Source organism: Momordica charantia, assembly GCF_013281855.1.
Source record: "Momordica charantia cultivar OHB3-1 chromosome 4 unlocalized genomic scaffold, Mcharantia_2.0 BLBB01000004.1, whole genome shotgun sequence".
Taxonomy (NCBI): Eukaryota; Viridiplantae; Streptophyta; class Magnoliopsida; order Cucurbitales; family Cucurbitaceae; genus Momordica; species Momordica charantia.
Window position 1 is genome coordinate 6509548 of NW_028275162.1, and position 144179 is coordinate 6653726.

General features: G+C 34.6%; 6 protein-coding genes, 1 long non-coding RNA gene and 2 pseudogenes across 15 annotated transcripts; 6 read left to right on the top strand and 3 right to left on the bottom strand.

Moving 5' to 3' along the window:
* Nucleotides 1-1480: 1480 nt before the first annotated feature.
* Nucleotides 1481-30848, bottom strand: LOC148211695 (uncharacterized). Its single transcript, XR_015790357.1, has 3 exons — nucleotides 30641-30848; nucleotides 1938-2022; nucleotides 1481-1848 (listed from the first exon to the last, which is right to left on the bottom strand). It is a non-coding gene; the product is annotated as an uncharacterized LOC148211695 (long non-coding RNA).
* LOC111012209 (MADS-box protein AGL24) lies at nucleotides 2289-62652 on the top strand. 9 transcript variants are annotated; one of them, XR_015790356.1, is made up of 10 exons: nucleotides 2289-2506; nucleotides 2915-3111; nucleotides 43988-44069; nucleotides 45092-45153; nucleotides 45260-45359; nucleotides 45447-45488; nucleotides 59039-59080; nucleotides 59306-59436; nucleotides 61568-61815; nucleotides 62491-62652. XR_015790356.1 is itself a non-coding variant. In XM_088123167.1 (9 exons), the coding sequence occupies exons 2-9, from the start codon at nucleotides 2930-2932 to the stop codon at nucleotides 61665-61667; spliced, it is 741 nt and encodes a 246-aa protein (XP_087979293.1). In that variant the 5' UTR covers nucleotides 2289-2506; nucleotides 2915-2929; the 3' UTR covers nucleotides 61668-62228. The 9 variants fall into 9 exon arrangements, 7 of the variants coding, with proteins under 7 accessions (XP_087979293.1, XP_087979294.1, XP_087979296.1 ...); XR_015790355.1 differs by having other exon boundaries at nucleotides 61568-61797; XM_088123167.1 differs by lacking the exon at nucleotides 62491-62652 and having other exon boundaries at nucleotides 61568-62228.
* Nucleotides 35202-38120, bottom strand: LOC148211696 (uncharacterized; annotated as a pseudogene).
* Nucleotides 62653-67408: 4756 nt separating the features above from the next.
* LOC111012169 (uncharacterized) lies at nucleotides 67409-68337 on the top strand. Its single transcript, XM_022286222.2, has one exon. It carries the CDS (start codon nucleotides 67499-67501, stop codon nucleotides 68129-68131), a length of 633 nt encoding a protein of 210 aa, XP_022141914.1. The 5' UTR covers nucleotides 67409-67498; the 3' UTR covers nucleotides 68132-68337.
* A 2851-nt stretch (nucleotides 68338-71188) lies between these two features.
* LOC148211697 (uncharacterized) lies at nucleotides 71189-72149 on the top strand (annotated as a pseudogene).
* Nucleotides 72150-75938: 3789 nt separating this feature from the next.
* Nucleotides 75939-76884, top strand: LOC111012168 (uncharacterized). Its single transcript, XM_022286221.2, has one exon. It carries the CDS (start codon nucleotides 76021-76023, stop codon nucleotides 76654-76656), a length of 636 nt encoding a protein of 211 aa, XP_022141913.2. The 5' UTR covers nucleotides 75939-76020; the 3' UTR covers nucleotides 76657-76884.
* A 12921-nt stretch (nucleotides 76885-89805) lies between these two features.
* On the bottom strand, nucleotides 89806-91657 carry LOC111012177 (uncharacterized). Its single transcript, XM_022286232.2, has one exon. The coding sequence runs from the start codon at nucleotides 91200-91202 to the stop codon at nucleotides 90183-90185; it is 1020 nt and encodes a 339-aa protein (XP_022141924.1). The 5' UTR covers nucleotides 91203-91657; the 3' UTR covers nucleotides 89806-90182.
* Nucleotides 91658-114441: 22784 nt separating this feature from the next.
* Nucleotides 114442-117910, top strand: FKBP12 (FK506-binding protein 12). Its single transcript, XM_022286214.2, has 5 exons — nucleotides 114442-114616; nucleotides 115289-115322; nucleotides 115412-115473; nucleotides 116506-116558; nucleotides 117553-117910. Exons 1-5 carry the CDS (start codon nucleotides 114529-114531, stop codon nucleotides 117652-117654), a joined length of 339 nt encoding a protein of 112 aa, XP_022141906.1. The 5' UTR covers nucleotides 114442-114528; the 3' UTR covers nucleotides 117655-117910.
* Nucleotides 117911-137690: 19780 nt separating this feature from the next.
* On the top strand, nucleotides 137691-139535 carry LOC148211698 (uncharacterized). The gene is made up of 2 exons (XM_088122549.1): nucleotides 137691-138801; nucleotides 138904-139535. Exons 1-2 carry the CDS (start codon nucleotides 137691-137693, stop codon nucleotides 139533-139535), a joined length of 1743 nt encoding a protein of 580 aa, XP_087978675.1.
* The last annotated feature ends 4644 nt before the right edge of the window (nucleotides 139536-144179 follow it).

Sequence of the window (144179 nt, forward strand, 5' to 3'; positions counted from 1 at the left end):
ATATTAAGTTGTGACCGATATAAATAACAGTAAAATTTCTTCGGAATAAGTTGTGACCTCATCTTTACCATGTCAATTTCTTACTATTGGATCATCATCGCAATAAGTTGTGACATCATCTTTATTATGTCAGAGGACCAACAAAAAAAAAACTACAAGAATTAAATGTTTGCTTTTTCTTTGAAGCTTTAAATACATGGCTGGATTAGGTCAAGTTGTTGGCATTTTTTAAAATAACGATTTTTAAATTATACTGATCATGCACGGTATAATTAACCAATGCAAGTAATCTTTTATGAGACCCCATTATTTATGACCTTACAATACAAGAGTTTATAATTTACTTACGATAAAAAATGAGAGTTATATATTATGTGGATCTTCATGTGATAAAATTATGTGAAGTAATCTCTTTTTTTTTTTTTTTTTTTTGCCAAATAATGGAAATTTAAATAAAATATTGCATTAGAGAAAGAAATATTTTTTTATATATCCATTGAAATATTGTTCATAAATGCATTAACCTATCTAGGTATAGTTAACTGTTTGTGTCATTAACTTCCAATTTAGGGAGAGATATATTGAGATCATCACGTGCAAAATTCTACTAATTGAGTATTGAAAAACTGACCAACCATATCGTGACACGTCAAAATATTATCAAGAGTATTAATTATAAGTTAGGTTAAAATACTATTTTAGTCCCTGCCTTGGTTCATTTTAGTTCCCGTACTTTGAAAATGTTCGTTTTAGTCCCTATACTTTAAACTTTGTTTCATTTTAGTCCATGTATTTTGATATTGTTAATTTTGATCCCTGTACTTTAAAAAAGTGATCATTTTAAAGGGACCAAAATAGTCACTTTTTAAAAGGACATGGATCAAAATGAACCTTTTGAAAGTATAGAGACTAAAATGAACCAACATTGAAAGCACAAGGACCAAGACGAACATTTCGAAAGTATAGGGACCAAAATGAACAAAAACTGAAGGTACATGAATCAAACTAGTATTTTAACTTATAAGTTATGATTCATTTCTCTAATTAAATGTACAAGATGATCTCTCTAATATTTTAGTGTAATTTAGGTCATTCATCTTTTGAAATTTACAATATTACCTTTAATGTATTAAAAGATTTTCAATAACATTCCTGGGTTAAAAAATATAATTATTGTTTATAACATATTTGAGTAACATGAGCAATATGTAATGTAACTTCAATAGCCTTTATGTTAAATCTTTTTAAATTACCGTGGGATGATTTTATTAACTCTACGGTGAAATCCTATTTTGTACTGCCTTATGATCGAGTTTTGTAACTAGGCGGTGTAATAGGATTAGTTCTTAAAACTAACATTCCAACTAATTTTTTAACCGTTTACGACAAGCTGTAAAGCTACCTTTAAAAGATGCTCCTCGCATATTTTCTAGGGTCTAGTAGCATGTTACTTGGAAGAAGTGAATTTGTTAATGGGCAGTAAAATTTTGATGATGGGTGAATTGAGTTTCGCAGGTCTAGTAGCATCATAATTAACAACCCATCAACATTTTTACAACAAAATAAGATGGATTATATAATCGATAACTTTTAAAACATTAGAGGCAAAATCTAAAGTCCAGGAGGAAAACAAGCCTGCCACGTCTTGGATAACTAAGAATGAGTAGAGCTGACATCACCAGGTATGCAAAAGAAGAGCAAATAGGCCCGCCCTCGCTAGGTTGTTTCCTCCATCAGCGTGCAAAAACGATGGGATTGACCGAGTGCTCACCACCATTGCCAGGGCAACTCATTCCTTGATCGGAGACTAGGATCTCTTTCTCCATTACCAAATTGATTCATCTACAACTGTTTATAGAAAAACAAAGTGTCTCTCCCTTGTAGTTACATTATTTACCTTCGAACTCTATTATTAACTTAAGTATCGAAATGCTCACCTCTATTTTGTTGGACACACTCGCCAACCAAAAGGATAAGCCGGTTTGCTCCTACATGCCAAATCTCTCAAAAACATGAGAGACTCTTTGAATTTTCAAAACAAAAGTTTGAAAAAAAAACAAAGAAAAAGGGACACAAATTAAGCATGCTTTAAATAAAACAGTTGACTATTCAAATAAGAAAGGAGAAACAAAAATGGCAAAAAGCACAGAAAACGAAACCTAAAACGAGTGAAAGGAAGAGTTTTTGGAGGGAATTCATTAGCCACAAAAAGAAAGAAAAGAAAAAAAAAAGAACATTAAATATCTTTAACTCACAGCCACCTTTCTTTCTTTCTCTCTTCCTTTTTCTTTTTCTTTTTTTTTTCTCTCTCTCTCTTTCTCTCTCTTCAAGCCATTGGAGGGTTTCCAAATAATGGTATCTTGTCTGCAAGCTTTGAAGCCGTGTCAGTAATAACCCCAAAAGCTACCCATTTCCATTTCCTGAGTTAAAAAAGAAAAAAAAAAGGAAGAACAGAAGAACAAAGAGATCAATCCAGCTGAGGAAACAGCTCCTTCTTCTCTCCAAGGTAGTAATGTTCTAAGCTTTGTTTTTTTTTTTAATGTTTCTTGTCTTGTTTTTTGTTTTTTTTTTCTCTCAATCTCTGCAAGAACCAATTTTGGCATCAAATCTGAGGTGGGTTGTGGCTGGATTTCTCTCTCATCATCATAATCATCATCATCTCTCTCTAAAAAGGAAAAATCTGAAAAACCCCACTTTTTTTTTCTTCCTTTGAAGTTGCTATTAGTGGATGGTTTTTGTTTTTCGAGGAACTGATATTGCCTTCCTTTAATGTATGTGTTTGATTTGCTTTTGTGGGTTTTTGCTCCTCTTTCGATCTGTATGAACTCTGAGAATTGGGTTTGATTCCTCTCCAAAAAGATCAAATTTTCCTTTGCTCCCAAATGGTAAATTTTTGATTTTTTTTTTCTCTCAGCTGAAGAAGAAGAAAATGACGAGGAAGAAAATTCAGATCAAGAAGATAGACAACATAGCTGCAAGGCAAGTGGCATTTTCCAAGAGGAGAAAGGGGCTCTTCAAGAAGGCCAAAGAACTTGCAATTCTCTGTGATGCTGAGATTGGCCTTTTTGTTTTCTCTGCTTCAGGAAAGCTCTTTGATTATGCAAGCTCAAGGTTTTTTCTCTCTCTAAACTCTAAAATTTCCATAGCAAAAATAGAAAGCTAATTAGTTCTCTACTTGTTTCTGCATCAAATCAACCATTTTTTTTCTAGAGGAGAGAGAAACTTAGGATGAGGAAAAAATGCATTTTCAAAGCTAAGGAAGAAGGCCAAGTACAAAAATCCTAGTCAAAAGTTAATCATAAACATCATAGGGGGGTGTGACTTATGGAGATGAGGGCCAAATCTAAAATTGTAGGACATTGTTGGGATTTTAAGGACATGTTTTGGGATTTTTTTTCTTTCTTTTGGATGAAATCTCCAAAAGCAAAAACATTAGTTTTTCTTCACCAAAATGCTTTATCTTCTGATGCTTCATAAAATATAGAGTATGTTTATATTGTTGGTAGACTTGGAGATGGGAAAATTTGAGGTGCAATTCATGAAAGTTTTGGATAAGACTTGGGGAGTTTTCAAGTTTGGGGAGATGGGTTTTGTGCTAAATTTGGATTAACATTTGGGTTCTCTTGGAATTTGCTTGTTAGTGTACTTTTCTTTATGTATATGTATGTTTATATCATATTATATATGCAAAATTTGCATTCATTTTCATTTGCATTTTTTCATTTTCATGGATTCCTTTAAGGTTTAGGTATGAAAGTACAGTAAATGAACAGGAAAAAAAAAAGGGTCTAGTCCAGTCAAGTTACAAAGGAGTCTATCAAAAGGAGCTTTTTATTTTGATTATTTAAAGATTTTTTTTTTGTTGAAATAAAGGCTTTAATAAAATATAGGTTTTAATGTTGATTGCCCAATGAAGATTTTCAAGTAGAAGCCTTAATTAGAACATTATTGATAAACTTTAGTTAAATTTTGCTTTGATTTTTAGGCCTCATTAAGTGGCATTTTGCAAGATGGGTTTTTTTAATAGCTCTTAAATATTAATGAAGTAGAAGGGTAAAGTTCAAATCCTCACTATACTTACCAAATGAAACATGAAATATATAGGGTAAAGTTCCCTTTCAAAGATCGCGCTAGAATTCTTTGGTTCGACGCTATCATAGTCACATTTTTTAGAATTAGGTTCAAGGGAAATCAGAGGGTCCTCGTAGAGAACTACCCTAGTTTCGAGGAAGCTTGGATTCGGTTCAACTATTTTCATCCATCTGGTGTTCTTCTTGCTAGTTCCTATTGTAATTAGGATCCTATTCATATTATGACTAATTGGGAGTGTTTTTCGTAACCCTTCGACCTTGTAGGGTACCCCATCTCCTAGTTTTTCACCATTAATATATCAAATACTAAAAAAAAACTTCAACAAATAGGTAGAATGAGATTAAAGATTGAAACTGTGCCAACAAATAAGAACAAATTACATTATTAGAATTAGTTTTTGAAGTAGTTTACTAGAATTAAGCATATTTGATATTGAATCATTGGAATCATTTCCATGCCTCTTAGTTGTCTTTCCTTCTTGGACTATGTACATAACAAACAACCACTATAGACTCTCATTATTATCTTTTTTTTTTTTTTTTAACTTAGATAAAGGCTAAAACAAAATTATAAATAGATTAAAAAATTAACTTAATTATTGTTACTGCCATAATACAATAGGGTTTTTATTTTCTAAAATGAAATGGGTTTAACAACTCATTATCGTTCATGTCAGTTATCATCTCTTGATCTCTTTATTGTACGAAAAATATCGTCTCGTTTTGTATATGCTTACTTCTAAGTTTATTATACACGAAGATAATCTTCATTTTCGATATATTTATTTAAATACTTCGTAGGTACACACTTTAGTTTATTTTATTATATGTGATTTATTTTATGATCACTATGCTCTCTATTTTCTTTATTTTAAAATATTGGTACAAATTCTCTCATTTTATGTGCTTTGTTTCTATTACTTATTATTTTGTTATTGCTTCTTCTTTTTCTTAAAAGAAACCTTTGTACAGAACAAAAACTACCATTAGAATTAGGAAGTAGCACTAAGAAGTAAGAACAAAATATTATAAGATTTTTTTTTTTTTTTTGAGAAAATAAACTTCTAAAAGAAACAAAATAGAATTAAAAGGAAACACTGAAGGTCAAGAGGATTACTAAAACAAACTCCAAACAAAGAGAATTATTACAATTTCTTTTTAAAGATAAACTAGTTATTAGAGTTTTGTTGGTTTGGTAGCATTTTTATTCTTCATTTACTATCTGTGAGAGATTTAAGCTATTTAAAAACAATTTCTTTGTTGAATAATTTACTATATTATAGAATATTTTAAAACGTTGATCAAGAAAAAGGAAAACTGATTTTTTAATACCCCATTTCTTTAAAAAATTTACTTGGATTTTAAAAACTAGCATTAATGTTTTTTTTTTAAAACCTTGTTAATTAGTTTCATTTTTATATAAAATCGAACTTTAGATATATTGGAGAGCTATTAAATAGTTGTATACGAAACTCTTTTATTCGACATAGTTTTAAAAACTCTATTCGTATGCATCTCTAGATTTTAAAAGTTTTAAATACAGCAAATTTACTTAGGAATCACTAAATAAGGGTGTTTGGGATGACTAAATTTACTTTTATTTTAATAAATAAAACCACTTTTTAAGATGAGAATATTACTAATTTAGAGTGTATTTAGTATAGTTTCCTAAGTGTTTTTTAAATAAATAAAAGTGTTAAAAAAACATTTTGAAAATTTTGGATTACTTTAAAATTCTTTTTTCCAAGAAATATTTGAGAGAGGGTCGTCGTTGCCATGTATTGAATACACGATGGTAAGGAACGACTCACTTACGACACCTACCTCGTTCATGCATTATTGAAAAGGAGTTGAAACTCATCACGGAGAGACGCATGAACTCGTGGAAACAACGCCCTACTCTTATAGATCATATCCTATATGTCTTTATACCCTAATCTATCGATCGGATAAATACTTACCTCTAGAACCCTAATAGCAACCCTAGGAACAATCGTTTTTTCCAAGAGCATGTTGGGCTAAACACTTTATTCTAAAGATCAGTTATCCTCTCTTTGTCAATCTAATAGGAAATAAGTAGAAATAATTGAAATAAGATGCAAACAATTTTAACATGTAAAACCTTCCTGAGGCGAGGAGTAAGAAAACATGGAATGAAATCAAAATTTCAACTATAATTAATAATGAACTACAAGTTCTTTCTAGTCACAATCAGAGGCATACCATAATAGAATCTCGAGATAATAAATCTTGGTAAATATGACAAAGAAAGATTAGAAAGATCTCACTAACAACTAGAACCTAGCTAACCACTCTAATATGACTATAGGCCGCTCCCAAAAGAATCTCTACTATCCAGATTGAAGACCCTTCAAAAAACGCTTTTGTCCAAATTCCCTTTCTTTGATCTTTTCCTTCCTATTTCTCTCTCTCTTTCATCTTTCTCATGCGAGTGCATATTGATCGGCTACTGCACAATTTTAATTAAACAAAACCCGAAGACCCTTCAAACATAGGCTTCACATAAGTAAAAAACCCGACAAAGCTCTATCTTTTCATTGTGTGAAGGAACTTATCTTTCCAACTAGGAAGGCACAACCAAACCGAAAAAACCAAAACATCGAATCGAAAAACCAATTTTATCGATTTTGTGGTTCAATTCAGTCCATTATAAGTAGCAATTTGAATAATGCAGTTCAATTTTGGTTTGGACTAAAAAATCGAACCCCAAACCGAACCGAACGGTATATATATTAAGTCTTCCCCTCCCTCAAGTTTGTTCCCTCTGGAGTGTTATCCTCTCGTCTTGGCCCCTTCCCTATCAACCTTTTGCTTTTCATTTTTTTTTCTTTTATTTTTTATTTATTTTTCCGTGAACTGCAAATGGAACTAATTAATCTGTCAGTTTGAAGTTTGGTTCGGTGTGGTTTGTGCACGAACTTCGATTCGATGATTTTTTTAATTATTTTTTCTTTTTGAAATTCGATTTCGAATTGCCTTTTGAACGAAACTTTAAACCCCTCTCGTTTTAGTAACGAAACGACAAAACTCAAGCTTTCATCTTGGTAGATTCTTTTCAGCATATCCGATGCATTACGATTCGTATGTATCTTCTAAAGTTCAAATACTCCATTATTGAGAACATTTTTTATCTAGGGATACTTCACATCTATATGTTTAGTTCTAGAATGAAATATTTCATTCTTATCTGTATAAACTGTTGACGTCTCTGTGTTGCAATATACTCTTTTCCAACACAAAAAGATTAGAAGATACTAAAAAGTGGCATCCAACTACCTACTATAATTTGACTATAGGCAGCTCCAAAAGATATCTCTATGGTCTAAATTAAATACCCTCATGTCCTGAACATGCTATCAAAATTTCAACTCCATCAAACCACATGTCAACCTCCAAAAGTGCTGAAAGCTTATGTATTAATTCCCTTTCTTTTCTCTTTTTCTTTTTATTTCTCTCTTTCGTCTTTGTCGTGCATGTATATTGACCAACGAATGCACAATTTTAATTAAATAAAACCTGAAGGCCCACATGGGCCTTCCAAACATAGTCTTCAGTGGAGTGAAAAACTCAAACAAATCTCAAGTTCTTCGCTGTGTCAAGGAAATTGTCATTTCAGTTAAGGGTGCACCACCAAACCCACAAAACTAAAACATTAAATCGAAAAATCGATTTTATTGGTTTTGTAGTTCGGTTCGGTCGATAATGCATTTTTATTTCAGTTTGCATTAAAAATATCAAACCTCAAATTGAATCGGACCATATATATATTAAGTCTTCCCCTTCTTGAAGTCTTTCTCCTCCCCTGGTGTGTAACCCTCCTGTCTTGGCCCTCCCCTCCCCTTCCTATCAGCCTTTTGCTTTTCTTTTTTTGCTTTATGATTTATTATTTTTCTGTGAAACCGTAAACGGAACCGATTAATCCATTAGTTTGTGATTTGGTTTGGTATGATTTGTGCACGAACTTTGATTCAGCGATTTTTTATTATTAATTTTCTTTTTAAATTTCAGTTTTAGTTTCGGATGGGCTTCGAATAGAACCATGAACACCTCTAGTTTCAACAATAGAATGACAAAACTCAATTTTTTTTTTCTTGGTAGATTCTTTTTCAAGCATATAAGATGTATTATAATTAGTATACATCTTCTCAAGTTTAAACACTCTGTAATTGAGAGTATTTTTCATCAAGTGATACCTTTCATGTATATGTTTGGTTATGGAATGAAATATTGAATTCTTACCTATATAAACCTCCTCATCCGTAACATCTCTTTACACACCTTGTTGCTACAATATACTCTGTTTCAACCGTAGAAAATGCAAAACACTTCTGTAATTTTAACTGTCAAGACATTGTACCACTTGTGAATGTCATCAAATAGTCAGAAGTAGACTTTTTATTATCTAGATATCCTGCTACATCTAAATCAATGTAATCCACAAGCATTGATTTTCAACTTCCAAACATTAGTTTCAAACTGGAAGTACCTAGCAAATATCTCATGATCCACTCGATTGCCTCCTAATGCTGTTTTCATGGATTGGACATAAAACGACTAGCAACACCAACAACATGAGCAAATGCTGAAGCATATGTGTCTCTGCTCATGCCTTCTCTTTATATGTAGAAGGACTTTGCTTGCTTCTCAGTTTGATAAAGGAGAATTGACTGCTTCAGTTTTGCTCATGTTAAATCTTTCAAGCACATTCTCTATGTCATGCTCCTGTGACATATACAATTTATTGGATGTTGTGTCTCATACTATAAACATTCCAAAAATCTTCTTCGCTGACCCCAAATACTTCATAGCAAAGGATTTGCTAAGCTGTTTCTTCAACGTGTGAATTCTTGCATTGTTGCTGTCAACAATCAAAATGTCCTTAACATGAAACAAAAGAGTGATTGAAAGTCCGACTCAACGATTATTCCTTAGCGGAGAAAACCATTTCCCTAAGAAAAATCTCAACTTTTTTCAAAAATCAACGATCAGAAATAGTCTTTTTCAGCCTTGCTCATCCATAACTGACTCAAACTACCTTGTATCACTACCTCTCTGGCTGTTTCAACACATAAAGACTTTTCTTTAACTTGCAGATAAGACCTCGCCTTTCTCCTTTAAGACCTATGGTTGTTCAGTATAAATTTCTTTATCTAAGCCACCATGCAAAATTGCAGTCTTCACATTCATCTACTCAACCTCCAAGTCAAGACTTGGAGCAAAACCCATAACTATATAGAAGACATCTTGATAATAAGAGCAAATATTTCATCAAAGTCAGCACCTTTCTTCTGACTGAATTCTTTGACTACTAGTCTTGCTTTGTAATGCAGTCATGAGGTATAAGGGTGAGCAAAAACTTTCGAAAAATCGATCCGACTGACGAAAACCCACCGAATCAAAGTCGGTCAATGGTTTACTAAGTAATTTGGTTAGAAATCAGTTTTCCAAAATAAAAATCGATTGGTTGCCGGTCGATTTGGTCGAAAGTAATATTTCCGACCGAAACTGACCGACCTTATTAGATATATCATGCAGTTAAAAAAAAAAGAATGAACATTAAATGCTGCTATTTGCAGGCTACAGCTGTGCACGATGTGATGTTTTTAATTTAAAATTATATATTTTCTCTCTTTTTTTACACTCTCTCACATAGTTTCGTGTCGTTCTACTCTTAATCTCATCTCTCATTTTCTCTCTTCTCTCTCTGTCTCGTCCCCTTCATCTTCTCTGATTTCTTGTTCTCCTTCTTTTTCTTTTCTTTTATTTATTAATATAGGTACACCTTTCTCTTCTTCTCCCTTTGTTCTTTTTTCTTCCTCCATTTCTATTATCATTTTGCTTCTCTTTCTTCTTCTTCTCTACTTCCTTTTTCCTTTCTCTTTTTCTTTTTAGTTCTTCGGTTTCTATTATTTTTTTTCTCTTTTTTCTTATTCTCCCTTTCCTCTTCATCAAACCGACAAAAACTGACTGACCGTCGGTGTAGTTGGTCGGTCAGAATCGTAGAACCTCCTAAAATCGACAGGCTTCGACCGATAGAAACCTAACTTGTCGGTGGTAGGCATCGGTTTGACTCCAAAATCGACTTCGACCGACCGATTATCACCCCTAATGAGGTATGTTCTTCTTGTTTCACTTTATAAACTTACTTATTTTTAAGTGCAGTTCTCCCTTTAGACAACTCGACAAGCTTAAAAGTATGTTTTTCATACAATGACTTCATTTCATCTTTCATTGCATCAATTCATTCTCTTTTGTGCTCATATCCGATGGTCTCCTCGTAACTCTCAGGTTTTCCCCTATTAGTCAGTAACATATACTCAATAATAGGATATCGTGTGGAAGAACGCCAATCTTTGACTGACCTCCTAAGTGAAACATCTGTTGGAACTTATGTTTTAGACGACCGTTCATGAACATCATCATCTATCTCAACCTGTTTTGGACCCTCTACCTCATCTGCATCATCAAGTCGATGATTCTAAACCTTATTCTTAGTTTGTGTAGAATGTTGTGCCAAAGGAGCTGAATCAAAATCAATCAAATAATCACTGTGTTGAAACTCTATTTAAAACTATCTTTTGAATGTATTGAATGGTTTGGTCTTATAAAAATACAACATCTCGACTTCTTATGAACTTTTGTATTGGATCTTATAGTTTGTATGGTCGTTGCCAAGGAACATACATGATCTCATCTTTGCATCACACTTTGATCTCTTATATTTAGGAATATGTACGAAAACTTCACACCAAAAGTCACATAGGTGATTGTAGGATATTTCCTTTGTTTGATGAAATTCTGTTCGAGACTTCAAAACTTAAAGAAGCACATCGCGTGAGATCCAAATATGCACAACTGTGCTTAATGCTTCAGCTCAGAATGATCTCAGTAACTATTACTGTGAAAGCAAGCATCTCACCCTTTCAACGATTGTTTTATCCATTCTCTCAGTTAGTGCATTTAACCGAGGAGTCTTAGAATGTGTCTTTTGATGCCGAATACCATTGCTTATACGATATTCATGAAAAAGTCCATAATACTCACCTCCGTTATTGGTTCTTATGTACTTCAACTTCTCACTAGTTTCTCTTTCAACAAAGGCATGAAATTTCTTAAAACACTTACAACACCTAGTGTATAGTCTTCAGGGTATAACCCCATATTTTCATTGAATGATCATCTATAAAGGTCACAGTATATGAGGTGCCTCAAAGTGTGTTCGTCTTTATAGTACTTCATAGATTAGAATATACTAAGTCAAGTATATTTGACTTCCTTGAGTGTTGAGACGCCTCAAAAGATATTCTTGTTTGCTTCCCCACTAAGCAATTAACACATTTTTTGAGGTGCATTCTTTATACGTCCTGAAGCTCAACAATTTTTTTGCAATGCACCAACTGCGCTTCTCCTTCCTGCTGCATCTCTCTTAGAACATAATATTTAATCTTAAAATGCTTGGTCCTTCCATGGAAAATCGATTCAATGAAATAGCTAAAGCGTCTTGATTATCCACAAACATGTTCACACTGTCTTCTTGCTTCAGATACAAGTAATGCATCAACTTCTTCAACAAAACAACCTGGTTCACTGCTGCAGCTGCTACAATGAACTCAGCTTCTGCAGTTTACTGAGCCATTATATCTTGCTTTTTTGAACATCGCAATAAACACCCTGGGCCAAAAGTGAAACAATAGCCAGAGGTGACCTAGTTGAATCACGATCTGAGTAATCCTACAACTCAAAATTTTCAACTTCTCCATCTGAATCATTAGAATGCTCATACTCTTACTCTCCTCCATATTAAACCCATGCAATATCTCTCTGATGTACTTCTTCTAACACAAAACACTTCATTATGCTCTTGCTGAACCTCCATACCCAGGAAGTAATGCATAAAACCTAGATCAGCCATCTCAAACACCTTCATTATTTCTTGATTGAACACCTTTATCTAAACATCATCATTTCTTGTCACGAGCAAGTCATCTACATAGAGAGATACAATCACAACATCAACACTTGATTTCTTCACATAGAGTGTGGATTTGCTCAGACTCTTCACAAAATCCATGTTCTGAAGTCTTCATTTATCTTGCTATACCATTCAACTCATAGTGAGCCTTCTTTAACAAATAAACCTCCTGCTCCCGTCTTGGTGTGATGACTCGTCTAGGTGTGGGTGTTCAACATAGATTGCTTCTTCAAACACTCCATTTATAACTTCACATCCAGTTGATACTCCTTCCATCCATGCAGAGCTGACACGCAACTGGTGAAAAAGTTTACAAGAAATTCACTCCCCAGACTTGTGCATACTCTTTTCACCACTAACCTAGCCTTGTTCTTGTTCATAAAGCCATATAGATTCAATTTGGTCTTGAAAATCCATTTAACTCCAATCACCTTTCTATCTGCAGGCTTCTCCACTAACTTCCATGTCTTATTCTTCTCTATCATACTCAACTCCTCTTTCATTGCCTTCATCCACTTCTGATCTTTTTTAGCTTCTTCATACCTTACGGACTTCAGTGTAACTACATTGCTTATTTCATACACCTCATTCAGTAGTCTTAATCCCTCTAATTGGTGCATTATCAGCCAGTTCATCAAGATCCAGAGAGACATCTTGTTGCTCCACCTCTGCTTCTTCTATCTAGTTCAACTACTCATCCTCTAAAAATGAAACATCTCTACTAGTAACCATCTTCTCTGTGTGAGATTGATTGATCTTGTAGGCTTTGGACACCATGCTATAGCCTATAAAGATTATTAGTTCCGCTTTCTCACTCAATTTGTCTCTCTTAGCCTATGGAACATGGAAAAGAGCACAAATCCATACACCTTTAAATTTGTCAGTTTTGGTTTAGTGTCAAACCAAGTTTCTTAAGATGTCTTCTTCTATAAGACCCTTGTATGTAGTCTATTTAGTGGAAAGATTGTTGCATTTGCTGCTTTGACCCAAGACCCCTTTGGCAAGTTCTTCTCATGCAACAATAATCTTATCATCTCCAAAATGCTCTTGTTCTTCCTCTCACTAACTCCATTTTGTTGTAGAGAATATGAAGTAGTGAGCTGATGTTAAGGATCCCACACTAATAAGATAAGAGATCTAACAAGGGTTTATTATATAAGTGGGCTACTCATCTCATTGCCAATTGGTTTTGAGATGGAACCCCAATAAATATTGACATGATATTAGAGTCCAACAAGCTCGAACAAGCATTCAGTCCAAAAATGGGATTCGGTCAAGATTGATGAGCCAAAAGAGCTACGATCTTGAGGGGCATGTTAAGGATCCCACATTTATAAGAAAACAGACCTAATAACGGTTTGCAATATAAGTGGGCTACTCTTCTCATCGCCAATTGATTTTAAGATGGAACCCCATAAATATTGATATGATATTAGAGCCCAACAAGCTCAAACGAGCATCCAGTCCAAAAATAGGATTCGGCCAAGATCGATGAACCAAAGAAGCCACGATCTTGAGGCGTCATGTTAACGATCTCACATTGATTAGATAAGGGACCTAATAAAGATTTATAAATATAAGTGAGCTACTCCTGGTATTCCGATAATGAAGAAAATAGTCCTGAGGCGATTACAAGCTACCTCACTAATTCGAGCGGGTGAGTGATACGCGACAACCCAAGCGTATTGAGATACTCGGGCCACAAGCCACTTGAATCCAATCGTATAGTTGGTTCAACCCGAAAGGTCAATGTTAGAGGGATTACCTTTGCAGTCGTTACCTTAAGCAGACAGATGACTCACTATGCTTGAGGTCGGAAACACGCCACGAGTTTGTTGACCACTCAAACAAGCATGTTCTGAAGGGTTCAAACACGAAGTCCTAAGTTCAACCGCACAAACGGATTCGAGATTTGAAGGGGGGTTTGCACACGGCAATGAGAGAAACTCAATTCTATTCAAAAGACAATTCCAAGATGTCATACAATGGATGGGTACAAGCCTATTTATAGGCCAAAACCCTTAGCCTTTTAAGGAAAATAACAAAATTAAAAAGAAATTGAAATTGATAAATTCCTAAAAGTCTAAAACTTGCCAAAGTGAATTTTAAAAAATGATAAATATATCAAAGAAATCAAAGATAAAATCCAAAACAAATCTACCAAAATAATCCGAAATAAAAAGACATCTACTCCTTAAATGGGTGGAGTGGGTGGCAAGGCAAGTAGGGGGCACTTATGGGAGTGGCAAAAGCAAATGGTGGAGGTGCCCATGGGGGCTGTCGTGGTTGGTTGACGCGCACGGAGACAGGGATGGCACGATTGGCGCGCGCATGGTGGCGGACAGGGGGCGCTGGGAGTTGGCGGGCGCACTGGGGCGTGCGGACATGGGCGTTGGGCGCTGGGGTGTGATAGGCGTGCAGACACTGGGTGTATTACGGCCTCAGGAGGTAGTGTCAGCTTGTATGCGACCTTCCCAAACTTTTTCTCCACTATACAAGTACTGAAATATTTAGGATGAAGTTTCTTGTTTCTCTTTTTCGCCAACGATTTCTATCTATAGGCTCTGATCTTCAAAAAAACCAGATCTCCCACTTCAAACAGTGCAGTGTAAGTCTGCATATTTTTTCATTCTATTATGCAGTTGGTTCAAGTGATGCGTGATGGTTTCTTGGGTTGCTGATGTAGCCATAGATGACTGTTGGGGTAGTTTTACAGCTGAGTCTTTAGTTGTAATTCTTTTAAAACATTCTTTTACCGTATAGTAACTTCAAGTTACTAATAGTTCGTTAAACTACTAATAGTTTGTTAGTTTGTTAGCTTGGATCTCCTTACAAATAGAGATACCCCTTCATTTAATAAAGCATTATGAAATTCTTACTTTTGTTTGAGATTACTCTCTACCAAAATTGGTATCAGAGCACCCAAGAAAATTCTGGACGTTCAAATGGCGGGAAAGAAACTTACTTTAAGAGACGTTTCTTCCGTGACAAACAAAGAAGCAGAGCAATCAATCGCTCTCCCACCACGAGCATTGACCACACGCTTGCAGTTGGTCGAAGGAGATATCAAGGGTTTACATAATGACGTGGGTGAGATCAAACAGATCCTAGGCGTAATACATCAGCAACTGGAAAATCTGAGTATAAGTCACAGTCCAACAAGAGCTCCTCAAAATACTTCAAGATTCGATCAAGAAGTTAAAGGGGAAGATCAGCAAGGCGTTCATATCCAAGAAAGACAGGCCACTCCTCCAAGATTTCATCAAGAAAGAAGGCAAGAATTCAATATGGGACCAAGATTTCATCAAGACCGTCGCCAGCATCTTCAAGATGTTACTAACAATCCACTGTTTCAAAGGCAACAAGATCCGTCCATTGATTATTCCAGTGATGAGGAGGAAGACCTTGTTGAGATAGAAAATAACCGACGCGGGTATCAAGATCGTCCACATAGACAGCAAGATACAAGTGAGTATAAACTAAAAATTGATATCCCTACCTTCAGAGGGAAAATGGAAATCGAAGGATTCTTGGATTGGGTGCGGAATGTAGAAAACTTTTTTGCATATATGAATACACCAGAACATAAAAAAGTTCAATTAGTAGCATTCAAACTCAAGGGTGGTGTTTCGGTGTGGTGGGACAAACTAGAACTCAATCGTCAGAGGTATGGAAAGCAACCAATACGTCGTTGGGAATGTATGAAGAAACTCATGCATGAGCGATTCCTACCCATAAATTTTGAACAGATTTTGTATAATTAGTATCAAAATTGTCGACAAGGAACGCGCACGATTGCTGATTACATAGAAGAATTCCATAGATTGGGGGCTCGGACGAATCTTGGGGAACATCAGCAATATTTGGTGGCACGATATATTGGTGGGCTGCGTTCGGATATCAAAGAAGAGATTGCATTACAACCTATTGGGTACCTCAATGAGGCCATATCCACTGCTACAACAATTGAAGAACAAGTTAACAACCGCTACAAGAAGACGTATGCTCGAAGAACCACTTGGGATCAAGGGGGTCCTTCCAAACGGAATGCTGTACAATTAGAAAAACCTTCTTTACCATCAGCTGGTGGCTCGGCCAAAGGCAAACAAGTCGCCAAAGACACTTCTTTAGAAGATACATTAGAGCTCCCATTGGGAAAAAAGGTAACTAATGCTTATAACTGCCCAACTTTGGGCAAGTGCTTTCGTTGTGGGCAGGTCGGACATCTTTCCAACGAATGTCTTCAAAGAAAGACAGTTACCTTTGTGGAAGAGGATGAGCAACAAGAATGCAGTGAGGAAGAGCTCCAAGAAGATGACATCGAATATCTAGGTCCTAATGAGGGTGATCCCATCACTTGTGTCATTCAACGCCTTCTCATCACCCCAAATATTGAGCCCACATACCAACGACATGCCTTGTTCAAATCTCGCTGCACTGTTGAAGGTAAGGTTTGTAACATTATAATTGATAGTGGCAGTACAGAAAATATTGTAGCCAGTAAGCTTGTGACACCCCTCCGTTTGAAATTAAATCCACACCCACACCCTTGTAAAGTTTCTTGGATTAAGAAGGGTGGGGAAGCTTAAGTCACACACATGTACAATACCTTTGTCCATTAGGGCTAGTTACAAGGACCAAATCGTGTGTGATGTGTTGGATATGGATGTTTGCCATATTCTCCTAGGGAGGCCATGACAATATGATACACAAGTCGTCCACAAGGGACGTGAGAATACATATGAATTCAGTTGGATGGGGAAAACGGTTGTGTTACTTCCTCTTTCACCACAAAAACTTGTCTTTCCAAAGGATAGTGCTCCAAAAATAGGGACCTTGTTCACACTGTCTTCGGCAAAAAAGCTCATTGTACACAAGGATCTACCTATTCTTGGGCTAGTAATTAAAAATTTTGGGACTATGGAACAAGAACATGGTATTCCACCTGAAGTGGATCAATTATTACTTGACTATAAGACTATTGTGGATACTCCTACCGGATTGCCCCCTTTATGTGATATTCAACATAATATCAAATTTTTTCCGGGAGCCACCTTACCTAATCTTGCTCATTATCGAATGAACCCATCCGAATACAAAATTCTCCATGATCAAGTCTAAGAATTGCTTGATAAAGGACATATACAACCTAGTTTAAGCCCGTGTGTTGTTCCCGCTTTATTAACACCTAAGAAGGATGGAACATGGAGTATGTGTGTGGATAGTCGAGCAATAAACAAGATTACTATAAAATACCGGTTTCCCATTCCCCGTATCGATGATTTAATCGACCAACTGGGTGGGGCCACAATATTTTCTAAAATTGACATTAGGAATGGCTACCATCAAATCCGAATACGGCCGGGAGACGAATGGAAGACAGATTTCAAGACAAATGATGGCTTATTTGAGTGGCTAGTCATGCCATTTGGGCTGTCCAACGCCCCAAGCACATTCATGAGGTTGATGAACCAGGTATTACTCTCTTTTATTAATAAATTTGTAGTGGTTTACTTTGATGATATCCTTATCTATAGCCAATGTATGACTGACCATATGAACCATTTCCAGAAGGTCTTTTCGGTATTAGCTGATAATCAATTAATAATTAACCTTAAGAAATGTATTTTTATAGCTACTGAGATTTCCTTCCTAGGATTCATAATTGGGCATAATAAAATCCATATGGATCCTAAAAAAATACAAGCTATAGTTCAATGGCCACAACCCAAAACAATAAAGGATATTCAAAGCTTCCTCGGCTAGCCTCTTTTTATAGAAAATTCATTCGAAATTTTAGTTCTCTAGTTGCACCTTTAACAAACTGCTTAAAAAAGGGACCTTTTTTTTGGGGACACAGCCAACATGAGAGCTTTAACAACCTTAAAACCAAATTAAGTACCAGTCCTGTCCTAACATTACCAAATTTCGAGCAACCTTTTGAAGTTTCGGTCGATGCTTCGGGCATTCGAATAGGAGCTGTCCTTTCACAAAACAACCATCCCATAGAATATTTTAGTGAAAAGCTAAGTCCCTCGAGACAAAAGTGGAGTACCTATGAGCAAGAGCTCTATGCTTTAGTTAGAGCATTAAAACAGTGAGAACATTATCTTTTAGGAAAAGAATTTATCCTTTTAGCTGACCACTTCTCTCTAAAATTTCTACACACTAAAAAAACTATAAGTCGGATGCATGCTCGTTGGTTATCTTTTTTACAAAGATTTGATTTTATCATCAAGCATACCTCCGGAATTAGTAACAAAGCAACTGATGCCTTAAGCAGGAAACATAACCTTCTTACACTTCTCAAGGGTGAAATAATAGAATTTGATCACCTCCCCGATACCTATGCTACGGATTTTGACTTTCGGGATATTTGGGAAAAGTGCATAAATCATATAGCTACAAATGAATATCATATTGTTAATGGTTACTTATTTAAAGGACATGCCCTGTGCATTCCTCACACATCCCTTCGAGAAGCCATTATCAAAGATGTTTATGCTGGCGGTTTAGCCGACCATTTAGGCCGTGACAAGACCATTACAATTGTCACCATGCGTTTCTTTTGGCCCCAACTTAGAAAGGATGTTACCAATTTTTTCCATAAATGTTACATTTGCCAATCATACAAGGGAACATCTCAAAACACAGGGTTGTATACCCCGTTACCTATCCCTCAGAATATTTGGGAAGACCTTGGACTTCATACTCGGTCTTCCCAAAACTCAAAGAGGCTTTGACTCTGTTATGGTTGTAGTCGATAGATTCAGTAAAATGGCTCATTTGTGGCCTGTAGAAAAACTTCGGATGCCGTTTCTATTGCTACTTTGTTCTTTCGAGAAATAGTTCGCCTCCTTGGTATCCCAAAGTCTATTGTGTCTGATCGAGATGTAAAGTTCCTTAGCCACTTTTGGCGAACTTTGTGGAAGAAATTTGACACTACACTAAAGTTCAGCACCACCAGCCACCCACAAACGGATGGTCAAACAGAAGTAACAAATCGTTCTTTGGGAAAGCTACTCCGCTGCATTAGTGGAGACTGACCAAAGCAATGGGATATGGCACTTGCCCAACCCGAGTTTGCTTTCAACCACATGAGGAACAGAACAACAGGGAAGTCTCCCTTTGAGGTTCTATATACCAAACTCCCTCGGTTAACAATAGATCTCACTAACTTTCCTATTTCTGTTGATCTTAATGTGGAAGCGGAAGAAATGGCTGCTAGGATTACTTAATTACATGAAGAAATTCGCCAACATCTAGAAGATTCAAATGCAAAGTATAAGGCAATAGCAGACAAGAAGCGAAGATTCAAGGAATTCCAAGTTGGGGACCTTGTTATGATTCATCTACGGAAGAGCCATTTCCCGGCTGGAACTTATAATAAGCTGAAAAAGAGAAAACTTGGCCCTTTTGCTATACTAGATCGATTTGGAGAAAATGCCTACAAGATTGACCTCCCATCCGAATATAACATCATTCCGATTTTCAATATTACAGACATTTATCAGTTTCATCCACCTAACCAGTTTTCTTTGACTGATTAACTCGAGGACGAGTTATTTTTTTTGGGTAGGGGAAATTGATGTAGCCGTAGATGATTGTTCGGGTAGTTTTACAGCTGAGTGTTTAGTTGTAATTCTTTTAAAACATTCTTTTACTGTATAGTAACTTCAAGTTACTAATAGTTTGTTAAACTATTAATAGTTTGTTAGCTTGGATCTCCTTATAAATAGATATCCCCTTCATTTAATAAAGCATTATGAAATTCTTACTTTTGTTTGAGATTACTGTCCACCAGTTGCATTTCATTCAGCCAGCTGCTGATCCAACGTCGCATTAGAGGTCTTTTGGCTACCATAGAACAACAGAGGTGGAGGGTTTCCACTATAAACAATTCAAAAAGGAGTGGTTCTAGTAGACCCATGGAACGTGGTGTTATACAAGTACTCCGCCCAAGCTAGCCAATTTCCCTAAGACTTTGGAGAGTCATTGCAAAAACAATGCAATTGAGTTTCCAAGCTTCAGTTGACCCTCTCAGTTTGCTCATTCATTTGAGGATAGTAGGCAGTACTCCACTTCAACTTAGTACCATGGAGATGAAATAATTCAATCCAAAAATGGCTCAAGAAAATCCTATCCTGATAAAAAATAATCGATCGTGAAACCTCATGTAGTCTAACTATTCTTGATGAATGATGCTGCCACTGTCTTAGTTGTAAATGGGTGGCTTAGAGGTATGAAATGGGCATACTTACTGAGTCGATCAACGATCACCAAGATCGTGTCCTGCCTTAGGGACCTAGGTAAGCCTTCCACGAAATCCATGGTAATATCTTCCTATATCTTGTCAGGCATTGGAAGTGGTTGTAACAACCCTGAGGGTGAGGTCGACAAAGTTTTGTTACATTAGCAAACACAGCACTCTCCCACATACTTCTTAGTTGCCGCCTTCATCCCTGGCCAATATAATTCTCCTGTCATCCGCTTATAGGTGCGTAAGAACCCCGAATGGCCTCCCATTATTGTGTTGTGGTGCAGGTGCAGAATGACTGGAATAAGGGAAGGATGCTTGGACAACACCATCCTATTTTTGTACTTGAGGACTCCCTACGGCACGTTATACTTAGGGACACTTTCCCCATCTTTTGCAAGATTCTCCAAGATGGTTGAATAGTGTGGGTCCTACTGCACCTTTTTTTTTTATCAAATCCACATCAAGGATAGCTGGAACTATCAATGTGGCCAAATGAGGAATCGGTGGCATGCAAGACAAGGCATTCGCGACCTTATTCTCCAATCTAGGGCGGTATTGGATCTCGAAGTCATACCCCCAACAACTTAGAAATCCACTTTTGGTACCCCGGCTGCACTATTCGTTGCTTTAATAGGTATTTAAGCACTTGTTGATCTGTTCTCACAATAAACTTTTGGCCTAACAAGTAAGGACGCCATCGTTGGATCGCCAGCACCACAACCATCAACTTTCTTTTGTACACAGACTTCGCTTGCCCTTGTGTCGACAATGCATGGTTGAAAGGCAATGGGGCATTGTTCCTGCATCAGTATTGCCCTCAATCCTGTCCCTGAAGCATCAGTGTCAATTCTGAACGGTAGGCTAAAATTGCGCAACGCCAGTACAGGTAAGGTCAGTGTCAATTGTGGCCATTGTATCATCGCCCTGATTTTCTCCTGGTCTGCCTTAACCCGTTCAGCAGAAATCCAATGTCCTAGGTACTCAATCTGTTCTCGAGTGAAATGATATTTCTTCAGGTTAGCACAAAGTGAGTTATCTCTCAACAAATTAAACACCACAGATAAGTGTTGTTAGAGCATGTAAACTAGGGCTATAGATGGGTATATCATAAAAAAAGACTAGAATGAACTTACGGAGGAATGGTCGGAAGATTTGATTCATAAATACTTAAAGGTCGACGAAACTTTTGTCAGCCCAAAGGGCATTACAAGGAATATGTAGTGGCCTTCGTGAGTCCTGAAAGTAGTCTTATGAACATCTTCTGGTGCCATTCAAATTTGATAGTACCCTGCTTTAAAATCTATCTTCGAAAAAGCCCGTGAGCCATGTAACTCATCTAGCAGCTCTTCGATCACCAGAATAGGAAATTTATCTGGCACAGTGGCATTATTTAGGGTTCAGTAGTCAACACAAAATCTCCAGCTCCCATCTTTTTTCTTCACCAAGGTCACAGGCCTCGAATAGGGACTCACACTTGGCCTAATGATACCACCCTCAATCACTTCAGTAACTAACCTTTCAATTTCTTCCTTCTGAGCATGTGCATACCGGTAGGGCCACACGTTTACTGGTGGTTCTCCCTCTTTGATCTGTATTTTGTGATCCATACTTTGACTGGGAGGTAACTACCCCGTGCTTTGGAAGATGTTCGCATATTCTTCAAGTAGCTCCTGAATGTATTGCGGTAAAAGACTCACCTCCTCTACCAACAATCGAGGTGTCATTGCTCTTAACTCAACCAAATATCCTTGGTCAATGTCTTGCCACCTTTTCAATAACTTTTTGAGTGAAACCTCCTGGCGTGTCAATTTGGGGTCCCCTCTTAATCGTGATCTCCTTTTCTCCCTTGATAAATGTCATGGATAGGTCTGGCTAGTCAACCTCCATTTTCCCCATCGTTTTTAGCTACTGCATTCCTAATATGACATCAAGATCCCCTAGTTCGATTGGCAAAAAGTCCTCCACCATAGTGATTCCAGTTAGCTCTTGCACAACTCCACAACGAATTCCCTTACCTTTCACTACATGATGACTCCATAGTTATACGTCTCAAACTGCTTGATCTGTAGGTCCTACACTAGTTCCTGGGAAATGAAGTTGTGGACTCCACAATCTAGCATGACCACCACCTCACGACCTTGGACAACACCCTTAACCTTTATGGTTCCAGGTGTAGTTAGTCCCACTATCTTATTCATGCAAAATTCTACGACCTTTCCCACCTCCTCTTCGATTTCAGTAGTTTCAGCCTCCGGAGTCTCTTCCTCCATAGAATTCAACTCTTCATCATGTACCACAAAAACACGCAACTCTTGATTCCGACACTTATTCCCCACCATATACTTTTCCTCACACTTGAAGTATAATCCTCGCTCTTTTCTTTTAGGATATTTGGCTTCTGTAAGCCTCTGGTACGACGTTTCTCTCTTTGTCGTTGATGGAGTTCCTACCGCCGCAGGGGTGACTGAAGTCTTACTTGCCAGCATCACCGTGCGTGTAGGTACTTTCTCAGTCGTCTTCATCATAGTCTTGTTTCCCGAAGGACTGGTCTGGCTGCCTAAGCCATCGTCCTCCTCTTCAGTTGTTATCGAATCCTCGATAAGCTGTGCTTTACGCATAATTTGTTATAAACTAGCCAACTCCAACACAAGGACGTTTGCTCGAAGCACTAAGTTCAATCCAATGAGGAAAGCACTCTCGAGAACTTCATCCAATAATTGTGGAAGTGGTGCAGACAATGCCTCAAAGGTTTGGCGATATTCCACCACGATTCCTTCTTATTGAATCGACAGTAGCCTAGCACATTGTCTCTTCTCCTTTGAGATTCGTAACCTTTCGAGAAGTCGTGTCTTCAGATTCTCCCAACTCGTAGACGGATCATGATTTTTTGACCATCGATACCAGGCCAATGCGAATTCATCGAAGCTGATCACAGCTACGAGAATCTTCTCTGAGTCAGTAAGTTTTTGAATCTTAAAGTAACGCTCCGCACGGAACAACCTCGAATCCATATTAGTTCCTAAAAAAACAAGCATTTCAAGCTTTTTGAGCTTATTACGATCCTATCCTTGGTTTATTACGTTGATCACATCTGCCATTCCCTACACTTGCTTTCCTTTTAAACACGATGGCTCCCCAACTTGCATCAGCAACGGTGAATCCACCACCGACGTCTTATGGCCTACTATCTCTGCCATGAACGCCTCAAGAGTGCGGTGTGTGATCTCACTCATCGCTCGATGTTCCTCTGTTTTCTTACATAGAGTAGCAATGACATCCTTCAACTCCACGACGTCCTTCTCCATAGCGTCACACCTCTTCTCCAACTCCTTATGCGTCATTCTTGATCGCTTCCCCAGGTCGAACTTGCTCTGATACCAAGTTGTAAGGTATTGATCTCACTCCTTGTATTCCGATTAGAATGAAGAAAATAGCCAGAAGGCGATTACAAGCTACCCCACCAATTCGAGAGGGTGGGTATCTCTCTTATCTTCCTTACTGCTTAAGGTACAAGCAAAAACAGACTGTCCCCTATTCTTTAGAACGTTCCCTATATCTACCGTGTCCCCCTTCCCATAACATTGGTGGGGACATTCTCTCTCTTGGCTGTTAGGCCTTTCGCTAGGCATTTCCCATATTACCCCCAGGTTATTTCCTATCTTACCCTTCCTAGCATATATCTTTGTAATTGGGAGCCTAACACGATGCTCTATCCGAGTTTTTTCATAGAAGGATTTGAACCTTCGTGATGTATATTCAATCCCATTATCAGTCTTGACCCCCTGAATCTTACAGTCAATTTGATTCTCGACCCATCTTGTAAACTTCATAAACACTTTAGCTACTTTAGACTTTTTTTTTTGTTAGTACAACACTTAAGACTTCTACTTCATGAAATATATCCAACATATTTTGATATAGTCATCAAGAAAGATAATGAAATACCTGCTATCATTTAGTGAGAGAGTTAGTTGAGGTCCACATAAGTTAGTGTGGAAGAGCAACAACTTCTTAGTTGCTTTCTAGACGATTTCTTGAATGATAGTCTTGTTTGCTTCTTTGTTATTCCTACTGCCATCTCATTCTTGTACAGATACTATAACTTCTTCTAATGAAAAATGCCCCAACCTCTTGTGCCAGTGTCATTCACTTGACACTTGAAAGCTATTTTATCCTTCTCGAGTGGACCCAATGAGAAGCTCAAGTGCTGCATCTTTATTTTGAACAACTTATTCCCACTAGAATTAGAAACGAGGTACTTTTCTTCTCCAAACACCACTTTAAATCCATTCTCTACTAGTTGACCAACACTTGACCAGTTTTGATCAATTTTAGGAACAAACAACACTGTAGTAATCAAATTGGTTCCAACACAGCTCTCCATTGACATGTGCCCTTCTCCTTCACTTCTGGATACTCACCATTCCCTATCTTCACCCTTGACTTAAATGACTTATCAAGGTACTTAAACAACTCCTTGTCACTTGTCATGTGATTGGTACACCTACTATAAACCAACCAACTATCACATTGAGTGACAGATGAGAAATAGGTAGCCATAAATAGTTGCTCTTCTTCTTTCTCGTACTGCTAAGAAGCACAAACACGGAAACGTAACACGGATATGACACGACACAGACACGGTGACACGTCAATTTCCAAAAAAGCAGGACACGACACGTTGGGGGACACGTTAATTTTTTATTATATATATATATCAACATACTATGAATATTTAATACTTTTTAAATAGATTTTTACTTTTAAACATCAACATAAATGCTAAATAAATATTATCTATAATCATTGTGTTAAAAAAATTAAATACTTAATTTTTAAAACAGGAAGATAGTAACAAAATTATTTAATAAAAAAAAATAAACTTATTAAAAGTTTCAATAAAAATTTACTTGAAAAATATTTGATAAAAAAAGTACAAAGAAAATTTTTGGAAATCTTAACGGTCTGGGATTAAAGAACAACTTTAAATACAAAGGAGAATAGAGGCCATCTGTAGGTCATAGAGAGATAGTGCCAGCTTTGTTTATTGGAAGACAAAATTTGCATATGTCACTCATGGGAGACATAATCCATGTAGCCATTACTTAGTCTTTTTCGGGAACTTCTTTTCTTTTTCATCTTACTTTTTTTCAAGAACTCATCTTCATCTTCTTCATTTTCTTCCATATTTCATTTCTTCCTTTTCTGTCACTTGTTCTTTTTTTTTTTTGAAATCTCATTTTCTGTCACTTCTTCCTCTCATTCTCATTCTTTTTCATTTTCTTCTTCATTTTTCAAACTTAGAAGGCTTAAGGCATCTCATTCTTTTTCATTTTCTTCTTCATCTTTCAAACTTACAAGGCTTAAGGCATCTCTTTTTTGTTTGACTTTTCTGGTGTCCATCCGTGTCTCTGCCGTGTATGAATAAAAAAAATTAAGAAAAAAACAGGACACCCTAATTAAAAATACATGTCAGAGGATCGTTCGAACGTGTCGATGTCTGACACGTGTCTGACATGTACACTTGACCATTTTTCACGTGTCTGTGCTTCCTAGTTGTACTGCAACATGTGTTTTTCTTTGCTGTTGAGTTTTTGCTTCCTTACGGAATCGCTCAATGTGCCTCAATAAGTGACATATTCTACACTTCACATATAGCCTTCTCCAGCATATGAAGTGTGGATGATTTTGCTTCCCATGGTGCTTGCATGCACTACCAACTTCCTTTGTAGCGGATTCTGAGCTATTGTTGCCACTTCCCTTCCTTCCTTTTCCAATTCCTCTCTTCCACCTTGTACTTGTAGCATTATGGCTTTCAATGTCCCCTTAATGCTTCTTTCTTGCCTCATCAACCTCATCAACCTCCTCTACTTCTTGCCTCATATCTCTGAGGTACTGAAACCATAATCTTTTGAACTAATCTATTGTTAGATAAATCAGTTCCTAATGCTCTTGCCTTGTTTGTAATCCCCATCAACTTATCTGAGTACTCTTTAATGGACTCAGAATCTTTCACCTACATTCTCTCGAATTCCCTCGTCAAGTTCAACACCTTCATACCCTTAATCCTCTCATCACCTTTATACTCACTTTTGAGGAACCCACGTATCTCATTTGTTGACTTCAAGGCCAAAATTATGTTGAATATGACGCGAGAGATAGCTGCATATAGGCAAGCTTGAGTCATTGCCTTCCTAGTGACCCGTTCTTTGTAAGTCTTGATTCAATGTATTGTTGAGTTATCAGGAAGTGAAGCAATATCATAGTCTTGCTCAATTGCTTTCCAATAATCACAATCCTCATATGTAGGCTTGCATTCTAATAACCCATGCTTGGTAGTTTTTACCATCAAAACACAGGTGGAGCCAGTGATGAAATATTGTTCGATCCTAACTCCATCTAACAAAACTCTCATATTTGTATCACCCGATTTCTCTTGAGGATATTTCGCTGATTCTCACTGACAGATCTCTTTAGAATTAGTGCTAGTATTTAGGACTCTGATAGCACTTAGTTCTTATTGTTGAGAGATATAAGGGATGAGGAAGTGTTAGTTTCATTTTATAACTGCTCCGTATAAATACAAGTTATAATACTAAAAATAGGCTCAACTATCTCCACAAAATTAGCAACTTAGAAGACTTGACTACAACTACTAAACATAACATCAACAACCTCCTAGAAAGTAGGACATGGACTAGATAAATTCAAAACTAACATTTTCACCCTCAGTTAACTAACACAACTATTCAAGAGTTGTATCAACTCTATATGTGTCATTACCATTATCATCTCTCTTTTCCATACTTTTATCATTTTTATTCTCTTTTAAGATATAGTCAATTCTTCTTTATATGTCCTTTCATTTCTAATTTATAAGAAACATTTTCAAATTAGGTAAAAATTTTGGAATCAACAAAATCAAATTTCCTATTTCTTAGCTTCTATTTCTAGTTTTTTCCAAAAGATGAAATAATAGCATTATTTCATCATTCTTGACTTATCAAATGAATACTAAATATAACATAAAAATTTTAAATTTTTTTGTTTAAAATTTTAAAGTATAAAAAACAAGAAAGGGTAAACATGTTTCTATTTTTTTTAATTAAAAAAAACAAGAAAAAAGAAATAATTGTCAAACACAATTTTGATTTCATTTGTTAAAAAAAAAAAAAAACGAAATGCAATAAATATAAACATAACCAAACAGGTCTTCATGTTAGAGTCGAAAAATGATTGCACAAGATTTTGAACGTGGCATCTACTAGCTTTAGTTCCATTTTTCTCATCTCTAACAACCTACATGAAAAATCTAATACAAATCAAAATTTGAAACAAAAATTAATGTAAACCTCAATGGTAACAAGAGAGGAAAACTACAAGGTTCATAATACAAACACTTCAAGAGACTTAGTGTCATAGGGTTAAATTCAAAACCCTAACTTCTCAAGAGCTTGCCATCATCAAGGAGCATTATATTGTGGTCTAAGCTTATTGATCCACCTTGATCCTTGAATTGAACTTCTTAAGGACTCCCTTGTCAACATCCTCTATGTTATGAGGTTGGAGCTAAACTCTTGGTTCTCTTCTTCAAGCTTGCCAATGCAATCTTCCTTAACATCTCTTTGCTTTCAAAATGTAACCATACCACAACTTCACCTCTCCGGAAGATATATAATCACACGAGGACTTCAAGGGGCAGTCTCATTGACAAGGACATGAGGTCTTGTGTTATTACTACCATAAGGTCTTGTGCTTGAACCTTCGGATGTGTTTGATACTAAAAACTCTTGATGTCTCTCAGGTCTAGGCTTTGGAGTTGGCACGAGTGCCCTAGGATAAAAAGCTAAACAACTATCGATTTTAATTTATAAAGAAACCACACGATGCTCACACTTTCCTCCTCTAGACTTCACATAACTTCGAAGAATGTTTCCATTGTCCCATAACAAATCATTCCTCTCTAAAAAAATTTGTTCAAACCACTTGACATATTCCTTGGACCATTCTTGAGACCAAACAAACTTTTATATTCCTAACATTCAACTTAGTAGGTATAAAAAAATTAAATAAGAAATTAATAAATATTTCTACTATACAATTTACTATATGAAATTTGAGAAACTTGGACTCTACCCAAACTAATTTTCATGCTAAATTGAGTTTTCATGGACACCTTCAATCCACGGCATCTATAGCTACTTTTCCAAAAAACTCCTCAACAATTATATCTAATCTACCCTTAATCTTAATTATGTGTCTATCCTAACAATATTTCTAACATAATCATCCATTTAACTTTGACACTAACACTACATGAGAAAACTTCTTCAATATCTATTACTATTTTGCCCAACTGCTCCACTACCTGGCAACCAGAAATCTGTAAGAAACTCCTCCATTTTTGTCAATCTTCTTGTAGAATACATGATTTTAACTTGGAAGAACCTCCCATTTATATTATGAGAAGAGTTCACCACTGGTACAATTGTCTTTGAATCCACTAAAAGAGTAAATGACTAAATAGGCCAATTTCTAATCTAAATTTCCTCTTCTAGACGAAATGATCAAGACCCAATACGAAGAATTCTCTTCAATGATCACCCTCTTCAAAAGGCCATGAGTATTCATTTCCTAGTTCCTTGAAGAAATAGGCCATAAGAAAGTCAAAGCAACACTTTTTAGTTTTATATTTATCTATGGTCTAAAAAATATTATTAAATTAAATGGTGCTAATGTGTAGTAAGTACATTATCAAAGAAAATTTAAACAAGATGGTCAATTTAAGAATATTGACCAAGATCTACTTTTTTTTTTTTTTATCCAGGAGTCGGCAGTCCTTTGGTCTTTATGTCCTATATTTGGGGTATGTGCACTATCCCCACATCCATACATACGCAGAGTTGCGTTCCATGTGGCTTAAACCCAAGACCTCGAGGATATTCCTTGAGGCTCCAAGCCACCCAGATCTCAGATAATAGATTTGAGAAATCTACTTTGACTTTTTAAAAAAATTTGCCTACTTTTTACATATTCTATGTATACAATTGCAAGGCTTCATAAGACTAAATGACCAAGAAAAAAAAAACAAACATACAAACAATGTTAACTTCTTCTTGTAAAAGTAAAACCTATTCAAATCCATCTATTTTTCAATTTGTAAGGTATCCCAATCTATGATCACTAATTCCTTTGATCAAGTGGTAGACAATTAATATCTTTTTGGTCTCTTCAATCATGACTAAATTCATTTTTCAAAAACAAAAGAAAAATGAAATTTTTGACTTGGGATGTGTGTTTGGTAGAATGATTCGAGAAAACTTTTTAAAACAAAAGGTAATATAAAGTAAAAGTATTATTTTGTTGTCTTCATTTCCTTCGATTTCCTTTATTCTCTAAAGTCAATTATTAAGATACTATCAATAATCAAGTATGAAGTAAAAATTGATCTAAATGTATCATATTTTATAGCGAAAGAACAGAAAGAAGGCCATAAAACACAAAAGAAAACCCACAAAAAATGCTTAGGTTATATGGACACAAAGAGAGGCATTAAGACATTTCATCTTCTCAAGACCCCATTATTCCCAAAAAAAAAAAAAAAAAAAATCATAAAATCCTCCTATTTCTCTTTATCCACAGAATGGTGAAAAGACCACTTTGCCCTTACAATCTTCCTCTCTCATAGAATGATGACTCCCTCCGTCATGGCGTAACGACACTCGAAACCTAAGGCCATAGGGACCATGAAAATCTGCAAGAACCCTAGAAGTTTGGTGACTTTCAGCTAAACGATAAATTAATTACATTAAAATAGACAAAAAAAAAAAAATTACTACACAAAGTGCCAAAGGAATCTTAAGACTCGTTTGGTAATGTTCCGGTTGTATATAAATTTTGTAAACAACCAAAACAATTTCTTCTTTCTTATTCTCATTTTTAAATTTATTCCACAACATAAAAAAAAAAGATTATTTTATCATGAGTTCATGAATGTTGGAGCCATGCAATTTACTTTTCTTTAAGAACGATACCAAAGGAACCTTAAAAGACCACATTCGGCAATTCATCCATATTCATTAGTCAAGTTTGATGGAGTTTAATAGCCAATATCCTCAGAGATGATTCCTTAAACTACTCATTTCTCTAAATTAGATTACTTCCGATGCAAGCAAAGAATTTCAACTTTAGCATTAGGGTAACTTCCGAAATGGGTAAGCAAATGTTTTCACAGCGAGGTAACAAAATCCTAATCACCAAATTTCGATTCAAGAAAGCTGTAAACATAATTCTCACCTACAAATTCAACAATCGTGCCTCCGGAGCTATTCATGGCTTTCTCGTCTTCTAGGGTTTCTCCTCCATCGTGAATTTTGCCTGTGTTCTGTATTTTTAGAGGATCTGTTCCAAGAGTCTTTTGGTTTTTCACAACGTTTTATAATATATTTTAAATCATTTAGAAATTTATTGTGATTTAAAGTCCTATTTTTTTATTACTATAATTTGAATTTTGAATTTTGCATGATTCCAGGATTAGTTAGCTTTTTTTTTTTTTTTTTCCTGTGAGTTCGAATTCATTGGTTTAACTGTCCACTCACAAATTGTGATGAAAAGGTTGTATTAGCAAAATCATTATTTTCTTTTTATTTCTCATGGACATAAAATAATAATAATAAAATGGATCACATAAGTTTTAAATCTTTTTCATTCCAAATAAAAATAAATATTTAAAATAATTTATAGTTTTTCGTGAATTTAAAATAATTTCTAAGTATAATTTGGATAATGGATTACAATCTCAAGTGGTAAAAATTAATTGGTGTAAAAAACTATCCATAATATAATCTCCTCGCTTGAATTACATATTTCATAAATTAAAAAAAAAAAGCAAATAGATTCTAATTAAAGAAAATATATTGTTTATTTGGAGGAAACACAAGCGACTCCTTCATTATATAAGTAAAAGACTAATATCCCTCGTTGGAGAAACACTCCGCCTGGTACAATGCGCAAAACAAACCTAACGGTCTTAGTTTTCCCCTTCCATATTTATTTAGCGAAAAACTATATTCAACCACACAATATGAGAATATAAGAAAAAAAACATAGAAACGACATAAGAATTTATATTGGTTCACATTACCATGGGTTAAGTGTCTTCCACTACACGTTGGTTATAATGGGATTGGTACGATGGGCATACAAATCTCTCAACAATAATCACTCTCTAAGGCATCGACAAAAGTCACCTAACTTCTAGGTACTACACCAATAGGAACCTATGAATACAAGAATGAAAAACCTCATCAATACTTGAGAACTGGTTGTTGACGTCGCACTACAGTCTAGGATCTCGAACTCTGCACTGCTCTGCCAATACACTGCCTCACGGTCCTCTAAATCGTGCAGCAACACTTTAATTTTACAGCTACCCCTTTATTGATTTTGTGCCACTTAATTGAAACCTAAATGAAAGGAACAATTTATTACACCGCCGTACAGTTGAGACGTTGGTCGTAGCGTCTCAACGCTTAGAACATAATAGTGCCACCAAATTAATCTGCGTGCCTCATTTTCCTTGATTTGGAACAATGTTAACACACTCCTCACAACGTCTCAATGTTGTGCCCTCAGGCCCTCTTCCTTTGCAACAATTCTTCATTCCTTTTCACTTTTTTTCCCATGTTTTGGCTCCACCATTCCAAAAATCTCCCGCTTGGAGACAAAACACCTATTTCGCCTCCCACTGCAACATTAGTGTCTCTCATAACTTAGTTTTAATTGCACCAACCACTTCTAACCGATCAACATATTCTTGGCACCAACCAAGGTTTTCACTGCACCAATAGCTTCTCACATCATCTTGGCAACAACCAAGGTTCCATCTGCAATTGCCTCGAGACTAAGTAATCCTACGTGGTCTTATCTCCTAGACATAAGAGACACAACCACATGCTCCCATTCGAACTAAGCAGTCGGCGATGCTTCCTTCTTTGATCTCACCCAACAACTCCCGAAGGAAAGTTTCGTCACTAATGACTTGGCCAACCCACTCAAGTTTGTTGCCAAGCTAGAGACTTCACTTTTGACATCAGCACTAACTGTATTCATTTTCCTCAATGCACTCTTTCACTTATACAACTTCATCAACTCGCCAAACCGTAGACAATTGGGGCTTTAACCTGAAAGTCTACTGAACAAATCATCGCGTTATTTTTTTTCTTTTCTCAACCTCCCAGATGTTGAACTTAAACTGATGGCAGATTCTCCTCATTTGTCCTGATTGTCAATATTACTGAGTCTATCATGTCTCTCCCTAAACCATCTGCAGCTCCGTGCATAATCTATCTCTTTGATTCTTTGGCAACACCAAACCTCGACACATACATTGAAGCTTCTCTATAGCCCACAACCACTACCCGGATCCCCTCATGAGTTTCTACATGTTTTCTACAAACTCACTTTTGTAACTTTCGTCATCCAGCTTTCCTACAGATATCAAAAATTTCATTCGGAAACTGAGTTTGTACCTGACATCATGTAGAACTAGCTCAGCCACATTGTTGGTCCTCGGACGAACATCTATAATTCGTCTGATGTTGGAAAGTCTACAATTTCTCATCCTCATCGTGTCATGTTTGCCAGCAGTGAAAGACGTGAACCACCTTTTGTTTAAAGATACATGTATTGAGGCTGCACTGTCCACTACCCACTCTGATGACTAGTATACAGGTGTTGTGTTACTCTAAATGTAAGCTAACACTTTTGCTGACACGTAATTTAAAGTGTCTTCCTTTTCTTGATCCTCCTTCAGCTTCTTAAAGTGTCTCTTGAAGTGGCCCTTCTTATGGTAGTAAAAAAATTCAAAATCGATGCTCCCTTTCTTCCAACTACGCCTCTGCTGTTTACCATAATCCATCTTTCTTTTGCCTTTGATCTGAACTGCCAAGGCTGAATCCATAGAGTTCTCCATACAAGAAGTGGATGCGGAATTCTTTCAACTTCCTTTCTTGCGAATCTCCTCAGCATTGTAGCATCACATATTTTTTAGAACTTTAAACTTCCATGCTCCTACAAATTCAACACAGTCGTCTTCATTATTTTCCAGCTCTCTGGCAATGAAGACAACAACTTTATAGTATTCACTTCCTCTAAAAAGGTGACCATCGACTCCAACTGATTCATTAGTTTAGTGACTTTGTTTATATGAGAGTTCACCAACGTGTCTTCCCCCCAGTGTTTTCGAGGCGCAAGGCGCACTGCAAGGCGACGAGTCCTTTGATCGCCTTGAGACGAGAGGCGATACAAAGGCGACGCCCGATTGAAGTGAGGCGCACCTTGATAAATAAATAAAAATTATATATATAGTGCATAAATTACCTTAAAAAAATCAATACCAAAATAGAAATGTCAACAAGATGAATAAAACAACCAAATTCTATAAGTTTAGTTCCAAATAAAGACAAGCAACATTAAAAAATTGTAGAGTCTGAAATAGAACAAAAAGTAAAAATAAGTAATCAAAGCTCATCATCCTCATTAGCGTTAGATTCTTTTTTTTTACTTCTTTCAAAGAAAGAGGAATGAATCTAAATCTAAATTCTCTTCATCTTGGACGTCCTCACAATCTTCCTTTTCCAATGCTTCTTCTTCTTCTTCGGTGTCATCATCATCATCACTAACCACAACTTGCACTGATTTTCGAACTCTTGAAGTTGTAGGAGCGGGAGTAGCAGGTGACTTTCCTTTAGATCTTGCATATGTTCTAATTTGCCTTATGGGTTCTCTAACACCACTGGCCTCGGCTACATCTCCCCATGTGAGGTCGTCATCATCAAAGACCAACTCATTTTCTTCTTGACCATCTTCTTCTTTGAGTGTTCCGATCAACCATTCATTACTTTCATCAATATGATCCAAAGTAATTGGATCAAGTTGGTCTTGTAGAGTGTAGCGCTCTTTAAGTGCTTGGTTATATTTTATATAAACCAAGTCATTAAGACGCTTTTGCTCTAACCTATTCCTCTTCTTGGAATGAATGTACAAAATTATTAACAATGTAGAGTCAAAAGTGGATTTTCAATCTTCAACTAACAAGGGAAAAACCAAATTATTCTCACTTACGTGTTCAAAAACACTCCAATTGTGCTCACAGCCAAAAGCGCTGCACGTTAGACTAAGGACTCTCACGGCTAACTTTCGTAAAATCGGAGCATTAACACTATAAAGAGACCACCATGCAGCTGTGCACATATTAAACAAATGATTTAGAATTTTAGTAGTTCAAACTTAAATATGCCTATTCAAAATTTAAAACTAAAAGTAATAAATAATGTCATTACCTGGTGTTTTAACACCCCTCGTCCTTATTGCTACATTACTCGAAAACATGCCTTTTGCTTCATTGTACAATTCTAATTCGATTGAACATTGAACTTGATCATCGATAGATGGTATTAATCGTTCTATAACTTTGATCAGACCATCCATGACCTCAGGATCTTGCATTATTCTCTCTTTGTTGTCATAAAAAAGAGATGGATTCAAATAATATCCGGATGCATGTAAAGGCCGATGAAGTTGTCAATCCCACCTTTTATCAACAGTCTCCCAAATCGGTCTATACTTCGCCTCATTTCCATTAAAACCACTCTTAATAGCCTCCTTTGCCCTATCCCTAGCTTCGTAAATATAACCCATAGCCGGTTTATCACCATCTACTAGCCTCAACACACGAACTAAAGGGCCCGATTCTTTCAAAGTATACACAACTGAATTCCAAAAAGATGGCATCATAACGGTTTCAGTTGCTCTCTTCCCCTTTGGATCCTTCGCCCATATAGAGGTGGTCCATTTCTCAGAAATAAACATCTTCCTCAAATTGGCTTTATTTCTGTGAATACTGGCTAGGGTTAAAAATGAAGTTGCGAAGCGAGTCACTGCTGGTCTTACCAATTCATGTTGGTTAGTAAATTCTCTCATCATGTTTAGCACGTACAAGTGGTTGTAAATAAAACCACTAAGTGCCACAGCCTTCCGAAGACACCTTTTCACCTGCTCAATCTTTCCAATATCCTCCAAAATTAAATCTAGACAATGAGCAGCGCATGGTGTCCAATATAGATGAGGTCGCTTGACTTCTAAAAGTTTTCCAGTTAGGACATAGTTTGAGGCATTATCCGTCACAACTTGGACAACGTTTTCTTCTCCAATCTTCTCCACCATTCCATCTAAGAGTTGAACAATCTTTTCTCCAGTTTTGATGCATGAAGATGCATCGATGATTCCATAAACAACGTTCCAACAGATGAAGGAACTAAAAAGTTGATTAGTGTCCTATCCCTCCTATCAGTCCACCCATCTGACATCAACGAAGAACCATTTCTCTTCCATTCTACCTCATGATCGCCCATAAGATTTTTTGTGTACTGTACTTCTTTTTTCAAGTACGTTACTCAAGCTTCATGATAAGAAGGAGGTATCAAACCAGGGCCAAATTGCCCCACAGCTTCTAGCATCACTTCAAAACTTCTCAAGCGAATAGTATTTAGAGGAATACCTGTTTGATATATCCAACGCATGTGAATTGCACTGTAGCATCTCTCCCCTCTTTATCATATTTTTCAGTAATAGTTGAATGCTTCAACCTCTTCGATCGATTTCTATCATCAACAACTTTTCTAGGATGTTGATAAACAAATTTATCTATTGGCCCATTTTGTCGCGGTGGTTTTAACACTGATGGACTACAAGAGTTACTACTTCCACTTCCACTTCCTCTCCCTCTCCCACCCATACTACTCACATTATCACCTATGTTTATTCTTGTTCGCTTGTTCATTGGGGTTGATGTTGATCCAGATCCACTACCACTACAACCAACTACTTCCATTTCATCTTCATCATCTTCTTCAATCAAAGTTAAATCTTCATACGTCGGGAGGGCATTACTCTCTTCCCTTCTTGCTTTTGTTCTTGTTTGATACTCCTTCAATTCTTCTCACATTAGTTGGGCATTTCAAACATGCCTTTACATTTCTATTTCCCCCAACCAAATGGTTTGTTGCTGGGCAAACTCCACCTTTGGTAATTTTTCCACAAAACACGCATTTGCACGTGTTTGTATCTTTTGGATCATCCAATATGATGTATTGCCAACCGGGATGCTTGCTTTTGTTTCCATCTTCTTCCATCCTAATATAATTCAAATTTGGAAGATAAAAAAAAATGTAAAGGAAAGACTAAAGAGCCACTGTGAAGTGTGACGAAAGCCAAAGATTTAGAAAACTTTTGTGTGAAATAAAAGAGAGGAAACCAAAAGGAGTAAATGAGATATAAGAAATTAAAAAAAAAAAAAAACCTACGAAAGTCGGACTATCGCCTATCGGAGTGAGCGGCGATGGCGGCGGGGGCAGACGGCGACGGCGATGGTTGGAGACGGGGATGCGGGCGACGGCCGGCGAAGACGACTGTGGTGAAGGCTGAGCTGAAGATGAATGTCGAGCAGGAGGCCGAATGGGTTTTCGTTGTCGAGAGGAAGGGTTTTTAAAAATAAAAAGCTTTAAAAATTTAAAAAAAAGAAGAAGAAAAAGACGATCGCCTCCTTCAAGGAGGCGATCGCCTTGCCTCAGGCGACAAGCGCGCCAAGGCGCCCAAAGGCGAGCGCCCGATTGAAGGTGCTCGCCTGGGCACCTTGCGAGGCACACCTGGGTGAAAACGCCTCGCCTCTCGCCTGAGGCGAGCGCCTGGGTGCGCCTCGAAAACACTGCTTCCCCCATATGAATGTTGAAGTATCTTGTGATGAGATATACCTTACTGTTGGCAGAAAGTTTTTCATATCTGTCCGTCAGTGCCTTCATTAGTCCTATCGCCATCCTCATTTGCCATGAGACATTCCACGTTCAGCGACAAATACAACTTGATGATTGCTACAGCCCGTTCATCCATCTCCATCTCCAACCAACCCTTATCTGCTATACTGTCTGGTTGTTCTTTTAAAGTTTTGTGCATCTTCTTATATGTAAGAAGATCCTTCACCTGCATCTTCCAAAACCCAAAATTCTCTCCGTAAAATCTGAAAATCCCTTCAAAGTTGGACGTTCCACTAAATCTCATGATGCTAAACCTAACAACTCTAATATCACTTGTTGGGAAAAAGCACTTCGCCTGCTACTATACACAAAAAAAAGCTAACAATCCTCGTTTTGCCATTTCATAGTTATTCAACGAAAAACTATATCCAACCACACAATATGAAAATATAGGGAAAAAAAGGCACTACAACTCGGTAATCCTATTATACTAGTTCACCCAACGACGGGTTATGTCCAATCTTCCGCTACACATGGGTTTTACTATAATTGGGTTGGTACAATGGGCATACAAATCTCTCAACAATAATCACTCTCTAGGGCCTCAACAAAAGCATAGGAACTTAGGAATACAAAAATCAAAAACCTCACCAATACTTGAGAATTGGTTGCCATTATTGCACTACAACTCGGTATATCGAAATCTATACTACTCTACCAATACACAGTCTCACAGCCATCAACGCTTTAATTTTTTTGGCTACCCCTTTATTGATTTTGTGTCAATTAATTGAAACCTATTATGAAAGGAACAATTTATAACACTACCGTAGCGTTGAGACGCTAGCCTTAGGTCTCAATGTCACGAACATAACAGAGCGCCACCAAATTAATCCGCACGCCCCTCCTTTTCCTTGATTTGGGGCAATATTGAGACGTTGCGTCTCAATGTTGTACCCTCGGGTCCTCTAGCTCTGCAGCAATTCTTCATTCCTTTTTACTTCTCCTATATTTTGTCTTCACCAATCCCAACAATACCCTTTAAGATAAACCCAAATCATAATTCGAAATAAAAACTCATTCAAATATGAAATCGAACTAATTCAAATAACCTAATGTAAACTTAAGCTAAATTCAAATAAGGTAATATAATGATATAATATGTTGATGCATTAATTTGGATAACCCAAACTTGCACAAATCTAGAAAAGAGATGATCTGCAAAACAAGGTAAAATTACAAACTGGTGGTGCTAGCCACACACACTCCTAAGATTTTGTAGCTTACCTTGATGAAGAGTCTTTTCCCTTCTCTTTTGAATTGCTTAGATGAGAGGAATTCAAATTCTTAAGGGCAATTCGAATTCCTTAGATAAGGACAATTTGAATTCATTAGATAAAGGGAATTCAAATGGGAGAAACTAAAACTTTTTCCTACCAATATTTGTGGCCCCCACCCTCAAATAGGATTTCATGGGTTTGATTCAAACACAAGGCTTCTACTTTGGGAGTATAACTCATTAGCTTAATTAATAGACTGCAATTAAGTCTATTTGATTTTCTTAATCGATTGGGTTCTTTCTCCTGCTTCGATTAACCCATTTAGGTTCTTAACTGGCTTGAACCAATTAAGTCATTTTCAACTTTCTTAATTGATGTAAACTCGCTACAATTAAGTTCGTTGGGTCTTTTAATTGGCTCGACCCATTTGCCAGCTTCGATTAAACCCTTTAGGTCTTTTAATCAACTTGGACAAATTATTAAGTCATTTTGAGGATCCTTAACTTGTTTAAACTAGTTACAATTAAGTCCATTAGGTGTTTTTAACGAGCTCGGATCTTTCGCTTACTTTGGTTAAACCCATTAGGTTCATCAATCAGTTAGTAGGCTACAATTAAGTCTTTTATGATCTCGTTAATCAGCTTGACTTTTTTACCTACTACAATTATGATATCTTCCGATTATTTTAATAAGCTCAGTGGACTACAATTAAGTCTGTTGTGCTCATTAATCAGCTAGACTCTTTCACTTGTTACAATCGTGATACCTTTGGCATTCCTTAATCGACTTGGTGGGCTACAATTAAGTCTGATAGGCTCGTTAATCTTCTCGACTTTTCGGCCTACTACAATTATGATACCCTTAGAATTCCTTAATTGACTCGGCTGGCTACAAGTAAGTCTACTGGGTTCATTAACCTTCTTCGATTAAAACCCATTTAGGTTCCTTAATCGGATCAACTCATATACCTGCAACAGTTAAGTCCTTTCTTAGGTTCCTTGATATACTTGATCTTTATATATCAGTTCCACTTAATTACTTACCCCCAGTTTAGGATTGTTTTAAGGTATTAAAAAGTTAGTCAAGTATAAATAAACAAAAATATCTTTTATTAAAACTCAAAGAGAACAAATTACATCTACCTAACAAAAACAATAAATTTAAGGCTTGTATTAAAATTAATTCCTACTTAGATTATTTGAGGCCCTGTTCGACCTCTTTCTTTTGCAGGTTGTCGTGGTCTTGCCTTGAGTAGAGTAGTTTACATGCACTCGTATACTTTTGTGCTTGGCTTAATGCTTTCGCAAAGGTGGTCGGAGTATTTTTCCCTAACGACAACAAAAATCTTTCATCTCTTAAGCTAGACATGAATACGATAAGTGAAATCCCATCAGTAAGTCCGTCGACCTAAAGCTTTTAATTGTTGAATTTGGCGATGTAGTCTTTGAGGCTTTCAATACATATTTGTTTGATGGTGGAAAAATGTGTTGAAGGTTGTTGTCAGTCTCGCCCTCCAAAAAATTGAATTATGAAGGCTCGAGACAACTATTTTAAAATAAGAGATTGATTTTGTGCCGCCTTAGTAGTGCGTAAATAGAACATGTAGCCTAAGCAAAAGTCGATATTCAACCAACCTATGATCCACTTATTGTTTCAACTTACTATCAATCAACTGTATCTTAGGTTCTTATTTCCCTTTTCAGCTTTTGATACCACATCCGAGCTAGCCCTATCAAAGTAAAAGGAAATGAACCCTACCTTTGATGGCACCGCACGCTCTCTAGACGTCCATCCATTCCCGATATGCATCTAGATGGTCTGTCAGATCAGTCGAACTATTATATTATTTGATTATTGTCAGTAATTTGATATTTGGGGGTATTTCTAATCCTTAAATAACACATTATAAATCACTGGAAAGGTAAAATTATACATACTTAATATGCTCTAAGAAGGATAAATTGAAAAACGATGAAATTACATTTATCAAAGGTTGCAGTGGAGAATGTAGCATTAATAACTTCTTTCCACAAGGCTGGGACACACATCATAGTATCTCGAAATCGCGAGGAGGGTTCTACTTCTCACATTACTTCTTCCAATACTCAGCTTATGCTTGAAAAGAGTAATTATTTAGGTACGTGAACTTCTAATTTAGATGTATTAAAACCCTTACATCAATTCAACTTCAACCCTAAGGTCGAAAATGATTGCCTTAAGATCAAAGTTGTGGCAACAAAAAAAAAAAAAAACTTAACTCGAGAGTCGAATACTCGTTAAAATAAAATTATCAACGTTACATGAATTACAAAAGGGTTTATGAAACTCGCCATATCATCAAGTGTAACTAGGTTTCATATCCAAATAAAGCTACTAGTATAGATCACTACTAAAATGAAATAAGACAATGATAAGGCCCATGTTAAGGACAATGGTACCCCAATACCCCGATTATCTCCACAATGGTATGATATTGTCCGCTTTGGGCATAACACCTTACAGTTTTGTTTTTTATTCCACCTCAAATGCCTCGTACCAATGAAGATGTCCTCTTTTATATACCATGGATCACCTCTTCCCTTGCCAATGTGGGACTTTGTTTGCACTCCTTACAAACCCAACAATCCTCCCCTCGAACAAAGTACCACCGAGCCTCCCATCAAGTAATCACTCATCTGTCTAATCTCGGACAGGAACGAGAGCTTTGCTCTTATCGAAGGCTCTAGGGCACAACACAACTTGATAGAGCACAACTACAGATTACACCATGACTACATCTTCTGAGACTCACCACTTCTTTGTTCGACACTTGAGGATTCACCGACACAGCTAAATTTTAGACCATGGCTTTGATACCGCTTGTTAAGGAAAACGGTACTCCAAGTACTCAGAGTATCTCCACAATTATGATATTGTCCGCCTTGGACACAGCCTTCATGGTTTTGCTTTGGTTTCACCTAAAAGGTCTCGTACGAATGAAGATAATTGTCCTCTCTTATATACCATGGACCATACCCTTCTCTAACTAATGTGGAACTTTGTTTGCACTCTTTACAAACCCAACAGCCCAACAATGACCAAAACTATATAAGACATAAGGCCCTGATCGAATAATATAAGGACAAGACGTAAATGAGCCTACTAAATACATCAAACTAGGGGTAAAATATTAATTCAACGTTTCTATCAAGATCATGTCACTAAATGTCCTCCAAGATGTAATTGAAAAGCTAGGAGTGTTGCAAAACGGCTTGATCATATCTTGATTAGTTGTTAGGGGTTGGACACTTAGCTCGACCATAATGTTATATATCTTATAAATGATTAAATTATCCAATATGGTGTAAATTAAGTTTTTGGGTTCATTGGCGATTTAATTATGTCCAATTAAATCCCATTCGCCACATCATCAAGTCTATCCTATATCAGAGCCCAACAAGCTCAGGGGGCATATTAAAGATCCCATGTTGAAAAGATAATGAACCTAACAAAGGTTTATAATATACATTTTCTACTTTCATTGCCAATTAGTTTTGAGATGTAATCTCATGAATTTAAATATGGTATTACAACCCAACAAGCTCAAACGAACATCTAGTTAAAAAATGAGATCTAGGCCAAGATTAGTGAGCCCAACGAATTGGTTTTGAGATAGAATCTCATGAATCTTGATACATAATCATTTTTGTATGGAACACTTTTCATTATCAAGGAGAGAGTAAACACAAGCCTGTTTGGTAACGCTCCCGTTTCATATTTCTCGTTTTCAATTCTCTTAAGAAATCTAAACATTTTGCAACTACTATGTTTTTTGTCTCTCCCTTTTTTTGAACATTCTCAAAATTGTATACAAGTTTTCGAAACAACCAAAACAAGTTTATTCTTTCTTGTTATCATTTTCAATTTGTTATAAAACATAGATAAAAGATTGTTTTATCATACTTGAATTCATGAATGTTGAGACCATGTAATTCATTTTTCTTTATTAAAAATGAAGAAATAGAAACAAGAAACTGGAACGTTACCAAACAACCCATGATGTTCCATACTCAAAGAAATTTTTTTATTGAGTTTTGCTCATGTGTTCTCATCGGCCTCAAGTGTTCACAATCTTACTATGAAATTTAACACTTAGGTAAGCTTCATGGTGTAGGTCAACTTCAACATCTCAATTTACTTTTTTAGTAAAGTTTATTTCGGAACCATTTATCTATATTCGTTAACTTAAATTAAAAAGAAGTTATAAATAAGATTTCTTTGGTCAGCAACAACTTCAAATGGATAATTCACCATTCAGAATTAGAATTAATCCTAAATCCTTATGTTTGTACAAACTCTTAGATCACAAATATTAAAATCCTAAGTGATCAAATTTGATCTCGTTCCTTAATCCTTACGTTTATGCAAACCTTTTTAGATCATCAGAAATCTAGAAACTTTCAAGATTCCAAAGAAAAGGTAACACAAAGATTGTAAATATAAAAGAAGTTCTTTCGACCTTCGTAGCCTTCAATACGCAATTTTCATTGACATCGACATATTATCTTAGAAATGCTCCACGTGCTAGCCCTAGCCAACCAAAAAAACCCTAAAGTTAACCTTAAAATACAATTGAAAGGGATGTAAACTATACAAAATAATCAAAGACACTGATCTATAACCTATGAAGTAATTGAAAAAGTAAGGACAAAGCTTAAAACTGAAAATACATTAAAGTTCAAAAGTGCAACCATGGCCTATGTTTCACTTTTTTAAACTCAGTAATCGATCAAGTTTTAAAGACGTTGAGCTTGAAGTAGCTTCGAAAGCTTAGTTATACTAAATGAAGCTAACTTGTCTTCGATAAAGTTTGAGATGCACTTAAGTTCAACATGAGAGGCACTTGATATCAATTTGATTCTCTTTGATAAGCACAGTCTAAAGTTACTTATATAGTTTTAATTAAAATTAAAATCTTTAAAATTCTAAAATTAAATTGGACAAAAACATTCATATTCAAGCCCTTCAAAGTTATTTCATAGCATATATATAACTCTTTACCAGAATAGTTAAAAGACATTAGTAACTTTTTCTAGTAGAAGGTTGGAATCTCGACTCCCATGTTATTTCTCAAAATTGACTAAGATTATTCCAATTTAAAACAGTTCATTATTATGGTATATAATTCTTAATAGTTCACATATCATATGGATTTATTTTCTAGGGACAAATAATTAAATAAAGTGTTGGTTATAACTGAGGTGAACAATTGAATCCCAAAAGTCAATCAAATTGATCAAAATCGACCAAACCAATGTCGATCTGTTTTCCATCGTTGAATGCTCGATGCTGAAGACGATGCGGTTTGAGAGAGAGAGTGAATAGGGTCATCTTTTTACAAATGTTACCTTTCTCACATTGAAAACTTTTAATCGAGAACCCCAGCTTGAGAAAAAATGGAAGAACATGTTTTATTAAACATTTGTAATGTTGTGTATACCTTAAAAGTATATAATGTTATATATAAATATAATATAACCTTGCTTTTTTTTTTTTTTTTCCATCTTGTGAAGTATGCAGGGTCTACTTGAGAGGCATAATAGTGTGCATTCAGAAAATCTTCCCAATTTGAATGAACCATCAGTTGAGTTGCAGGTAATTTACACCGTTTTATGTTGGCTCCCTCCCAATTTTTTTGGTATGTTTTTCTTACTTCTTAAAACCCCATTTTGACTTCCATGGCCTAATTTAAAAAATAAAAACAAGCATTTAAAAATTTGGCTTAAATTTTGAAAATATTTTTAAAAAATAAATAACACACTCAAGAAATAGAATGATAAAAGTAGTGTTTATAAGCTTAATTTTTAAAAACAGGAAATTAAAAATGTAATAGTTATCCAACGGGTTTTGATCTGTGGTCAAAAGCAGCTTTGAAGTCAGACCAATTTGGGGAAAATTACAGTTCATAAATAAAAACCCTAATTTTGATTCTGGCAGTACTGGAACGTTGAAGAGATATATGGTAAGTGCAGTAACAAATCTTTCCCAAATTCTAAAATTAAGAAACACATAATTAATGAGAACTGAAGGCAACGTGTATTGATGGAAAATGAAAGGGAAAATTACCATTTTAGTCCTCAATTTTGAGTTTAACTTTCATTTCGTCCCTAGGTTTCAAAATGTTATACTTTTACCCTTGAGTTTTGAATTTAGTTTCTATTTGATCCCAAGTTTTGAATTTAGTTTCCATTTGGTCGTTAAGTTTCAAAATATGAACACCTTTACTCATGAATTTTCAGGAATGCTCACGGTTGATCTCTAACATAACAGAACCATTAGTAACCCTAATGAAAACTCAGACGGGTCCATTTAATATTAATTTATATGTTTTCATGGTAGAAATATTTATTGTTATAACATTTTAATCAGTGATATAACAATATATATAGCTGACGGTCCTCAGATTTTTGTAACATTTAAAATTTAGAGACCAAATAGAATCTAAACTCAAAAAGGTAACAACTTATTTTATCCAAAACATATAATTGTTTATAAGACTGCCTACTTTGAAACAAAGAGACTGAACTAAAAGAGAGAAAAATAAATTAAATAATGATTTTGAATGGCAATTTCTCTGAAGCCGTTTCTTTATCTTATTATATTTTTTGTTTTGGTAGCTCGAGAGTAATATGCGAGCCAAGTTGAACGAAGAAGTTGAGAAAAAGACCCATGAACTGAGGTGAGTAGTCAAAACCCATCAACAATGTGTTTTTTGTGCTCTGAAAACGGGGAAAGAAATACAAAATTCTTATTTATAGAAGCAATTTATTGTGTGAATGTAACAGGCAAATGAAGGGAGAGGAGCTTCAAGGATTGGGCATGGAGGAACTCAAGAAATTGGAGAAATCGCTTCAAGGAGGACTCAACCGCGTTTCAGAAATGATGGTTAATTATTCTATAACGCACTTTTGGCTGTAAAATGCGTATAAGTTGGTAAGTAAATTTGATTGGAACTCTTCATATATGTTTCAGGACGGAAGAAATATTGATTTGATCCATGATATTGAGAGGAAGGTAATCATTAAATTATACCCTGATTAGATTCTTGTGTAATTTGTGCGTCTTGAATGTGATTCCCTTTTGTTCATGACGTGTTTTTTGAGCTCAATGTTCTTTTAAGCTCTTCAAGTTTATTGAATTAAGCTATTTAGATTAATCTTATTAGTAATTAAAAGAATTGAGAGTCTTGGTCTAGTTTAATCAACAGCCTCTGATGACTTTAGGGCACACTAGGGTTTAAAATTTTATTACAAATTTGATATATTTTAGGTGATCACGAACCCACGACATTAAGGAATGCTAAAAAAGTGTCAATCTTGTAGGGTATTATAATACAGGTTGGATAGAAGATTAATTTCATCATTTCTTATTGTTTTTTGTATTTGTATTGAATTGCGTGATTCCTTAGATAATTTGTCATGGGATTATGATAATCATATGGTTTTCTTTTATGTTAATTGTCTGTGTAAAGAAGTAATGTTCACTCGTTAATGACATGGGAGATATGGAAAAGTAGATTTTCATTTTACTTCACGGCAACAAAGTTTCTTGATGAATCGTCCCACTTTAAACTTGAAAATTCTCTCTCAAGCTTTATCCATTACCTAAGCAAGAAACGTTAGATGCTACCTTAGAAACCATCAAAATCCCAACTTAAGACACTTCAACTGAGAATATAGACTACGAGAATCACTCATTACAAATTACTATGGGAATTAAATAAAACAAACTACCAAAAGGAAGATGAGTTTTGTTGATGAAACTAGAAAGGATCTAACAAGGGATACCCTAAAGTTTGAAAAATGGGACGTTGAAAATTTTCTCATAAACTCTATAGAATCCAGAAACTAGCTGAGGGTGCACCTTCTCCTTCTACCAACCCAAACTTTGTACTGAAGTCACTAAACTAGGATGACCGCGATAACTGCATTTGCTATTAAAAGTCAACCTTTGCTCTCCCGCTGTTAAAAGTCAACCATTGTTTTCCTTACGTAAGTAACACTGTACTCACATTATTTATTATGATCTTCTGAGTAGGATATGTAATACGTCCGACGTTACACCAAACGTACGGCTTGAACTTCCTCAGCTTTAGGGCACCTTCTCATCATTTCCTCACATCTTCAACATCTAGCTATAAGAAAATCCAATGCTGATGTTTTTATTGGTTTTGATTCGATAGAGCTCTTCTCGAATCTGAACTCCTTAAAAGCTTACCATAAGGAACCATGTAAAATATCTACAGAAGTTGCTGTAGGAGTTCAAGCAATCACGTAAGGAATGGTTTGGAAAATTAACAAACATTGTACCGAAGCTTGTTACAGACGAGTCAAGGAGGTCACACCATATTCCTCAACCATGAAAACCAAAAACTTTGAAGAAGAAGCTCACACATGAGTTTGAAATTATTAGGTAAACTTAAATATTTCCTAATTTCTAAAATCCTTTGAATTGGCCCCAAATATTCCATTATGGTGCATCAAACCATTCCCACATGAGGAACTTTTGGATTTTATTCCAAACATTTCATACAAGAATTTTCCAAACAATGGTTCATCATTAGTTTACCTTATATGAAATTATCAACCAGTTAGACTGCCTTAACGATAGTATCGCTGCTGACCAAAAATAGTTTGTCAAAGCTGGATAAAAATTACAATTTTTCTACGGTAATTCGTTGAACCTTGCTTGCTAGTCTAGTAGCACATCATGATATAAGGAGAGATTTTCAGGTCATGTAGCTTCAATACTTGTTCTTGTTGTATATAGTTAAATGGTAATTAACACCTAATTCTTCTCTTGAAGTCGAAGTTCAAACTCCCAGACCCGAATTTGTGGTAAAAAGAAAATATTTGCTGTTGTGGTAGCTATTTATGTGTTGGTTTATTTGTGAATATATGCTGTAAATATTAATGATTTGATTATTTTACTCTTATTTTCCTTTTATGAATTGAGCCTTTCTCCTATATAAGAAAGGCTTTGTATCTCTTATTTTTAGATATATTGGAATACAAATATTTTTATTCCATCAAAATCAAGTTGGTATCAAAGCCAAAATAAACCCTAATATCCCAAGGGCTTGTAGAAACCCTAGCCACCATCTTTATCCTTTAAACCCTAGCCGCTGCCATTACTGTTGCCGGAACCCTAGCCGCTGTTATTCTAGAACGGTGCATCCTACTTCCGGCACGGTAGGTTACTATTCCGACACTCTAGTTCGCCATCACCACCTTCACCATCGGAACCCTAGCCGTCATCTTCAAACGACGCATCCTACTTCCGGTCGGTCCCTTCGTGCGCGGTGTTTCTCATTTGTAGATAGACGGAGCCATAGTTTTTCAGCAATTGTAGTTGGTGCCGATGTCGGAGCTATCGATTCGGAGGTTGCTGCTCGGAGCCCATTCAGATCCGCTGTGGTACGAGCCTCAAGCCTCAGTTTTTTGCCGCCGTTTGCTGTTGCGCTCATCGCCGCTATCCTCTGTTTGTCGTGGATCTGCCGTGATAGAAACCCTCCGCCCCCCTTTCGCAGATCTGGTGGTAGCAGCAAATCGGCTTCTGTGTTCGTGGACCGTTCTTGTTCTACAAACCCTAGACCAGTTCAATTTAGGTGGTTTGTCCGGTTTGGTTTTGTTCGCAGATCCGGTTTGGTTTTCTACTGGTTCGATTTTTTTTCCCTGGTCCGGTTTTGTCCACCTGGTTTGGTTTGGGCTTTTTCTGGTTATCTGTCTATATCCTCTCTAATATCAGATTGTGGTTTGATTTGATTTAGTTAACCTTTATTTGCTATTATGGTTGAAGAAACGGTTGAAATGACTCAAAGTCTAGTGGAATATGAGAGAAACCAGGAGCAAGTTTGCACTAATAGTGTTGACTCAAATTCGTTTAGTAGAGAGCATCTATCACAACGGTCAGAGACCAATTTGTCATTTGGTAATCTTTGTATTTCCTTGGTGCAAACAGGTAATTACCCTAGAGCACTTTCCTGTTTTGGCTCATCTCCGTGGATTATTGATTCCGGAGCTTCTGACCATATGACTAGCTCTTCTAAAATATTTGAATCTTATTCTCCTACATATTGCAATGAAAAAATTTGGATTGCCGATGGTAGTTTCTCTTTCAATGCAGGCAAGGGAACCATCAAATTAACAGAAAATATTGCTCTTCAATCTGTCCTACATGTCCCTAAATTAGCTTGCAATCTTTTATCAGTTAGTAAACTCTCTAAAGATTCTAACTGTCTTGTTACCTTCTATGCATCGCACTGTGTTTTTCAGGACCAGACCTCGGGGAAGACGTTTGGATGTGCTAGAATGCTGGATGACCTCTTCTACTTTGATGAGCCTTCTGGTAGTACTAAAATAACTCAGTGCTTTAGTAGTAACAGTTCTATCTCTGTTAAAGAACAAATTATGCTATGGCATATTAGGCTAGGACATCCTAGTTTCTTCTATCTCAAATACCTATTTCCGAATTTGTTTAAAGGAGTTGATTGTTCTCAGTTTCATTGTGAAAATTGCATCTTTGCAAAACATCATCGATCCACATATTTGCCAAAACCCTATAAGTCCTCCAAACCATTCTATTTAATTCATAGTGATGTTTGAGGTCCTTCTAAAGTTGTAACTCATAGTGGTAGACGATGGTTTGTAACTTTTATTGATGATCATACTCGCTTGTCTTGGATTTATTTATTGACAAACAAATCTGATGTGAAGGATATTTTCAAATCGCTAGTATCCTGCATTCTGACAATGGAACTGAAATATTTCAATGAACATTTGAGTGAGTTTTTGAGAACTAAAGGCATTGTTCATCATTCTACTTGTCGAGATACTCCTCAACAAAATGGCATTGCTGAAAGAAAAAATAGGTATTTATTGGAGGTTGCTCGGGCAATAATGTTTTCTATGAATGTCCCTAAGTACTTATGGGGGGAAGCAGTCCTCACAGCTGCCTACCTAATAAATCGAATGCCTACTAAAGTTTTGAAGTTTAAAACTTCTCTTGATGTTTTGAAAGAAAATTTTCCAACAACTCGTTTGAACTCTGATTTACCTATCAAAGTTTTTGGGTGTACTGTTTATGTGCATATTCCTAGTCACTTTCTGTCAAAATTAGATCAGAGGGCAATTAAATGCATTTTTTTGGGCTATGATTTTAGAAAAAAAAGGGTATAAATGTTTTGATCCTCAAACCAAAAAACTTTATGTGAGTATGGATGTATCCTTGTTGGAAAGTCAACCTTTTTTTACCCAAAATTATCTTCAGGAGGAGAAACTAAATTTAGAGGATAAGGATGATAATTTTTGGGATATACCTGTTGATATACTTGTTCCCCTTCCTAATGTTATAAGTCCCAACTTTACTAGTCCTTCAATGCCAAGTGTAGAAAATTCTAACTCAGGGGGAGAATTACTACAAAATGATCAAATTGATCTAAATCCTGAGTTTAAGTTTTATACTAGAAGACGACTCAATCAAACAAATGGAGACCAGATAGCTGACTCATCACAAATCCAATCTGAAACTCCGAGGGATGATTCTGACACTCCAGGTAATCCATCTTCTATTCTTGTTACTCCAACTATTGAAAATATCTCATCTGTTATTTCTGATCTTGACGTCCCTATAGCCTTAAGAAAAGGAACTCGAACTTGCACAAAATATCCTCTAGCAAATTATATCTCTTATCAAAACCTGTCAAGTAGTCATAAAGTTTTTACGTCTAGGATAACTAACTTGTTCATTCCAAGGAACATACAAGAAGCTCTTAATGATCCAAATTGGAAACTAGCTGTTATGGATGAGATGAATGCTCTAAGACAGAATTGTACATGGGAGATAGTAGATTTGCCAAGAGATAAGAAAATTGTGGGGTGCAAATGGATTTTTACGATCAAGTGTAATGCTGATGGTAGTGTTGAAAGGTATAAAGCTAGATTAGTTGCAAAGGGATTTACTCAAACCTATGGGATTGATTATCAGGAAACTTTTGCTCCTGTTGCTAAAATCAACTCTATTAGAGTACTTTTATCTCTAGCTGCAAATTTAGACTGGCCCCTTCATCAACTCGATGTAAAAAATGCCTTTTTGAATGGAGATCTCGAAGAAGAAGTATTTATGAGTTTACCACCAGGTTTTGAAGCTAACCTTGGGAAGGACAAAGTATGCCGGTTAAAGAAATCTTTATATGGACTCAAGCAGTCTCCAAGAGCATGGTTTGAACGGTTTGGTAAAGTGGTCATGAGCTATGGATTTCTTCAGAGTCAAGCTGATCATACCATCTTTTATAAACGTTCTGAAAATAATAAAACTGCAATTTTGATTGTTTATGTAGATGACATCGTGCTCACAGGTGATGATGAGGTAGAATTGGCCACTTTAAAAAAAAGACTAGCATGTGAATTTCAAATCAAGGACCTAGGAACGTTGAAGTACTTCCTAGGAATGGAGTTTGCGAGATCTAAGAACGGTATCTTTGTTAATCAAAGAAAATATATTCTTGATTTACTTGGAAAAACAGGTTTACTCGGATGCAAAGTAGCTGAAACTCCTATTGAACCAAATTTAAAATTGGAAGCTGCAAAAGAAGAAGAGGTAAAGGATAAAGAACGATATCAAAGCCTTGTGGGAAAATTCATTTACTTATCTCACACACGTCCAGATATTACTTTTGCGGTGAGCATGGTAAGCCAATTTATGCACTCACCAGGATTAGTTCACTTTGAAGCTGCCTATAGAATCTTAAGATATTTGAAGGGAACTCCAGGAAAAGGTATATTGTTCAAAAAACACAACCATTTATAGGTTGAAGTTTATACCAATGCTAATTGGGCAAGAAGTATAGTAGATAGAAGATCTACTTCTGGTTATTGCTCGTTTGTTGGAGGTAACTTAGTTACTTGGCGAAGTAAGAAACAGAATGTAGTGGCCAGAAGCAGTGCTGAAGCAGAATTTAGGGCTCTAGCCCATGGTATTTGTGAAGGGATTTGGATAAAAAGGCTACTTGAAGAGCTGAGAATCTTTCAAAAGGCACCCGTTCGAGTTTATTGCGACAACAAGGCTGCTATCTCCATAGCCCACAATCCAGTTCAACATGATAGGACTAAGCACATTGAAATTGACAAACACTTTATAAAGGAAAAAATTGACACGGGCGAGATATGTATCCCTTATCTCCCAACAATAGAGCAGACTGCTGATATATTGACAAAAGGACTACCAAAAGTACAATTTGACAGGATGATTGACGAGCTGGCAATGGAAGATATCTTTAAACCAGCATGAGGGGAGTGTTGGGGAGTGTTGGTTTATTTGTGAATATTTGCTGTAAATATTAATGATTTGATTATTTTACTCTTATTTTCCTCTTATTTTCCTTTTATGAATTGAGCCTTTCTCCTATATAAGAAAGACTTTGTATCTCTTATTTTTAGATATATTGGAATACAAATATTTTTATTCCATCAAAATCAAGTTTATCAAATGAAGGTATTAAAACTTCAATACGTTGCCTAAGAAATGTGCCTTTTGCAATAAACAAACCTTATTCTTTTCATCCATAGAGTCAAGTCCCGTATGTTTTTCTCTTCCATGTCTCTACGTAGGAATACAATTTTGGTACGTCACATAGGTTAGTATACTTTGATCTGAGGTATCGATCCCTTCTCTTTGTGTACATCCCAGGCTATTAACAAAGGTTCGCCCCTTTCGAATTTTCCTTCTTTTGACTTTGAAGATCCATATAAAACTTAGTAATTTGTAGTTGAGAGGTTAAGATTTTTTATTTTTAAGTTGTGATGCTATCTCATTATCCATGACAGTCCATATAATCAACTTTATTCTTTAAATTCGTTGCTTTTTGATATACAAGACAAGCTCAAAATTAGTTTATTCTCTTGTAACAGAAAATGGTAGATAATGCTGGATTTATACATGTCCATATTTTATTCATGGTCTAATTATCCTCCATTCCCTATCTATTGAAAGTATAGAATCAGAATTTTCTTCCTAGTTGTTTTTTTATTTCTGTGTGAGTTTCCAATGGTTCAGTTCGTTTGAATTGAGACTCAGTTTGTTGCTTCGCATCGTCTCATAGCTTCACCTTACGGTTTACTGGCTTCTGGAGTCTAACTTGTTCTCTCACTTTTTTTCTTTTACCGCTTAGAGCACCCGAGCACGCCCCAAAGTCTGGATCAAGAAGACAACACGAATTTTTTTTTATTTTTTTTATGTTAAGTTCACTCGAAGGTTCAAATTGGAGACCTTTAAGGCAAAATGATCAAAAGATCTTAAGTCCTAGCCAACCGTTCACCTTTCTTGGATTTGTTAGATGCACTAAAACTTGTAGCCTATAACGCCTAAATTGCCCAAAAAAAAATCCAATTTTTAGCTATTGGTTTAAGTTTCCTTGTTCCACATGTATGTTAGCAATAGACGTAAAGGGCCATTTGTTTTAAGAGACCCTCGACGTCAAAGAATCAACGGTCTGAGGAAATCTAGGTGCATACAAATGTAAGATAAAATTGTTATTTTATAGAAACTTGTATAGGTTAAACTACTACTTTAGTTTGGATTCCGTTTGATTTCAATTTGGTTTCATCTCTTGGTTAAATCATACCGAAAAGTTCTTGCCGCTACTGCATATTAATATATTTTTTTATATGACAATGTTTTTTAGACCTGCTAAAAAGAAGAGGTGGATTCTAGGGATTAGGGTTTTTTAAGTTGTGCAAGTGCAACGATACACATTCCTTCTACAGACCTTGTTTTCTTCTTACATCTCTATCAAATTCAACGAAAATGTGTCACACAAGAAAACTGTTTCCTTCGTTTTTCTTTCTTTCTTGAATACAACAAATATGGGATCGAACCTCCAACGTCAAGGGAAGTATGGTTTTAACCACTAAGCTATGTTCAAATTGGCAAAATTGTTAATATATATAACAATGACATAAACATTTTGGAAGATTTAACTGATCTATAAGGACATAGGCCTAAACTCTTAAAACCATGTGACTCTTCGTCACATGTGACTTCACATCCAGATTTTGGGAAAGGATCCTAACGGCTTTGGGATCGCAAACCGCATTACACAACAGTCCAAAATTCTTCCTCAATATTCTCAGGGCTGGTCACCCTTTCAAAAAAGAGAGAGCAATCCTTTCGGTCCAATCATTAGTGCTTACTGTGTAGGTTGTGGATAGAAATGAACAATAGGATTTTTTAACGACTCCTCCCTCCCTTTTGAGATCTTTTTTTATAGAGTTAGTGTAATTACTCTTTAATGGTGCAAATGTTTCTACTAGTGTAATTACTCTTTAATGGTGCAAATGTTTCTACTCCCCCTCTAGTTACAATCTAAGCAATCTTATAACAAATTGGAAGGTCTTTTTGTAACTTTTTTTTTAGTACATGTTGGAGAGGGAATTCGAACTCACAATCTCTTGGTTTGAGGTATATGTCAATTACCGTTGAACTATGCTCACTTTGTAACTTGCCTACATGACTTTATGTGTATTTTACATCATCAATGAAATAGATGTTTATTACTCAAAAAGAAATATACATATTTTTTCTTTTTGAGAAAAACTGTACCTATTTTTTTTTTGTAGGATTTGTGAATGATAATATATAAAATAGAAAGGTGGCTTGCTTCAACAACAATATATTATTTTTATGTTAGTTAAATTTTTCAAACCAAATATTGAGTTGGCAATTTATTTTAATAGACCATCATAATTTAAGCATCCAATTTAATTTTAGTACACATAAGTTCAATATTACTATATTTCAAAATAGTTTTTATCAGTAAAATTAATACTAACTGATTTACTAAAACTAATTAGATGCACATTGTAAATTAACATGGTTGAATTGTCAAAGGGGTAAATGTGTCAAACTAATGACTATCCATTGGGATCTTTGACATCAAAGCATCCACTTTTTACCAATGCATCAAATGTAGGAATTTGAACAGCCATGACAAGAATATTTCAATTTCCATGAAATAAGAAAGGTCTTAGATTGTTTAATTTGGAGGAGGATATCCATGTCATATCTCTAAATAGGGATCAAATTCTTCAAGGAACTTCAGCATTTTATAAATAAAAACATTAAATAAATAGTAATAAATATAGTGTAGGTTTTTAGGGGAAAAAAGGGGATTTTTTTTTTTATAAATTATAACTTGTTGGTTTGTATTAGTAATTTTATGATAATTAATACATTATATATAAGTAAGGATTTAATAAATATCTTCCAAATAATTACAACTTTTGGGGTTGGTGCAAGGTCGGATTCAGGGCAACATGCTTATTCTCAACTCTGTTGAGGTTAGGCCCGCACCGCAGTGTGGTCCCTTTCCGAAACTGTAGTATGGTTGACTTTTCAAGTATGTGCTGATTCATAGACTCCCAACCACCCATTTTCACTTTTATAATGCACCTTGTTTAGGCCACTCAACATGATCCACCAATGTCGTTGGCCCAGTGCCAGAGGTGAAATCATACCAGCCTACCTCTCATCCAAAGGAAAAAACTCGATAATTTAACATTATTTTGGTTGACCTAGTATAAATTCTACTAGGCTTAGGAAAGAAGTTGGAGCAATATGGTCACCTACTTAGTGTTTCTTAAAAGTAGTAGATTGTAGATGTGCGATTTTACAATCTATTCGATGAGAATAGTAAGTACCCGTTAAGATGGACCGAATACTCATAGCACAACAACAAAAAAAATGTAACTTTTGTTGTCTCCTAAAGTTGCATTTTGAGTGGATGTAGCTTCTATTGAAATTAGTGAGAATGGACACCAGCATAATGTAGTAATATGTTGTAGATATCTGATCTTGCACATAAGGGAGTCGGTGCACATAAGTTGGCCCGAATATAAAATCTTTATTGTCTCCTCAAGTTGGCTTTTGAATTGATGAAGTCTTTCTAGAAACTAGTGGGATTAGCCACAAGCCAATGTAAGGAGTGGACCTTGCAAGTCATATATTGTAGATGTCGAATCTTGCAGTTTGTTTGGTGAGAATAGTTGATGTACATAAGTTGGCCCGGATACAAAATCTTTATTTTCTCCTCGAGTTGGCCTTTGCGTTGATGAAGTCCTTCTAAAAATTAGTGGGATTGGCCATAAGCATAATGTAAGGAGTGGACCTTGCAGTCATACGTTGTAGATGTCGAATCTTACAGTCTATTTGGTGAGAATAATCGGTGCACATAAGTTGGCCTGGATACAAAATCTTTATTGTTTCCTCGAGTTGGCATTTGAGTTGATGAAGTCTTTCTAGAAATTAGTATGATTGACAATAAGCATAAAGTAAGGAGTGGACCTTGCAGTCATACGTGTAGATGTCGGATCAATTTTGCAGTCTGTTTGGTGAGAATAGTCGATGCACATAAGTTGGTCTAGATACAAAATCTTTATTGTCTCCTCAAGTTAGTTTTTGAGTCGATGAAGTCTTTATAGAAACTAGTGGGATTGGCCATGAAAGCATAATGTGAGGAGTGGACCTTAGAGTCATATGTTGTAGATGTCGGATCTTGCAGTATGCTTGATGAGAATAATCGGTGCATATAAGTTAACCAGGATACAAAATCTTTATTGTTTCATCGAGTTGGCATTTGAGTTGATGAAGTCTTTCTAGAAATTATTAGGATTGACAATGAGCATAATGTAAAGAGTGGACCTTGCAGTCATATGTTGTAGATGTCAGATCAATCTTGGAGTCGGTTTGATGAGAATAGTCTATGCACATAAGTTGGTCAGGATAGAAAATCTTTATTGTCTCCTTTAGTTGGCCTTTGAGTTGAAGTTTTTCTAGAAATTAGTGGGATTGGAGATGAGAGCATAATGTAAGGAGTGGACGTTGCAAAAATATGTTGTAAATGTTGGATTTTGCAGCTATTTGGTGAGAATAGTCGGTGCACATAAGTTGGCCTGGATACAAAATATTTATTGTATCCTCAAGTTGGCCTTTGAGTTGAAGAAGTCCTTCCAGAAATTAGTGGGATTGACCATTAGCATAATATAAGGTATGGATCTTCCGGTCATATGTTGTAGATGTTGGATCTTGCAGTCTGTTTGGTGCGAATAGTCGGTGCACATAAGTTGGCTTGGATACAAAATCTTTATTGTCTCCTCAAGTTGGTCTTTGAGTTGATGAAGTCTTTCTAGAAATTAGTGGGATTGACCATGAGCAAAATGTAAGGAGTGGACCTCACAGTCATATGTTGTAGATGTTGAATCTTGTAGTATGTTTGGTGAGAATAATCAGTGCACATAAGTTGACCTTGATACAAAATCTTTATGGTCTCCTCGTGTTGACATTTGAGTTGATGAAGTCGTTTTAGAAATTAGTGGGATTGGTCACGAGCATAATGTAAGGAGCGGACATTACGGTCATATGTTGCAGATGTCAGAGATCTTGTAGCTTGTTTGGTGAAAATAGTCGGTTCACATAAGTTGGTTGGATACGAATCTTTATTGTCTCTTTGGGTTGGCCTTTTTAGTTCAAGAAGTTTTCTAGAAATTAGTGGGATAGGCCATAAGTGGACCTCAATTATTCGACTATCATTAAAAAAAAAAAAAAAAACTAAATTAGGATAGGTGTCACGTTATTACTCTTACCAACTTATAACCAAAATTTACTCAGAATTACTGCTTAACAACATATGCTCAATAGTTCTGTAGAAACGGTAACTATCACTACTAGTAGCAGAGGTGGAAAACGAGATATAAGACTGGGTACATACCTCAGAAAGTTTAGGCTTGACGTCCATTTCGGATCGTTTTTCCATCTAAAAATAATAAAAAATAAACAAGAATATGCAGGAAAAGAAAAGTTCTACTAAAAATTTTTGAATATTGCAATTAAATTTTAAGCTAGCATTAGTAAATGCATATAATTACTTACATAAATCTTAAAATCCATCTACCAAACAATTGATTCAGGTACATGTGTCTAAGACAACTCTAGAACAGGTTTAGATCACTTCAAAATCTTCTTATAATCTGAACTTTCCAATGTCTGAGGGGACGTTTGGGCTCTACAAATCGAAGATATGACTTCTGTACATAAATACATTCATATATACGTATACATAGATACAACCCAATTCCTCATTGATTTGACATACCTCAAAGTATGTCGAGCCAGCATAATCAATCAGTTCTTACATTGGTTATCCGTGCGATGGAATTAGCATCTCCTCGGTCCCTTTCTGTTGGTACCCTTTAACGAGGTGCAGGATGAACCTCAAATGCCTCAGCCCTGCAGGCAAGATGGTTAGGTAAGTCCCGACCCATGACATCGGTTGCTCGCTCTCTCAGATGCAGTGCATTGAAGGCAGGTTTCTCGGAGCTAGTTCAAAACATGCATCCATAAGACGCCTATTAAATATTGGTACACGAACTACCAATTGAATAGAAGATCTGGCCTGATAATTAACATTCATGAACCTTGAAGTTCATGTATCAAACAATTAATGCATGCATGCATTTAAGGTAGTTCAAAAAAAAGTCGTCCTTTAAATAAAGTTGTCTTTTGATGCATGTTTAATTTGTGGAAAGAGTTCTAATATTTTTAACTTTTAAGTCTACCTTAACCCATGTCATTGAATGTGTTTTGAATTCTTTGTTTTTCTATTTATGCAACAGTTAGTAACTATTCTACAGTTAAACTATATAATTTTGACTCGATAAGAAGTAAATGTCTATTTGTCTTTCTGAATAAACAGAGTAAAGGCTTCTTTATCCAACCACTTTAATTAATTTATGTGATACTTCTTGTGCTCTGTATTACCTTTTACAATACTTGCTATTTGTTGTGAACTTGCTGGACTAATTTGTGTGGAAGCCATTCTGTGATGTTCTGAAATGAACCAGAGATACTTTTGAATGATACAAAGTTATTTAAATTAGGGGCGGGGTAAAAAAGTAATGAGGGAGAAAATTTGATCCCTCTTGTATAAAGATTTTAAAATTTTGTTTAATTTGCCTCACCCTAAATTGTCAGAATTGAAAGATTATATATAAAAACTTAGATCATAAAATCTTGTGCCTCCCATTAAAATTTGTGGCTCCACTCTGAACTAAAGTAAAGTAAACTATTGTAGGTAAAACTATAATATACCTGAAGATGTAAATAGCAAAAATTTTAGAGAGTGAGTTCAAACCATGGTGGTCACCTATTTAAGATTTAATATCTTACGAGTTACCTTGACAACCAAATATAGTAAGATCGGACGGTTGTCCTATAAGATTAGTCGAGGTGCACGCAAACTAATTTTGGACACTAATGAATATTAAGGAGGAAGGAGAAAAAAAACTATACTATACGTGAAGAAGTTTGCTCTTTTGGCCTACATTTTTCTTACTTTGAAACCCAAGATTAAGCTTGAACCCTGTTTGACGATGATATGGAATTTGAATATTGAGACTTCTGATCTGTGGTCATATGATTGGTCATCTTGAATATTTAAGTTTCAATTTTTGTTATAGTTATTGCTTAACATATTTGCATGTGCATTGTTTCTGTTTGTTACACCCTGAATTCAGGTTGATATGCTTGTGGAAGAGAACCAGAGATTGAACCAGCTAGTGAGTCTCTCTTTCACTATTATGCTGTTTTTTTTAAGGAAAATATTTGGTTCCTTATGGTGAAGTACAAATCTTGTTCTCACCGTCGTTGAAAATGGATATCTCATTCATTTTTATAAAGGTCTCTATTTTACATTTTTTTTAGTTATAAAACATTTAAGGCGATAAAAACAAGATTGCTCCGCAGGGTTAAGAGTTAAAAATGATTGAATTTCTGTGTGGCAGCAGGAGGTGGAGAAAATGACAGACCAAATGCAGAACATGCAAGGCAACTCTTCTGAGTCCATAGTCAATAATTGCAGCTCATCAAACCCTTCTCAAGACTATGACAGCTCTGATACTTCTCTCAAATTGGGGTTAGTTTCTAATCTTCTACATTTTCTTACAATAATATCCTCTTGAAAAAAAATATTTGGCTCCTTAATTACTAGGATCCATCATATTTTTACTGTCATTAAATAATCGATAATTAACAGTGATTTTTTGAAAAAATAATTAGTTGTCAATTTCTCAATGATACGAGGACAAAATTTAGTATTCTATTTTATCCGTTCGCACTTGTATACCTCTTGATCCTTCAACTTTTTAATGTTCCTGTTTTTGCCCCCACAACTTTCTAGTATTATGTTTTGGTCCCTCAGTTCTGAATGAACATTTAATTTAGTTATGGTTTGTCATTATTTTTTTAAACATAAATTTGAATTATTTTAAAATTTAACCCAAGTGATTTTAAATATTTGTTTACGTAGATATAATTATTGAATTAATGAAGAAAACATAGGTTTGTGTTACGTTTTTGCTAAATAATTAATAGAATAAAAAAACTACTGACAAGGATTAAAATAATTTTTTATGCAAAATTTAGATATGGGAACGAAATCAGACTAAAACGAGATTTAAAGCAAACTATTACTTTTGCAATATTATCAGGAAAAAAAATGTAAAATTAATAATCTAATTGCAAAAAGAAAATACAATTGAAGTCATTCATGTGAATTAGAGGTCTAATAATTATTCATCCAGCCTCAAATTTTACCTTGTTGACAATTTAATTAACAGTGTTCTTTAAAATGTTTTTGCAGATTGCCATCTCTTGAGTATTGAATTTTATTGCTCCAGAGTGGCACCTGAATCAACCCAAGATTTGCAATTTTCTTGTGGAAAATAGTGCATTTGATTGAAAAAGAAATTCAAGAAAAAAAAATGAAAAAAGAAAATAAATTTGGTAGATTAAGTGTGCATGTATATGATTTATGCAATAAAATAGGTTGTATGTATTTCTACAATTTGGCACATGAAGAAAATTAAATTACTTGAATTTGTTGCATCAGATCAATGCCATAATTGCCTTTTCATGCATATAGAAGTAGCAAGAAATTGACAATATGATTTTTTTTTTCTTTTTGCTTTAAATGGGTTTTTAATTTAAATAAATATTATGACAGTATTTGCCTGAGAGTATCTTTGAAATTTAAGATGGAAATGCTTTATACCAATCTGAGGATAATCTTGGGAGACTTAATCATCTTTGGTTGAGCTTTATCGGACGGATGGTGTGCTTCGAAGAAGAGGAGTTAGCTTGAATAAGAGTTAGATGTATGAATGACCATTTGAAGGGAGGTTCAGTGGTACTTTGTTCGAGAAGAGAACTATTGAAAATGTGATTAAAGTCTCATATTAGTTAAATAAGGGAAAGATCATGAGTATATAGGTATAGGACAACATCTACATTGGTATAGGATCTTTTAGGTGAAACAAACAATAAAGTCGCGAAGACTATGCCAAAAACAGACAATATTATATGGAACTACTTTAAAATTCCTTCTCACGTTATAAAAAGCAAATTAACCAATTAAGATGGGATTGATTGTGAATCACTATTTAACAATATTTGTCACGTAGAGTGAGGATATAATCTATATTTTCAAAAGTTTGTTACCAAATTTTGCAAATCAACGTAATTTAAAAAGCTTAGACATTGAATATTGTCGGGAAGTTTTGTTTTCATTCATTTTTTTACTTTTATTTAACACTTATATAGGTTAGTAAGTGATTTAAAATCACATGATTCTAATTTAAATTAATTGATTTTTATTCTCTCAATTACAACAAACACTCAAATTTTATATATATATATATATATATATATAATTAAAAAACTTTCTAGCTTCTTCCATAATCTAATTCCAGTTAAAATATTAATATCACAAAATCAATTTTATAAAATAAAATTTTGGACATTTGTCATAAACCTTGACCAGACGCTTTTTTTGTTTTCTCACATTTTTACCATATATATATATATGAATTGTCTGCGGTTGAGACCTAACTCATATTCATCATTTTTTATAGGAGAGAAAAAATAAAACCGAATCAAACCGATCGGTTTGGTTTAAAGACGGAATTAAAATTATTCGATTCGGTTCGATTTTAATCGAATTAGAGTTTCGTTTATAAACCCTAACTCTTTCTCCCCTCACTTCACAACACCCACGCTGCTCCAACTCCAACTAACACCAACCCATGTTGCCCCATCCTCTCTCTCTTGTTTTCCTTTTGGTCACTCTCTCTCGCCAGCTGGAGCTAAAGCGTGAACCTTCGCGGCATTTCTACCGGCAACGACACACGGCGGGAGTCGAACGTTGGAGTCAGTGGAGGCAGCGGCGAGCCTGCGTTTGAGTTCTTGGGAGGCTTTTCGATTAGAGGATTTGAGATGGGTATGATCAAGATCAAAGGTTTCTGCTGCTAATTTGGGGATTTTTGAACAATACCATATGAAATTGCTCAACAAAAATGTCGATTTCATCTCTGTTTTTCCCTTCTTTTGAAAGAGAGAAAAAAAATAAACAATTCCACCCACAAAAATCAAACAGGGAAAAAACAATTGAGGTCTTGGGGGCTTTTATTTTTCTGTTCCTTTTGAAAAAACAAAAAAAAAAAAACAATTTGACCATTTCTCTTTTTTTGGTTTTTTGGTTCATGAAATAGAGGAAAAACCCCTAGGGTTAGAAGGAGGAGGAGAATAAGAAGAGAAGGGAGGAAAGGGGAAAAAAACCGGATTCAAGTCGGGTCGGGTTTGACCCGAGAACACTCTTCGGTTATTTTTTTCATTCTGTATTACAATCACTTCTTTGTTTTTCAACAGTTATATAGAAAAATATGTTTTGTTGAAAAAGTTAGAGCAGATTGAAAAAGAATTGATAATAAAAATCATTGTAATTCAAAGATAACTCAGAAGAGAAACAATTGATAATTTTGATTTATGAAGAGGTATTTTTTCCAATGAAGATTTATTGTTTATTCATAAAATTATTTTGGGATTATTTATTTCGTTTTAATGTATTTCTATTTTATATCTAGTTGTTTTCTAATATATATATATATATATATATATATATATTTTTTCCTAGGGATCTCAAATTTAGACGATGATGTATATAATGGAACTATCACAAGATTGGAGCACATTTTGAAAAAGAATGATCAATGGAAATGTAAAACCAGTTGATGATAGATTTCTCAATGTTAGTCAAGATGTTGAGTTATCTTTCATCAACAAATATTGAAGTTCATGAAGTAATTTCAAAGAAATTTATCCACAATTTAATTGATATAATATAGATATATCATTGATATATCTAAAAATCTGAATGGGTAAAATCAAAATAACTAAAAATCTAAAAATCAAATTTCAAACATTTTGCCATATTTACGTAATTTAAAAGTTGTTTTTTTTTTGAAAAACTAAAAAGGGTACAACACCGGTACTTCCCAATTTTGTTCTTTTAATTCCAATATTCAATAATATTCGTATATTAGATGTTGCTATATATTTTATCTATCCATTATAAATTAGCACAATTATAAATATTGGGCCGATTCGTTTCCGATATGCGCTTCCCTTCCATCCGACTACACTGAACTCCTCCTAAAAAAGCGCGTAAGGGGCAACCAACCCTTTCCCCTTAGCCCTCTCACTCCCTAAGGAATGAGAAATGCCACATCTAACTCTGGGTTTACGGAAATTGTCAGTATGTCATTTGTCAATTTTACCCCTCCCACATTTAAGGAGCCACAAATTCTGTTAGTTATGAATCTCAAATCGTAATCAAACTGATTTGAAATATCTTTCAAACTAATAAAAAATCATATTAAATCTTCCCTAGCTTGCATAACCACCCTAAACTAATTAAATTACAAAATAAATCTAACTAATTTTTTATCAACCCAACAATCTCAAGTTCCTTCAGACATGGAAGAATAAACAAATGAGAATGACTTGTAGAGATTGAGCCTCCGATTCTGTGATCAAAATTTCATCTAATAAGCATTCGAATTATAAGAAGAATTCAATTTAACAATAGAAGAATGGAAGAAATTTTTTCTTCTCCTGGATGGTTTTCTGCCACAAAATATGTTATCCAAACCATTTGTTGTCACATCCGTTCGAAATGAAACTCTACCCTAGCTTGATTCTTTGACAGTGTGAATTGTGTCATTTGATCCCAATTTTAATTTGCATTTGAGCCCTAATTTGCAAAAATTAGAAGCAAACATTGAAGGAGTTGATATTCAAGGTAATATAATTGTTGAGAGTTGAAAGAAATAAGTAGAAGATGAAGAAGATGATTGAAAAGGACAATCAGAATTATAAGTAAAACAGCCACCAAAAGAGAAATTCATCTTTTTTCAAATTGTAAGAAGTCAGAGTGTGACAGCCTTTAAACTCGACAGAGAATTTGTAATGAGAAGCACATACCCATTTTAGATGCACCAGACACGTTCTTCAGGCAATGTAAGAATGAGAAAATTCGTATAGAGAAAGGGAAATAAAGATAGTTCTATATACATAGTCCGAATGACATATGTTATATATACCCTAGAGCCCTCAGCAACTGTATAGTTGTGGATACAGACCCCGTACATAGTTCTATATACTAAGACATGCAGACGCACGATTTGCAAACTCATTAAAGACTCTGTAATGGGGAGCATATACACGTGCTAGACGCACTAGCAAACGTCTTCAACATAATACACAGAGATGATCATCAATCGGTCGGGGTCGGTTTTGGACTGAAACTGACGCCAACCACTGACATGTTCAGTTTCCGTCGGTTGGAGCTCGTCGGGTTTAGAAGGTTCCACGATTTCGACCGACCAACTACACTGACGGTCGATCGATTTTGGTCGGTTTGGTGAAGAGGAATGGGAGAAGAAGAAAAAAGAGAGGAGACTAGCAATTATTTTCATATCCAACTTTTTATTGCAAAAAAAAAGATCAAATCAAAGGAGGTTTCATAGAAAATGAATTGTGTTACTTCAACGTGTTAAGCCAAATCGAACCTAACTCAATTGATAGACATTTATAATCTTATAGACAAAAAATTGAAAATTCATGGGTCTATTAGACATTGTTAGAATTATGAAATCTATTAGATCGTTAGTTTAGGGATCTATTACACACAAAATGGAAAGTTTAGGAATCTATTTAGACACTTTACAAAATTTAGGATCTATTACACACAATTTTGAAAGTTTAGGATAATTTGACCTTAATTTTAAGGTACGTATTACAATTTATTCACAAGTTCAACATTTTCAAAGGAAGAATAACTTCATTTATATTTAAAAAATAATAAAAGGAATTTTTAAATAGTTATTCGACCCTATTTTAACTGAATTTAGATCACAATTTTACTTCTAATTTATCAATATTCATGAGTTCCATCTCAAAACCAATAGCCAATAAGAAGAGTAGCTCAGATATATTATGAACCTTTCTTATATCACAGCTTAATCCTTAACATGCCCCTCAAGATCATGGCTATTTTGGTTCATCGATTTTGGCCGAATCTCATTTTTGGATCGGATGCTCGTTTGAGCTTTTAGGCTCTACTACTATATTAACTGGGCTACCAGGTCCCGACCAACCAGATTTTGGTGGTTGTCCAATCAGTGCACATGCCTGATTTTGTGCTCCGCTGATAAGCCCAATGATGGGCCGACTCCCATTCTCCTTTACTATTTGGCCCACGATAGTGCTATCATCAGAATCCACGTTATTTGAGAAGAGAAGAAATCCTGTCAACCCTCCTCACAATCAAGGTATGCCACAAAAACTCTTCCTATTGCTATGCTTTACATTAGACCCTAACTCTGACTTAAGTATCGGAGTGTGTGGCTAGCACCACACCGATGTGTCTTCTATTTTAAAGGTCTGTCGAATCCTTTTTTCTCTCTCTCTCTTTCTGTATATCAATAACATATTACATACATTTTTATTTTGTGAGGCTAGAGTTATAATTACGATAAGCCTGATTTAAATCTATTTTTGTTGTATTTATTTACTTTTTTAGTACAATAAGTGGGGATGGAGATTCAAACTCATAACCTAACAAGTGCCAATTATTAGTTAGCTAAACTCATTATGATAGGAAGGAGTATACCAAATAACAATACTTTTATATTTATTTACTAGCATCAGGGATCTTTCCTGATATGGTTTTATAAGAATTTTCTACTTTGCTATTTTTATAATTTATTAATGGTTTCTATTAGGGATGTTTACGGGGCGAGGTGGAAAAGCCTTTCCGTGTCCCCATCCTCACCCCCATTTAATTCTTCATTCCAACAAAATTTTCCATAAAATTTTTGAGGAATTGGGCTGGGGATTACTAGCTCGAAATTCGTAAGTAGGGATCGGGTTCCCCACGGGAAATTTCCCCCATTTTTATTTTTTATTTTTAAATTAATTTTCAATAAATATTTTTATCCTAAATAAATTTTTATATAATTGTTTAATTTCTAAAAATAAAACCTCACTTGCAAGGTCTAATTCTCACAAACATATGTATTGGGGGGGTGTGTAGATAAAATACATCAACTTTTTAGTAAAATAAAGAAGATAATAGAATATTATTAAAAAAAAAGAAAAAAAAAGAGGATAATAAAATTATTTTAATTTTGTATATATATATTGAAAAAAATGATGTGGGGCAGGAAACAGAGACGAGAAAATCCTCGTCCCCATTTTGGTGGCCGGAAAAACTTTTCCCCATCCCTACTTTATAGAAAATCTAAACGAAGATTCTCCAGTCCTATTCAGACAGATCCCTAGAGAGAGCCTACAAATAAAATAGACCTCCTTAATTCCTATCAACAATAACCATGACAAAAAGGGTCATAAATTATGCGATATAATTCCATATGACCTACTTTTTTTTTCTTTTAATGGGACCTACCCATTTTTTTTCAACTGACCAAATATCAGTAGACTTACAATAGTGATTCTATTTTCAAAGAATAATGATTAGGCCAACAAATTGCATATAAAGTTTGAGAATAAGTTGATAGCGTGATCCTAGTTTGTTTGGCAAGTAAGCAAACAAATTAATTGACCAAAATCTCAACAAAGCTTACCAAATACGTATTAGAGGAAAAAAAAAAAAACTTTTTACCCTCATATATATTAACTTAACAAGTTAATTTTAAACCCAAAACTTTTAATTTTACAATTTTCTAAACTTAAATTTGAAAGGTTAAATTAAAATTTACTTGCTCAGTTAACTATTAGGGTAAGAGGGTAAGAAAAATAAAATTTCTTTTGAAAAAAGACAACCTAAAATTCATGTTTAAAGTCAAAATTGACTCTATAAGAGGAAAACAAATTAATATTTTTTAAAAGAAAAAGGACAAATAGAGAATTTTTTTAACAGTGTTTTTTTAAATAGGACCAAATTAAAAACCTTTAAAAAGAAGTGTGAAATTAATACCTTTTTAACAAAATGGCTAACTTTTTCAACAATACTAAGAACTTTTTATTATTGAACCAAACAAATTACAATGATTTGAAGGTTACGTTAAAAGAACATTTCCAGTTAAAATGAAAAATTATTAAACCGACTATAGTTGAAACATAATAACATATACTTTCGATTAAGAGATTGTGACCCTACATATTATTGTGTTAAAATAATATATTAATAATTAACTATCAATACGGTAAATAAATATATCATAAACTTTATTTATTTATTATTATTTTTTAAAAATTTATCATTGAATTTATTAACTTGAGTAAATATAAGAGGATAAATTATTTATACGTTTGAATCTATCTTACACACCTTTTTGGAGTTAACTTTTGTTGCAGCTAACTTGGATTTTATTTATTTATTATTATTATTATTCTGAAGTTTAGAAAGCTTAATATGTGTTAGGTGAGAAAGTTGAACAACTAAGATTTCTCAATTTTTGTACCAATTTTGCCTTCCCCTAACCCATATGCTCTCTCCCCATACGTCTCTTCATCTATAAAAACCCTCCACACGATACCAATGGAGATCATCCTCGTCATCAAAACACCGTAATCAAATCGAGTTCATTTTGAGATATCAATCCTATTGAAAATTGTCGATGGCAAGTCTCCGCTTCTCAACTTTCGTACTCCCCCTTCTAGTGAGTGCTTTTATATGGATGAGTTGTGATTCTTTGATCATGACGATAAATGCAAGGCATCTATTGGAGACTCCATCACCTAAGATCCCTGAAGAGCTTCCAAAGCCAGAAATACCCACTTTACCAAATCCGGAGCTTCTTCCACTACCGAAGGTTGAGTTGCCTCCCTTGCCTCATCTTCCACCCCTGGAAAAGCCTAAACTGCCTGAATTGTCAAAGCCAGAGCTTCCCAAGTTGCCTGAATTGCCAAACGTGCCGAAGTCCGAACTTCCCAAATTTCCTGAGTTATCGAACGTGCCTAAGCCTGATCTCTTTAAGTTTCCTGAAATTCCACATGTGCCTAAACTCGATCTTTCCAAGCAGTCTGAAGTTTCAAATTTGCCAAAACCTGAACTCCCAAAGTTAACTACACTACCGAATGTGCCTAAATTTGAGCTCCCTAAGTTTCCTGAATTACCAAATGTACCTAAACCGGAACTCCCGAAATTACCTGAAATGCCACCACTTCCCAAGCCTGTTTTCCCTACTCTTCCAAAGGACATACCCATCCCTTCCTTCAACCCACCACACACAACTACCACTAATCCTTGAATAGCATATTCAACTTTCATCTACTTATATACTTGAATTAAATATAAATTATATTGTTTTTCTTTTAATTATAATTTCTAGTCAGTGTCTGCTATGTATGTTATTCTTATTCCGGTCGGCTTTGTGCCAATAGTTATTGGGTGTTGTTTTTTTTAGACATATAATCATTATATTATGAATAAATATATATTTTTTTGGCCAGTTTACATGATGTTTCTTTATTTGTTATCCTTTATGTTGTTTGGTAATTGTTGAAATTGAAATATAAATTTTAGAACTTCGAGATTTGACCTTGGGCCAAAATATAAATCACACATTTATTGAAAATTAAATTTTTTTCTAAAAAATTAGATTCTTTATAAAGAGAGAACTCCTCCATATTATAACCTAAAGTCGATCCAAACGGCCCCTTAGATAATGGGTTTGAGGAGCTACGTTAGAGAGAGAAAAAGAGTAGAGGAAAGACAACGACAAAATACAACACTTAAAATGGGGTTTGAGAGTGCCATCAAAGTTCCTCATTGAATAAAATAAGGAGAAAATTATGGATCTATTAGTAATTAAAAACAACTATATATCTCTATTGATACGAGACATTTTGAGTGAAATAAAAAACAAAGATGCGATAGCTCATATATGCCCAAAAGTAGACAATATTATATTATTGTAGAAACATAGAAATGTGTGTCGGTTGTCCTCAAGTACAAGTGGCAAGCTTAGCCTTATCAATTGAATCCTCAGGTAAAACAAAAATCGTGAACCTCGAAGACATAATCATGTGGAATTCACATGGAATTATCGACCAATCCTTAGATTTCGTCGAACAAGTGGTTGACAGGGTAGATGATGCTAAATTATCCTACAATGTGATCAATACGTAGTTGAGTTGTATTAGACGGTATGCTTCAAAACAAAGGACATCGACTAGGGTAGGTAGTGTGCTCCCGAAAAAAAAATAACGAGATGACTTGGATATCTAATAGCTATGGAATCTAGCCTAGATATTAGACGGGTGGCGTGCTTATGAAGAGAAAAGAGTTGGCCTGAATAATAGCTTGAATCGAGAATGGATGACTATTTGAAGGGAGGTTATGTGGTACATTGTTTCATGGGAAGATTGTTAGACATCAGAAAATTATAGATATATAAGTAAGGACAATAACTATCTCGATTGGTATATATATGCTCATGAATAAAACATCAAAATCAAAGGCATGAGTCCTTTTGCTAAAAGCATATAATATCATACTGTATGGTAGAAAATATGACGATGTTTTTTTGTTCCTAATTACAGGGCTATGTTTGAGAGTGCTTTTGGCCACCGTAACAAAAAATACTTCTCACTCAAAATCATGTTTTAGAGCGATTAGAAGTATTTTTGAAAAAAGATAAATGTTTTTTAAAGTATTTTTTAAGAAAATAGTGATAACCGAAATGATTAGGTGTGTTTGGTTGGTAATCACAAAACAGAAATTTGAATACAACGGATTCAACGAAAACCAAAATTGTATTTTTTGTTTTCAATATTTTCAAATATGTGTTTGATAGCAGATTTGGTAATTGAATCTCAATTTAAAAAATTGTTTAAGGTATGTTTTATAATATATTTATAAACTAGAGGTAGTTACAAACTAAATATTTAATTTAATGTAAACTTATATCAATTAATTTATTATATTTTTTATGAATTTTGTATAATTTTTATTTTACAAGGTTATATAATTTAAAATACATTATATTTTACATGTTTTAATTTTAACAAACATAAAATGAGTTTATAATATGAAGTAATGTATTTATCAAAATTTTTATCTAATTCTGCATCTTAAAAATTTCAAATTCTAAATCTGAAAATACTAAAAACATAAAAAAGTCGTTTTCAGAATTTCTATTGTTTGGATCATATAATTCGAAAAACAGTTTTAAAAAACGAATCTCTCAAATCCTGTCAAACGTATATTCATTGAATCCAATGAATTCAATGAACCCGAAAATGAAAAACAAGATCCGAATTTCCAACTGCAGAGACTCTTAATTTTCATAACTTTTGTTTAAACCATTGATCTCATCACTCTCAAATACAAACCTTCCTTGGAAGGTTCCTATCAACAATGAACAATGGTCATAATTAATGTGATAGATTCCATTAATTCATTATTATTATTATTATTATTATTATTATTATTATTATTATTTTGTTTTTTGGTGATGAGACGTACCCATTTTTTTTTCAACCGACCAATTAATATTAGTTGGTCTACAATAGGTGAATAAAGCTTGCCAAATACGTATAAAAGAAAAAAAAAACAAGATAAATCGAACTCCAAATTTAAAAAATGTTTGAAATTAATATCTTTAGTTAAAACTTTCACCTATGTAAAGGTCTATATTGATAGCGCTGCACAAGTAAATAAATAATTAAAAAAAGACTTAAGATGTATATTTTAAAGTTAAAATTGATCACTCAACTATAAGTGAAAAAGAATTTATAATAATAATAATAATAATAATAATAATAATAATAATAATAATTATTATTATTATACATTTGAAGAAAAAGGATATATATATATATATATATATATTTGAAGAAAAAGGATAAATAGAGATCCTTTTTAACCATGTTTTTAAAATAGGAACAAATTAAAAATTAAAAAAATAATGTGTGAAAATAATACCCTTATTAGAAAGTAATACTTTTTAACAATCCTTTTTCTTTCTTAAAAAGGACAACACTAAAAACTTTTCATTAATTGAACAAAACAAAATAAAATAATTTGAAGGTTTACATTAAAAAAGGATTTCTAATCCAATCAAATAAACTATTTTTAACTAATGATTAGTTCCAAAAAAAGAAATATATCATTAACTTTATTGACTTGAGTAATTATTATAGAATAAATTATTTAAACGTTTGAATCTATTATTTAACCAACTTTGGAGGTTAATTAACTTCGGTTGCAACTAAATTGAGCTTGAGCTAACTTTCTCTATTTTTCTACCAGTTTTCCCTTCCCCCAACTCCCATATCCTTCATCTATAAAAACCCTCCACATGAAAGCAATGGAGATCAACTTCAAAAATATACCATAACAAAATTGGGTTCGTTTCGAGATTAATAATCCATAATCTCGTATAGTCACGTTTCGATGTCTAGTCTTCGCTTTTCAAGCTTCATACTCCTCATTATAGTGAGTGCTTTTGCATGGATGAGCTTTGATTCTTTGATCATGACGGTAAGCGCAAGACATCTATTTGAGATGCCAGTATCTAAGATTGTTCCTGAAGAGCTTTCGAAGCCAGAAATACCAACATTGCCAAAGCCCGAGCTTCCTCCATTACCGAAGGTTGAGTTGCCTCCCTTGCCTCATCTTCCACCCTTGGAAACCCCTAAATTGCTCGAATGGCCAAAGTCAGATCAGCTTCCCAAGGTGTTCGAATTGCCAAACGTGCCCAAGCCAGCTGAGCTTCCTAAATTTCCTAAATTGCCGAATGTGCCTAAACCCGATCTCCCCAAGTTTCCTGAAGTTCCAAATGTGCCTAAACTGACCTTCCCAAGCTATCTCAAGTTTCAAATTTGCCAAAATCTGAGCTCCCTAAATTTCCTGAATTATCAAATGTACCTAAATCGAAACTCCCGAGATTACCTGAATTGCTGCCACTTCCCAAGCCTGTTTTGCCTACCCTTCCAAAGGACGTACCCATCCCTTCATTCAACCCACCCCAGACAACCACCACTAATCCTTGAATAGCAAATTCAGCCTTTTTATTTTTTATTATTTATTTTTTTTTTGAGATATTCAGCTTTCATATATCTTATACACTTTAATTAAATATAATATTCATAGACTGCTGAAAATTATATTGTTCTGCTTTTAATTATATCATTTCTAGTCAGTGTGTGATAGGTTTGTTATTCTTATTCCTGTTAGTGTTGTTCCAATAGTTATTGGGCGTTATCTTTTTCTAGACATATAATCATTATATTATGAATAAAAATTGATTGTTTTTGGTGCTAGTTTCAGTAATGGTTCTTTATTTTATTTTATTTTTATCCTTTATGTTTGTAATTGTTGGTTAATAGAAATATAAATTTTAGAACTTCAAGGCTGACCTTGGGCCAAAATATAAATCACAAATAATTATTTGAAAATAAAATTCTCGAAAATTAGATTCTTTATAAAGAGAGATCAAGAACTCCTCCATTAAAGAAACTAAAATTATTGTTTATTGTATATATATATATATATATCGATATATTTTATGCCGAAATGAAATATTTCAAAAAATCCATCTTAGTTTAATTATCCTGTGTTATGCAAAATGGCTAATAAGATAAGTGAGAGCATGATCATATCAATTATTCTTTTATTAGTATTAAGGACGATAGAGATTGTCAGCATGAATTTAAGGTACTTTACTCATTTAATTCCCTATCTTTTTGTATTAAGAAAGACGATAGAAGTTAAAAAGTAAGCATAACTTAAAATCTGACGAGAGCTGAATAAGATACAATTTCTCAAAATATATTCGAGTAATTTAGTTATAAATTTGTTTTGAATCTTTTCCAAACTTCAAAGTACGCTCAAATTGTACTAAACAGAAAAAGAGTACATCATTTTATTATTTTATTATTATTATTATTATTTTGGATAAAAAGTAGGTAAATCAATGATCAAACACCCGGAAACAAAATTCAAGAGAAGATACAAATTTAGCATAATATAAATTTAAAAATAATTTTAGATATAGAAAAACGCAAAATACAACATAGACAGTGATTATTACTCAACAATAATGTATTATGACTATAATTAATCAATATCCTCTAATTTTTTAAGTTTGTCCGATCTTAAATTGTGAGATTATTTTTTTATAAATATATATCATTTAAAAAATAATAATAGTAAATTAACCAACCATGCTTGCAAGTACTTTTATGCATAATTCAAATTAAATATGTAACTGAAAATTTTTAAAGTTTACAAACGAAGTTAGAAAAAAAAAATAATAACAAAAATACAGAGATGGAAAATATGTAATTTAACCTATACATAAATTCTTATTGGTGGGTTTCCATATATGGTAAAACCAGGGATCAAAATGTCGAGAGACATTCGACATGTCGACATGTCGACATGTTCGACATCGACATAGGGGTAAAAGTCGATTTTTCCCCCATGTCGTCGACATGTCGACATGTCTTTTTTTTCTCCGAAGGTTATTTTATTTTCATCATCTTCCTACTATGCCACTACAGTCTATAATTTCTCACAACCTCGATGATTGTAATCTTAGTCTGTTTAATGAAATATTCACATTTTAATAATACTGTATAAAGTATAACTAATAAGATTTGGAATTTGCTATATTGATAATTTCTAATCCAATCTAGTCTTTAGTTACACAATTGAACAATATATGTGAAATATTGACATATATAAAGATTGAAATAATCTTAGAATTTTAAAAAATAAAATATTATTATACACAAATAGTGGTGAAACATGAAGTAGAATAGGTAACTTAATTAATACCAAAAAGATGATCTCGGAGTATCTTGATAACTTTGATATAAATACAATAGTTCTCTTAGGTCATCTTACACTGAAAGTTTCGAAGGTAGTTGCTCAAATGAGTAGAATATGATGCACATATGGATCCTACTGGTGGATAATTTGGATGAATGACACAATCACGGGGTTGAGGTGTTTGGAAATTGTGTAAATTTGATTGGAAAATTTGATTGATGATTGATTTGAAAATGTATTTGAAAAATGTGTAAATTCAAATTTGAAAAGAGAAGTGGTAAAAAGTAAATAGGTACGAGTTAATTAGAATTTAGAAATGTGTTTGAAAACCAAGTCGGTAATTATCTCATTTCCAAATGAATCCTATTTGAAGAAGTAATCAAAAGTTTACAATTAAGTTTACTTTATATATTCAAATAATTTCCATCAATCTTCATTAAAGGAAATTTTTTTTTCAATATTTCCATCGACATCGATATTTTCATTAGTAAAATGGTCATATTCTTACATTTAATGTTTAAAGGTGATCAATTATAGGCTAATTAAGCTACACTTTAAGTTTTATTTGCTAATTCAAAAAATTTCCAATTTCCAAAATTTCCATTATTTTTTCCGAAATATCCATCGACATCGACAAAATCGAGACCTCGACATTTTCAGCGACATTGACATTTTGGACACCGGGTAAAACAAACACAACTAAATACATATATAAGCCACAACATTTTGGATTTGTTAAAAAAAATCCTACTAAAAAACGAAATATACTAAAATAACTTTAAAACGTGTATCAGTCTAATAGAAATAGATTATATTATTGATAGACGTCTATCAATGATAGACGTCTATCACAGTAGAATATATTAATGATGAACGTAATAGAATATTAATGATAAATTTCTCATAGCCTATATACATTTATCACCAATAAACTATATTTGCCCAAAAGGTATCTTTGGAGAAAAGATGTTTAGAGTTTCTACCAAGATGGTCGCCCAACTATAAAAGAAAAAAACAGTTGCCAATCTACGAAACCTAATTAGGTTCCGGAGTCGAGTCGAATCGATTCAGCGTGAAAAGATGAAAATTCAAAATTTATTTTAAATATTTTAAAGTAAAATCTATCATCTGGGAGTTGTTTTTTTTTTTTTATAATTTTATTTAGTTTTACAAAATAATATGAATTTGATAGAAATATTTGTGAAGATTTTCATGCAGTTGCGTGGGAGTAAATCACATTATTCAGCTGCCAAAAATTAAATTATTTAACGAAAATATTTTAGTAATTTGTTTATTAATTTTTTTCACAATTTTTTTCGGAGGACTTTCACAATTTATTATTTAGAAAAAACATAAACTTTTTTTTTGGGTGAGATTTTGAGAAATGTTAGCCATTCTTATTTTAGGAAACTAATAAGATTATTTTACATAAATATTTAAAGTATCACATCCACACGATTATTACACAACATAGGACTATTTTAATCGTGTTTGACATTTAGTCTTCGATTTTCAAGAGAATTTTAAAGTTTGAATTAAAATTTACTCGCTCAATTAACTATAAGGATAAAAAAAGGGGAAAAAAATTCCCTTCTCAAAAAGGACAACCGGATCCTTCATGTTTAAAGTTAACATTGAATGACCATAAGAGAGAAAGAAAATTAATATTTTTTAGAAGAAAAAGGACAAATAGAGATATTTTTTGAATAATGTTTTTTAAATAGGGACCAAATTAAAAAACTTCAAAAAAAAAGTGTGAAATTAGTACACTTTTAACAAAAAGACCCACTTTTTCAATAATCGTTTTTCCCCTTAAAAATGACCAAACTGAAAACTTTTCATTAATGGAAGAAAACCAATTAAAATGCTGTCAAAAAGAAAAAAAAAATAATTAAAATGATTTGAAGCTTACGTTCAAAAAACATTTTCAATCTAATTAAATAAATTATTATTAAGTCGTGAATTCGAATTTCCACTATATCTATTATTATATTAAAAAAAATTAATAATGATTAACTATCTAGAGATAAATATATCATTAATTTTATTGACATGAATAAATATTATAGAATAAATTATTTATACGTTTGAATCAATTGTTTACACACTTTGGAGGTTAACTTTTGTTGCAACAACTTGGTAGATAGCTTAATGTGTTAGGTGAGAAAGTTGAACAACTAACATTTTTCTCTATTTTGTCACCAATTTTGCCTTCCCCTAACCCTTATGCTCTCTCCCCACACGTCTCTTCATCTATAAAAACCCTCCACACGACACCAATGGAGATCATCTTCATCGTCAAAACACCGTAACCAAATCGAGTTCATTTCGATATATCAATCTTATTCAAAATTGTCAATGGCAAGTCTCTGCTTCTCAACTTTCGTACTCCCCCTTCTAGTGAGTACGTTTATATGGATGAGTTGTGATTCTTTGATCATGACAGTAAGTGCAAGGCATCTATTGGAGACTCCATCACCTAAGGTCGTCCTTGAAGAGCTTCCAAAGCCAGAAATTCCCACTTTACCAAAGCCGGAACTTCCTCCATTGCCGAAGGTTGAGTTGCCTCCCCTACCTCACCTTCCACCCTTTGAAAAGCCTAAATTGCCCGAATTGTCAAAGCCAGAGCTCCCCAAGTTGCCGGAATTGCCAAACGTGCCCAAGCCCGAGCTTCCCAAATTTCCTGAATTGTCGAATGTGCCTAAGCCTGATCTCTCCAAGTTTTCTGAAGTTCCACATGTGCCTAAGCTCGACCTTTCCAAACAGTCTGAAGTTTCAAATTTGCCAAAACCTGAGCTCCCAAAATTACCCGAACTACCGAATGTGCCTAAATTTGAGCTCCCTAAGTTCCCTGAATTACCAAACGTACCTAAACCTGAACTCCCAAAATTACCTGAGATGCCACCACTTCCCAAGCCAGTTTTCCCAACTCTTCCAAAGGAAATACCCATTCCTTCCTTCAACCCACCACACACAACCACCACTAATCCTTGAACAGCTGCATATTTAGCTTTCATCTATCTTATATACTTGAATTAAATATATATTCATATACGGTTGAAAATTATATTGTTTTTATTTGAATTATCATTTCTAGTCGGTGTGTGACATGTATGTTATTCTTATTCCTGTTACTGTTGTTCCAAGAGTTATTGAGTGCTGTCTTTTCTAGACATATAATCATTATATTATGAATAAATATTGATTTTTTTTTTGTGCTAATTCTTCATTTTTCTATCCTTTATGTTGCTTGTAATTGTTGGTTCATAGATATATAAATTTTAGAAGTTCAAGACTGACCTTGGCAAAAATATAACCATAATTATTTGAAAGTAAAATTCTGGAAAATCAGATTATTTATAGAGAGAACTCTACTCAATTTGTTATTCTCAAAAAAAAAAAAAAAAAAATCTACTCAATTTGTAACCTCAATCTATTTAAAGGGAGATGTGATAGATTAGTTATTATCAAGAAAGAAACTAAATTATTGTTTATGGTTATGTATATCATAATATATTTTATGCGGATATAATGAGATATGTAACTTCTCGGAGTTAACGTGTGATATGCGAAATGACAAAAATACTAATGAGACATGATCAAGTTAATATTTCGTTATTAAATGTTAAGAATCGAAAATAAAAAGAAAGCATTAGTCATGACAACGGGGCGGGGCCATCCCCATCCCGCCCCGTTGGGGATTTTTTCCCCATCTCCGCCCCCAAAATTTTGGGGTGGGGACGGGGTGGAGATTCCCCGTTATAAATATATTTTTTTAATTTTAAATTTGTTTAATTAATTTTTGTTATTATATAATAAAAAATTAAACAGGACGTGGTCGAAGATAGGGACGGGACGGGGGACCGATCCCCGTCTCTACCGAAGAACCCGTTGGGATCCCCGATTTGACCCCGTCTCCTATCAAACCGGGAAATCTCCGACCCGATCGAGTTGGGTACCTGCGGGGATCGGATCCCGCGAGTATTTTTACCATCCCTAGAAAACATTAATCTAAAGGTTAGAGATATAATTAAATCTATATAATCCAAAATTTAGCTAGTAATACGTAACTATATAGGCAAAATAAGTGCAGATCATTGCAAATATAGTAACAAAATTCTAAATATAGCACGGAAAAGAAAAACTCGAACTTAAACCTACCCAAAGAAAAGACCAAATAGCCTTAAAATATTTATCAGGCTATTAGTGATAGATTAATGATATCATTAATAATCTACCAAACCTCTACCATTGATATAGTATATCATACGTCTATATTGGTATAATCTAACACTAATAAATCACATAGTTGTCTCAATTTCATTGCAACGGGAGCGTCCACAAGCTCTCATTTTGAATTGTCACAACCATCTATAAGATGTGATTGGTCTACCAACTTTATATTAAAAAAAAAAAAAACTTAGTCTACGAAACCAAAATTAAGTTAAGAACTTGATTGAGTATTATAGAACCCTTCAATACATGTTTAAAAACAATTACCATATATATTTTTTTAAATTATCCTATTTTTTTGGTCAAACCAAAATATTTTTTAGTTTGATTTAAATCTCTCAATATCTTATGGATTCACGTTTTAACGATAAAATGTCATTGATTAATAATTGTGGGTGGCACAGAACTACAGAAGTCATTCAGAAATTCAAAATTTATTTGAATACTGATCTACGTCATTTGAGTTTTCTTTTTCTAAATAATTTTTTTGTTTTAATATTTATTTTTTAAAAATAATGTGCACTTGATAAAAATATTTGTGAGAATTTGTTTTGCACTTGCAAGGAGTCGATACTCCACGAAAATAAATTTATTTAATGAAAATAATTTTGTCAAAACAATTTCTATACTTTTTTATTTTTATTTTTCACAACTTATAATTTAGAGAGATTTTGCGAATTTTTAACCATTTTTCAATTTAAAGGAGAATTTTAAAATCAATTCTTGAGGCAACCTAGACCTAACTGGTTAAGACATATATTTGGTACCAAAAGGTTAGTGTATTCGACCTCTAGTACTTAAAAAAATCAATTACTTGCTTAATTAATTTAGATTTGTTATTCTCAAAAAATAATTACTAGATGATCTCACTTTGGGTTGAATACAAGGTCATGGCAGTGTTACTTTTTTAATGGAACAATATGTAGAGGTAGAGATTCGAACCCATGACCTCTTGGTCGGATAAAAGTGCTTTAACCATTTCAGTTAAGCTGACAAGTCATGATAGAGCTGATTTTAAAGTACTACCTAACTAAAGAAACTAATATTATTGTTTTTGTTATATATATATATATATATCAATATATTTTATGTGGATGTGCAATATTCATAATCTGAGTTGGTGTGTGATGGTAACGTTTATGTTTCTTAATTTTTAATAAAGAAAATGAATTGCATGGTTCCAACAAAACTTGTTTTAGTTAGAAAAATGGAAAAGAGAAACAAGAACGTTACCGTATCCATACATACTCAAGAAGAAAATATATAAGTTAGCCCCAAGCCACTCAAGCGACTGCATAACTTAAAATTAAAGATGTAGTTGAAATTTTTTAAAGATTACAAACTAAAAAGAGATAAAAATTAGATAGAAAATGCATGGAAGAATTATGTACACAAATTATTCTTATAATTTTTGTTCCTGATAGTCTCAAGATAACACCAGTTATATAATTTTCTTTTTAAGAAAATATTAGAGTTCGAAAATGAAATTTATATTAAATTAAATGAATTAATTTGTTATACAAAATAACATGTAAAAAAATTAATATAGAAAACAAAATATTAAATTAATAAAAATAAATCTATTGTATTAAATTGATGTACAAAATTGTAAAGACATTTTTAAAACATTATATAAATGTAGCACGTCCCCAATAAATCTTGCAAAACTGATTATTAAAATAGTTTTTAACATCCATATAAATTTTTCCATAAAACAAATACATGAATTAAAGATGCCAGATATCTAAAATTTCGAGCATCTGCAATTTTTCAAGGCATCTGTAAATGTTGGACATCTATATTGAAAAACAAAAGGATCCCTCGTCTTCCTTAGATTAGGATTTTGCAGTGGTTTTTAAAAAACTTTTCCTCTTTCGACTCTCTATTTTTTCAATTATCTATAAAAGAGATGGGTGGGCTTTTTAGAAGCCATACAATAAAATAGAGAGAGTAGAGTAGAGAGCTCTGATAAATTTTGTTGTTCTTAGAGAGAGAAATTTTGTAAGTTTAGTACCTGTGTATCCATTACTTTATGGCAAGCAGGCAATTTTTGGGTGTTCAATAAGAGTGGCACCAACGATGGATGGAGACAGATGACGAGTGTTGAACGTCACAGAGGCAAGAGACGGAGAGAGCAAGGTCAAGAGAGACGCATATTCATATGCAGAGGCGTTAAAAGACATACACCAAGAGATGAATATTTGCTTTAATGTTAATTAATTTACTTCCAATTATGGCTTGTAATATATTCTGTAATAGATCACAATCATTGGCCTTAATTAGTGGGCTATGATTTTGGTGCTGCCTTCTTTGTATCACATGAATTCCTATAATAAACCTTCTTCTTCTCTTTGACATTAAAAAGCCAAGAGCTAATGGTTATTGTGTACAATTTCAAAATCTTATCTTGGTATCAGAGCACACTAGCTCACGTTCTACTCATTTCAATGACCGTCATTGACGAAACACCCATACCCATATCAGGAAAAACCCTTGTTGGTGACTCATCCTCTGAAAGCAAAACACAGAAAACCCCATTGTCCAAGCCAACCTCCAAGCAATACTGAATACCCTCAATTTCAGCAACCTACTTAGTTCATCCCTGAACTTGAAATTGGATGAAGGAAATTACCTTATGTGGAAATCAACAATCCTCGCTTTTCTCGGAGGACAACGGCTTGATGGCTTCGTTTTTGGCACTAGAAGCAAACCAGTCGAATTTGTTTCGTCATAAGAAGACCCGACCATAATGATCCCAAATCTGGCATTTGAAGACCGGATAATCAAAGATCAATCACTACTTGGATGGTTGCTCAGTTTAATACAACCCACTTTAATACAACCCACTGTGGCAAGCTCTTTCTTAGAGTTAATCTTTGCATCTGAAGTTTGGAGAGGTGTAGAAAAATATTTTGGGAGTGTCAATACATCTCAAATCAACTAGTTGCGCTACATGCTACAACACACCAAGAAAGGAACAAAGAAGATGGGAGAGTTTCTGAATCAAATGAAACAAACTGCTACAAATATGAATGTTGCAGGTGAACCTATATCAATTAAACAACTAATTTCTTATGTTGTTGCAGGACTTGAAGTTGAGTACCTCTCCATTATATGTCTAATTAATGGAAGAAGTGATTGTACATGACAAGAATTCTATGCCACTATGCTTGCATTCGAGTGCCAACTCGAACATCTCAACATAATTCCTAAAGCTACTGATATATCAGCACCAGGTGCAAACCTTGCCTTAAGCAAATATCAAGGACAAAACTATGGGAGAGGAAGAAACCAAAGCAACAGAGGTCATGGGTACAATCAAAATCGTGGAGGAAGAGGTCGTGGTCGATTAAATAACTCCAGCAAGCCCACTTGCCAAGTTTGCGGCAAATACGGGCACTCCGAATCTTACTGCTATCACCGATTTGACAAGGAATACATGGGATCACCCAATCATTCTAATAATGGAGGACACAACAAGGCGAATGCCTTTATCGCAACACCAAAAGTGGTGACTGATCCAATATGGTATGCTGACTCTGGAGCTACAAACCATAGCACACCCGAATTGGCAAATCTGAGCCAACAAGATGAATATCATGGTAATGAATTACTTGCTGTTGGTAATGGGAACTTGTTGAAAATCGAGCATATTGGTAAATCATCTTTTATTCCAAATACAAATCCTGAAACTACTTTACACTTGCAAAATATTCTCCATGTACCTGATCTAATCAAAAATCTCTTGAGCATTTCAAAATTAACTAGAGATAATCATGTGTTTATTGAATTTCACTTTGATAAATGTCTTGTGAAGTACAAGGTAACCAAGAGGGTGTTGTTGGAAGGGAGGGTTGAAGATGGACTTTACCACCTAAAGCTGCCAACTAATAGGCCTCTCCAAGTCACCACCCATATTTATCCAGAAGCAATCAACCCATCATGTTTTCTTTCTCATTCTCCTGTCATTTATCCAAGTATCTTTATTTCTAAAATTGAGACAGTCTTAGGAATATGACATAGGCATATGGGCATCATTCCCATAGAATCTTTTGTCAAGTCTTGCGTTCATGTAATTCCAATTTAAGAATAAAAGAAAATTCATCCTTTTGTGATGCATGTCAACTTGGCAAATCTCATGCTCTTCTCTTCAAACTTTCATCTTCACATGCTTCTAAACCACTAGAACTAGTTCATACAGACCTTTGGGGACCTTCACCCCAACAATCTAACGAAGGATATCGTTATTATATCTCATTTCTTGATGACTATACTAGGTTCACACATATATCCCTTGAAACATAAAGGAGAGGTTGTCAAATTCTTTTTAGAATACAAGAAATTGGTTGAAAATCAATTTAACACAAAAATCAAAACTCTTCGTGCCGATTGAGGAGGTGAATCTTGTTCATTCGTTCCTTATCTCACCGCCTTTTTGCATTGCTTTTCAACATCCTTGTCCTCATACAAGTGCTCAAAATGGACGGATAGAAAGAAAACACCGATATATTGTAGAAATGGGGCTAACTTTGCTTGCTCAAGCTTCCATGCCCCTCTCCTTTTGGTGGTATGCCTTTTCTACTGCTGTACACCTTATTAATTGTCTTCCCACTCCCGTCCTTAATAACAAATCACCATTTCAGCAAGTCTTTGGAAAACGACCCGATTATAAATTTCTCAAGGTCTTTGGTACAGCTTGCTTTCCATGTTTGCGCCCTTACCAAGCCCACAAATTTCAATTTCACTCCAAAAAATGTTTGTTTCTTGGCTATAGTAATTCACACAAAGGGTATAAGTGTCTAAGTCCAAATGGTCGCATCTATATCTCCCGCCATGTTGTCTTTTATGAGACTGAATACTCATTTGCCCATGGATTTCTCACATCCAAAGGAATACCACCTGCTACTTCAAACCCAACAATTATCTTCTTTCCCAATCTTCTCAACACATCAGATCCGACGCCTACCACACCCATTGTTCATAGCAACTACTCAAGGGTAGACCCATCAGCAAATTCTCCCTCAGCAATACTCCTTATGGTGCCAACAACTTCATGGCAAGAATCGGGTATGCCTTCTTTACCATCCAATACTTCTCCACCAATTAATTTAACCTTACCCACTTGTTCTGATGTTGTTCCTATTCAGCCCACACATGAACCAAATACTACCATACCACCCAACTCAAATCCACCAAATGCCCCCTCTTCCACCCACCCCATGCACATTAGAAGCAAAAGTGGAATATTTAAACCAAAATCCTTCTCTGTCACTACCACTACAACTCCATTACCACCATGCTTGATTCCAATAGAACCAAAAACAGAAAAGATTGCATTACAATATCGTAAATGGAAATTTGCTATGGACAATAAATTTAAAGCTTTACAATCTAACAAGCTTGGAGTTTAGTCCCATTTCAGGAATCCATGCACGTTGTTGGCTACAAATGGGTGTTCAAGACTAAATTTTATTCGGATGGGGTCGTTTAACGCCATAAGGCGCGCCTTGTTGCCAAAGGGTTCCATTAGCAACCCGGCATTGACTTTAGTGAAACATTCAGTCCGGTATCCAAAGCATCCACCCTTCTGATTATCTTGTCTATTTCTGTTCACTTTGGTTGGTCCATTTGCCAACTTGATATCAACAATGCCTTTCTCCATGGCTTTCTTCAAGAAGATGTTTATATGATTCAACCTGTAGGGTACATGAATCCTAAGATTCCTAATCATGTGTGCAAATTACACAAGGCTATCTATGGTTTGAAACAAGTCCCACGAGCTTGGTATGATCGTCTCAAACACTTTCTTATTGGTTGGGATTTTCGCAACTCTCAGGTGGACACATCTCTATTTTATTCTCATAGTGGCTCTGAGACACTCATCGTGCTGGTGTATGTTGATGACTTCTTGGTTGCCGGCAGAAATGCGGGCTATATATCATCTTGCATCACTGCCTTGGGAGGACAGTTCTCTCTCAAAGACTTGGGTTCCCTCCATTATTTTCTCGGCATTCAGTTCTCTGGCACCACGCATGGTCTATTTCTCAATCAAAGCAAGTATATTACAGAGCTTCTTCATCAATTTAATCTTCAGAATCTTAAACCCAGCACCACTCCAGCTAATGTAAGTACATCACTCTCCGCATTCTCAGGGGAACCACTTGAAAACCCTTCGGAATATCGTCGAGCCATTGGTGCACTCCAATATCTCACTCAAACTCGACCGGATATCTCATTCATTGTCAATCGCTTGATTCAATTCTTCAAGAACCCTACAGATCAATATTGGCAGGCAGTTAAAAAGGTCCTTCGCTATCTTAAGGGCACGATTTACCATGGTTTGCTCCTTCGCCCAGGAAACACATTGAACATCACTGCCTACTGTGATGCTGATTGGGCATCTAATCCAGATGATCATAGGTTCGTATCATCCTACTGCATATTTCTCAGTCCATCTTTAGTTTCTTGGTTATCCAAGCGACAAGCCACCGTTTCTCGGTCTAGTACTGAAATAGAATATTGCTCTCTTGCAAATGCTACATCTAAAGTGCTTTGGATTTCCTCCCTACTCCGCAAACTTCGTCTCTTGCCTAACTCTTGTCCAGTGGTCTGGTGTGACAACCAGAGTGCGATATCCCTTCCAAAAAATGTAGATTTCATGCCCGCTCGAAACACATTGAACTTGATGTTCACTTCATTCAAGATAAGATTGCAAATAAGTGCATTGATGTTCGTTATGTACCCTCATGTGATCAGCTAGCAGACTGCCTCACCAAGTCTCTTGCTGCTTCCCGCCTATGTGACATGCACTCCAAACTCGGGATCATTCCATCACCCCTACGTTTGGCGGGGGATGTTAAGACATATACCAAGAGATGAATATTTTGCTTTAATGTTAATTAATTTACCGCTCAATTATGGTTTGTAATATATTCTGTACAGCTGGTAATAGATCACAATCATTGGCCTTAATTAGTGGGCTATGATTGTTGCTGCCTTCTTTGTATCTCATGAATTCCTATAATACACCTTCTTCTTCTCTTTGGCATTAAAAAGCTCATAGCTAATTGTTATTGTGTACAATTTCCAAATTTTATCCAGAGGTAAGCGATTGTGAAAGAAATCGGAGATGATAAAATGGAATTGAAAGGGACAGAAGGAAGTGGAAGACTTGAAAAACCCTAAAAAAGATTATATATATATACTTATTTGATTTGGTTCACGTTGAACTACATTTATGAATTGAACCGAACCAATTGATTCTTAAATAATCCAACCCAAATTAAGACCAACTTTATTACCTAACTCAATCCAACTCATGCGTTTTGGGTCTGGTTGCTCGAGTTTTTCAAATTGCCAGATTGTTTGTTCAAACCCTAACAAGGATATATTATAAAATAATCTAATTCTAATGCCTAAAAAAATACATATTCACTCTATATATTTATTTTGATAGATTCCTCCTAAAGATCTAGTACCAAATTATAAAGCTACCACTAACCTCTTGATCCTTTTATGTTGTTTGTAATTTTCAGTTAATATAAATAATAATTTTAGAACTTCAAGGTTAACTTTAGGTAAAAACAAAAATTTCACAATTATTTTTAAATAATTTTTTCAAAATTGCTTACTCCTTAATAAATTTAATAAAGCAAAAAATAATTACTCAATATCTCAAATGATTTAAATGGATATGTGATAGATTAGTTAGTGTTAAGAGGAATTCTATTTTGTTATTTCATTTTGAAAAATACTTAGATGCTATTAGTATCCATCTTTTACCAACTAGCTGTGATAAATTTTGTTGTTCTTCCAAAGAATGAAAATTTGTAAGTCTAATACTTGTGTATCCATTACTTTATGGCAAGTGGGCATTCAATCAGAGCGGCACCAATGGTGGATGGAGACAGACGATGAGTGTTGACCGTCACAAAGGCGAGAGACTAAGAGAGAAAAGGTGGAAGAGATGCATTCATGTATAGAGGTAAGTGATTGTGAGGGAGATCGGAGATGATAAATGGAATTGTAAGTGAAAGAGTGAAGTGGAAGACTGAGAAACCCTAAAGAATAATATATATGTATGTATAATTTCGTTTCAGTTTAAGTTGACCTGCAATTTTTTTTAATTGTGAATCGAACCGAACCTATCGATTTTTAAATAATCCGATCTAAATCAAGACCAACTTAATTAAATAACCAATTCAACTAATGCGTTTTGAGTCGGGTTGCTCGAGTTTTTCAAATTGCCAGGTTGTTTGTACAAACCCTAACAAGGATTATAAAACAATCTAATTATAATACTAAAAAAAGTACATATTCTCTCTATATATTTATTTTGATAGGTTCCTGGTAAAGATGTAGTACCACATTATAAAGCTATCACTAACCCTTTGGACGACCTACAATTTATTGCCCAATAATTCCAATCTCAACCATCTTAAACAACCAAAATTTGACAACATTTACAAAGAGCCTTAAATAAAGATCTTCTCTGCAACCAAACCCAAAACCCACCTCTAATTTAGATGAAAATACCAAAAAAAAAAAAAAAAAAAAAAAAAAAGACCTTCAATTTCATCTATAAAATCCTAAATCCATCGTCTCATTCCCTCCACATTCCAATCTTCAACAATGGCGTTTTCGGCTCGATTCGGGGTTGTGGCTGCCTTTATCGCTGCATTCGTGGTCTCAAGCTTGGCTTCTTCTTCTTCTTTCGGAGGTCGTAAGCTTTTGGCTTCAGACTTTCCCGAGTTTCCCGACCTGAGCAATGTTCCTCCATTTTACCCCGAATTCAAATTACCTCCACCTTTCTTCACTTCTTTTGGCCCCAATGTTCCCTCTTCTTTCCCCAACTTTCCCATCTTCTCCCCTCCCACCAATCCTTCCCCTTCTCCTCCCTAGACAAACTTATAATTTTTCCTCTATGTGGGCGATTGTGGAGTTGTGTTGTGAGTGAATAATGAGGTTGTTTAAATGAAGCTCGAGAGGAAGGTCTTTATAACCTCTAGGAACATATAATATTAGATATGTGTATCTCTCACTCTTCACTTGTATATGGGTGGGAATGGGAATTGAATAAGAAGTTTATCTTTGAAAAGTATTGTCTTTAAATTTGATATCCTTTTGTTGTTAATTATGATTGGGTATTAAAATTTTCATCCATGTTTCGACATTTTCATATGTCTATGAATTCGATATTGACATGAGTGGTGAATGACAATAATATCGTAAACAACTAACAAAAGATACAAAAGTATCAACAAAATATCACTAATATTGATATAACATTAATATTGAATAATTTTTAACTAAAAAATGGATGAAATACGCAAACTTGAGCATAGTTTTGTCTGGCCAAAAAGTTGTGAGTCTGAATTCCACTTCCACGTGTTGAAATGCTAATTTGTTAATTTAAATACTTCTATATGATTTTTTTCAAAAAAAAAATCATATAGAAGTATTTAAATTAACAAATTAGTATTTTTTAAGAAGGATCCATCGAAACATCGAAACGACAAAAAACTCATATAGAAGTATTTAAATTAACAAATTAGTATTTTTTAAGAAATATCAATCGATATCAACATTTTATTGATATTTCTACCAACAATGCCATAAAATTGAAATCTTGACATTTAAAAACTTGGGTGACTTACCGTCAAAGGAAGATGTTTAAAGAAAAAGGCTAAATATATGCGGTGTTAGCCCTGAATGTTCTTATTGTTTAAAAAATTTCAAGTTATATTTTAGTCTCTTATGTTTACATTTTCAAATTATATTTTTCCACTTATTAATGTTGAAATTGGTCGATGATAAGTTTATATTAACTAGTTAGGTAGAAATTTAATTATATTAGTAATTAAGCTGGAAGGAAAGTCATAATTTTTGCTAACTTCTTCAAAATTAGGAGGAATTTGAAACGTTACTCTCTTTAAATTAGCTTAGTTTCTTTTCTTATGTTTTTATAACTGAATTAAGTATCGTGTCATGTGATCTCGTCATCAATCAATTTTAAGATTATAGTAGCTTGACATATTAAAACGTAGGAATTAAATATTTGACAACTAATTATTATTTTTAAAAAGTTTATATTTTTGCATTTCTCTCCCTTAGTTATCAAACATTTAGTGGTGAAAATGACAAAGTTCCTCCTCAATGAGGAGGCAAGTATTTTCCAAATTATAATATACTAAAATTACTCCGAACTAATTACACCATTGTAATTACCATAATTATTTAATTACAATCATACTCTTGCTAAGTTTATCACTTATTTACTATAAATACACTTGACTAAGTTTATTAATCCTCTACATATATTCGTCTTTCGGAAAAGAAAAAAAATCCTCTACATATATTCATTTTCCCAAACATAATTAAATACAAATGGTGAAGGGTGTGCCTTTCTGCTTTGTTCCGGCTCTTCCACAATTTTTTTCAAGAAGTAAATAGCATGGATCGGGATATAATAGGGACCTCTCTTACTGTTGTGGAGACGATTTTCGAGGAGGATCCTTCTTCCTTGCTGGTTTCTGTGATGGCGAATAATGACCGGTTGTCGAGGATGTCCCCGTTAAAAGCAAAAAAAATAGCTTTCAAATTTTTTTATTATTATTATTTTTTAAAATTTTGCCAAAAGTTCAAATGTGTTTTTAAGGGAAAGTAAAGCATATCAAATAAATTGTGAGTAAACAAAAATAGAAAACCAAAAATCTAAGACACTGCTTACAAACGTTCGCGTTTCTCAGAATTGCATGATCCTAATACGCATTGATTCAAGAACAATAGAAGATCTTTATTTATGTTGGAAGAAATTAGAATTGAAAACTAGATTTTTCACAATATCAACAAAACTCCATGTTTTCAACCAATTGTGGATCTAATAAATAGCAAGATTGGGGCGAGTCCGACTGCACCTATCCGATGGAGACCGCCTACTCGTTTGACTTGGATGGATCGAATGCAGGAGGAATTGGCTGGCTGGTTCGTGATTGGGATGGGCATCTCGTTAGCCGACTGTCAACACCTGAGAAGAAAATGGCCCATTAAAGCCCTAGAAAGTTTGACAGTTCTGGAAGGTCTTAGAGCATTGAAGCAAATCATGAATACCTACCCTCGAGTTCAAGCCATCATGGAATCCGATTGTATGGAGATCATCAACCCGATTGTATGGAGGTCATCAACGAAGAAATTTATGATCCTACAAAGACAAAGCTGACTCACTGCTCACGATTTAGCCATGACCATTTTAAAGAACCCACTTTGATATATGTATCCACCTTCAGACATCAATTTTGTATAAAATTACGTATTTACCATCCTTATTTTTTGAATGGGGTCACACCTCAAAGAGAGATAACAAGGAGTTCACATAAACCCCCAAATAAAAAAAAACAGAGCCCACAAAAAAAAGCTCTCACTCTTAGCATCTATCTCTCATCGGAAAAAAAAAAATCATAAATGGAGCACCAAGTGCTTAAGAGGGATAAAGAGAGATAGAAATAAATATTTATGGTTTTTTTATGGTGAGTAAAGAAGAGAGAAAAAGTGGGTGTTAAATTTTTAAAAAAAGAGAGAATTTATAACGAGATGAGAGAGGAAATAGGAGAGAGAAAGGGAAGAGAAAGTAGGAGAGAGAAATGGGAGAAAAAGTGATAAATTGAAGAAAAAATGAAGAGGACAAGTGGACCCTCTTCCAAAAGGATTACTTTTGCCCAAACCCCTAGATTTTTTTGTCCTTACATTTTCTTTCTGTTAATCCAAAACTAGAAACGAGAAAAAGACAATAAACTTGTTTTTGAGAATGTTTCCGAGCAATGAGAAACAAGAAACATAAATAGTTGTCTGAAATTTCTTAATAAAATTGAAATCAATAAATAAGAACGTTAATAACGGGATCTCCAGTAATACTAACCAGGTAAAAGATTATTGTTTTCGAAAAACAAAGGTGTGATATACATTTTTATTCCTGGGGTATTCAAAATCATGAAAATACATTATATCAAAGAGAATGAGAAAAGACCACAAACCAAACACAAATCCAAGCCAAGGCTAAACCCTTGAGCTTTGCTACAACATATTTGATATTACACATCAAACAGAGAAGGAACAGAACAGTTTCTCCCTCAACCCCACCATTGATGCACTGCAACTCCCTCATCTTCCAAACTTCCATACAAAAGAAAAGACAAGCATTCCCAATAAACCCCTCTCTTGCTTCTCTCTTCTTTTCACCTCCATCTTCCCACCATTTCTTCTTCCATCCACAAGAACAATTCATCCACCACTTACATTGCCCTCATTTCCATCAGTTTCTCAACAAATCCCGCCTTCAGCCAATCCACAGCTGCATTTCTCACCGTGATTGATGACTTTGACTCCTCGGCTTGCCCCTTTCTTGGGTAGTTCTGATCAAAGTATTGGATCATGTCCCCATTCTCTTCAGGCAGGCCAACCGTGACGAAGTTGGAGACCGTTTGCCTCAGGCGTTTGAGAGAACCGTCGACAAGGTCGGTGATGTACTTGATTTTCCTCATAAGGTTGCTTGGTTTTGCCACGGCCTTGGTTGGTAGCTCATGTAGAATATCCTCCTCAAGGCCTCTCATTGCAGCCTTAGTGGTGTGTGATGAGAATTGGGTGAGGAGTCTTCTTGAAGCTGAAGAATAAACCATGTGATCAGGCATGGCTGTCTTCTCCATTGCCACAATAATGGAGCTGTATCTGCTGAGAAACACAGGTCTGTAATTTGGTTTCTTTTGGAAATGGTTTGATGGGCCACTGTTGGTGAATGGGAAGGCCAAAATGCCACCAGTTTTGAGGATTCTATCCATGAAATCAGAGTCCACATTGCCCCAAGCAAACACAAAATCAAAAGAATCATCAGAAAACAACCCACTCTGATCAAAATCAGAGTCCAGAACAATGTCAAGTTTGCGTTCGTCATTGTCCATCACACGAACCTGAGTCAGGCCGTCGGTTCCAGAGCTCAAAATGACAGCCTTACGGCCATTAATGGTGATGCCTTCGTAACCGAAATCACGAAAAAGCAGATCCAATTGCCCAGAATCGACCAAATCAGATACAGATAAAAACTCAGAGCTACTTTCTCGCCCGAGAATGGAAACAATACAAGGCAGAGTGAGAATAACCAAAGCCAAAAACAACGAACGAGAGATTACGTGAAGGATCCGTGGATCAGGAAACTTGATAACCAGATGCGTGTCAGAATTCCAGGCGCCACCGGCGCCATTTCTGAATCCTTTGATCTTGAGTTGGTTCTTGGCTCGATTAAAACGGGCAAAATCCATGGTGAATTCGATATGGATTTGGATTCGGATTCGAAGAATTGGTGGAAAAAAACCCAGAATCTAAAGCTTGAGAAGATGAGATTTCGATATAATGGGGGAGATTTCGGGAGAAGGAAGAAGTATGAGGAGAAAACCTCTAGCGAGAGCAAAACCTAGCAGCGGTGTGATTTCCACCCACGAGGGCGACTCGGGAGCTTCTGATTCCACACCAAATGAGCATCAACTGGCGCATCCTCTGGAACTCCATGGCCCTTGTCCTGAGAATCATCGACGAACCAGATCAGATCAACGGCGGCGCATCGCTGAAGATCCGACCGGAGCGGTGGAAGAAGGATCCGATGAGGGGAATGGATTTGGTTTCTGGTTTTCGAATGGGAAAATGGGAGACGAGAGATTGGGGATTTAATAGCAAAATGGCAATGGAGCGGTTTCGAAGGACGATGAGCCATCGTGCGTTGGAAAAACAAAACAAAACACAAAATGGCTTTATTTAGGCGATGGCGGGGCGTGTGGGGGCAGTGTTCTTTTCAGGTTTGAGTGGGGGATAGGGATTAGGGATAAATTTTGGCAATTGATTACCTTTTTACTCTATTTTATAATTTTATTATGGAAAAAATGAGGAGCATGAGAAGTTTCGGATTGGTTTGGTTCGGCTTTTTTGGTTGAACTAATTGAATATTGGTTGGTTCGATTCTGTATATGTTTTTGGATTCAATCGAGGTTGACTCATTAGTGGAAACTAAATGGAATTGAATCTCCCTCCTCCTAGATGTTGGAATAGAAGGAGAATTTTAGATGAAAAGATAGTTGTGCTGTGAACGAAGTTGCTGTCTTGAAAGCAATTTCAACACGATCTTAGTGTTATATCGTATGCATGCTTTGTTTTTCAAGGATAACACTAATCTAACTCAAGCGTGAACTCGTCGGAGTAAAATGGAATCAAAGAACATGCTCATAAATTCTTGTAGAAAAATTGTGGAAATACCAATCTAATCAATACACTTCTATCACTCTTTTAGAAGTCACCCAAGGTATATGAAAGAAAAGAAGAAAGACTTTAAGAAATTAATTCATGAAATTAATATGTAACATTAAAATTAATTAATTAAAATAATATCAATAATAAAATGCAATTAATTTCATAAATTAATTTAAAACGTAATTAATTTAATGCTTGTAAAAGTCATTTTTCTCTCGTCATTGTTTGACACTAGTTTCACAAAAGAAATAACTCATTTAGTCGAGATTACTAAATAATACATGACGTGACAAAGAGGGACAAAGAGAGAGGGAGGAATAGGGGAGGAGTTTTGTAAATGGCTTAGGTATGAATAAAATGAGAGCTAACCAATGAGAAATTGACACAAATAACCCTTAAAAGTTTTTGAAATGTTGACCCACCATCTTTAATTGTACCCAAATGACCCACTTTAATATTTAACTGAATTTAAATTGAAAAGAAACTACAACAGTACCCCTCGATTCAAAAAAGAAACTCTTCGAGATTTCTTCTCTGTTCGAGATTTCTTCTTCGTTCTCCCATCGCTAATTCCTCTTGCAAGAAAGTTAATCTTAAGATTAAAACTTCGAGGTAAGCTCGATTTCTGTTAACGTATATAGTGAGCGATCGATTTTGAAGATTAGGACTTGGTTTTTTATTGCGTTTGAGGAGTTAATGGTCTTTTTTTTCCGTCGATTCTGTTTTTCGATGCTTAGATGAAGAAATACGTGAATGATAAACCATCAATTTAGTTTTCCATCGACTTGGATTTCATTTTTGGGAAAGGAAATCTACTTTGTTTATTTGTTCTTGATTTTTTGCTCTCTATGGTTCTTATGTGTTGTGGTGGTGGTGTAATGTTTGTTGAAATGTCGGAGGTTGAGGTGATGGGAGGTTGAAGAAGACTGAACTCGGGCGAAGTGGGAGTAACCTCGAGCGTGGTTTAGGATTTAGGAAGGTTTTGGACGCTTTGGAAAATTTCCCAGGACAATCTTGGTTGAGTTTGAGCCCGAGGTATTCGAAATATGTTCAACCTCGAGGTTAACCGCAAGATTGAGCTCGAGGTATTTGAAGAGGCCGAACCTCGAGGCTCAACCTCGAGGTTCAGCCTCTTCCGAATACCTCGGGCTCGACCTCGCCCGAGGTTAAACCCGAGAAAAATAACAGAGAGCACAAATGTCGTGCGAGGTTGTGTGTATTTGAATTCCCTCGGGCCAACCTCGCCCGAGGTCGTTCCCGAGAAATTGGACAGAGGCTTAGAAACCTCGAGCCAGGTTTGGAATTTCTTCAACCTCACACGAGATCCATCCCACTTCGCCCGAGTTCACCCTTCTTCTTCAACCTCCACGACAAATATTTCTCAAACAAACCTCACACACAGAGACCACATAACTCAATTTGATAGAAAATATACTAAAGAACCAAAAACAATGAATGAAACAAAGAGTAAACAGTCCTCCTATTTTTTGAAAAATGAAATACACGAGAAACGAAACCTAAATCGATGCAATGTTATTCATGTTTTCGTTCATCAAAAAACACCAGAAAATGGAATCGACGAAAAAACATAATATTCAACTACTCAACAGAAATGAAAATCAAAACCCTAACATTCAAATTAATGGAAAATAACAAAAATTAACAGAAATCGAACTTATCTTGAAGGGAAACGGAGAAGAAATTTGAAGGAGAAGACAAAGGGATGAACGGTTTTGATTTTTGAATAGAGGGGTAACAGTGTAATTTCCTTTCAATTAAATATTAAAGTGAGTCATTTGGGCACAATTAAAAGGGGCGGGTCGAGCATTCCAAAAACTTTTGTAGGTTATTGGTGTCCATTTGTTTTGTGGTAATGGCTATTATTAATTCCATGTCGCTAAATGGCTGGCGTGATGCCACCGTGAAATTATATGTTCAAAAGACATTTTTTTTCTAAATAGCTTGTTTGGTGAGGTGGTTATGTGGTCCTTTTGATATTTATAAGGTCATGAGTTTGAACTTTTGTAATTTTTACTTTCAAGACTTATCACATGACCTATAGGGGCCGTTTGTTTTTTGGGAATGTAGATGTCCGGCATCTTCAGATGCCTAGAATTTTAGATGTTCGGCATCTTTAGAGGACCACGTTTGTTTCGTAGGAAAATATATAAGGATGTCCGAGAATATCTCGATAACCACGTTTGTTTTGGAGGATTTATTCATGAGAATGTTTTAAATTTATACAATGTTCCAAAAACGCCCTTACGAATATTCATATAATTTATACATTAATCTAACATAATTTGCATTTATATATCCAAATCGAGCATAGCTCAAATGGTTAAGGTACTTATCTTTGACCAAGAGGTCATGAGTTCAAACTCTCACTCCGAGTTGATTGATCGACTCTACGTTTAGTAGTAGAATCGAGATCGAACGGTTCAGTTGATCGGCTTGATTAGTGCTGCATTCTTTTACCTTATGTTAAGTTATGTTGGGATGGTATGCAACACTCCATTTCCACGTAATAGGACAAGTGAAAAACTACGGTGGCTTCTACAAATCCACGAAATTTTTAGCTCCCATATGCATACAATTCAGATTTGCTATCATGAATAAGAATCTATCAAGACGAAGCAATGTGTTCAAACTGCATGTATGATTATAAATGGGTGAGTCAAACTCAAAAATGATAGGTTTTAAGGCATATGCATACATATCAGCTGTACGTGACAATATGTTAATGAATTCCATCACCAAAACACACAAATCTCCTGTTAAGGATACCGCATTGAAAATAGAAGGGGTCTTACAATGGTTTATGATAAACATTGGCTATCAAAGCGAGCATAGCTTAGCGGTAATTGGCATATCTCTCCAACCAAGAGGTTGTGAGTTCGATTTCCCACCCCAACATGTTATACTAAAAAAATATTGGCTACTCTTTATAAAATATATTGGATACTTGAACAACTGACAAACTCATATATTAGATGCCAAAAATATATCATTGTAATGGGTCTCGTCTTTTTCCTTTATTCTTTTTAGAAAACATAACATTTATGCTTTAAAAAAATCAATGGAAATGGTATTTTCTTTTTCATGCCAAAGTGATACGTAGAGAAATGAATTTTGGTTGAAGTTTTCATTCTATATGTTAGTTTTTTTATTTAACGACATGTCAGACCAATACCACTGACCAATACCCACAATATATATATTATTGGCCTAATCCTAAAATTTTGGTAGTTAATTAACCACAAATAAACGAAAATTAACCATTTATTAGATAAAGTTAAAAACTAATTCAAAAAGCTTAAACAACCTCTAATTATAGAGATTACCGTCCCATTATAATAATTTAAATAACTTAAATAATAAAACCTTAAAATTGTTTAACAAAAAAACTAAACATTACTAAAATTAAACAAACAAATTCTCAACCTTGCTATCTATAAGAAAAGGAGAAATTGAAAGAACCCACGGAGAGAAATAAACAATGGATTCTTTAGTAAACTGATGTGTAATTTCATTTCTTGTTTTGATATTGGTGACGACAGGAAAACCATGTTCAGCTTTGGAGGATTCAAAATACCAACGGCCGTTGAGTTCATGGAGAGTGGGAATTGTAAACAAATTGAGCTCGGATCAAGCTTTGTTCCTCCATTGCAAATCAAAAGACGATGATTTGGGCAACCATGTTTTGAAAGTCGGCCAGAACTTCCAATGGCAATTTAAAGAGAATATGTTTTCGACTACGCTTTATTGGTGTACCTTTAGAACTCCAAAGAATTTACATGCATCGTTCGAAGTGTTTTGGAGAGAGAAACACGAGTGGCTATCTTATAGATGCAATTTTCAGTCTTGCATTTGGTATGCTAAAGATGATGGCATTTATTTACTAAACATTCCCCAAGGTTCTCTCGAGCTTATACATAATTGGGAATATGCTCCAACAAAATCCACAACTTTGTATAACTTTATGTAAAACTTAGACACAAATTCATATAAATATATCAAAATGAAAATATATTTGCCTAAAGAGTAATATTTTTTTTGTGTAATTTTATTTGCCTTAGACAATTAAGATAAAATGAAAATGAAGAAAAAGTGTATGATATATTATATGTATATAACCAAAGTAATAGTTAGGTATTTATTTGGTTAACATTTTGTTATTCAGTTAATACTTCTGTTTCGAATGCCTTTACATTATCGTTAAGGAGAATAATATACAAAATTCACGTTACTGTGAATTATCTCATGGTATCATAGCGTAAAGACACGCGTCGATAGATCCCCAATTTCAGAGCGATTTTCTTCTCCTTGATTTTCTCTTTCCATGACATCGTCGTCCTCCTTGAGTGGTGATTTATCACAGACTGCTAGTTCTTCGATTGGTAATCTACATTCACCAATCTTTCTGTTGTCAAATATCTGCAACCTTATGTCAATTCGATTAGATTCATCAAATTACGTCTTGTGGAAGTTCCAACTCACCGCAATTCTCAAGGCACACAAATTGTTTGGGTTTATTGAGGGAACAACAGTCCAACCTCAACAATTTCTGATCACAACCACAGAATCTTCTTCTGTGACTTCAATCAATCCAATGTTTGAAGAATGGATCGTCAAAGATCAGGCTTTCATGACTCTGATAAATGTCACGCTCTCACCTGCTGCTTTGGCCTATGTGGTTGGAAGCACCACATCGAAGGAAATTTGGGACGTTCTTGAGAAGCACTCCTTGTCAAATAGTCGGACAAATGTTGTTAATCTGAAAACCGATCTTCAGTGTCAAGAAGCCAGGGGAATCCATCAGTGACTATGTCAAGCGTATCAAAGAACTCAAAGACAAGCTTGCAAATGTATCGGTTGTTATCAATGATGAGGCTTTATTGATTTATGCCCTAAATGGCCTCCCTGCAGAGTACAATGCTTTTCGCACATCAATTCGTACTCGTCCTCAAGCCATTTCATTTGAAGAATTCATGTTCTCCTACTGTCTAAAGAATCAGCAATTAATAAGCAGGATAAACGCGAGGATATTCTTCCTCAACCTTCGGCTATGCTCGCTTCTCAGATCTCACAGCAGCGAAATAATTTTTCTCGAAAATCCTCTACTTCTGAACATCAAGGTAATCGAGGTCGTTTTCAACATACTAATCATGGTCGATTTTTGCCAGGAAATCAAGGTCGAGGCCGTGTTTCAAATTCGTTGTTCACTTCTACACAGTTTTCTTCACTTGACAATCGTGCTGTTTGTCAAATATGCAACTGTCCGGGGCACACTGCTATAGACTGTTATAATAGAATGAACTACAATTATCAAGGGAGACACCCTTCTATGCAGCTTGCAGCAATGGTAGCCTCTCAAAACCATAATTTTGTCTCTGGAATTTCTTCTACCGCTTGGCTTACTGACTCTGGCTGTAACGCTCATGTTACATCCGATTTGAGTCATCTCTCCAACGCCTCTAAATATAATGGTGAAGATCAAGTTTCTGTCGGCAGTGGGCAGTCCCTTCCTGTTACTCACTCAAGTTGTGGTATTCTCTAAACTCCATCCTTCTCCCTCTCTTTATCTCCTTTATTTCGTGTTCCTTCAATTTCTGCAAATTTATTGTCTGTCCATAGACTTTGTGTCGACAATAATTGCATTGTTGTTTTTTATTATGATAACTTCTTTATTCAGGACAAAACTTCGGGCGGTCTTCTTTTTCAAGGACCTAGTGTGAATGGCTTGTATCACATTCCTTCTTTGAAAGCCTCATTTTCATCGCCCCATGCCTTTGTTGCTTCCAGTGGACCAATTCCTCATGTCAATGCGGTTTCCTCTTATTCCCTATGGCATAATAGGTTAGGTCATCCTTGTCATCATGTATTTCGTACTATTCTTAGTCTTTTACATTTACCATGCTTTAAATCAAATAAATGTTTCTATGAACATTGTTTACATGGTAAAATGTGCAAATTACCATTTTCTCGTTCTGTTTCTACTACTGAGTTTCCTCTTAAGATTGTACATTCTGATGTATGGGGCCCTGCTCTTGAAATTTCTGTAAATGGCCATAAATACTATGTTTCTTTTGTGGATGATATGTCTCGCTATACTTGGTTTTTCCCCTTGCTCTTAAATCTTATGTTTATCATGTCTTCATTAAATTCAAGTCTTTAGTTGAAAACCTATTCTCTTTCAAACTTAAAATCTTTCGTAGTGATGGAGGGGGTGAGTTTGTTAATAATCATTTTAACTCTCTGTTTAGCACTCTTGGCATACTCGATCAAAAGTCTTGTGCCTATACTCCTGAACAAAATGGCGTTGCTGAATGTAAGCATCGTCATATTGTCGAAATCGCCCTATCTTTAATCTCTAAATCATCTCTACCGCTCTCCTTTTGGCCTTATGCTTTTGCTACTACTGTTTTTCTTATCAATCAAATGCCTTCATCTATTCAACATGGTAAATCTCCCTTTGAGTGCCTTTTTAAAAGACCTCCGAACTATTCCCATCTTCGTACTTTTAGATGTGCATGTTATCCTCTTCTAAAACCCTATAACTCTCTTAAACTTCAACCAAAACATCTAGGTGTGTCTTCCTTGGTTATCCATTGGAATATAAAGGTTACTTGTGCTACGACATGAGCAATGGTAAAATGTATACATCTCGTCATGTTCTTTTTGATGAGTCTACCTTTCCTTTTGCTTCTCACTCCACTTCATCCTCGTCTTCTTCTTCATTTTCCTCAAACCCATCTTATAATTCTCTATTACCTCTATTTCTTTCTTCCCAAACCTCACCAACTTTGTTTCCCACACCTATTTCTACTTCCAATATTCCCACGATCACAGGTACTGTTTCTGAACCATTTTCTGCTAGGCCTACTGCTGCTATGGGTCCATTTGATGGTGATAATTCACCTTTGCTCACTGCTACTGCTACGTTCAGAAATGGGTGTAGTAGCTTTAAATTCACCTACCATGACTGTCACGGGTACAACAGTACCTACACCTGCTATGTCTCTGGTTCTTCAATTAATGCTGCTATGGATGTAGGACTTTTGGGTACAGCAATTCCTCTTAATCCTTTGGATACAGCAGTCAATTCAAGGCAATATCCTTCGGGTACAGCAGCAAATTCAGAAGTTGCAGTACCCATTGGTCCAAAAGGGACATCTATTGGTCCTTCTATTGGTATTGTAAATGGTCCTTTGGTTCAGAATACTCATCCCATGCTAACAAGAGGCAAGTCCGAAATTTCTAAGAAAAAAATATTTCTTACTACCACTATTCCAGATGACTCTGTTAAACCTTCTTCATTCTCAAAAGCATCATCTTCCTCTGTTTGGTAGTAGGTCATGGTGGATGAGTATGATGCCTTGATTAAACAAGGTACTTGGGTTCTTACTCCATTGCCTACAAACAAAAGTGTTATTGGTTGTAAGTGGGTGTATCGAGTTAAGCGTAATCCTGATGGTAGTATTGCTTGTCATAAGGCCCGTTTGGTGGCTAAGGGTTATCACCAAGAAGAGGGAATTGATTATGAGGAGACTTTTAGTCTCGTGGTTAAGAAGCCAACGGTTCATATTATTTTCTCTTTGGCTGCTCAATTCAGTTGGCCCCTTCGTCAGCTTGACGTAAAAAACGTTTTCCTTTATGGAACGCTCCGTGAAGAGGTATATATGCAGCAACCTCAGAGTTTCGTTGATTCCCAACATCCTACTCATGTCTGCAAACTTCTCAAAGCACTCTATGGACTTAAGCAAGCACCTAGAGCTTGGTTTGAATGTTTTACTTCTCATCTTCTGACTCTTGGTTTTGTTGCTTGGATTGCTGATTCTTCATTGTTTATCCGACGGGATCGTACTTCTATTACATACCTTTTATGATATGTTGACGATATCATTGTGACTGAGAGCTCGTCTTCTTATATTAATACTTTGGTTGAGTTGCTGCGTTCTTCCTTTGATATGATTGATCTGGAAAGCTTGAGATATTTTCTTGGTCTGGAGGTTACTCGCTCTGTTCATGGTATTCATGTCAATCAGACCAAGTATGCTAAGAGATCTTTTACATCGTTTTGGCATGGCTTCGACAAAACCATGTATTATGCCTCTTGCACTCAAATCATCAATGTCTCAGTCTGATTTTTGCTCTGATGATGATGCTCGTAACTTTAGGTCCATTATTGAGGCCCTTCACTATTTGACTTTTACACGGTCGGACCTTGCATTTCCAGTCAGCCGCCTGTCTCAGTTTATGTAGAAACCTACTGCTGACCACTTAGTTGCTGCCAAGTGCGTACTTCGATATATAAATGGTTCTCTGAATACTGGTTTATTATTTCGAGAGGGGTCCTCTGATTCTTTGAGTCTACATGCTTACTCTAACTCCGATTGGGCAGGTGATTCTGTTGACAGGCGTTCTACTTCTGGATTTCTTATTTTTTTGGGTGCAAATCCGATTTCTTGGGCGACTAAGAAGCAGTCCACTGTTTCACGTCGTTCTACTGAAGCGGAGTATCGTTCGCTAGCTATTACGGCTGTTGAGTTATCTTGGTTGTGGCAACTTTTGTGTGAGCCGCATATTTTTGGGTCCAAGCCACCTATTATTTGGTGTGATAACATGTCTGTCATTCACCTTGCCAAGAATCCGGGTTTTCATGGGCGAACAAAGCATATAGAGATTGATTTTCACTTTATCAGAGAACGTGTTGTTCGTGGTGATATTTCTCTTCGCTTTATTCCTCCTGAGGCTCAACTTGCTGATCTTTTTACTAAGCCCCTTACTGTAGCTCGGTTGTCTTTCCTTTTGTCCAAACTTTTGCCTACCTAGGCATAGTTTGAGGGGGGATATTAGGGAAATTGACATAAATGGCCCACTGAAAAAAACTATTTGCTCAAATAGCCCACAATTGAAAAATTGTTTTCAATGGACCACCATATTAAAATAATGAATCTAAAAAATGTTGGAATTACGTTTATACCCTCAATTAAAAAACAACCGTTGAACGCTCGTTTCCCTCTCTTCATCTTTCTCGTGCGTTTCAACTTCTTCCCCTTCTTCCTCTCTTGATCTTTCTCGCTCGAACCACTGAAGTTATTCAAGTCACTTCTTCTTCCTTCTTCCTCTCTTAATCTTTCTGGTGTATTTCTTCCTATTCATTTCGCCCGTTTTTCTGTTATCGTGCGTGCTTTTCAACGCCTCGCGAATTGTTCCCGTTGAATGTCTTCGACTGCGCCTCGCCCGCGAAACCAAGGTTAGGATCTCATCTCACTAAACCTACACTTAATAGCCATGGGTCATGTTTAATTTCGCTGTGGAGTTCTTCTTTGACGTTGTGGGTTTAGGGTTTTAGTTTGAACAATTATGTGAAATATTTATGTCTTTCGGGCGAATTAGGTAGAAATTGTCGTGTGTTTTGAGAACCTCTTGAATTGGGTTTATGGCTTTCTGCGGTTTCGGGCGAGATTGCTAAGTTTTCAGAAAGTATTTAGAATTCGTTGGAAAGTACGGGCAAATTGGGGATCTGGGGTTAATTTCTTGGTGTAATTTCTCGGGGTATCCTGGGCGAGATTCAACGAGAAAAAGAGCTTCGAAGAATTTCATTCGAGGTACCACGAGAAATGAAGGTTGGCGTGCTTTGCGTCTGTTAAATTTCTCGGGGTTCTCTCCGGCGAGATACGAACGAGAAAAATCCATCTGAGGCATCTCATTCGAGGTACCACGAGAAATTAAGGTTGGGGTGGTTTGCGTCTGTTAAATTTCTCGGGGTTCTCTCGGGCGAGATATCGCCCCGAGATATTATACAGCTTCACATTTTTGTCAGTTGCTTTCACGTTTTATCTCGCGCACTAAGTGTGATATGTTATTTCTCGGTGGTATCTCGCCCTGGATTGGCACGAGAAATTGAACATAAATTACGCTCGAGGTACAACGAGAAAGCACCTGAAAGAATTGTGAAGCTATATAATTTCTCGGGGCGAGATCTCGACCGAGAACTTTTCCAGAATTTTAACAGAACATTGCTTGACCTTTTTTTTTTCCTTTGTCATTTTAAATTTGCATATGTTTTGTATGGCTATGATATTGAATTGTGTTTTTACTTATATTCAGGTTATAAGTATGGAATTGAGACCGAAAATTGACCCTGCAATCTATGCATCTGCAAACGTGTCCTGTTTATCGCATCTAGCGAAGACAGTGACTGCTATTAAGGGAAAATTGGTCCCTAGACAGCTAGCTATGTTTAGGAAAACCGTATTCGGTCATTTGCTGGACGTGGACCTCGTTTTTAACGGGCCATTGGTACACAATATATTACTTAGAGAGGTTGAGGATAGTACGGCGGACAGTATTAGTTTCAACCTGTTTGGGAGAAAGGTGTCGTTCGGACGGAGGGAATTTGACCTTATTAGTGGCCTTAAGTATGACGGGAACCTAGTTAGGAAAGATACTCATGTTCATAGACTTAGGGCTCTGTACTTTAACGATAGGTCTGACCTTGTGTTGAGTGATTTAGAAAACCTATATGAAGCCGCCCAGTTTCAGGATGACTTCGATGCGGTTAAGGTATCCATTGTTTACATGGTCGAAATGGTCTTGCTAAGGAGGGAGAGAACTGTGAAGTTCGACCAGACGCTGTTAGGAATAGTGGATGACTGGGAGATCTGCTGCAACTACGACTGGGCGTCCCTATCGTTCGAGAAGACGATAGGTAGTCTTCGTCGTGGCCCAGCCAAGATGGCAAAGGATGGAGGGTTCAGGAAATCATATAGCCTGTATGGTTTCTCCTGGGTGTTCTAGGTATGGACATAAATACATTTCCAATATTTATGGATCGTTTGTCATCGGTTATGGTTTATAATGTGACTCTCTTTTTTAAACAGGTGTGGGCGTACGAGGTGATATCTTCCCTATCTGGTCGGGTCGCAAATAAATTTTTTGAGGATGCAGTGCCACGTATCCTCCAATGGAGGTGTGGCCATTCGACTGCATGGCATGTGCTCGATCGGGAGATTTTTCGGTCTACAACGGTAAGTTTGAGTCGGTTGTTTGTTGCATTGCAAATTAACTCTTATATTTACCGCGAGGGTACCTTATGATTCACACAGGGAAGAACGCAAAGATTAGAGGCAAGTGATGCTGAGACGAGCTTCATGAGGTGAGCCTTCGAACCACCTGAAGCAGATGACGACGACGCCATGGATGTTGATGTTGGGCAAGCGGGTGTACGTGAGGTCGTAGAGGATCCTGCTGGGGTCAAGGCGATGATGCTCAACCGCAGTCACGTGTATGTGAGGGCCCACAGGAGCCTAATGTGGGCCAAGGTGATGCTGTTGGACCATCAGCTGTGCGTGAGGGACGAGGCATCGGTACGAACATTGTCGATTCTAAAGGTCAGAATAACGCTCGCACATCTAGCATGCGCTTGAGGAAGGTTGAGAAACACTTGAAGAACATAGACAAGCGTATTGGCGAGCGTATGTCTGGCATGGAGGCTGAATTGAAAGCAATCAAGAAGTATTTGAGGCGACTTGCTAAGGTACGAATATTTGTACAATGGTCATTTGTTATGGCTTATACTTTTGGTTTTTTTTTCTACTTGTTATTAACGTGTCGCTGAATATGTAGACTTACATGTTGACGAGGATGACATGAGGAGAAGAAAAGGTACCGACTCGGGCGGTGGTGCTGGCCCGAGAGATGGTGATGAGCTGGGAGATGGTACAGATCCAAGGGATCGTGGTGAGCCGAGGGATGGTGGTGGATCGGGAGAGAGCACCGAGGCGGATACCGGTATTGAGCTGGGAGATACTATCGAGCAGGATGCCGGTGCTGGGTCGGTTGATTGTACCGCGCCTAATGTTGGTATTGCAGATGGGTCGGGAGATGTGGGCGCCGGCGGTGATGACACGGTGGTCGATACTGTAAAGGTACGTACTATATACGTCGCGAGTTTGGACATTCAACTAAGTTTTATTGAACTCACGTGGTTTGTTAATGTAAAAACATGATGAAGCAGTCAAAGAACTTCCCCCGACTCACGATCGGGTCATTCTCGGACTCGACTTGGGGGGACATCCTACACCGAAGCGTTTGGTATGAATGGTTATGTGATTTATGCGTATTCATTTTCCACTGCATTTATTAATAATTTTTTTTTCATAGCAACACGAATCTGGCAAGGATAAAGTCGAAGAATGTGTCGAGTCAACACTGGTGGAGCACATTATTATTGATTCGCAATTAACCGATTCCTCAACCGACAAGGTACGTAGTTGGTTTCTATTGTCGTTATGCTTAGGAAATAATTGTTATTCTAATAGTACCGCTTTAGGAACATTACATGGACAATTTCACGGATTCCGACATGGAGGAAACGAGGGAGGTTAAATCACACATGGACGGAGATGAGGTCGTGTGCTATCGCAGCCAGTTGCACCACCGAATCCGCGACGTGGCTCTCGGAAGAGGAAGGCACCGTGGATCGTTTGTGGTCATGGAGGACGGGAGGAAAAAGAAGGCTATCCAGTATGATCCGCTAGTACGGATCCCTCCTGAGCAGGTCACCAAGTTCCACAATTGGATGAGTAGCCCTATCACGAAGCATGCGAAGAGGAAATCGTGCTATGGTAAGAAGGACAAGACGTGGTTTCGTGACCTTTTAACGTCGGACAAGTGGCTGATCAGCGAGGTACATAATCAAAACTATACTGTTAATTTATAACGTTGTTTTCATGTGTGTAACAATATCGGTACGCACAGGTAATCGATTCGCTGGTCATGTTCACACGGAACAAGCTGGAGCAGCGTCCCGACTTGTGCTCTAGGAGGTTTACGACTGGTGACATATTGCTTGCGGTTTGCTTTTATGTAGTATTATAAGTTTTGCGTAGTATTATAGGTTTTGACCATGATCTAATCATGTTCTATTGTCAACTGTAGAACTTCTTCCGCCAGACCGATGGTATATACCAGAGATTGATCGCCCCCAATGCCGTTCCAGCAATAGTGTCGGCCGAATATGACTGGGAGAGTCGATACAAAACGATCATGAGCTATGTCGACGGCACTCACACAAACTATGGGACACGGTGGCTGGACCTCATGTTGTATACTTGTCATACAACATCGGTGGAAATCATTGGATCATGGTTTGCATTCGACATGCAAGAAAGTGAGATCATCGTATGGGATTCTATGATGGCAATCACAACACCGGCTACTCTGGAGGAGGAGTTGAAACCGATGAGCGTCATTCTCCCAGCGTTGATGTGTAGAGCCAGAGTTAGGGTTTTGAGGCCTACCATACCCACTGTACCATGGCGCATCCGTCGAGTAACCGGGGCTCCACAGCAGACTGGTTCAGGTGATTGTGGTATTTCCTGTGTTAAGTTTTTTGAGTACGATGTAACGGGTTCCAATTTCGCGACTCTAACTCAAGAGAGGATCCCATTTTTTAGGGAGAAACTCACCATTGAAGTATGGGCGAACCGGTGTATTTTTTGACCTACATTAATTTTATAAATCGATGCAATAGTTTGTTCATAATTAAAATTACAAACGAAAAAAAAATTATACAAAAGCTAGCGGTGCAAATGTGCAAGTTCATAGGTGAAAACAAACATATTCTAAAAAATAAAGATCACTTACCTTGTTGATGTACAAAAATATCACTTTCAGATGGAAAAGTCAGAGGTAATTTGGAGGTACGTAGTTCTTTTTGTTCTCTCAGAGCTGAGTACAAGATGAACTGATGAAAATTAAAGTCCTTCGTGGGAATGTTTGTTGAATATGCGAGTTAGGTGTTTTCCTTAATTGGAAAACTTCAATTTTCGGTTAAGACAGATGCATTTCACGGACGTGAAATTAATGTAGGTTAACAAATTCTCTACACTTCTCGCCCATGAAATTTTCGACCTCGCCCGAGAATTTAGTCGTTTTTTCAGGGGTAGTTGGGTACATTTACTTTTTCTGACGGTACTAATTGGCCATTAGAAACATTTTTTTAGGGGTGGGTCATTTGAGCAAAAAGTTTTTCGTTGGAAGGCCATTTATGTCAATTTCCCGAGATATTATATGTATTATAACGAAAGTAATAGTTGGGTATTTATTTGGTTAACATTTTGTTATTTAGTTAATAGTTCTGTTTCGAATGTCTTTACTATAAATAGGGCAGTGATGTAATATTTCATTAAGGAGAATATCTCAAGTACACTAACATGTAGTATGGAGATTTGAACCTATAATCTGTTATCTATTTAACGATATTTTTTAATGATGGATTAAGAGCAGTGACCATAATGAACCATTTTAAAAATACAAGGACTAGAAGGAACATTTTAAAAGTACATGGACCAAAATGAACTCTGAAAGTACAGTAACCAAAAAGAGTATTTTAACCTAGATTTTATTTTTCATATAACCTCTCAATTTTGAAAATAAAAGAAAAAAAAACAATAGAATCATATATAATTTCTCCCTTTAAAAAAATAAAAGAAAAATCTTCTGTGATTCCCTATTATTTTTATTGAAAATTTTAAAAATTCCTTTATATAAATATATTAATTTTAAAGAAAAGAAAAGTAGGATATTCAAATCCCAATTTTCTTTAAAAGTAATTTTCTTATTTGGTGCAATCATCTTACGGTCTCAAACTTAAAATAATTTTTTTTCTTCAATTTATAACTATATATTTACAGTTTTTTTTGGTCTAACTATTGTTAGCAATTTCAAGGTTTATTTTTCTTTCCAATTAATATGTTGCATTATGTATAGGTAATATATTTACTATAAATTATTGTACTAATAAATATATATATATATATATATATATATATATATATTCTTCATTAATCATCAAATTTTTTTATATTTAATTGTTGTTATTTTATATAATTTTACTTTGAATTTAAAATAAAAAATTTAGAAAACTAATTGTCTAATAACTAAAATACAATATTACAATTTTTGTTTTATTTTTTATATCAAATATATATAAGTTAATAAAAATTAATTTTAATAAAATATTTTTTAAAAATTAATTGAATAAAAAGCATTATAATTCTTATTAAATAAAAAATTCTATTTATTATTTCAAGTTTCATTCTCCTTATTTCTTCTATATTACCATATAAAAATTCATCATGTTTTTTATTGAACAAACTAATAATCAAAATACTAATATCATATAAAATTTTGGAACTGTTACTTTTTTTTTGATACAACACGTGGGGGTAGGGGTTCGAACTCATGATCTATTGATCAGAAATAGATGCCTTAACCACTTGAACTATGCTTGGTTTGACATCTATTTCATAATATTAAAATTCGTAGAGAAAATAATGATATACTAAATTAATAATTCAATTTAGTTTTGAATTTTGAGATTACTAACTCATAAATTATTTCTACTAAATTTTAAGTAAGCCTCCCTCGACGAAAATCCTGGATCCGCCACTGAATAGCTTGTTTGGTGAAGTGGTTATGTGGCCCTTTTGATATTTATAAGGTCATGAGTTTGAGTTTTTGTAATTTTTACTTTCAAGACTCGATCATATGACCTATAACTATAAGGTACTATAAACGTTGCAAAGTCGTCGTTGGTAGTCAAAACAACAATATTTTAAAAAATAATTTTTAAAAATTACAATATTTCAAAAATAGTTTGGAAATATATGTTTTTAAAATATGTTTAAAAATAATAATATTTTTTTTTTAATCCAACGTGAGAGAGGGAGTTTGTCAACGTTGAGTAGGGGTGTAAATGACCGCTCAATTAGCCCTTGGTTTAGTGGTAGAATTGAAACCAATCAGTGATTAGTGCTGTATTCTTTGTTAGGTATGGTGCGACTCCGATACCTTATCAATACTCGTAGGTTGGATTCCAAAATTAATAGACAATGAGATAAGTAGCTCATGTACTTCATAAAGCTTGATACGTTCTTTGATCTTTTTAATGTGAGATCCTTAACACTAAATCTGTTTTAGGTCATATGAGGCTAATGATTCATAGTTCAAGTCTTCAATCAATTCTTAAGAATCTAACCTAAGCATAGATAAACAAATTAAGGAACTTATTTTCAACTAAAAGAGTCGTTAGTTCAAACTCTCACCCCAACATTGTACTAAACAAAAAATCTTAAAAGAAAACTACATTCATCTAATTTTTATATATGAAAAGATTTAATTCCATCTTATACAATTGTCAACTAAAAATAAGAAACGTCTCATTTTAACACCAAAAATAAAGATGGGCAATTGCAAAATTAGCAAAAAAAAAAAAGAAAAAGAAAAAGTTTTTTGTAAAATTAGCAACCAAATATCAATTCTGCAAAAGTAATAAAATTTGGAGGCGTCAAGTCTAATTTACACCTCAAGTCTTAGATATATCTCATAATCATGTCATTTAGACCATGTGTACTCACAAGGAATCAGAATGACCCTGAATTGAAATGAAAATCAATCCGAATCAATGTAAATGAAAATTGCTATTCTTTTTTACTTGAAAGTTTGAAACTATCTAAAATCACAATAAAAAACCAATTCAGATTGTTATCGGAATCAGACATATGATTATTACCATAATACCCTTATCTTATTGTAATTCATTTAAAATTATATTATATTACTTAAATGATTTCAATTCTATTTAATAGTAATAAATTTTATTTTTTATATTGAAGTTTTAAAAAAAATCTTTTTGATATTATTATTACATTATTTATTTATAATGAATTTCTCTTATCAATTCAATTCAAAATTAAATAAATAAAAACTTAAACAAGGGTTGCAATCTTCATAAATTAAATTACAATCTGTTAAGTTGACATAAATAGTTCTAAACATATAAGTTATGTCCATATATTTATTAAAACCAGGGCCGGATTAAGCTATAGGCGAGCGAGGCGACCGCCTAAGGCCCCCATTTTAGGAAGGCCTCATATTTTTCCTATAATATATAATATTGATATTTATTTAATTTAATTTTTAATTATAAATAAATTTAAATATAATTTTTTTATAATATTGAAAATATACACTACTAAAAAAATCCACAATTAATAGGTTCATAAATTTCGATTTGCCTAAGTTGGGAGTGTGGGAGACATTCCATATTTTTTCATCTTTTTATTTATTTTTTTCACTAACCAAAACTTTTCAAGATCTATAAAAAAACTTCATAAATATATTATTTAGGATACACTAATTTTAGGTTCGAACTCTCACTCTCTCTGTGTAGTAGTCTCCACTCTCCCCTCTCTCATTCTCAGTACTCTCCATCTCTCTCAAATCTCAAATTTTTATCTTGATCTTCTGTGTGGTCTCATAATATTATCAATTGCTATGGTAGAAATCGAACCTTCTTATTTCCTCAATTCAACCTAGCGCTTCAAAGTTCCAGGTTTTTCATTCAAAATTTTTTACTTTTTTTTTTATAAATTATTTCATACTGTTGATTGCTCAAAACCTAATATAAGAGATTTACTTATACTTAGAATATCAATATGTGAAAATATGAATGTAGATATGAAAATATAAAATAAAAGAAGAGTAAAAAAACATAAATCTTAAAAAGGTGCTCTCGATAAATTTGTTATTGGAAGTAAAAGTAATAAAAATGATCAAATTATAGAAGAAATGATAAATATAGACAAATCAAGTGATAAAATAAAAATAGTAGATGATAATATGGTTGTTGAATAAATGAAGCATCTAATCATGAAAATCAAACCAAACCAGAGCGAGGAACTATAGAAAAAAAGGATTGCTAAGGAAATTGGAAATGATATGAAAATATAATCAATATTTCACGAAAAAATAACGATTCAAAAAATAAAAAACAATTTGATGAGAAAGTTGATATTGAAAAAAAACGATCACTGCAAGATTCAATTTCACGTATATGGAAATATCTTTTAACTTCTTATTTGATAGGAAAATTTTAATTTCAAAGTCATTAGATGATGATAATCTGAAAAGATATTGTAGTAATCTTGAAAATATATAAAAACATGATACATGTACTGACATTATCCATTTAGATTTATTTTTTGAATTAAAAAAATTAAGAGAAGTCTTGTAAAATTAAACTGACTATCCTATCAAAATATTAAATTATATAAAAAAGGTAAACGCTTTTACAAATGCATATATTGCTTATAAAATATTATTAACCATACCGGTAACTGTTGCTTCTGCTAAAAGAAGCTTTTCAAAATTAAAATTAATCGTATTTAAGGTCAACTTTGTCACAAGAAAGATTAAATTAAATGGAGTGATCATATTGTTCATTGAAAATGATATATCAAAGAACTTAGATTATCAAATTTTGATACATAATTTTGCATTTCAAAAAGTAAGAAAAATAAATTTTGGATGATCTTTTCTATATTAAGGCCTCTAAATCAAAGTTTTGTCTAAGATCCCCTTCATGTTGAGTCGCCTCTACTCAAACCCATCATTTTCCAACTTTTCATCAAAAAAAAAAAATAATAATAAGATGAGTCATTCAAATATTATATAAACTATTTCCACCGTCGTAAAGCCTGTCCCCGTACAATCTCATTGGCAATTCATCACTCATACGATCCTTTTCGCACAAATTAAAAAGAAAAAATTATAAGAAATTTTACATTAAAAAAAATCTACAATGGTAAAGCCAATCTCAAATAGAAAAATCCATATTGTAAAGTCTCTCTTCTCTCACTCCTAAAGAACAAATTTACAGAAGAAAAAAACTACCATTGTAAAACCTCTCTCAAATAGGAAAATCTCATTGTCAATTCACCGCTCATATGATCTTTTCACAAATTAAAAGAAAAAGGTGAAAGAAAATTTAGAGAAAAAAAAACGAATCACCATAATCAAAGTCACACCATTTAGTCTCTGACTTACTTTTAATATACCTTATTTAATTACTGATATATATACTATTGATAAATTATTGAGCTTTTCATATATCACTGATATAACTTATTTAATTATTGATATATATGTGTGTGCTGAAATACCTGATTTGATATATCATTGATAGATCTAATTTTATATATCATACCTAATTTGAAAGTTCATATACTTTGAAATGAATGTTGATATACCAATGATATACTTGAATGTTGATATATTATGTTTTACTCCAACAAAAAAAAATTCATTTAGAATTATAATTATAGGTGGAAAGTTTACTCAAAATTATAAATCTTAGATAACATCGTAGAAACTTTTCCCTAAACCCAAATGGAATTGTTCCAAGAATGACTTTTTAAACATTGTTTATCATTTAGAATTAAGTGATGTCATTCACAATTGCTAGTATATTTAATAAGGAGATTATCTAATAAAAGCTATGCCTTTAACATTCAAGGAAATATAGCAAGGTTTGACCTAAAAAAATTATGTTTGATCACTTGTCTAAATTGTGATGAATACACCAATTCGATGAAATTTACCGAGAAAATAAAATAATTCCTTACATTAGGAATAGATAGAAGGGATATCACAACTTTATGCATAGGTTTTGAAAAATCAGGGTGTAATCGGTGTTCCGCACGGCAAGTCCGACTAGATTGGTTTAACTCCCTAATCTTTTCAAATTCAAATTAATGTTGTTAATATATGTGTAACTACTATTATACGAAATCTTCCATTGTTTTATTTCTAAATTTAATTCTCTCACCTCTTCTATTTAAAGGTGAGAACTTACAGTATTCAAACATACATAAATCAAATCAAAAGCTTTTCTTAAATTACTTTCTTTTCTGCGTTAATTGCTTTCTTTACTTGCTACCAGAGTAGGTTATAACGATCTCCAACTTATCCAATCAAACTGTGATTCCACTGGCAGTAGTGAGTGACACCATCTTCACTAGTCCGCCATTGAATAACCTACTAAATCAAATTACCTCTATGGACGGAGGAAACTTCCTACTGTGACATAATTAGGATTTACCAATCCTGTGAAGCTAACAGGAGACAAGCCATGTCCTCCCATGAATCTTGTTCCAACAGACTCACCAACTAATGTAGAAGGCATCACCTCATTGCAATCTTCCCCCACTTTAAACTTTGCGTACGAGGCGTGGATCACAATAGATCAACTACTCTTGAGTTGGCTTTACAACTTGATGATAGCAGACATAGCCATGTAAGTGATGGGTATTTGCACCTCGAGAACTATAGACGACAGTTCAAGAACTTTTTGGTGTCCAATCCAGAGAGGAAAAAGACTACCTAAAATAGGTATTTCAACAAACCCGCGAAGGCTCGTTACAAATGACCGAATATTTAAAACTTATGAAAAATCATGCTGATAACTTGGCCTTAGTGGGTAGTCTAATATCTGTCGGAGACTTGGTTTTCTCAAATATTGACAGGCTTAGATGAAGAGTACACAATCCCATCGTGGTTGTCATTAAAGGAAAAGTAAATCTATCATGGTCAGAAATACATGTGGAGCTTCTAACCTATAAGAAATGGTTGGAATACCAAAACTCCCTCCAAGGTGGTGTCTTGATCAACTAAACTCAAACATGCACCACGAGCATGGAATGATGAGTTAAAGTCCATGTTGTTATCCTGGGGCTTTCAACACTCCAAATGAGATGTCTCTCTTTACTACCTAAGGTCATACTTACAATTATTCTTCTTCTAATCCATGTTGATGATGTTATTCTCACATGAAGTGACGACATCCACATTCATTGATAAATTCATTTGTATGCTGGACAGTCAATTTGTCCTCAAGGATCTCGATCGATTGCGCTACTTCCTCAACATTCAAATTGACCACTTGCCTATGGTCTCTTACTTAGTCAAGCAAAATATATTGACGATCTACTCTCTAAACTAAACCTGTAGCACCTCAAGTCGTGCCCATCTCTCGCTGTCACTAGCACCCAGCTCTCCCTCAGTGATGATCAACTCATGACAAACTCTTTTCTCTATCGCAACACTGTGGTGCATTGCAATACTTGACACACACCCAACAGAACATTTCTTACGTCGTAAACAAGTTCAGTTAGTTTTTATAGGCCCCCACGGATGTTTATTGGAATTTCGTCAAACGTGTTCTTCACTATCTTAAGTGTATTCCTACCCTCAGTGTGGTTATTTAGCATATTGATTGTCTCACTCTCACAGCTTACGCAGATGCAGACTAGGCCGTCAGCATTGACGATCGCAAGTATAATGCTACATACTGTGTTTTCTTTGGTGACTCATTGATATACTGGTCCTCGAAGAAGTAGAATGCTATTGCTCGATCCAACACTGAGTCTAAATATCGGGCTCTGACCCATGCCTGAAATGAGATCACTTAAATTCGACAGCTTCTTCAACAGTTTGGCTTCCCTTTTTTCCACTACACCGATACTTTGTGTGATAATCTCAAGGCTGATGCCTTAGCCTATATGTTGGGTTTGGTGCCCTTAGCTTGGGTATTTGTAATTTATGAACAAATTATTTATTCAATAAAGAGTTATCTTATTATTTCTTTACATTACTCATATTCCAATAAACTAAGATCCAAAGTTTTTTAATGTAACTAGAATAGTATATATTTGATATACAGTATATATTTACTATACAATGTACATATTTTATATACAATATATATTTACTATACAATGTAAATATTTGATATACAATATATATTCGACATACAAGTGGATAATGTTCTAGTAATAACCTCAATGGTCTATAGTACACAAATAAAGTTGGGTACCTTATCCTGGTAACACTTAGGGATATGACTTGGTAACAGTTACAAACGACTCTATCCATGTTGTTCATGTAGTGACATGCGAGTGAGGGTATTCCATACAATGAGTTTATATAAGATCGGACTTCGAAATCATTAACATCGTTAACTATTTAGATTAATATTTCACAAAATGATCATGTAACTCAATCTTAATCCTGAGTGAGTTCCGAACTCCTATCTACGAGGGTTTGTCATTTGATTTGTATGGGTGAAAGTGACTTAGGTTGCCGACTCAAAATTCCTATCATTTTGGAGACGGAACCGAGTAGAGAGTTGGAAACGTAATTACACCATATGAAATTCACTCTTTCCCGACTTTAGGAACTAATTAAGAAGGAACGACCACGTACCTTAAAAATTGTAATTCATTTTAAAAGTGACAATTTTGATCCCTTAATTTATTATTAATATAGGACAAATATTTTAGCTATCAATTATAAATCTCCAATAAATAAATGGTTAACCAAAATTTTAGGTGGGTGGAGTGTGGAGGTACTTATGCTAAGTTAGAAGCCCTAAATAATCATAACCTAACAACAAAGCACAGAGAAGGAGAACTGCGGTTGCAGAACAGAGCAGCAATGGGAGTGGAGAAGGAGGTGCTGAGACCTGGAACGGGGCCCAAACCCGCCGCCGGCCAGTTGGTCACCGTCCACTGCACTGGTTACGGTCAGTTTTCTGAGACTAGTCGTCTTTCATTTCCTCCAGAAATTGAGTTTGCTTTTGCTCCTTCTTCAGTTACATCTTTGTTTAGCGGCTTTTTTGCTCAATTCAGTCTGACTAGTGTTTGATTCTACGTTTTTTTTGCATACTATTTTTCAATTCGGCAATTACAGTTCAAAGGTTGAATCGTGAGATCGAATTCTGAGGGGTTTCATAGTGGTTTGATCATAGATGATGGTTCAATATATATATTTTTTCTTTTTTTAGTACTGCTGAATCAAGATGTATATCTCTTTGCGTATTTTTTTTCTCCAACATTGAATTGTGTATATCGTCTGTTTGTAAGGATCGAAATGATTGAAAGGTTATAAAGCTACAACTTTTAACACTTTGAGCGTTGATTTCATTTGTTTTATTATCTACAATGCCAACGCTTGAGCCTGGCTATTTTTTTCATTCCCTTCTTTGTAGAGCACCAAATTGTCTATGAAATTGTTTGTCATTGATCTTGCATAATAATCTACTTTTACGTTCAAATCTTTACTAAAAATGATGTGGTTAATGGTTAGGTAAGAATTTGACAGTTGATATAATGTTTTATCAAGGGAAATCACTATTCTCCTTTCCTTTAATGTTATACTCTTTCGTTTTTTTTTCACTGTTGAATTTCTTCTTCAGGAAAGAATGGTAACCTGTCTGAGAAGTTTTGGAGGTAAGCTGTTTGCCCGTCTATTTATATCAAATCTGCATTACAATGTACCTGAAGATTTACTTACTGATGCCTTATAAACTTTTATTTAGCACAAAGGACCCTGGACAGAAACCTTTCTCATTTAAAATTGGTCAAGGCTCAGTTATAAAAGGTATCGTCCTGCATATTCCATTCCTTTTTCTTCCCTTAACTTGGGAAATTTATATCAAATCTGCTTATAATTATTGATCAAACACTTATTTTATTCCTTATTTCTTTTCGCTCCCTTAACTTTGAAAAATTATATTTTCGTGTCAAACTTACAAGTTTTTTTCACATTCAACTTTGAGAATACCAGGGACAAAGTTGTCATGAAAATATCATGGACAAAAAGTTATCATGAAAATATCAGGGACAAAGTTAATGATATGTACATTAGGGACAACTTTATATATTTAGCATAATAAAACTTAGAGTTGATTTGGGGGTAGTCTAAGATTGGAAGAACCATGTTTGTAAATTGTTGATGCCAGGTCACTCTTAGTCTTTGCAGTAAAATACATATAGGTATTTCGTGTGGACACTTTAGCACCCTTTTACTGGATGTAACCTTTTCAACAGTCATTGGAAGTGACAACTAACTCGAGAAGTTTAAAGATTGAGTATGAAATAATAATGCCATGATTGTTCAGGGTTACAATAAGAGTTGAACAATAATTTAAAAGGATAAAGCGCTTTACATGTTCAACTCTAGGCTTCTTTGTTCCATTGATGTAACAAAATGCTGTTTATTTATTTATTTTTTATATTTGAAGTATTATTTCTACATCGCCATATCAATAGTTTTTCTTTTATTTATTTTTGTTCTGTTTTCCAATCAAAGGATGTATTATTCGCAGCTTCATAGGGCTCATTAAGTCACTTTCTAGAATTCAGTTCACTATTTTATCTTATTTCCAAAGTATGATTGATGTTTTCAAACATTTAAGCATAATGGATGCAACTAGAGTCTTTCTTAGCCATGCAAATCTCACTCAAAAATCATGGATCCTTAGTGCGGGATGCAAAGAAAATTTTGTTAATTTTTATAAATTTGCTATCGCTTCTTGAAAAATGTTATTTGAATATTTGCTGGCAATTAACTATTTTGATGTTTATTTAGAATCTGGAATTTATTTATTCATCTCTTTGATGGAATTTGTAGGATGGGATGAAGGTGTGCTTGACATGCATCTGGGAGAAGTTGCTCGTCTCCGGGTAAAATATTTACTTCTGTTTCATTCTCCAAATGATACACACTCTTAATCCAATCACTAGTTCGTAAGAAATATTCTGTTTATGTTTATACACATAAAAAATGATTTGAACGACCATATTGGTCTCCACATTTAACAGCTTATAGTTTTGTTTTAGTCACCAAAAAAATGTTTCAATTTCTGTATTATGGGCAGAAATTTTTCTACTTGAGTAACATAGTAGAGTCGGAATGGTTTAAATGTGTCCAGTTCTGAACTTGGGATATTTTTAAACACCCTAAGTTTAGGTTATTACGAGAGTAGCCATTTGTCTTCCCAATCCCGATAATGATACATAATAAAAATGGCCCTTCATGTAAGTAAATTATTTTCTTAAAACTCTGGAGCCCTGGCTGCTATGCTATGCAGCAATGTGCTCACATCTTAGGTCAGTTTGAAAACCTTCCTATTTCTTGTTTCCAATTTTTTAGAAACATAAGCATTTGATAACTAATTCTTGTTTTTTTTTTCTCATTTTCAGAAACATTCCCAAAATTCTATACAAATTTTAGAAAAAGAAAAAACAAGTTTTTTGGTTATTGTTTCCGTTTCTAGTTTTTCAAACTCATATATAAAAGTAATGTTTTAACATTTTTTTACTGATAGAATGCATAATAAATGTTAATAATTAAATATGACATCAAATTTTGTAATATTATATTTGAAAAAATAAAGTTCCATGTAATATTTTTGTTTTCTTTAATTTAATATTCGAGAGAACAAGAAATGGTTACAAAATACATTTCCGTTTCGTTTTTCAATAAACAAACAAAATCTTGTTTTTTCTTTATTAGAAAAGAAAGAACGAGAAACGGGAGAAATCAAAAACAAGAAAGGAAAATGAGAATGTTACGAAACTGGCCTTTGGATTATTAGCTGCTAATAGAATACATGATTTTCACATATTATCATATCTGGCTCACCTTTTCTTTTTTCCATGTTGGATGAATGTCCAGTGCTCTCCAGACTATGCTTATGGCTCTGGTGGGTTCCCTGCATGGGGCATACAGCCTAATTCAGCCCTGGTCTTTGAAATTGAAGTTCTGAGCGCTCAGTGAGACAAACTGGTTTGTTTTCTTTCAAGTCTTTCTACACCAGCATTATAGTTTGTTATCAACAACTCTGCTTTCGTCTTCGTTTCGTGATGATGTGTAATTGTTATCTACTCGACACGTTAGGTTTGTTTAGTTTCGGGTTAGCTTGGAAACTCTCTTGGTTATGAAGCTGTGACTGCTTGGCCTTGGTTATCAAGGCTTTGTTGGCATGACAAACAACTCTATATCCTATAATGCCTATTTAGTATTTAGTTTGCTATATTCATTGGCATTGGGTATTGGGTAACATGTTTTGGGGTCTGTTGAGGGAGTGCTTACATTAAAAAGTACCTTCATTAAAATTGGGTTTTAGAGTCGTTTGGCAATGTTTATGTTTTTCACATAACTATTTGGTTGTTGTTGATATCGAAATTTTTGGAAACAATATTGGTTACTTGTTCCCATTTCCGGTTTTTCAAAAACATAAATGAAATTGTTAAATTTCAATGCTTAGTCCTTGAATTTTAGGGGAGTGTTTAATAGATTTCTAACTTATCCAGTAGGTTCTTAAACTTTCTATTTTCAGTTTTGTTAAAAATTTTATCTTATTATTATTATTTTCTTGAATTAAACATATTAGGTGGAGATTCAAAAACCTATGACAACTTTTGGTGGATTATATATACCTTAACTAATTGAGTTATGCTCAAGTTATTAGATAATATGGACTCGTTTAGTAACGTTCTTGTTTTTTTGTTTCTGCTTCTGTATAACCTCGAGATTCATGAATTCAAGTATGATAAAGCAATATTTTCATCTACATTTTGGAATAAATTGGAAATGGGAAAAAGAAAGAAAATTTTGTTTTGTTTGTTTTCAAAATTTCTATACAGTAGGAAAATTAAAGAACTTAAATCTGGAAGAGGAATTTTGAAGCCCTATTTTGCTCAGAATCAGGCAAAATAATCTATACTTTCATTTTTGTGTCATTATAAAAAGCCGTCAATTACAATTAACCAAGTTGTCAATACAAATTGTAATCTCTTCTTTATAAGTTAGCTCGAGACTTTTTCACTCCTCTAGTACACGAAGTGACTAGGGACACATGCCCCCTAGATTTATTAAATTATATATAGTGTACTATTCGATGGGCAAAATAGCCTTTACTTCGTTGCCTTCCTCTCACACTAGCGTACCCCTACCTTCGTGTATGTCGTTTGCGAGACTCAATAGTTTCAGTTTTTTAAATATATTTTTTCATAAATAAGGAGTTATTTTTGAAAATATGCTTTACATTTAAAAGAAATAATTTTAATTTTAACTTTTTATGTTTAATTAAATTTATATTGTAGCTAGTATTATGTTTCTATTCAATTTCTATCATTAGCCTATTACTTTGAAAAAAAAAACTCTACGAAAATCTCATTGGTTTAATAAAAAATCAAGTTTTTCAATGAAGTTTGATAACTTGAATAATGCACCATTAAATAATTTAAAGATCAAATCTGATTTTGTCGCGAAAGGCCTTTGACAATGAAATCTAATTTTCGTCACCATAGATCTTTGGCGACAAAAATTCAAATTTTGTTGTCAAAGACCTTTCATGATTAGGCTACAGCGACGATGATGGCGATGAAAAAATTTTGTCGCCAGAACCTTTTTCCGACGTTTTTTGACCAAAATTCTTGTAGTGTATATAATTGTTAAAGCAAAAACTAATGGTTGGCGAAAACGTAAAATAAAATACCGGAAAAAATAATGGGTGTCGGGAAAGAAAATTAAGTGGAATGAATTTCACAAATCTTATTAGTGCAATTTGAAAATAATTTTGTAATTAAAATATATAATAACGAGGATTATAGAATTTAATATACTTTCTATATATTAGTTGAATACTTCATTAAAATATAAAATTAGAGGATGATAGAATTCAATATACTCGTTGAATACTCTATTAAAATATAAACATTTAATAGTAATTATAAAATTTAGTATTAATTGACAGTTAATTCCTTCAAGAAAGAATATATTTTTAAAAAAATATTTAATAAATGTAATAAGATGATATTAATTGAGGGTAACTTGAAGACAAAAAATCTTAATTCAAATTTCGTAATCTATACTTAATAAGTATCTTAAAGAAATATCATTTATTTTATCATGTATTAAGTGACCTACGAAGAGAGATAATTTCTAAACAAGAAACAGAGAAACAAAAAAATAAAAACGATAAACAAAAAATAAGAAATGGAAAACTAGCTAGGGATCGTTTGATAACGTTCCTGTTTTTTATTTCTGTTTCTTTATTTTCATGAAGAAAAATGTATTATATGGTTCAAACCTCTAAGAATTTTAGTATGATGAAACAATATTTTTATTTATGTTTTTGAACAAATTGGAAATGAGAGAGAAACTTGTTTTGCTTGTTTCCAAAAATTTTATATAATTGTCAGAATGTTCCCAACAAAAAATGAGAAACAAGAACAAAGTTAGTTGTAAAATGCTTAAGTTTTTTAAGAAAAATAGAAACAAGAAATAAGAAACAAGAAATAAGAACGTTATCAAACGTATCATAGGTAGCTAGATTTGCACTCGCCTTTTCTAAAACTTATACAATTGGTAGACTGGTAACTCGAGAACCTTATTACTTCTTAGAGGGAAAAAGAAGTGGTCACAAAACATGTCATTTACAAAGTCGAAATATATAAATTTTACTTTTGTAAAGCTAAATATTAAATTAAATTCTTTAAATTTAAAATTTGAAGTTTAGTAGGATTATAATAGTACATTTTAATTTTAAATTTTTTGAAGTAATAAAATTTTAATTAGACTTGGACGTTTATAGTATATAAAAGAATTTTTATTTATAACAAAACTTTTCATACTATGATATAATTTGTTTAATAAAAAAATATAACATTTATCATAAAATAAAAAAATTGTTTTTATTATAAGTCCTATACTGTATTATTTTTAGATAAAACGAAATAAACTAAAAAGTATAATTTAAAACAAAATTGGAAACAAGAGTAAAAGTTAAAAACAAAGACTAAATTTTAACCTAAGAATTAAAAAAAAATTTATTTATTCAGTATTATTGTTTTAATTTTTTAAATCTAAAACAAATAATATAATAAATTTTGCAAAAAAACTCAAATAATTGGGTTCAGCATAAATCTATCTCCCATCAAAATGTCATAAGTTATAATACTCACAAGCCCGTGTTGTATTCAAAAAAATAAAATATAATGTTAATCTGGCACAAAATCTAGCTCAAAAACTTCGAACTCAATCAGACGATCACCACCCATAGCTAATCAATTGATTTCGGAAGTTCGGCCATGCGGCAGTTCGAACGTATAAACCTCAGACCACCAACTTGCCACTATTGTGCATATTGCTCCGCTACTTTTTAAAGGAGATATCATGGACAGTTACAATCTAGTTGTTAGCTGCCTATAAATAGTTATGGTACATTGATCCTCAAGGACGCGTGAATCTCGATATTAATTTGAGAGTAAAAAAGTTCAGATTTTTATTGACTTGGGTGTCGGAGTATTCATTTTTTTTTTCATGCAGGTCAATTCTCATTAGAATTCGTGACTAGTCTAAGTGAATTTTGTAAGTAGGGTCCATACCTACATTATTTAATCCTAGAATTTCTTTTTCTTTGGGGATGTTAACAATAAATGGTCCTCCAAGAAGAAGAATCATATTCCAAATGAAACTTCAAATCAACTACTCTCGTGGAAGCTGACACGAAAACCGACTCAAGAAGTTCGAACTCTCAATCACACGACCACTGCCCATGACGAATCAGTTGATTTTGGAAGTTTAACCATGGGGAGTTCAAATATATCTGCCTCAAACCACCCACTTGTCACTACTTCGCATATTGCTTTGACATTTTAAAGATGATACATTGTGGGCATTTATAATCTAGCTATTAGTTATCTAAATATCTTGGATAAATTGATCTTCAGAGATGCACGAATCTCGATATTAACTTGAGAGTGAAATAGTTCGGATGTACACTAACTTGAGCATCGAAGTGCTCATCTCTCTTTTGCAGATCAATTCCAATGGGGATTTGTGACGAGTTTGAGTGAAATTTTATGCTCAAATAGACGCATGCTTTTTATCATAAAACTTTTTTTCTTTATTGATGTTAACAATAAATGGTGGAAGAAGAAGAATCATGCATATTCCAACGAAAATCATAAAATTCTTGTTCATCCAACGATTCTCATTGAAAATGACATGGAGATCAACTCAAGAAGTTCAAATTCAATCAAACTACCCTTGCCCGCAGCGAATCAGTTGATTTTGGAAGTTCAGCCATGGGATCAGTTCAGACATACCTGCCTCAAACCACCCACTTGCCACTACTCTGCATATTGCCCTACGATTTTACCAATGAGATATCGTGGACAGTTATAATCTAGCTGTTAGCTGCCTATAAATAACTAGGATAAATTGATTTTCATGGACGTACGAATCTAGATATTAATTTGAGAGTGAAATAGTTCGGACGTACACAGACTTGAGCATCTAATTGCTCATTTCTCTTTTGCAGATTAATTCCAATTTGAATTTGTGACGAGTTTGAGTGAAATTTTATGCTCAAAGAGACTCCGTACTTTTTATCCTACAACTTTTTCTTTATTGATGTTAACCATAAATGGTCCATGAAGAAGAACCATATTCTAATGAAGCTTGAAATCAACATGCAAATATTAATCATAAAATTCTTCTTAATCCAACCACTCTTGTTGACGTTGACACGAAGACCGACTCAAGAAGTCCAAACTCAATCAGACGACCACCACCCATAACAAATCAGTTGATTTTGGAAGTTCGACTACGGGAAGTTTGGACATATTTGCCTTAAACCACTCACTTGCCGCTATTTTGCTTTGCCATTTTTGCATGATAATGGGCAGTTATAATCTAGACGTTAAATGACTAAAAATACCTCAAAGATGCACGAGTTGACATGAATTTGAGTGTGAAATAGTTTGGATATATACTGACTTGAGCGTCGAGGTACTCATTTCTCTTTTGCAGGTCAATTCCCATTGAGATTCGTGAGAAATTTGAGTGAATTTTGTGCTCAAACAGGTCCACGCATTTTATCCTACAACTTTTTTTCTTTATGGATCTTGACAAATAAAGGGTCCAAGAAGGAGAATCATATTCCAATGAAACTTGTAATCAACATATCCAATCATAAAATTCTTCTTAATCCAACCACTCCCAATGTAGTATCAATCTTATCTCTTGCATTGGTATGCTCCTATAAATATTGAGCTACTCAACGAAGTAAAGTCATCACAAAATTTTCTTCTTCATCATAATATATCAAAGAGAGGAAGGTTCAAAATGAGTTGTATAGCAGCTTCCAAGGTTGGTCAATCCATGATCCACAATGCTATGGATCACAATGGGATGAAAGACAATAGCTCATGGATAGAGATTCCCGATGTCACGAATATCGACGTGCAAGAACTTGCAAAGATTGCAGTGGAGAAGTACAATGTTAAGTATAATGAAAGTTACAAATTCAAGATCGTTGAGAATGGGTGGTATCAGGAGATGAAGGGAGCCAACAACTTGAAATTTCTTCTCCTTATTGAGGTGGTAGACTTTCTGGGACGTGTTCTAAAATGCAAAGCTTATATTGACGAAATAATGGAAGGCAATAACAAAATCAGTAAGCTCCAAGATTTCGAGATTCTCGGGAAGATATGATCACACTTCCTTTTGTATTCTGCAATAATCTACATCACCTATGTATGATGTACTAATGTGTTTGACTATCTTATATAAATAAATATTAAAATAATAATAAAATATAAACTTTCTAAGTAAACATCTCTCCATATTCAAACTATATATCATCGAAACTGTTATAGGTCAAAAACAATAATTTATCACATGATGAATAGAAATAGGCCAAAAATAACTTTTGGATATCTTATGTCATGAGGATTTAAAAAGACATACAATATGTTTTTAGGAAGAAGATTGGGCATATGGTCCTTCCGATTAAAGAAAACAAAAATTAAAGTTATGTTATATTTTACCATATTTAAAGAGGGTTGAATATAACACTATAAAATTAAACCACATATATATATTTTTGAAAAGGTGTATGTTAGCACTAAAATTTACCGACCACTGTCAACGTTAGCATAGCTTAGCAATTAAGACATCTTACTAATTTTTTTAAGGTCGGAAGTTCGATCTCTCATATTCACATTTACCTTGAACATTTGAGGAGATATTTATCTCAATAATCCAATCAAGAGGATTAAAGAACTAAGATTTAGAAGAGGAATTTTGAAGCCCTATTTTGTCTAAACAGCGTGTCGCTTGATTGATCTCTCTAAGAACATGCAGAAAAGAAATTGAATCAAAACTGAGAGCTTGGAGTCTGATATCATAAATCCAAGAGCATTCATCTCCTCGAGATTCAGATTTCCCATTGAAATGTTTAATTGCAATTAGGGAGTCTAATTAGATGAGAAGTCTAGAGTAGAGGATGGAGCGCACAAATGTGATGTGAGAACTCGGGGGGTTTACTTAACCTAGGGTCCCGACCCTCGGACACGGATCTTAGCGAGTTGGCTAGAAACCATCGTCGATATAAAATTCAAAATACTCGTATGGTGAAGACCCAAAGTATGTTTTAGTTTCTTTTGCTCATAATCTCGCCAAAATAATCTATACTTTCCTTTTGTGGCACTATAGACCCTTCGTCAATTACGATTAGTCAAATTGTCATATATTTAACTGTAATCTCTTCTTCTTCCTAAGTTGCTCGAGACTTTCTCGAAAAATAAAAATAAAAATAAAAATAAGTTGCTTGAGGCTTTTTTACTCCTCCTAGCATAGGGGCGGATCCACAAAGTGACTAGGGGCATGTACCCTTGAATTTATTAAATTATATATAGTGTATTATTTGTACGGCAAAATAGCCTTTGGTCCGTTGCCTTCCTCCCCACGCTAGCGTAGTGCATTTGAGCGTCAAGTGGTTGATATTATCCCTCCACGACTTTTAGAGGGCGAATCTATCAAACTTGATCAACTATTAACCAGTAATCCTAATGTGGGAGGATTTGGCCAAGGAGATGCGGAAATTGTCCTTCAAGATCCATTACGTGTCCAAGGCCTTTTGTTCTTTTTTGCATATGTTATTTTGACACAAATATTTTTGGTTCTTACCTCCGTTTACGGCGTTTGCATCTTAGATTAAGCAATTTTAGTTTTTTAAATATATTTTTTCATAAATAAGAAATTATTTATGAAAATATATTTTTTCATTTAAAGAAATAATTTTAATTTTAACTTTTATGTCTAATTAAGTTTATATTGTAGACAATATTTCCTTTAATAAATTTAAATTCATAACCCTAAACACGTAGATAAATGTCATAATTTTTATGTTTCTATTCAATTTCTACCCATTCACCAATTAAATTGAAAAACATAAAAAACTCCAAAAAAATCTCACTAATTTAATAAAAAAACCAAGTTTATCAATTAAGTTTAATAGCTTGAATAATGCACCAAATACACCATTAAATAATTTTAAAAAACGTAAAAATGTAAGTAAAAGAATCAACTATAGTGTATTTTAAAAAAAGAAATTATACCAACTATAATATATTTTAAAAAATAAAAAGGAACAGAGTAATGTCATGTTTGTCTAAATTCAATCAATTTTATATCAAATGTATGTTTTCTACTTCATTTGAGAATATTTTTTCCACTAATTTTCAAATGAAAATCTATCACAATGTTAAATTTGGGACCGTTTTTAACAGTTTAAGAGCAATTCAAATGTAAGTGCAATTGGATCCACATTGCAGAGCCATTCATAATAGTGAGAAGGGGAAAAAAAAAGAAGAATTCAAATCTCAAAAGAATCGGAGTTCTTGAGAATAAGCGGTCAAAGACAGAAAATTTCACTCATGCCGTATTTAATTTTGTTAACTATTAATAGTACATCTCAAATTTTTTTCATTTTTCATTTTTCCTTTTTAAGAAAGAGTAGGATTTTTCTTTTAAATAATATTTTTAAAAAACAAATGACACGTATGTTTGAAAGTATTTTCAAAAATAGGGTAGTGAAATCACATGATTTCAAGTAAATGGTATTTAATGACTGCGATTTTGAGTGAAATCACAATTTTCACACGAGTTTAGTCGAAATCGCAAACAAGGACCTCGATTTTGTGAAAGTCACAGTTATTTGAGGGTAAGAATGGTTCAATAGTTATAATGGTCATTAATGATTCTCCTTTCACGGGTTCGATTCCTTGATCCATTGTCTTTAACATTTTTTTTTTCAATTTCTCTTTTTAACTTTTTTTTTTAATTTCATTTCTCTTTTAACTTATTTTTAATTTTTTTTTCTTTCAATTTCTCTTTTACCTTTTTCTATTCCATTTTCTCTTTTTAACTTATTTTTATTTTCAATTTCTACTTCCTATTCTAGCGTCTTTTAACATTTTTTTTTATTCCAATTTCTCTTTCAACCTTTTTTAATTACTTTTTCACTTTTTAACTTATTTTTATTTTCAATTTGTACTCTCCATTCCCCCCGTCTTTTAACCTCTTTTTTTTTTTTTTTCAATTTCTTTTTTTTTTTTAATTTTATTTTCTCTTTTTATTTTTTTAATTTCATTTTTTAAACTTCTTTTATTTTCAATTCGTAGGTTGCCATTATGTATATGTTATTCTTTTTATATAAATTATTGTAATATTTAATATCATCTCAGATTTATTAAAAAAATATATTCTAGGCGAATATATACTTTTACTTATAATAAAATAAATTATATTTTATATGTAAAATAATAAAACTTATATAGAAAATAAAAATAAAATAGCTAAAATACTAATAAAAAAGAACATTTTATATGTAAAATAAATTGAAAAAACTACATAAATAAATATATAAATATTTTAAATAAAAATCGAGTACATTGTATGCAACTTTCCATAAATAAAAATTTTGTACGATGTACACGACCTCTGTAAATGGAAAGTCGCTTACATTGTACATGATTTTCAGTGAAATTGCAACATACTCAATTTCCTTGCTTACTCATTCTCCAAGATCCACTTCATTTATGTCATGTTGGCAACTAAATCACATTCAATATATGCTATTTTTTACTTTGACTAGCACCTCACCTATTTTTTTCAATAATTTGAATGCATAGCTTAATTTAGTAATATTTTTTTTATTTATATTACATTTATTTTTTATTACTTTTAAATCTGCATTATTTTTGTAATTTGTTTTTTGAATTACATTATTCTAGTACATCTCAATTAATTTCTATAAATATCTTTCACCTTGACTATTACAAGGGATTCCTATTTTTACCGGAAAGGTTTTTATTTGAAAAATGGTTAAAAAGAGTCTATGATTTCGCATGCCTCTAATCCATTATAAAACATAATAATTTTGTATGAAAGGGATAGGATTTGGACAAAAAAAGAAAAAAAACGATTTAAGTATTAAATACTATATATTAGTGGTAATAACATGATGAATTGTAATAATATTTCACTAAAATATAATAGTATATCATTTTCTTTGTTGAAAAAAATATAAAAGTGTGTTCTTGTATACTTCTATAGTAATTATTTTTTTTTCTTTGGACAGAAAGTGTAAATTCAAAAAGAAAACTAAGATAAAAAGTTTGGTGGAGGACTCCATCCAAGTTTCTTCATCTCTGCCAATCGAAATATAGCCTTGTCTGTAGTATGTTAAGGATATTATATTAAAAAGATAAGAGATTTAACAAAAAATTTTAATAGGATGAACTTCTCTTCTCATTGCAAATATATTTTGAGGTGAACCCATGAATATTAATATTGAAGTATATATATATATATATTTGGTTTTGAAGTTCGAAATCAACAGCTAATTACAATATTCATATTTATACATTATAGAAAATATCGAAAATTAAATAAAATTGTAAATTCATATTATTTTAGAAGTACAACTGAATTTTTAATATTATTTTTATAACATATTTACATTAATGTCTTTTGCGAATTTGGATATTGTTGATGAGAAAATTGTTGTCATCCTCTAAGATTAGGGTAGAAATCTTCTTACATATTGTAATTGATCGACTATAATTTTTTGTAGATGGACAATATAAAATCATTTTAGTTTTTAGTTTTAAATATAAAATACTTCATTTGAAACTAAAAACTAAACATATAAATAAACTCTAGCAGGAAAAAAATTCTAAAAGGTCAGACTTTGGACTGAATTTAGTGTCAGAGTGCTCTTTCTTTACTTGCAGATCTGCCTGTTTAACTCGTTTTTCTGATCAACTCCCATAATTTAGCTCACTAGATTATCATCTTGTTGATTTTGGCAGAAACATATTTTTTTCAAAGGTTTTTTAATATTTATTGATAAAGATATAATGTTTTCAAAGGTATTTGATAACGTTTGACAAAAAGTTGGTATCTTTTTAAAGGTTTTTCTAATACCCTTATAATATATTTTCAAAAGTCTTAAATGTGTATCTTTTTTCAAAGTTTTTAATAACCTTTGATAAAAGTGAATAATTTTTTAATATTTTTTAAATATCTTGAATAAAAGATGATATATCTGAAAGGTTTGAATATTTATTGATGGATGAATATATTTTTGGAAGGTTTTTAATAACCTCGACAAAAAGTCAATAATTTCTTAAGGTTGTCTAAATACCTTCCATAAAAAATAATATATTTTTAGAGGTTTCAAATGATTGTTTATAAAAATATTATTTTTCAAATTTTTTTTAATAACCTTCGACAAAAACCGATCGAAATAGCTCTGTTATTCCGTGGAAGCATCAAATGAGAAGACAATGAAAAGATATTGTAAATATATGAAATGAATCATATTCTCATCTTCCTCTTATCTCTTCCAAGATTTTTTAACATCATTTTCGCTTCTAAATAATTTATGCTCATCTGAAGGCTGAAATCCCCTCCCTTTTTAGATAATAAAAACTATTTTACAAAGGACTTTTAAAGCCTGTGAGGGCTCGTTTGGTAACGTTTATATTTCTTCATTTTTAATAAAGAAAAATAAATTGCATGTCCGTAACATTCATATGAATTCAAGTATGATAAAACAATCTTTTTATTTATATTTTGAAACAAATTGGAAATGGAAACAAGAATAAATTAACTTTTGTTTAAGTATTTCAAAAATTTCTATACAATTTTGAGAATGTTCCAAAAAAAAATGAGAAACAAGAAACATAATTAGTTGCAAAATGCATAGAATTCTTAAGGAAATTGGGAACAAGATACAAGAGCGCTTGAAAAACCTTTTTTTACCAAAAAGCATGATACCAATGGAGATAATTGTCCTATCTTATATATCATGATCACCGCATTCCCTAGCCAATGTGGGATTTTGTTTGCCATCAACTTACAAACCCAACAGGATTCACAACCCTTAATGGTAGAGGTCCAAAAATTAAGAAATGATTATCAAATAATTAATTTTATATTAATAAGTATAGCTCAAGTTTTAATATTATTGTTATAACCTATTTTCATTAATCTCATTTATTAATAAGTATCAACTAATATATCACAAAATTCTCTTTCATCGGATGACTTTCAATCATTCCAAAAGATTCCACATAAATGTTTAGGACATTTTTCGTCAGTTTTAGGCTTTTCTATTGTTTGTAGTTTTCTAATTTAGTTTTACGAGCATAAAATATTTCTAATTCCTGTTTCTCATTTTCTATTTTTATAATAAATGTTATTAAAATTGTGTAGAAATTCTGGAAACAAAAAAATTAAAGGCAAGTTTAGTACAACGTTCCTCTTCCTTGTTTTTGTTTCTCTTGTCAACAAAGAAAATATTAAAATATTATTTTGATTCCTATATTTTTAATTATAACTTATTTTTTTCGCCCAACTTTTAAAGTGTTCATTTTGGTATCTATACTTTGAGTTTAAGTTCATTTTAGTCTCTATACTCTGACATAAAATCTCAAATGATTTTTTTTTTATGAAATTACTTGTATGGAATATATTTTAGATATATGCTGCACATAAACTTTCTAATATTAAATTATACTCCAATGGTATTATTTTGCAGACATTTTATTGTGTTATGAATGATATGAAGTAATCTAGGTATATGCTACATATACTTTGTATTAAAAGATACAATTTATATAACCTAATACTAAATTTAGTGTATACGAATAAAAGATACGTATTATATAACCTATTAGATTGGTGTATATTTACGGCATATTAGATTAAAAGGTATATATTATATAATTGTTACCGAAAAACTAATGGTGATCGAAAAAGTGAAATTTCGGAAAAGAAAATTAAGCCACCGTAAAAATTAATGGATCGCCGAAAAGAGATGGGTCATCGAAAAACTATAGTGAAATAAAGTCGTCGGAATGATCGAAGATGGGAAGGAAAAAACTGTGGGAATGAATTTCACATATCTTACGGGAACATGGAGAATTGGTGAGCTATTAGTGTAATTTGAAAATAAATTTTGTAATTAAAATATAAAATAATGAGGATTATAGAATTTAATATACTTTCTATATATTAGTTGAATACTTTATTAAAATATAAAATTAGAGGATGATATAATTAAATATACTCGTTGAATACTCTATTAAAATATAAACATTTAGTATTACTTGACAATTAATTAATTCAAGAAAGAATATATTTTTAAAAAATATTTAATAAATGTAATAAGATGATATTAATTGAGGGTAACTTGAAGACAAAAAAATCTTCATTCAAATTTCATAATCTATACTTATAAGTATTTAAAAGAAATGTCATTTATAAAATATCATGTATTAAGTGACCTACGATGAGTGATAATTTCTAGACAAAAAATAAAAACAAAAAACAAGAAATAAGAAATATAATACTAGCTAGATTTGCACTCACCTTTTCCAAAACCTATACAATTGGTAGACTGGTAACTTGAGAACATTATTATTTCTTAGAAAAAGGAAAAAAAAAAGTGGTCACAAAACATGTTATTTACAGAGTGGACATATATAAATTTTACTCTGGTAAAGCTAAATATTAAATTAAATTCTTTAAATTTAAAATTTGAAGTTTAGTGGGATTATAATAATACATTTTAATCTTAACTTTTTTGAAGTAATAATATTTTAATTAGACTTGGACGTTTATAGTATATAAAAGAATTTTTATTTACAATGAAACTTTTCATACTATGATATAATATTTGTTTAATAAAAAAATATAACATTTATGATTAAATAAAAAATTGTTTTTATTATAAGTCCTATACAATATTATTTTTAGATAAAACGAAATAAAGCTAAAAAGTATAATTAAAAAAAAAAAACTGGAAACAACAGTAAAAGTAAAAAACCAAAGACTAAATTTTAACCTAAAGAATTAAAAGAAAAAATTTTGATCTATTTATTCAAGATTGTTGTTTTAATATTTTTAATCTAAAACAAATAGTATAATAAATTTGGCAAGAAAATTCGAATAATTGGGTTAGACACCTATCTACCTCGTCATGAGTTATAATACCCATCACCCCGCATTGTATTCAAAAAATAGAGTATAATGTTGTGGGTTGAAAGTGTTGTGCCAAGTGTCACTCGTTGAAGCTGACAGAAATCTAACTCAAAAACTTGGAACTCAATCAGATGACCACCACCCATAGCTAACCAATTGATTTTTGAAAGTTTGGCCATGCGGCAGTTCAAACTTATAAATCTCAGATCACCAACTTGCCACTACTCTGCATATTGTTCCACTATTTTTCAAATGAGATATTGTGGATAGTTACAATTTAGTTGTTGGCTACCCATAAATACTTATCGTACCTTGATCCTCAAAGAGGCGTGAATCTCGATTTTAATTTGAGAGTAAAAAAGTTCAGATCTATATCGACTTGGACGTCGAAGTGTTCATTTTTCTTTTACATGCAGGTCTATTTTCATAGGAATTCGTGACAAGTCTAAGTGAATTTTGTAAACAGGGTCCATCCTGCATTTAATCCTAAAACTTCTTTTTCTTTAGGGATCTTAACAATAAATGGTTCTCCAAGAAGAAGAATCATATTCCAATGAAACTTCAAATCAACATACAATCATAAAATCCTTCTTAATCCAACTACTCTCGTGGGAGTTGATACGAAAATCGACTCAAGAAGTTCGAAATCTCAATCAGACCACCAGTACCCATAGTGAATCAATTGATTTTGGAAGTTTAGCCATGGGGGAGTTCGGACATATCTGCCTCAAACCAGCCACTTGTTGCTACTTCGCATATTGTTCGACCATTTTTGGATGAGGTATCATAGGTAGTTATAATCTAGCTATTAGTTGCATATAAATACCTAGGGGTAAATTGATGCTTAGGGACGCACAAGACTTGACATTAATTTGAAAATGAAATAGTTCGGATCTATATTAACTTGAGCATTAGGGTGCTTATTTATTTTTTGGTCAATTCCCATTAAGATTCGTGATGAGTTTGAGTAAATTTTGTGTTCAGGTCATGCCTTTTATCCCACAAAACTTCTTTTTCTTTATGGATGTTGACAATAAATGGTCCAAGAAGAAGAAACATATTCCAACGAAAGTTGTAATCAACCTATCCAATCATAAAATTCTTCTTAATCTTCTAGTATCAATCGTATCTCTTACATTGATATGCTCCTATAAATATTGAGCTACTCAAGGAAGCAAAGTCATCACAAAATTTTCTTCATCATCATAATATATCAAAGAGAAGAGGATTCAAAATGAGTTGTGCAGCAGCTTCCAACGTTGGTCAACCTATGATCCATAATGCTGTAGACAATGTGAAGAGCGAATGGATAAAACTTCCCGATGTCTCGGATATCAACGTGCAAGAACTTGCTAAGGCTTCAGTGGGGGAGTACAACCTTAAATATAATGAAAGTTACAAATTCAAGCTCGTTGAGAATGGGTTTTATCAAGAGGTGAAGGGAAGCAACAACTTGAAATTTCTTCTCTATATTGAGGTGGCTGACTTTTTGGGACGTGTTCTGAAATGCAAAGTTATTGTGGAAGAAATAATGAACGGTGGTAACAAAATCATTAAGCTCGATCTTTTCGAGATTATCGGAAAGATATGATCACACTTCCCTTTGTATTCTGCAATAATCTACATCACCCATATATGATGTACTACTGTGTTTGACTATCTTCTATAAATAATATTAAAATAATAATAAAATATAAACTTTATGAGTAAACATCTATCCATATTCAAACTATATATCATTGAAACTGTTATACATCAAAAATAATAATTTGTCATGTGAATAACAGAAATAGGTCGAAAAGACAAGGCCAACAAATAACTTTCAGATAATGTCACGAGGATTTAAAAGATGTACAATGTGTGTGTGTGTGTGTGTATATATATATATATATATATTTTCTGAAAAGGTGTATGTCAGCACTAAAATTTGTCGCCCACTGCCAACATTAGCATAGCTCAACGGTTAAGACACTGTACACCTCCCTTCGATGTCGGAGGTTTACTTAACCTAGGGTCCCCGACCCTCAAACATTTCAACACAAAGTTTCATGGCTTTTAGCGAGTTGGCTAGCAATCTTCGTCAGTATAAAATTCAAAATACGTGTATGGTGAAGACCCAAAGTATGTTTCAGTTTCTTTTGCTCATAATCTCGCAAAATAATCTATACTTTCCTTTTGTGGCACTAATAGACATTTCCTCAATTACAATTATCCAAGTTGTCAATATTAACTGTAATATATTTTTCTTCCTAAGTTGTTTTAGACTTTTTCACTCCTCTAACACGGGTAGATCCACAAAGTGAGGGGTACGTGTCCCCCTGAATTTATTAAATCATATATAGTGTATTATTTGAAGGGCAAAATAGCTTTTGGTTCGTTTCCTCCCCACACTAGCGTTGTGCCCCTGCCTCCTTGTACTAGTGTTTACGTCTTAGATTAAGCAGTTTTAGTTTTTAAAATATATTTTTTCATCAATAAGAAATTATTTCTGAAAGTATTGTTTTTCATTTAAAGAAATAATTTTAATTTTAACTTTTATGTCTAATTAAATTTATATGGTTGACAATATTTCTTTTAATAAATTTAAATTCATAACCCTAAACTGAGATAAGTGTCATAATTTTTATGTTTTTATTCAATTTCTATCCATTCACCCATTAATTTGAAAAGTAGAAAAGACTCTACAAAAATTTCACTAATTTAATAAAAAAATTCTAAGTTTATTTTTATTATATTTTACTTTATTAAGTTTTATTTTAATTAAAAAATAACATAAGTTTACTTTTTTATTATTAGTTTTAAGGTAAAGTTTTAATTAAATTAAAAAAATAGATTTTGTTTTAAAAAAATTTGATTTTATTTTATTTTAAACAAAAGAATTTGTTTTTAAAATTAAAATAGATTTTGTTTCCTATTTTCCGTGGTCAAAGCTTGAAAGTACGTGGCCTCGTCTCGTTTTCCTTCCTTCTTTTTTCTCTAACTCTCCCTTTTTTTTTTTCTAAGGGAAAGCACGGAGGCTATTGTAGATGAGTGAGAGTAAAAAAACTCAATCTCTTTCCCTCTTCTTTTTCACTATCCAAACACCAACCAATTTTTTTTTTGTTTCTCTTTCATTATCTCTCAAATCCCACTCCTTCCTGACGGCGAGCAGCATATCTGACAACTTGCAGTAGCACGACCTCCAACATGAACTCCAGTGGACCCAAATTGAATGATTTTGCATTTAGGTGGTAGAACCCAATGGTACAACGAAATCCACTACACAATACTTCTTTTTAATAAAAGAGTTTTTTTAGGGTTTATTTTGAAGAAATAAAACATTTTCAAAATAAAAAGCAAAACATTTTAAAATATGTTTTAAATAAGATGTTAGAAAAGAAAATAAAAGATTTTGATCAATATATTTTGTTTTAAAATTAAGGCTTTTTTTTTCTTTTTGTTAAATTAAGACAGTTTTTAAAGATAATTTATTTTGTTTTTTTTAAGTGCAAAAGTAGATATTTTTTTCCTTTTGTCCAAGTCTGACTTTTTCTTTTTTCCCAAGCTTGCGTAGGTGGATTTCTATTCATAATTGGTCTTTTTTTTGCATCAAAATCGACATTGAGTTTCTTTTTAATTTTAAAAAGAATTATCTTTGCAAAGATTTAAAGGGAGGAAATAAAAAGATAGGATTTGAAGATGATCTTTTAGTTTTTATAAATAGTTATTATGGTATGAAAAAGAATCTTAACAAAAATATAAGTTTTAGCAAATAAATTTTGTTTAAAGTAAATTTGACTTTATTTAGAAATAAAATTTTTTTTTCTTTTAAAGAATCTCTTTAATTTCAAAATAAATAAAAAGTTATTTTTTTAACAAAATTCGTAAGGTTTTTTTTTTAGTTTTAAAAAATAAATTAAAAGCTCTTTTGTGACCCAAATTTGTGATATAATAGTTCAACTATTATATCACAAATTTTCAAAGAAAAAAAAAACTATTACATCACAAAATTCTCTTTCATCGGATGCCTCTCCATATTTCCAAGAGATTTCACATAAATGTTTTAGGACGTTTTTCGAGATTTTTCTTACAAATAATGTTATTTTTAAAAATAACCACAAAAATAATGTAGGTTAGAAATTATTTTAAAAAATTAAGGTAGTGAAATCGCAAACTAGCTGAGATTTCAGGAAAAATGCAATCAATTATTGTAATTTCAGATAAAATGTAGCCATTGGCCACGATTTTTGGACGAAGTGGCCGCAACTTCAGTTTGACATGGCTTCCAAATCGCTTGTGTGTTGGGGATAGAAATCGCATGCATTTGCTCCTATTTACATCTTTATATACGTTTTTGTTACCTTAGACTCAAAACCAAAATATGTTTCCTGATATAAACATAATTACACATATTTTGTAAAATTATTGATAATCTTTGATGTAGACACGTGATAGGTGATAATCCGCCTCCAACATAAACAAAAATATTTTTTATTATTTTTTTAATCCAGGAGTATTTGAAGCATGCAATTTTATTTTTCTTTGTAAAAATGAGTAGACAAAAAAGCAAGAAACGGAAACATTATCAAATGGGTCATAAGTTTCTTGTTTTTGTTTCTAGTTTTTTTTTTTCATTTATAAAAATATTATTTTATTATTTTTGATAAAACATAAATATCAAAAAGATGTCTCTATTTTTCAAAGGAAAAAATTATAATTATTTTGTTCCATATCCATATTTTATATTTTTCATTATGTAACCAATATTTTACATCTATTTGGATATGATAATTAAGCATGATCAGATAGCCTAATTTAAAAACAATTATACGCTTATTAGTTAATTCAAAAAAAAAAAAATTCACTAATTTTTTATTATCCATAATTGTCTTTGAAATTCTCCTTGACATTTTTATATATGTTGGAGGCGAATCCTGGCCTGCCACGTGTCATGATCGAAAAGGTGAGTTGGTTAAACACGCGGGCGAAATGGAGAAAGCGGCTCCAATGTACTCAGGTCGACAGTCAGGGTAGGACCTATAGTGCCGAGCTGAGTAAATACAGAGTCCGTAACAGTGTCCCTTCCGTACCCGACAACACGCCGCGATTTTAGGGGGTGTCAGAACCCCTGTCGGGCCGAGTTTCTATAAATAGAAACCTTTGCCTTAAATGCAAGGTACGCAATCCTAAGAAGTCTCGACAAGTTAGCTCGGACTAAAACTATCTTGCTCGTCGGAGTGCTAACTTTGTTTTGCAGGTCCCAAGAGAGCTCAGGGAAGGTGTGGGACCGTTGGCAGTGGTTCGTCCTGAACGTACCGATCTAAATTATATCCGAGCTCATCAATTTCGGGCTCAAACATCCTGGCGCCGTCTGTGGGGATCGACACATCTGGAAATCAGTCTCACCTTTTGCAATCTGAGCCAATGGCCCAAACCCGCTCCCAGCAGTCACGATCTCAACTTTCGCCTATCCGCTCTCCGATGAGGGATGCTGTCACTTCCCGAGCCCATCCTCGACTCACATACTCTCAGGTGGCCGGAACTCCCGTTGTCAAACAACGACCCCAGGCGGGGTTGGTCAAGGAGAATGGAGGCCGGCCGGCCACATCCGATCCAGTAGCAATCCGGGACTTCCACCTTGCCTCAGATGAGTTCCCGCCGCCGCAACCTCAGAGAAACGGGTTGCCGCCCCGTGCACCTTGCCTCCGCGGTTAGGGAAGCACAGGTGCACGCTCCGGGGCAAGTGCCGATGCAAGCGTGGACCCCGTCATGGTAGCCGGCGTGATCGCCGAGCTCAGGGAAGTCAAGGCAAGGCTCGAGGCGGTCGAAAGAGGCAGCGAAGTGTCTAGCCCTTCCGTCTCCAAGGATCCCATTCGAGGAAAGGGACAGATGCATCCTACCCAAAGAACGGAGTATCAGTTCCGACCTCGCAGGGAGGCTCGAGCTGGAGCACCCTCGCAAAAGCCACAACGGGCGAGGACAGGCAGTGCCCTGGAAGCGCAGGTTCATGACCACCCTCAGCAGGACCACCGGGTCGAAGGCCGGCGCCCGAGGATCCGACCAATTCGGACTCCTTTGGCATCTTTCGATAGCTCCAACGCCCATCAGGGCCGAGGTGCCGAGAAGCCGAGGCGACGAGTAGTGGCACCCAGAGATCGGGAGTATCTGGTCGACGATGAGGAGGAAAGCCCAGAGGTCGACGTTCAAGAGAGGTCCTCCCACGCTGACCATTCGTTCCGATCTGAAGTGGACCTCCTCCAGGATCAGTTTCAGAGGGAGATAGAAGATCTCAAGTGACAGTGCAGGCCTATAGATCCGCATCGCGTGGCCGAGCAAGAGGAGCCACCTTTCTCCCAAGCAATTGTGGACGCACCTATCCCACCGAGGTTCAAGGCTCCGGTCATGAGTTCTTACGACGGGTCTGGAGATCCGTTCTCTTATGTAGAGATGTTCGAGGGGAAGATGGATTTCCTGGCCGCAGCGACGCTATGAAGTGTCGAGCATTTCAAATAGCCTTGGAAGGCTCAGCGAGATTGTGGTACCGACAGTTGAAGCCCCAATCCATCGACAGTTATCAACAGCTGAGAAGGTTGTTTATCAACCAATTCTCAGCTCGACAGTTGTTAAAGTTGCCACCCTCTCACCTCGGAACAGTGAAGCAACGAGAAAATGAGTCCCTGACGGAGTACATCGCTCGATTAATGGACGAGCATGTCAAGGTGGTAAGTTGCATCGACGACATCGCCATGATGTACTTCACCACAGGTTTGAACGACAGGAACTTGACGATAGAGTTCGGAAGCCGACCGTTGGCCTCCTTGAACGAGATGCTCGCTAGAGCTCGTCAGTACATCGACGGCTTGGAGCTGTGGAAAGCCAATGGAGCTCGGCGAAGCAACCGTGGTAAAGATCGGGACCAAAAGTCCCCTCCTCCCAAGAAGCAACGCAGCGATGGTTGGAGCTTGTCTCGGCGGGCCGACGATAATAAGAGTAGAGGCCGTCGAGACGAGAAAGCCCTTTCAGATCGTCGAGGGCCGAAGTTCGACAAGTTCACTCCGTTGAATGCCTCAATTACGGAGATCTACGTTGCGGCCGAAGACACCGACCTGAAGGCGCTTTTCACAACCCCGGAAAAGCTCCGCCGACCTCCAGGGAAACGAGACAAGCGGCTCTACTGCCGATTCCACAAGAACCATGGCCACGACACTTCACGCTGTTTCCACTTGAAGGAGCAGGTCAAGGATCTGATCCGGAGGGGTTATCTGAAAAAATACGTCGGCAGGCATGAAAGGGCGGAGCCAGAGGGGTCGGCTCAGGAGGACAAGCAAGAGAAAACGCCCCCACCGAGACGGAAGGAAGATCGTCCCGCCGTCATAAATACCATCCATGGGGGCCCAAGTGAGGGACAGTCGGGGCAGAAGAGAAAAGCTCTGGCTTGGGAAGCAGCACACGAGGTCTGTACCTCGTACCCCAAGGAGCCTGTGATGCCGATCTTATTCGACGACCAAGACGGTGAAGGAGTGCACATGCCCCATAATGACGCCCTAGTAATCGCCCCACTCATAGATCACGTGAAGGTGAGAAGAGTTCTTATCGACGGTGGAGCGTCGGCCAACATCCTATCGTTTTCGACGTACATGGCCCTAGGGTGAGAGAAGAAGCACTTGAAGCTCAGCTCGACGCCTTTGGTCGGTTTTGCAGGGGAGTCAGTTAGCGCGGAAGGATGTGTCTCGCTCCCTGTTACCATCGGTGAGGGAGATCAACAAATAACTAAGGTCGCAGAATTTGTTGTGATAGATCGGAACTCCGCGTACAACGCCATAATTGGTCGGCCCTTGATTCATGATCTCAGGGCGGTCCCATCTACTTACCATCAGGTCTTGAAGTATCCCACCTCGGCCGGGGTTGCGACGGTCCGGGGTGAGCAGAAGACGTCCAGAGAATGCTACGCGGCCGCGATGAAGGAAACAATCACTTGTGCAGTGGTCACGGGCGCGGCAAGGCTGTGTGCCGACGAACCAGAGCCGAGCCATGGTACCCCAGCTGAAGAACTAGAACTTGTCCCCCTGCTAAGGCCAGAAAAGCAGGTCAGCATCGGCAGCAGACTGGGGGCCGAGGTGAAAGAGGAGCTCGTCGGTTTTCTGAAAGCAAATGCTGACGTATTCTCATGGTCCCATGACGACATGCCGGGCATAGACCCAAGTATAATGGTGCATAGACTTAATGTAGATCCTAGTTATAGGCCTGTGAGGCAAAAGCATCGGCCTGTCGACGCCGAGCGAAGTAATGTAATTTGTAAAGAGTCGAGCAGTTGCTACGAGCTGAATTCATAAGAGAAGTTCATTACTCCGCGTGGTTGTCTAACGTAGTTTTAGTTAAAAAGTCCAACGGCAAGTGGCGCGTCTGTATTGACTTCACGAGCCTCAAGCCGAGAACAGCGTTGAAAGGTCAGGCAGCCGCAGACTTTGTTGCCGAGCTGACCCCACCCAGGCCAGGGGCGATGTCCGTGACCAGTGGACACTCTATGTGGATGGTTCGTCCAATGAGAAAGGTTGTGGGGCGGGCATGCTGCTCCTTTGCCCCGGTAGTCTTCGGTTTGAGTATGCACTCCTGTTTAGTTTCCGAGCTTCCAACAACGAAGCCAAGTACGAGGCATTGATAAATGGACTGAAGGTCGCCAGAGGGATGAGCGTGAGGCGACTTCTGATTCTCAGCGACTCCCAGCTGATTGTCAATCAGGTTACCGAGGACTACCAAGTAAAGGAAGCTCGTATGGAGAGGTATCTGGCCAAAGCCCGAGGGCTCCTCGTCCAGTTTGAGGACTATGTGATTCAACAGGTGCCGATGTCCGAAAACTCCAACGCTGACGCACTGGCTCGCCTGGCCTCGGCATACGAGACTGATCTACCAAGAACGGTTCCAGTTGAAATACTTGTTGGTGGCAAATCCTGGCCTGCCATATGTCATGATCGAAAAGGTGAGTTGGTTAAACACGCAGGCGAAATGGAGAAAGCGGCTCCAATGTACTCAGGTCGGCAGTCAGGGTAGGATCTATAGTGCCGAGCTGAGCTGATACAGAGTTCGTAACAGTGTCCCTTCCGTACCCGACAACATGCCGCGATTTTAGGGTGTGTCAGAACCCCTGTCGGGCCGAGTTTCTATAAATAGAAACCTTTGCCTTAAATGCAAGGTACGCAATCCTAAGAAGTCTCGGCAAGTTAGCTCGGCCTAAAACTAACTTGCTCGTCGGAGTGCTAACTTTGTTTTGCAGGTCCCAAGAGAGTTCAGGGAAGGTGTGGGACCGTTGGCAGTGGTTCGTCCTGAACGTACCGATCTAAATTATATCCGAGCTCATCAATTTCGGGGTCAAACAATATAAATATCCCTTGTGTTTATAGATATTATTATTAAAAATAGCTAGTTAATTATAACATAATTAAATTACAATTAAAATATTAAATTATTTGTTCTATTTCATATGTCGCCCCACTTTTATATAATAAATTTTTATATCTCAAATTTTCTACGATTATAGTATCTTATATATTGATATTTTATATTTTGTTCAATTACGTTAACTAAAGACCAGGATTGATTAGAAATTATGAAAAAAACAGAACTTGAATTTACTAATTTAAATTAATTCCCATTAATTTTTATTGTCTTGTCCTGATGTCTTCATCCACATTCATTTCGATAGGTAGATTATTGTTATTTTTAGATATGATGGTTAAAAGTTATCACTTGTACCATAAAAACTGTTATTAAAATTTTATTAACTAATTCAAACAATTTCCATCCATTTCCAATTTCCATCGACATCGATATTTCGAACCTTGATTATAGCATGAAATTCCTTTTTTCCCTCCTTCCTCCCAACCCCAATTTCTTTCTCCCTCCCAGGAGAATTTTTAATTTGTTACAATCTCAAATGTTTTATTTGGAAGTTACTTACACCGAGGATATTTTAGATATATGTTGCATTAACTTTGTAATGTTAAATCATACTTCAATGATATTTTCTTTTTTAAGACAACTTATAGTGTTATGAATGAAATGAAATATATTTTGGGTATATGCTACACATACTTTGTAATAAAAGGTGTTGAAGGTGAAAAGCGAGTGGGAAACATGGGAAGAACGTGAAAGGACATATGGCAATGGGGACCAAACCCCTATAAACGCACGACAAACAAAAGGACCAACGCTTACTCTAGCAGAGTCGTACAGGCATGAACGTAGCACACTTTGCTGCAAGACACCTGCGACGGGTCAGGGTGGCAGGCCATGGGAATAATACCACGCGCCAAGAATGTCTTATAAAACCTGGTCAGAGCTTGTACACAAATAGGCCCCACCATGCCTCGAAGTAGGGTCCTCCCTAGACGGCTCCAACACTTATAAAAGAGACCAGATACTACGATCATGGGGTAAGTAAAATTTCATTTACTAAATACGAAGGTGCTTACGATTACTAAATTGATTGTCGAAGAATATTAGGCGAGGCAGTGCACCAATGTTGAGATTTGCAACCAAATGTCGTTTGAAAACTCATGGTTGCTGAAAAAGTGAAATAGAATATTGTAAAAATTAATGGATTGTTGAGAAATAACATTATGCAACCAGAAAAATTAGTCGGTCGCCAGAAAAGGATGGGTCATTGGAAACTAAAAATAAAAACAAAAACCAAAAATAAGAAATAAGAAATAGAAAGTTGGTTAGCTACTCAGATATCTTCCCACTCACCTTTACCTTTACCATACCCATATATACAATTGGTAGAAACAATTGGTAGACTGGTGATTCGAGAAAATTATTTTTTCCTTTAAATAATAAAAAATTAGAAATTAAAAGTTCCCAAAATTTGTTACTTACAAGGTTGAAATACAATAAATTTTACTTTCGTAAAGCTTATTATTAAATTAAATTCTTTAAATTTTAAATTTTAAGTTAGTAAGAATATAATAAAAAAAATTAATTTTAACATAATTTTAATTAGACTTCAAAGTTTATAGTATATAAAAGAATTTTTGTTTATAATAAAACTTTCAATAATATAATATATTTGTTTAATAAAAAAAAATACAAAATTTATAATTAAATTGAAAAAAATATATAACTCCCATGCAATTTTTTTTTATTAATTTTAGATAACACGAAATAAAACTAAAAAGTATAATTTAAAACAAAATTGGGAAAAAGAGTAAAAGTAAAAAATGAAGACTAAATTTTAACATAAAAAAATCCATCTATTTATTGAGTATTATTGTGCTCAATTTTTTTTGTTTTTAAAAATCTAAACAAATAATAAATTGAAAATTCAAATAATTAGGTAAGGCACCCATCTATCTCCGATAAAAAAGTTACGAGTACTCATCACCACGTATTCTATTCAAAAAAATAAAATATAATGTTATGGACAGAATGTGGTTTGCAACGTGTCACTAGCTAGTTGAAGTTGACATAAAGTCTGACTCAAGAAGTTATAACTCAATCATATGACTATGGTTAATAGCGAATAAGTTGATTTCGGAAGTTCGGCGATGCGGAAGATGAAACATATCAACCTCAAACCATCGACTTTGTTTGGGGGTAAACATACCCATTTACCCAAGACACGTGGAGGACCCTCATTAGTATTTTGAAGAAACGAGGAGTCCAGGTTGGCCCGTTATAAAAGGCTAAGTATGGGCACCAAGGTTCGACCTGACTGGGGTCCGACCTGCTCGGAACCCGACAGGTCCGATATGAGAAAAGACATATAACCGCCGGTCGTGTGTACTGTCGGATCCATCACCTATAAATAGAGGGCTTCATTTCACACTCAGGTATCGAATCTCACCTCGAACTAAATACGGAGTCCGACCTATACTGACTTGAGCGTCGGAGTGCTTACCCTCTTGTGCAGGTCCACCCTAGTGCTCAGGTTGGAACCGGAGACCGGGTTCGAGCTTAATTCGTGAAGAACCGTTGTGCAAATCCTTGCATAAACAGACTTGTTGGGATTGGTTAAGCCAAAATGATGGAAGATTTGAAATAAGGAATGAAAAGTTGTTGTAGAAGCCAGCTGACTCGAGGGGACAGCACCTCAACGTTGTGACAAGAAAGGCAAAACATGGAGAGGCGCGTGCGTCTATGCTTTGCGTTGTTATGTTCGTAGCATTGAGATGCTATGGATAACGTCTGAACGCTATGGCCTATTTTCTTTAGGTTTTTTTATGTTGTGTTGTTGCAAAATAGAGTGGCAGCTAGACGTGTAGGTGCACAAAATCAGAGGGTTGTGAGACAGTGTTTGCCAGAGTAATTCAGAGGCGAGATACTATAATTGTAGTGCATCGTCGGGAACTAATTCTCATAGGTATTTGGTGAGGTTTTTCATTACTGTATTTCAAGGATTCTATTGTTGTAGTTCCTCGAAGCTAGGTGACTTTTGTTTAAGCCTCTAGATTTGGGAGAGTTGTATTGTGCTTTGTATTTATCCCAGAATCATAGTAGAACCCGCGTGTAGCAAAAGATTGGACACATACCGCACCTCGGTAAACCACTATAAATTTCTTATGTTGTTTATTGTTCTTTCCTTATATTTCTTTTATTATGTGGTTGGATTGTTTTCAGTGAAGAATCGTGGAAGGGAAAAAGTTTGTTGGTAAGTAATTTTCCCAACATGACTTGCCGCTACTCCACATTTTGTTCCATTATTTTTCGGATGAGATATCATGGACATTTATAATCTAGCCGTTAGCTACCTATAAGGACTCTGCGAAGCTTGATATTAATTTGAAAGTGAAACAGTTTGGACTTATACCGAGCGTTGGAGTGCTCCTTTCTCTTTTGCCTGCAAGCCAAGTCAATTCTCATCGAGATTTGTAACAAGTTTGAGTAAATTTTGTGCTCAAACAGGTTCATGACCCATCATGCATTTTACGGTGCCAGGGCGATAGGCACGCCGTAATCACACATTTAATCCTAGAACTTCT

What these genes read in the sequence shown, in the direction of transcription:
- LOC111012209 (XM_088123167.1), top strand. Translation starts at nt 2,930, where the DNA reads ATGACGAGGAAGAAAATTCAGATCAAGAAGATAGACAACATAGCTGCA. An exon ending in AACCATCAGTTGAGTTGCAG is followed by an intron (nt 44,070 to 45,091) that starts GTAATTTACACC and finishes TTGTTTTGGTAG; the next exon opens with CTCGAGAGTAATATGCGAGC. An exon ending in GATACTTCTCTCAAATTGGG is followed by an intron (nt 59,437 to 61,567) that starts GTTAGTTTCTAA and finishes CTCACTTCACAA; the next exon opens with CACCCACGCTGCTCCAACTC.
- LOC111012169 (XM_022286222.2), top strand. Translation starts at nt 67,499, where the DNA reads ATGGCAAGTCTCCGCTTCTCAACTTTCGTACTCCCCCTTCTAGTGAGT.
- LOC111012168 (XM_022286221.2), top strand. Translation starts at nt 76,021, where the DNA reads ATGGCAAGTCTCTGCTTCTCAACTTTCGTACTCCCCCTTCTAGTGAGT.
- LOC111012177 (XM_022286232.2), bottom strand. Translation starts at nt 91,202, where the DNA reads ATGGATTTTGCCCGTTTTAATCGAGCCAAGAACCAACTCAAGATCAAA.
- FKBP12 (XM_022286214.2), top strand. Translation starts at nt 114,529, where the DNA reads ATGGGAGTGGAGAAGGAGGTGCTGAGACCTGGAACGGGGCCCAAACCC. An exon ending in CTGTCTGAGAAGTTTTGGAG is followed by an intron (nt 115,323 to 115,411) that starts GTAAGCTGTTTG and finishes ACTTTTATTTAG; the next exon opens with CACAAAGGACCCTGGACAGA. An exon ending in GAGAAGTTGCTCGTCTCCGG is followed by an intron (nt 116,559 to 117,552) that starts GTAAAATATTTA and finishes ATGAATGTCCAG; the next exon opens with TGCTCTCCAGACTATGCTTA.
- LOC148211698 (XM_088122549.1), top strand. Translation starts at nt 137,691, where the DNA reads ATGAAGTGTCGAGCATTTCAAATAGCCTTGGAAGGCTCAGCGAGATTG. An exon ending in GAGAAGAGTTCTTATCGACG is followed by an intron (nt 138,802 to 138,903) that starts GTGGAGCGTCGG and finishes TCGGTTTTGCAG; the next exon opens with GGGAGTCAGTTAGCGCGGAA.